We start from the raw sequence: 129,022 nt of genomic DNA, 5'->3' as shown, positions 1-129,022 counted from the left end.
ATTTTTTTTCAAAAATACCCCCAAGCACTTATTAAGCACTTACCATGTACCAAAAGCCAAGGATACAAAGAAAGGTGAGCATGGAGTGGGTTAATCATGAGTCGCCCTGCTCTATGCCTGTGTTGATCATCTGAGGATTATTCAACCAAGCTATCTCTGCTATTTTCACAGATTAATGCGTGTCACGAAGTCACCTGTTGCAGGAGAACCTTTTAAACTGTGTTTTACAATTTGGAAAAAAAAAAACCATTGGATAAGTAGATGTGTCAGATGAAATAATGTAAGTGAAGTGCTTTGTAAACCTTGGGGAGTTATATAAATGTTAGCTCCTATTATGAGCATCTCACTCAGTCCATCCATACAGACAGATATTTTTCAACATCCTTTTATATGTTATCTCTCCCCATTAGAATGAAAGCTTCCTGAAGGCAGAAACTGTCTTTTTTTTTTTTTGGCTTGTATTTGTATCCCCGGCACTTAGCACAATGCCTGACATAAGTCATCACTTAATAGATTTTTGTTGCCTTGGACAGATGGACACTGATGGGCCTAGAACTGAATAATAGGAGAATTAGGCTGATTGCAGTAGGGAAACTGTACGGCCCTATTAAGCCATTGCTGGGTGCTACATTTTAGGGAGGACATTAATGAGCAGGGAGAGGCCCAGTAGAGAGAGAACTGACCTCAATCAATCAACAAGTATTGGCTAATTGTCTGGTAGATGGCTGGGGATGCAAAAAATGAAACAATCCTTACTTGCAATGAACTTACATTCTGATGGGGGCGGGGAGGTGAAGACAATAAGGATATATAAAAGTGTAGGTAGCATAAATATCAATATATAAAAATAAATATAATATAAACGTATGATACAAATAAAATTAATAAATATATATCTATATACATATGCACACACAAAAGAAAGTAATTAGATACAAAGTAGTTCCTTCCTTCTTTTCTTACTTTCTTCCTTCCTTCCTTTTTTCTTTCCTTCCTTCTTTCCTTTCTCCCTCTGACAGTGCCATTGCCAGCTGATTGATCTTCCTGACCAACCCACCTAACAGAGTCAGGAAACAATATGAAATACTTTTAGACAACATCCCTGGCAAAGATAATGGCTCAAATTCATCCTCCATATTGGTCTTCCTAAAGTTCAGGTGTAACTCTGTCACTTCCTCCACATCTCCTCTACCCCCATGTAATCAATTCCAGTAATTCCCTATCACCTCCAAGATCAACTATAAAATCTTCCATTGGGCTCTTAAAGCCCTACATATCTTTCCCATCATCATGTTTCCAGTCTTCTTACACCTTACTCAAACACTTTGTTCTCTGATATATTCTGTAATCTAATAATACTGTCCTCCTTGTTTTTCCTCAAACAAGACACTCCATCTCCTGGCATTTAACTGGCTATCCTCCCATTCCTAGAATTCCCTCCCTCCTCATCTCTGTCTCTTGGCTTCTAGCTTTCTTCAGGTCCCAGCAAAAGTCCCACCTCCTACGAGGAGACTTTCCTGATTCTCCTTGCTCTGCTTAACTCCAATTCATCCTGTATGGATCTGGTTTGTACATAATTGTATGCTTGTTGTCTCTCCCATTAGACTGTAAGCTCCTAGATGGCAGGGACTGTCTTTTGCCTTTCTTTGTATCCTTAGTGTTAACAAAATGACGGTGCATAATAGGTGCCTAAAATTCTTATTGACTGACTTATTGACTGACAAGGTCTATGTCCCTTACTGTCCCTCTAGACCTAATAGCAGGGCCTTGCATTTAGGAGAAGTTTAATAAATATTTATATATTGAAATTGAGGCTTAGCGCAGGTATCTACTCCAGGAAGCCATTCTTGATCCCACCCCATGCCCATCAATCCCTTCTTCCTCACAACCGGCAAAGTCTTCCTAAGTCTAACCATCATGGTCCTATTCAAGAAATTCCAGTGGTTCCATATTTACTCCCAGGATTAAATCTTCTGTTTGGTATTTAAAGTCCTTCACAACCCAGCCCCAAGTTACCTTTCCAGCTTTATTACACATCACTGCCCTCTATACACACCCACATTACTCCCCTCTATGCACGCCTGAGCTGCCCTTCACACCCTAATTCCTTGCACACTGTTCCTCCAATATGATACTCCATCTCCTACCTCCATATCTTTGCACTGGCTATTCCCCATGCCAGGAACACACTACCCTTTCACCTCCATCTCCCAGACACCCTAGTTTCCTTTAAGGCTCATCTCCTGCAACCATCCCTACATAAAGCTTTTCCTTAATTCTTTCAGTTGCTAATACTATCCCTTTCAAAATCAAGACACATACAACAGTGAGTCAACAAGCATTTGTTTGCCCATCCTATGTGCCAGGCACTGTGCTAAGGACAGGAGATGTAGAGAAAGGTAAAAACAGAGTTCTTGCCTTCCTGGAGCTCACGTTCCATGGGAGGAGACTATGACTATGCACATACAAATTATTTACAGTATAAACAGAAGCTAATCTTGGGGCAGATGGGAAGGGAGAGCCAGGGAGGTCTCCTGAAGAAGGTGGGCTTTGAGCTGGGTCTTAAAGGAAGTCCAGGAAGCCAAGGATGCTGAAGTGATGGGGCAGGGCATTCCAGGCATGGGGGATGGCCAGAGCAAAGGCTGGAAGACTAGAGAAGGAAGGTGTGTGGGAGAAACTTCAAGTAGTACGCTGTCATTGTTTCCTGTTAAGAGGACTGATAAGGTAGAAAAGCTTTAAAAGCCAAACAGTTTTTTTTTCTTAATTTGATCCTGGAGGTATCAGGGAACCACTGGTAGTTACTGAGTGGGAGAGGGTCAGATTTATGTTCTAGGAAATTCACTTTGTTGGACATGTGAAGGACGGATTGTACTGGTTGGCTGATTGGTTGTTGTCTTTTGTTCTCAGAGAGGACCAAAATGACATCACTGTGTCAGAGTCAAGTTACGGCGTGTCCGATTGTGGCCGATCAGACCAATACAAGCTCAGAAGGTTCTATCGCAGGTCAGGCACAAATAGTCCATGTGAACATTGTGGGGGGGGGGGGGGAATTCTCTAAATTTGCACATCTCAAGTTTCTTTTGAGCTACCACAGTTCTACTTTGCTCATAGAGCACAGCACCTTCTTTGATCCAGGTATGCCATGCTGAGCAGTCCTCTGCTAGCATCTCCTAGGTAGCACAGTGGATAGAGTACCAGGCCTGGATTTAGGAAGACTCATCTTCCTGAGCTCAAATCTATCCCCAGACATTTACTAGGTATGCGACCTTGGGTAAGTCACTTAACCCTGTTTGCCTCACTTTCCTCATATATAAAATGTGCTGGAGAAGGAAATGGCAAAGCACTCCAGCATCTCTGCCAAGAAAATGCTAAACGGGGTCATGAAGAGTCAGACATGACTGAGCAACAACAAGTATATAGATTGTACTGAAGAGTGACTTGGGGCAGAGGGACCCAACTAGAAAGCTAGTGCAAGTGTCACAAGACTGTGTTTTTGTGCCACGGTGAAGCCTGTTCATGCATAAAATAAAAAAACATAGGATTGCAAAGATGGTCATGTTGAAATAGTTATCAAAATATTTTTTCGAACTCTATGTTCATGTCGCCCAGGTTAAGAGCCCTTGTATCAGACCATTGTAGGTACTAGAAATGAGCTGCCAGTCCTTTGAGGCAGACAAATGCAAGTTGTCATACTTTGTGTCTCCCAGAGTCAGACAGGCTACTAGAACAGGGGACATTGGTGACCTCAGGAGGCCCCTGGTAGATGATGACAGCTCACACCTGTGGTGTTGCAGTTTTGAACCCTGGATTCCCTCCCCTCCACCCCCCTATTGTCTTATCAGCATGTGACATCCCAAAGTGGCCAGGACAGGGAACGGGGTGCAAAGAATGCAGCCTGGACAAAAATAAACCTGCCGCACATTCCCTTGGCAGACCCCAGCCTCCTTCCCTCTCCCTGAGTCTATCCCTGCTGGAGGATTTGAGAGGAGAAAGTCAGCACATTGGAGTGGGAATCTACAAAGGCTTCATACACACACACACACACACACACACACACACACACACACACACACACACAGAGCAGAGGGGAGAGAGGAGGAGAAATGTGGCCTTATATGGATGGGAACGTGCACAGATTGTATGTGGTGATGGCTCTGCTTTGGAGAACAGCAGAGGTCAGATACCAGACAGAAGGAAGAAATTAAACACGGGCCGGAGCATGTTCCCGAGCCCTGAGAGCGGGTCTGATTTCACAGAGATCCCTCCAGAAGGCTGCCTGTTTTTTCTTTTCTGTGAAGCCTAGCAGGAAGCAGGCACTTAACTCTCTCTGTCTGATTTCCAAGCAAGCCCCTTACTGGAAACTGCTTTGCAGAAGGTCTGGATCCCTGGAGGTCTGTTCCTTCCCCATTGAGGTTCTGTTCTGCTAATAAGCATTACAGCTGCTCTTCCCAGCTTGTGTTAGGACACTGAAGCCTGGCCCTGGTGCACTGTGGGAGAGGGATCAATGGTTAGAATGCTTAACATCCAGCACTGGGCACAGTGCCTGCCACACAGTAGGCACTTAATAAATGCTTGTTGATTAAATGCAAAGCACAAGGGCACAATAAGGTGGAAATAGCAACTAATCTAGATGGAGTCAGAAGACTTGGGTTCAAATCCCACCTTTTCCCCTCTTTGCCTGTGACCTTGGCCAAGAAATTTCATTTCTCTGCACCCCAGGCCCCTCATGTAAAATGACAGCGATTCTTCTTTTTCCAAGTATGGGCAGGACTTAATAGCTAGTCTACCAGGGCCCCCACAGACGTGAGTGCGAATCGATTGGCAACACTGGAGAGAACTCTGTAACTAAGGAAATCACAGATCAATCTGAGTGCTAAGTATGCCTTTGACTCTTTCAACAACCCTGTGAGGAAAGACAGGTGTTATTGCCCCATTTGACGGATGAGGAAACTGAGGCTGAGAGGTCACATGATTTGCCCCAAGTTCAACAGTGACAGAGTCAAGGGTCCTCCTGAGCATGCTTCCTACTACGCCTCCATCCTGCCTCACTGTTTTTCTTAGTCTATATAATGATGCCACAATATGAAAATACTGCCCATCAGATAGTGTTCTCCCAGCTCTGTGCCACGCACTATCCTTAGGAGCTGGGTATGAAAACACAAAGAATGAAATCCTCCTTGCTCTCAAGGAGCTTGTGTTCTGATGTTTATGGAAGAAATGATAGCTCATGGCCTCCTAGGAATGGACCCACTGGAGCCAAGATGGTGGAGCAAAGGCAGAGACTCGCCTGAGCTCTCCCCAGAACCCTTCCCAAAACCTTTAAATAATGTCTCAAGACAAATTCTGGAGCAGCAGAACCTACAAAAGAGTGAAACAATTTTCCAGCCCAAGACAACTTACGAATGGACTCGTTGACCCCCCAGTTCTGACCATTGTTAGGAATCTCTTCTGAGTCCACATTTTCAAAAGGAGGCTGCATATCATAATTCCCTTCATACCCCCAGTGTCTACAACAGTACCTTGTGTGAGTGACAGTATAAATTGATAAGAGATCCCTACATTTGGAGTCAGAACTCAGTTCAAATCCCAGCTCTGTTACTTGACTCTGTGACCACAGGTGACCAATCCGTGCCTCATTTTCCTCATCTGTGAAATGAGGAAACTGTACTAGATGGTCTCTAAGGTCTCTTCCAGCTCTAAATCTGTGATTCTTTAGCATAGAACTCTGGATATTAAAGCTGGACTCCTACATGGGTGACTATGGAGAAAGCTCCTCGGTTTTCTCATCTGTAAAATGTAGAAAATAGCCACTATTCGTGTCACAGGATTTTTCTACGCAAAGGGCCTAAGCTGTGTGGTGATGGCTGGCCTTGGAGCCAAGAAGAGGTCTGATGCATCCTGGCTGTGTGGCCCCAACAACCTCTCAGAGCCCTAGACAACTGCTAAGACTATAGAAATTTTGGAGAAGGTGCCAACCTGCATTGGTAAAGGGAGTTGTCTACATCAGTGAAATTATAGGTCCATCACTATCCCTTGGATGCTATAGAAGCACGAATTATTGTCACTGTTATAGTGGGCATTTAGTAAAACCTTGCTCAGTCAAAGACCTGGAGTTAGGGGTCATTAGCCTAGTGAAGGGGAAATCTCCCTGCATGAAGGACATGGCAGACTTAAGTCCGCCCTGGCCTCTTCTTTCCCTCCCTGTCATCCCTTGTCTTACACAATCTCTGGCTTCTCAGCAGCACAGAAAGCAGCCTCAAAGTCAGCACACTTAACTACTCCCCCTGAAAGCTATAAATACACCAAACACTCAGCTGGGGGAAAAAAGGACTTGAAAGCCTTCTGAAGGAAAATTATTTAGTTTCTTTTTTTTCTCTCCCACAAATGGCAAAGTCTTTTTTGTCTTCCTGCTTTGTCTGTCCTATTCCAGGTGCTTTCCTAGGTTGGGGGGAGGGCTGGGGTTAAGCACCTGAGCTGATGACGAACCAGTCAGCCAGCCAGGAGGAAAGAAGGAAGTATGTGCCCCCAGGAGCCAGGGGAAGCAACCACATCCATGATCCATGGAAAGCCTGGCCTTCCTGCAATACACAGGAGAGATTCACCAGAAGCCTGGATCCTGATTATCCATTCAGAGTCCACCTAGATGAAAGGATATCAGGGTTAGAAGGACCCTTAGAACAGAGAGTGTCAGAGCTGGAAGGACATGTCAGAGGATGTCAGAGTTGGGAGGGGGCTTAGAACAGGGGATGTTAGAGCTAGGAGGGGCCTTAGAACAAGGGATGTCAGAGCTGGAAGGACTCTTAGAACAGGGGATGTCAGAGCTGGGAGGACCTTAAAACAGGAGATGTCAGGGCTGGGAGAAGGCTTAGAACAGAGAACATTAGAGCTGGAGGGGCCTTAGAACAGCCAATGTTCAAGCATATAATGAGTTCAATTTGATAGCTTCAGAGGCTCTCTAGCCTAACCCACCCCTCTCCTCTTTGTTTTAATTTAAGTATAACTCTCTCCACCTTGCCCAGGCTAGAAGGACAGGGGCTGCTAACAGACTCTACCCTATTACTGATCAGTTTGGAAACTTTGACCTGCTCCATTTCCAACATGGAGGGTGGGGGGGGGGGGGGCTCTCCCCTCTTTAGGCTACCTGGTCACCCCTCCCCCTACCCTGGGGCTTACAATGTTAATTCTAAGCTTAGCACAAACATGCCATTGGTTTATCCCTCCACAGCTCAGAACTCCAGAGATCTACCAGCCTCAGCCTCCCCAGTAACAGGGACTACGGACATGTATCACCACCCTGGACCAAACCCCTCATTTTACAGATGAGGAAGTGAGGCCTAGAGAGTTTGTGACTTACCCAAGGTCACATGGGTATTAGCATCATGGAATCCTAGAGACTGAGATGAATGGAACCTTGGAGGTCAGACAACCTTAACCTAAGGTCTGGGCACTTGGGGTGTTTTTCCCTAATATTTTGAAATTTTTTATTTAATCTAATAAGTTTTCTTGGTAATCCTGTGTATTTTATTTTATGCTTTTAAAACCATGATTCCAAGTAGAACTCCAAGTCTTCACCAGACTGCTGAAAGAGTCCATGACACAAAAAAAGATCAGAACCCCCAATCTAGTCCTTAAACTTATCAGGCAATCCACAAGCATTTATTAAGTGCTTACTATGTGCCAGGCACTGTGCTAAGAACTGGGGATACAAAAAATACAAAAAAGAAAGACAGTCGCTGCCCTCAAGGCACTCACACTCTAATGGGGGAAGGCAACACAGCAAAGGAAGCAGCAAAGGGGCATGGGGGGAAGGTACTTGGGGCATGGTCCTGAAGGCCCAAAGTAGTACAGTCAGGTAGGAAAAGAGGAGAGATGAAGATGAGGAAACTGAGGCATAGGGAGGAAAGACTCCTACTCAAGGTCACAGAGCAAGCTGCAACCTCCTGCCTTCCGTCTCTGAGTCAAAGGCAAAGGTAGCACTAGGCCTGGATTTAAGAAATCCTGAGTTCAAATCCAGCCGCAGATACTTCCTAACTATGTGACCTTGGGCAAGTCACTTCATCTCTATTTGCCTCAGTTTCCTTAACTGTAAAGTGGGGATCATAATAGCACCTACTTCCCAGGGTTTTTGTGAGGATTGAATGAGATAATATTTGTAAAGCCTTTAGCACATGGCAGATGGCACAGGGGTGGGGAACTGGTGGCCTCGAGGCCACATGTGGCCCTCTAGGTCCTCAAGTGCAGCCCTTTGACTTCACATGAAATTTGGATTCCGTCAAAGGGCCACACTTGAGGACACAAATTTGGATTCAGTCAAAGAGCCACACTTGAGGACCTAAGTCTGGGTTCAGTCAAAGGGCCACACTTCAGGACCTAAGTTTGGATTCTGTCAAAGGACTGCATTTGAGGACCTAGAGGGCCACATGTGGCCTCAAGGCTGCTGATTCCCCACCCCGGCACATAGTAGGCACTCTATATCAATCTATCTATCTAATGCCTGGAACTATCCTTGTTCCCTTTGTCTCTTTCCTACTTCCCCTCCCCCCCTTTTCCAGCTCTGTGCTCTGCCCCTACCCTCTCTTTGCAGCAGAACAGAGTTTATCTCTCTGTAGCATTAGACACACTCTCATTTAAACCCCTGGAACATGAATTTATCTGCTGCCTGTCACATACCTTGGATTACTATTTGCTTTTTAAGAAAGGCTACAGTAAATCAACAAATTTGCAAGTGCCATTCATCATTGCTAATGAACACTCAGTGGATATTGGCTTAAAGCTGGAACTGCCTAAACAACTCCTCTTATTTCAGTTTCAGATTTAAATTTTTTAAATCTTTAAATAATCCCGATGGCAAGGGCATTAAATGGTGATGAAAGCAGAAAGCCTTTGCTTCCCAGATCATTCCTGTGGCTGGTTTTCCTTCTTCCAGGGTCTAAGGAATGTGAAATGGAAGTGGTCAGTATGACCACAGCCCCAACAGGGATAACATCTTTTGTCCCAGCATTCCTTGAATATTTGCACCCAATCCGGAAATATCTCAGAGTAGAGATAAAAGATCTGAATTTAAAACTAAAATACAGGGTGGGCCTTGGCTTCACCAGCATCCATGCAGGTGAGCCTGTACCCCTAGACCTCTGGGAGAGTTGGGCTGGGCTTTCTAACCTTGCCTGGTGGGCAGGAGGGAAGACCAAGTGAAGGTCATCACCAATGGAGTCATAGAATCTCAGTTTTAGGGTTGGAAGGGACCTCAGATATTGTCTAGGCCAATCCCATCATTTTAGACATGAGCACCTGAGACCCAGAGGGGGAAAGTAACTTGTTCACCACCCCACAGGTAGCAAGTAACAGATTTGAACTCAAATCTCTGACTCCAGAGGAGGTGCTCCTCCTTGCATCATCCTGCCTGTCTCCCTGTCCCTCCAAAGGATCTTTTTTCAAATTTTCTGGTCTTGGAAGGGACCTTAGAGATCATTAAAGTATATAGTAAGGTCCCCAAAGTTTACTGTTCCAAAGCGGCGGGAATTGAGCTGAGTCAGAAGGCAGTAGAAAAAATGCTAGGTTTAGATTTAAAAGATCTGAGTTCAGATTCTGGTGCTATTACTTACTACCTAGGTTTGGATTTAGAAGATCTGAGTTCAGATTCTGGCACTATTACTCACTACCTGGATGACCCCAAACAAGTCTCTTTGCCTGTCTTGGCCTCAGTTTCCTCTCCTTTGCAATGAAGGAGTTGGGCTAGATAACGTCTAAGGTGCCTTCCAGCCCTAGATGTATATTCTTATGATCCCCCATTTTTATAGAGGAAACTGAGGCCTGGAGAGGGCATTCCTGGAGCTGGGATTCAAATTCAGGTTTGCGCTTGACATCCCACCAGAACAGCCTCCTCACCCAACTCAGATCTTACCTCCTTGGAAAAGCAAGCCATCCCAGGCCACCATGCTTACTTTCCTTTCTCTGAACACCTATGGCAGGATTCCCAACCAATGTTATTCATTTCTTGTAGTAGAAGGCAGAAATGGAGAAGGCAGCCAACAGCCAATCCCGACGACCCTCTGCCGATCGGCCTGTGAATGTACAAAGCATACCTTCCAATCTGCACCCTTCCTCCCTCTCTCCCTTCTAGTTGGGGGAGGGGCAGGAAGGGCAGACTAGAATCCTGGCACAGAAAGGTCAGGGGAATCTCTGCTCGTGAACTGCAAATGTGAACTTCCATGAAATGGTGGAAAGAGAGTTGTCATATGAGGTTGGGAGACATGGGGTCAAATCTTCCTTCCAACATTTACTAACTGAATAGCAATGTCATTTAATCTCTGTGATTCTCAGGCAATACTGTGCTCCTGGGCTATAAGAATCTTCAATCCACAAACAAGCATTTGTTGCTGCACTTACTCTAAGCTGAGCATTGTTAAGTCTGGAGCTCATAATCTAATGGAGGAGACCACATGTCCTCCAGTCAATAAACATTTATAAAGTGCCTACTATGTGCCAGCCTCTGTACTAAGTGCTGGGATTACAAAGAGAGGCAAAAGCACATCTTCTGCCCTCAAGGAGCTCACAATCTAATGGAGGAGACCACGTGTCCTCCAGTCAATAAACATTTATAAAGTGCCAGCCTCCTTACTAAGTGCTGGGATTACAAAGAGAGGCAAAAGCACATTCTCTGCCCTCAAGGAGCTCACAAGCTAATGGAGGAGATGACACGTAAGTATACAGGGTATATAGAAGATACAAAAAGTATCCAAGGCATGAGGAATAGCCAGGCAAAGACCTAGGTGGAGTTTCATGTGTGAGGAACAGCAACTAGGTCAGCATGGCTGGACCTTAAATGTCCCCTTGGACAAGGCGAGATATGAGAGGATCTAGAAGGATCAGAAGGGGCCTAGTAGTGAAGAGTTGAATTGGTAGGGGGTGTTGCTACTCCAAGGAATCCTAGTATAGTATTTGGCATTCAGGTCAAAGAATTCTAAATGTGAAATTAGAGGAGCTAGCCAGGTTAAAATCCTATGTATGCTGCTGCTGTCCACAGTGTGACCTTGACCTGGTACAGTTCCTTCCCTCTGCTGCCAGTCTTAGTCTCCTATTCTCTAAGGTGAAGAGGGTTGAAAAAGAACTCCAAGGGTTCTTTCAGTTCTTGATCAAAGTTTGCTTTCCATCTTACAGTAGAACGTGAGATCCCTGAAGCCAGGCCCGTGTCAGGAAGGCCCACCTATTTAAGCCAAGGCCTTGTTTGTGCCACGGACCCCTTTAAAGGCAATGTGGTGAAGCCTGCTGACCGATTCTCAGAATCACTGGGATGAAAGTAAATGCTACTACTCCTGGCAACCTCCTCATTTTACCGATGAGGAAAAGTAGACCCAGACAAATTATTAAAATATGGATCTGGCGCTGGCAAATTCCCCTGGCAAGGGGTTGGGGGCCAGGAGTTGCCACAAACGCCTCTGGGATTGGTCTAGGAGGAGAGCAAACTAACATGAGATTGATAAAAATACATAGGATTACAAAGGAAACCCATGATGAAGAAGCAGAGTGGCCAAAGTACCGTCCCGAGCCCTGGGACCCCAGGTTAAGCACATGTCATCCAGTCCATCCCCCTCCTTTTAGAGAAATTCGGGGCTTGGGGCAGGAGAGGGCGAGGTGGAATGCGAAGCTGGGTTTTCTGCCTATGGAGCCAGGGGTCTCTGTCTCCTCCGCAGCACGAGATCCGGCATACAGCGATGCAGTTTGCAAGACCCAGACCGCAGGGATGCTGCATCCGCAGTCAGCTGCCTTGCACATCTTAATGCAGGCGCCTAAATCCACTCTGAGCCTACAGAGCCCTGAAGGGTAATGGATTGGTTTTTTAAATCTTTTCTTTTTTTTTAATAATAGCATGCATATAACGGGTCTGGTGCTGCTCGTTCTAATTCCAGCCCGCAGGAATTAATTCCTCCGCAGGAAATTACAGCGCCGTGGTCCCCAGGTGCAACCCTCTGCGGTGTATAGAGCTGCAGAGTTCTGGGGACCGCCTTGCAGCCCGCGCACGCGCTTTGCAGCCAGAGCTGGGCGCGCGCCTTCCTCCTCCCCCCCCCTCCCCCAGCCACGCGCTCCTCAAGGAGAACTGGCGGATGGATGAGCGCGCACCCTCTCCTCCTCCGCCCCGCCCCACCGGAAGTGACGAAGCACTCGGGCCTAGCAACCGTTGCTAAGCGGCTCTCTCTCCACAGCCCCATACCGAGGCTCTCCCCCACCCCCAGCCCCAACCCTGGGGAAAAAAAAAAGTCACGTCGTGAGGAGAAGTGGAGGTAACGCCGACCCCTTCCGGGCTCCGGGCCCCGGGCTCGGGGGGCCCCCGCCGCCATTCTGAAAGGCCCCCTACTCCTCTCCTCGACGTTTCCAGGCTTTAGGGCCGAGGCGAGGCCTGGGGGGGGGGAGGGGGGGAGGGGGAATAGAGGGCGGCTCAGGGGGGCCCCGAGAGAAAGGACGGTGGGGGCGGGGGAGTCCGAGGGCCTGACCTCGGCGAGTTTCTTCGCCTCCCTGGCCTCAGTTTCCCCATCTGTAAAAGAAAGAGGGGTGGCCTAGATGGCCCCTGAGGTTCCTTCTAGTGCCTGATCTGTGATACTTAAACAATTTCTCTCTGGGTCTCAGTTTCCCCATCTGTAAAAACGAAGGACTAAATGGCCTCAGTTTCTCCATCGGTAAAATGAGGGGAGTTGGACCAGCAGACCTTGAAGGTCCGGCCTACTTCCAAGTCAATAGTCTTGTCATCCTCTCCAATCCCTCACCCCCCTCTCAGTAACGATTAACGTGGTTATCCCCAGGAACCCACCAAGAAAGGATGATTCTGTGTGTACATGTATGTATGTGTATATATGCGTATACATACATACACACACACATATATACATATATATATATATATGCATTTATATATACATGTATCTCAGCTTTTGGGGGAGGGGGTGGGAGAGTCATTGATCCTCAGGGCTGGAAAGGACCGACCCCTTAAACAGCATTTGAAGTTCCTCTTTAAACAAGTCAGTGGCAAAGGTGAGCCCAGCATCTGTGTCTCCCGATTTCCCCAAACCAAGAGGTTTTTAATTTGGGGGGTGGGGTGGGTCTGTAAGCTTGCCCGCTTTTCAACCTTCTCTCACTCCTGCCCTTATTATATCTAAGGTACCAGAGCAGCGTTGCTTTCTCAAGCTTCATAAGATCCACAGGGCACGTCAGAGGTCCATTTAGCCCAATATCCTAATTCTACAGCTGAGGGAATTGAATGAGGCCCAGGTGAAGTAACATCTTGAAGGTCACTTAGGTAATAAGTAAGAAAGGTGAGATTTGAACCCAGGTCTTCTGATTTCCAGACCCGGTGCTCTTTAAGCTATTTGAGAAATGTGTGATGTCCTGGTTTTAATTTCTTTGTCCCCTTGGGTTCTAATTTGGGTAAATGGTTTGTGAGTTCGTGGGATGACCTTCTGATGAAATTTGGAGATTAATTGCTTTACTTATTTTTAGAGCAGTGAACCCAGTGGGCAGAAAGATGGGCCTACCTGTTCAGTACATCAATGTCATGTGCGTGGTGTGCCTTCATTAGGGAGAAATTGAGCATTTGAAAATCAGGATAAGAAAACCTTAGAAAACAGAGGACCAGAAGTAGCATCCTTTTACTGTTTTGCAAAGTCATTTTGTTCATTTGTGCATGGCTTTTTAAAAAAATCATTTCCAGGGTTTATAAGAGGCAGGAGTTTGCTTTTCTAAAGGGTATAAAATGAGAATTTGGTCTTTGATTTGGGGTCTTACTGGTTTAGGTTTACTCCTTCTACAGGTACAGATCACAGCCCATCAGAAATCATTCATATACAATTTGTGAATTGGGTGTGTACATAAATATTTTAAAACATGAAAAGCTTGAGTACTCATCAGAAAGTTCTGTTTACATAAAGGCTTTGATTTTATGAAATGACTCCAAAAACTACGAATCCTTTACCTATTATCGTTTCCTAGTAACATTACTGCCTTTGGAAAGGGGGCAAGAGGGTTTTCTTTTTTTTTTCCCCAACCTCCACTAAAGATTTACTTGGGTGCCTTAGAGGTGAACCTAGGTATTGGTTATGCCAGCAAGGTCATAGAATTAGAGGTCTGGAACTGGAGGCTTTTTGCAAGTTATACCAAGTTAATAGACTTGAGCCTGACTCTGGAGGACCAGCCTCTGGAGAGACTTATCACCTGGAGGTTGACTACCAGTTAATGAATTTTGGGGGCTGCAGCAATTCCAAGAGAGTCCTCTAATTTGTGAAGATGTGATCTGTGTAAGTGGAATCAAGTCAGATAGATCTTTCAAAGTTTAGAGAAAAAATTTTACAAGGGTCCAGCTTTTCAAATATTTGCTTCAAAATATCAAGTATTTGATATCATCACTTTTTAAGAATTTAAATAATTTATATATTAATATTAACTCCCACTGGCATAATTTTATATGCTTACTTCAAGTTGATATCCTACTCAAAAAACTCAGTTAAAATTTAATGCTTTCTATGCTTGTAGGTAGGTAAATTTTCACCATTCCTTCTTTTGCTTAGCTACTAATATATCAGAAGTGGGAAACTTTGGTAGCTTGATAGAGCTATGCCAATATGTAGATCAGATTTTAAGTTTTTATTAAGATCCTTTATGTTCACAATCTGATTTCTTTTAGCCCAGGTCTTATATTTCTAGTCCTTGGCCACAAGCCACTGTTAATTTGTATGATTGGCTTTGCTCTTTATTCCTTCAAAATTCAGATCAAACTCTACCTCCTACAGAACGCCTCTCTGGAACCCTTACTTACCGATCCCCCTCTCCCACACATATATTACCTTGTATTTATTTTGCATATACTTAGATATGGGCCTGCTAGCTTTCCTTTTAGAATGTAGTTCCTGGGGGGTGAGGACTATTGGATTTTTGTCTTTGTGCCCCCTCCTCCCCCATCACAGGACCTGACGTATGGTACTGCTTAATGATTGCTGGTTGGCTGACTGATTGATTGAAGCATCAGATACTCAATTCAGCTTACTGTATACAAGCGCTGTCCTTAGTGCTGAGGAAGGTCAACGGATGCTCGTCCAGATCTGTTCAAGAGCTATCGTTGCTTAGTGGGTAAAAGGCTGAGTTATCAAGCTCGGCCTCTGACAGACACCAGCTGTGTGACCGTGGGATCATTATGGAAGCTCTCTGTGAGATGCTGAATTGCACACAGGCACACATCTGCAAGTGGAAGGAGTTTCCACGGTGATGAAATAAGGCCCAGATGCCCCCTCCCCCCTCCATCTTTAAAAAAGAATAAACAATGTAAGAAATAATTATAATGAAGATCAAATAATAAGTGTCAAAGAGAAATACAAACAGTGTAGTGTTCAGAGGAAGGAGCTCCCATCCAGCTGGGGAGCGTGGAAGGCTTCGTGGAGGAAATGCTGTTTGAGTTGGACTTGGAAGAATTGGGTGGAATGGGAGGAGAAGGCTAAGAGGTGGGGGGAGTGCACTGAGGGAGAAGAGTAGGCTCGGTAGGAATGAAGAGAATAGAGGATTGTTGTCCCAGGGAGAGATGGCTCCAGGTACAGCCACTCCAATTGGTGCTTGAAAGGGGATAGGAATGAAGGTTTTTAGAGGTGAACATCAGTTAATTTTCTAACTCTTTTTTCCGTGATTTACTTGCCCTGATTTCTCTGCATAAAAATACCCTTTTTCAGTGTCATGCTTGCTATGTTGTACTGTATTGCATTTCCATGTATTTTGTGATTCTTAATATTCATCTTTTATAACTTCTATCTCCATCATTGTTCTTTAGTATAATTTAAGGACCTAATTATGAGTGATCAAATCAAATTCATTGTGGAGAAGCTCAATAAGGAGCCTTTTAAGAAGAACTACAATTTAATCACATTTGATTCCCTGGAGCCAATGCAACTATTACAAGTTCTCAATGATGTTCTCGCGGAGATTGACCCGAAGGTAAGAAGGGAAATTGGAAACAGAGAACTCAGGTAGAAATTAATTAAGGCCATGCCTGTATCACCTACATTAGCCTCTCAGACTACAAGTGTAACTGGGCTGCACAGTGTTATAGGAGGGACCCTGAGCTAGGAATCCGAAGATCTGGATGCTGCTGCTGATCTCCCAGTGTCCTTGGGCCAGTAACTTGAATCTCCCAAAGCTCCATTTTGCTCCATTGTGAAATGAGGGAATTGGACTAGACATCTCTTTGCCTCTCTAATCTACTTAGCCCTAGTTAATAAAAACATAGAAATAGGGTTGGAAGAGACTTGGGAAGTTACCTAGACCAACCCCTTCATTTGGCAGATGAGGAAACCAGCCCAAAGAAGGGAAGTCACTTTTGCCAGAGTCAGGTGACAGGTAGATTTGAAATCAAGTCATCTGCCTCCAAATCTAGTGTGTGTTTTCACTGTGCTGCACTACCAAGGGCCCTTCTACTTGAAAAATTCTGTAATCTATTTGTACCTTATATAGGAATTATTCTCCATTTCCAGGGGTGCGCATACTTGGCTTTGGAATGAAAACGCTTTCACAATAACTGCTATTTTGGTGCAGGCTACCACATGCTTATACACTAATCCCTTTCCTTTGTTGGCTGAACATATTTCAGCTTGAAAGCCATAATATGACTCCTGGCCCTACTTGTATGTATAATTTAGGGACCTTGAATAGTTCTGAAATAATGTTTCTGAAATAATACTTGCTTTATAAGAAACTATTGTGTTACTTAACCTGCAATAAAAGAACAAATTTCGTCAACATATTTTTCTTTTTTTAATGTGTCCATTGTTCTGTATTTGTAAAGTATGTGTTCACTTTTCTTTACTTACTAGCAAGTTGTTGACATAAGAGAAGAGATGCCAGATCAGACAGCTAAGCGGATGTTGAGCCTTCTTGGTATCCTTAAATATAAACCTCCAGGAAATGCCACGGACATGTAAGGATCTGCTCATTTTTTGCTTCATTAAAATACACATTTTAATAAATTCAGAACTTTGTACAGTCTGTCAAGGCAAGTTCAGAATTTCACTGTATTTTAAAATAATATTATGCCTCTTATTAGGCTTATTATTACGCTCCTGTTCTGTCATTCAGAAGCCTTATGAGCATTTTTAAGTGGGTCAGTTCTTTCCTTTCATCAAAGAAAGCCTCGCTAATCAGATTTTCTTTCAGCTGAGATATTTTATCACTTTTGTCCTTTCATAGTTTTTAAAAAAAAATAACAATATAAGCACCACTTAAGTGAATTAATTGAAATGTTAGTTAAGGTTGACTGAACCAATTAATACCTTTTTTAACTCTCCTGGTCCTCAAATAAAACTGTCACTGTGGTGCTTATTCTGCGCTTCAGTTTTGGAAAATGGGCAGATTTGCTTCAGAAGAACCGTCTTTTAACTCTTCACAAACTTCATTTTTGACAGTAGTCAGAAATTAGTTGGATTTTTAGCAAATATATTTGTGGCTTCAGTTTTCCCATAACAGTGTTCTATTCTTAAATCAATGAACTTCTTTTGTTTGTTTAGGAGTACCTTTCGCCAGGGTCTGGTTATTGGAAGTAAACCTGTGATTCACCCAGTTCTACACTGGCTTCTTCAGCGGACTAACGAACTAAAGAAAAGAGCGTACTTAGCTCGTTTCTTAATAAAACTTGAGGTCCCACCTGAGTTCCTTCAGGATGAAACTGTGGCTGACACCAATAAACAGGTACATCGTGAGCAAACTCATGAGTTTTAAAGCCAACTGTAGTGGGCTTCTAGCTCTGTTTTAATGGATGTTCATTTCTGTACGTGATACCAAATATCCACAAAAAAATGGAAAGTATTGAAAATACTCAAGTATTGCCGTATCTCTAAGAATTGACATAATATATATCAAACAGCTGAATGATTTTCATCTTATTATTTCAGTCTTATGTCAACAGAGACATCAGCAAAATATTTTCCCTTATAAAATTTCTGAATTGAAAGGTTTATGAGAATTATATTTTGTCATACTAAATAACAGAGATATTCAGAAACCTGAGCTAGAGTACAATGAAATTACACTATCATGTTCCCCTGTAACAGTTTCCTGTATATAATTACAAGCCAGAGTGCCTCATAACCTTTATTAAGAATTAATTTATTGAGCAATAGATAGAACATTGTAACAGACAGTTCTATGGGAGAAATGCAAAAGAATTAAGAGACTCATTGTTTGATGCTTAAAGAATTTAAACTCCTAATAGAGAGACAAATGAAACATTTTTGACTCTACCCTCCCTGACTTCCTGTACCCAATCAGTTAAAAAGCCTTACTAACTACCACTGAAATATTTCTAGCATTCATCTCCTCCTTTCTAGTGCCATTGCCCTAGTTCAAACCCTTATCACTTCTGATCTGGAATATTGTAGTATCCTGCTATCTAGTCCTCCTGACCCTGGTTTCTTCCCCATTCATCCTTCACGTAACTGCCAAAGTAATGTTTCTGAAGCATTGGTCTCATCACATTGCCCTGCTGCTCAAAAATTCTCCGTGGTTCTATATTGCCTACTTAAATCAAGCTCATACTCTTTGGTCTGGCATTCAAGGCCTTCCACAACCTGGGTTTTTCCTACGATCTACCTTATTTCACAGTACTTCCTTTCATATTCTCTAGCTCTAATCAAATTTTTTACAATTTTCTGCTTTTATTGTGCCCTCTCTAACCTTCATGTCTTTGGATTTGTCATCCCCCATACCTGAAATGGTCTGTCTCTTGTCTTTGTCTTTTGACATCCAGGACATCATGGTAGAGTGGAAAAGGTGTTAGGTCTGGTATCAGGAGAGATCCAAGTTTGTACTCCAGCACTGAAGTTATTAGCTGCACGACTGTGGTTAAGTCACCTAATTTCTGAGTCTTGGTTTCTTCACATGTAAAAAGGGGGTAATCATACTCAGAAGGTAGTTATGAGGCTTCAAACAGATGCTTTACTAAAACACTTTGTAAACCTGAAAGCACTATGTAAATAGCAGCATTCTTCCCTTTCTTTGTGATCTTGTTCAGGTGTTTCTTCCTGTTGGAGAACATTTGGTGGAAGGTCAACAATAGAAACTCTGGGCCTCAGTTTCCTCATCTGCCAAATGAAAGAGGTGGACCAGAGTACCTGTAAAATTAGGGGGCTGCATTAGATGATTGGATACTCTGGTTGGTTTTGCTGAATTGATTTTATCCCTCTTATTCTTTGTTGGAGTAGATAGCTCACTGGCTGTCCACTAGGGGAGGGGGGAAGGGTATATATGGAAAAGATATAAAAACAACAGGTACCAGCTGTTTGAGACAAATAGTATTAGAGGGATCAAAGCTCATCATTTGCTAAGGTTGGTAAGAAAAGCAAACAGGAAGAAAAGGGATTTTTTCAGGTTATTGGGAGAAAAAGAAGGATCAGAGATGGGATAGGACTGATAAGATGTTGATAATGGACACACAGAGAGAAGACAGAACTACATAATTTTGCTTCTCTTTTCTTTGCCATAGAGAATGATCTTTGGACTACAACAGACCCAACCAAAATGACAAATAGGGATTCGAAACTCAAATAGGAAGATAGCATGTCCTTAATAAGTTGAGATCATTAAGCCCAGATGACAGTATATCAGGACATTGAAGGAAGTACAGATTGTGATTACTGAACCATTGTTAGTGATCCTTTGAAAGATCATGGAGGAGATCTATAACACCAGAGGAGTTTTTCCTGATTTTTTAAAATTTCTTAATTTATTTTTAATTTTCGACATTCACTTTCATAAGATTTTGATTTCCAAATTTTCTCCCTGTCTCTCCCCTCCCCCACCCCCAGACAGCATGCATTCTGATTACCCCTTCCCCCAAACTGCCCTCCCTTCTATCACATCCTCTCCTTCTCTTATCCCCGTCCCTTCTATTTTCCTGTAGGACAAGATAGATTTCTATTCCCCATTGCCTATATATCTTATTTCCCAGTTGCATGTAAAAACAGTTTTTAGCATTCGTTTTTAAAATTTTGAGTTCCACATTCTCTCTCTTCCTCCCTCCCACCCACCCTCATTGAGAAGGCAAGCAGTTCAGTATAGGTTATACATGTGTAGTCATGCCAAACACTTCTGTAACAGTCATGTTGTGAAAGACTTAACTATATATATATATATCCCTCCCCCCCTCATTTATTCTATTCTCTCCTTTGACTTTGTCCCTCCTCAAAAGTGTTTGCTTCTGATTACCCCCTCCTCCCATTTGCCCTCCCTTCTATCATCCCCCCCCTCTTATCCCCTTTCCCCCTACTTCCCTGTAGGGTAAGATAGATTTTCATAACCAACTGAGTGTGTATATTATTCCCTCCTTAAGCAAAATCCAATGAGAGTAAAGTTCACTCATTTCCTCTCACCTTCACACTCTTCCCTTCCATTATAAAAGCTTTTTTTTGCCTCTTTTACATGAGATAATTTACCCCATTCTATCTCTCCCTTTCTCCTTGTCCTAGTACATCATTCCTCTCTCACCCCTTAATTTTATTTTTTGATATCATCACTTCATATTCAACTCACCCTGTGCCCTCTTTATATATGTATATATATGTATATGTATATATATACACACACATATATATGTATATATATATACACACACACATATATATGTATGTATACACACACACACACACACACACACACACACACATATATATATATATATATATATATAATGTAACCCTCCCTAATACTAATAACCCTAATACTGAGCAAGGTCTCACGAGTTACAAATATCATCTTTCCATGGAGGAATGTAAACAATTCAACTTTAATAAGTCCCTTATAATTTCTCTTTCCTGTTTACCTTTTCATGTTTCTCTTGATTCTTGCATTTGAAAGTCAAATTTTCTATTCAACTCTGGTCTTTTCATCAAAAATGCTTGAAAGTCCTCTATTTCATTGAATACCCATTTTTCCCCTGAAGGATTATACTCAGTTTTGCTGGGTTGGTGATTCTTGATTTTAATCCTATCTCCTTTGACCTCTGGAATATCATATTCTAAGCCCTCCATTCCTTTAATGGAGGCACTGCTAAATCTTGTGTTAGCCTAATTGTGTTTCCACAATACTTGAATTGTCTCTTTCTTTCTGCTTGCAATATTTTCTACTTGACCTGGGAACCCTGGAATTTGGCTACAATATTCCTAGCAGTTTTCTTTTGGGGATCTCTTTCAGGAGGTGACTGATGGATTTTTTCAATTTCTATTTTACCCTCTGGTTTTAGAATATCAGGGCAGTTTTCCATGATAATTTCTTGAAAGATGATGTCTAGGCTCTTTTTTTGATCATGGTTTTCAGGCAGCCCAATAGTTTTTAAATTATGTCTCCTGGATCTATTTTCCAGATCAGTTGTTTTTCCAGTGAGATATTTCACATTGTCTTCTATTTTTTCATTCTTTTGGTTTTGTTTTATAATTTCTTGATTTCTCATAAAGTCATTAGCTTCCTTTTGCTCCATTCTAATTTTTAAGGATTATTTTCTTCAGTGAGCTTTTCTACCTCCTTTTCTATTTGGCCAATTCTGCTTTTTAAGGCATTCTTCTCCTCATTGCCTTTTTAGACCTCTTTTGCCATTTGGATTAGTCTATTTTTTAAAGTGTAATTTTCTTCAGCATTTTTTTGGGTCTCCTTTAGCAAGCTATTGACTCATTTTTCATGATTTTCTTGTATCACTCTCATTTCTCTTTCCACTTTTTCCTCTACTTGTTTCACTTGATTTTCAAAATCCTTTTTGAGCTCTTCCTTGGCCTGCAACTAGTTCATACTTTTCTTGGAGGCTTTGGATGTAGGAACTTTGATTTTGTTGTCTTCTTCTGGCTGTATGTTTTCATCTTCCTTGTCACCAAAGTGAGATTCTATAGTCTGATTTTTTTTCCACTGTTTGTTCATTTTCCCTGCTAATTACTTGACTTTTTAGCTCTATGTTAAGGTAGGTCTCTGCTTCCAATGTGGAGGGTGGACTGTCCCAAGCTTCAGTAGTTTTGTGCAGCTGTTTTCAGAGATATTTCTAGGGACCTGTAAATTTTCAGTTCTTCCAGGGTGGTCTGATCAAAGGAGAGGTATTTACTCCTCTCCTGGTCTATGCTATGGTCTGTGAGTGACCACAAGCACTCTTTTTTGCCTTGGAACTGTGAGGAGGATTCCCTCTCCACCACCGCCACAAGCTCCACCATGCCATCACTCCTCCTTGCCCCAGGACCATGACCCAGATTGAAGCAGGGCAAGAGAATTCTGCCTCAGTGCCAGCAAAGGATCCCTGCAATCCCTCTCTGATCAGCCACTTGATCCCTCTACCATCTGTGGGCCAAGAGGTCTAGAAGCAGCTACTGCTGCCACTGCTGCCACCCTGGGGCTTGGCCCGACTGAGCTCCTCTCTTAGCCAGGTCCAACAGACCTTTCTTACTGACTAAGTTGTCTTTGGCATTTGTGGGTTGAAAAGTCTGGAAACTGCCACAGCTGCCAGTGATTCAGTTCCCTGAGGCCTACTCCAGGTTTGCTGGGGCCCGATTTGTGCTGGCACAGCCCATGCTGGACTGCGTTCGTCTCTCAGACTGCAGCAGACCTTTTCAGTCGACCTTCCAGGTTGTCTTGGGCTGGAAATTTGTTTCACTCTGTCATTTTGTGGGTTCTGCTGCTCTAGAATTTGTTTAGAGTCATTTTTGACAGGTATTTGGAGTGGTTTGGGGGAGAGCGCAAGCAAATCCCTGCTTTTACTCCACCATCTTGACTTCGCCCCCAGTTTGTCTTGATTTTCAAAAAAAAAAAAAAGAAATGGAAAAAAAGAAACTCACTGAGTTTTATTTTAATTCCTGGCAAAATTCTAAAATATATTATTGAAGGAATGGTTAGTGACCATTAGAAAAGGAAGCTGTGATCACAAAGAGCCAACATGACTCTATCAAAGATTAGGTATTCCAGACTAATCTTTTCGCCAAGCTGGAATATTGGGCCAAATCTAGTAAGATAAAATTTAATAGGCATAAATAGAATATTTGGGTTCAAAGAAATCAACTTCAGACATATAAGATAGTGAAGTTTGTTTGAAAGTTTTTAGTGAACTGCAAACCCAATGAGTTAGCAGTGTGATATGGCAGGTAAAAAAAACTAAAGTGATTTTAGGCTGCATTGATAGAGGCATGATGTCCAGGATGGAAGGTGATAGTCCTGCTTTGAACTCTGCAATCAGGCCACATCTGGATATGATAAACGTTAAGTACCTGCTGTATACCAGGCATTGGGAGGCTGTGGGAGGTGTTTACTCTGCCCTCTAGCCCTCCAGTCAGAGGGGCAGAAGCAATCAAGGGTACTGATGAGGTATGAGTACCGGAGCTGAAGCAATCTCCATGAGTTTATCCTAGGGGAATAGGAGGGGAGACGTTGATGATAGTGGTAGATTCAAAGCCAAGCCAAGTAGCTAGAGGCCAGTGACAAGGTGATTGTGTTCAGTCCTGACTTTGTATTTTGGGAAGGACATTGTCTTCCAGAAGAAGGCAGCCTATATGCTGAAGGACACTGAGGTCATGCCATATAAGGATCAGTTGAAGGAATTAGGAACATTTGGATTGGACAAAAGAAGACTTAGGAGAAGCATGTTAGCTGTGTCCAAGGAACTCAAGGGTTTTCACATGAAGAGAGACTGCATTTGTTCTGCCTGATCCTGGAAGTGTGATTTAGGAAGTGAGTGAATATTTCAAAGAAGCAGATTTAGACTTGATGAAAGAAAAAACTTCCTTAAAGCTGTATCAGAGTGTAATGGGATGCTGCAGACCTCAAGGGTTGTTGGTTTCCTGTCACTTGAGGTCTTTACACCAGGGCTGGGTGGCCCTTTGTCAGCAGAGTGGTAAAGGAGATTCTGTGCAGGTATAGATTGGTCTGGAATGCCTCTGAGAACCCTTCTGTGACTCTGCAATTGTGATTCCACTGAGAGTCCACGTTAAGTCAACAAGTGTTGTTGTTGTCATTCAGTTGATTTAATTGTCTCCAACTTCATGATCCTGTGGACCGTGCTGTCCATGGGATTTTCTTGGCAAAGATACTGGAATGGTTTCCTATTTCCTTCTTCAATGGATTAAGGCAAATCAGAGGCTAAGTGACTTGCCCAGGGTCACAAAGCTAGTAAATGTTCAAGGTCAGATTTGAACTTCAGGCCCAGAGCTCTATCCACTGAGCCACCTAGCTGCCCCCCAACAGTCATTTATTAAGCTCTTATTAGGTGCCGGACATGGGAGTAAGTGCTGGCTATACAAATATAAGCAGAAAGACAATCCCTGCTCTCAAGGAGCTTTAATTCTAAAGGAGGAAAATAACACATCAAGGGAACTGAATGTTGGTAGGGAGTGGGAAGAGTGGGAAAGATACCCACAAGGGGACATGGTGGAGAAAGTCCAGAGTCAGTAATGGAGCACAGAGAGGAATGAAGATGTGTCTGTCCTGGGCACTTTCCTTAAAATGGAAATTCTCAGAAGAATCAAGTCAGAGGAAGGAATTGAGGTGGTAGAGTGTACTTACAGGAGAGGAAAATGCATTAGCAAAGTGAACTTCCTGCTGTGAGATGGTGGAGAAAGTCTAGACAGTCAGGAGTAGAACCTGGGGAGGAATGAAGGCTTCTGTCATTGCTGTAGCTCAAAGGGATCCTTCTTCCTTTCAGGCTCTTCATTCAGTCCATAAGGCCTCTCTCTTTTGCAGTTAATTACTTAAATTACTATCATGTCAGTCAACTCCAGGCACTTTTCTTCACACCTTGTGTAACATTGGACATTTTGGGGTTTTATTGATGGGATTTTGGATCCAATCAAGATAATGTTTGTGATTCTGGCCATTATTAATTTGGCCACTTGAAGCAAACTGAATAAAACATAATGAAATAAACTTGTATTATCATTGTTTGTTTAAATATCTCAACTCTCTACCATATTATAAGCCTAGAGTTTTGTTTGTTGGATATATACATGAAAGAATTTCCTCCATAAACAATGTTGTAGGAAATGAATTCCGCTGGAGGAAATTTTTTAGTTTTACTGTATAGATTCAGTTAATTAACCAAACAGTTATAGATTATAAAGATTTGCTTCTTATGAAGCAAATCAGAGATGTTTGAAGTTGAAAGTTGATTATTTATTTTAATTCTTTGAATTGTTATGGTGTACTGAATTGAATATTTATACTCACAAGTTTTTAAACTTTATTTCTTCAAGTACAATATGAGTTATATGTTTACTTTCTTCAGTATATGTTTTATATTATGTATGCTAAGCTCCCAAGTCCCCTTTTGGTTTGTCTTATGCACTCAATAAATCATTTGCTGACAGCCATAATTAAGAAAATATGTTGATTATATTCTTCAGTAAGAATATACGAATTGTTTAGAATGTTATGTGGAAAGGATAATACTTAATTTCCTATCATCTTCTTGAAGAAAAAGCCCCCTACTTTTGTGTGTTCTTCCCTGATTTAAAGTTCTGTTTTAAGGGTCTTGTAGGTTTACAACCATGTTTTCAGAATGCTATACTTAGAAAATTATTTATTAAGAATATAAATGAATTATTAAATAAAATATTATAAATGATTATTAAATAATCTAATTAAGAAAGACCAATTGGATACAGGGATACATTTATGGATTTCTTTTATGTTTTTAGTATGAAGAACTAATGGAAGGTTTCAAAACCTTACATAAAGAATGCGAACAACTCAAAACATCTGGATTTTCTACTGCAGAAATACGAAGGGTAACTACAAGGGAAAATTATAACTAGTTCAGGGATATTTAGATGGCTTGAGATTACTTTTCCCTTCTAATTGAGGGGACTTTTCTGTCTCATTCAGTGTAAACTGTAGACTAAGTTAGCAATAACAGTTGGCAAGTTGGCAATATACTATGGAATTGGTTTTCATTGAAGAAGACATTAATGAAGTTATGGTGAAGATCATATTACTTTTTATAGACTACATGGATTTGTATGCTATGTGGACAGCCACCATGGAATTAATTTTTTTAACATGTTTGCTGTTAGTAAGCTATGGGCACTTTTTTTTTGAGAGGCTTTAGAGAGTTGATCAGAAAGGATGGAGGGCTATTTATTAGGGGCATTATTTTCAAGAAGGGGATAGATTTATTACCAAAACCGGATAAAATTCTCTGTTTTGAGAAGGCCATTGTCTTGAAATAATTTTCATGGAAAATTGGCAAACTATAGGTTATTGTGATTCTATCTTGCTTTAGTATTTAACCAGTGCAAAATAGACGTAACTGCCGCAGTTCTTGAGTGATTAGGACACGTGTACCTCCATTATGAAAGGTTTTTTATAAAAATCTCCTTCCTATATTTGGAACCCACACAGAAAAGGTATTGTTGGCAACCTTACTTTGTTTCATTCTAACCTGTTTTGGTTGCTTTTCTTGATTGAATGTCATGCTGCCAATTAAATTTCCCTCTATAAACAGCCCCAGGGAGAAAACAGAAATGTGCACGTTCTAAAAGAGACTCTATTTTCCTTAATGCCATAGCTATGAATTAGAAATATGGCAGTGGAGTTTTATGCCTATAAGACTTTCACAGCCTGTTGTCATTTTAAAGTGTCTCCTTAATTGTTTTTTAGGATATCAGTGCAATGGAGGAAGAAAAAGACCAACTCATTAAGAGAGTAGAACGTTTGAAGAAAAGGGTAAGGAAAAAACTAACAGTGTAAGGTATAAGTGTCACAGTCCAAGGATTTGAAAAGATTTAGGAATGCAAACAAGGATTAAAATGAGCATAGTGTTCACACAAGGATGGAATCAAGCAACTAATTGATGGAGAGGAAATCTCTGCAGGCAGAAGGCCAGAGCTTTAAAGGTCCCTGAGTCCAGAACCTTGCTGTCATATGGAAACACTAATGTTTACCAAAAGAAAATGCTCAGTGGATTTCTGAGTCACGTGTTCATGCCACTTTTGTTCTCAACCCTGACAGTGATATGGACTACAGATTGCTTTTTCTCTAGGTGGAGACAGTGCAGAATCATCAACGGATGCTTAAAATAGCACGGCAACTTCGAGTTGAAAAAGAAAGAGAAGAATTTTTAGCACAACAGAAACAGGAACAAAAGAACCAGGTATTTACAAGAAAGTCCTATGATAACAATAATCCACATGAAAGGAAAAGTAAAATTTCAGAATTTATTATAAAAGTTGCCTCAGGTCTTTGTCAACATTTTGGCTTCTAGCATTATGATGAAATAAAAATATTATGCTAAAAAGAGCATTTTAGAGTGGAAGGTAGGCATTGCTCTTACTTGTAATGTTGATTCAGGTGGTCCTGATGCCCTGCCCGACACTTCGGGTGTTGCCAAAATCAAACAAATCATTACTGCTGAATTAGGTTAACCAAGGCCAAACCCCAGCAGCTCTGTCACCTGCTAGCCTCTGGGCATCATCCTCTGAGCCACTTTCTTTGGCTCAGTCTGAGATGTTCACTATCAGATAAGGTCTCTGAATCCTTGAGAGTTTTCTTGGATCATATAGATTGAACTCCAGTGATTACTATCAAAATTCACAAAAAGATGCAAAGAGATTTTGGTATAAAAAAAGTAATTTGAATGTTTATGTTCAGCTGTAAAGTAGGGGCTTTAACTTATTGGACCCTATCTTGAAATCTGAGTTATTACAAGCAAAACGTATTTGATTTCAAGCCAATTCTTTCCCTGCTAATTTGGCAGTTCGTTTATGTGTTTTTAGATTTGGCCCAACATTACAAACAATTTACTTCAGTTAAGCAATTTCTTGGTTCCAGCTTCAGAATGATAAATTAATATTTGCTTAGACATTTCTCCTTCTAAGCTAGTAACTTAATGAATACTCAGATTCTTTGCATTTGAAGAAAATGTAAATTGACCAAAAGAAAAGCTTTTTTTGTTAACAAGTATTTATCAACAGCAGGACTATGGTCTCACTCACTCTGCACCTGACACTTCTTTTAACATATGTGCTTAATTGTCATAGCTTTTGTGGCTAACATCAGATTATTGGTTCATTTTGAACTTTCAGTCCAATAAAACTCTTAACAAACTATAAAAAACAAAATGAAATCCCTGAAAACAAGACTCAGAAAATAAAAGATAAAAAGGCTTTAAAAGCTTCTTTACACTGAAAAGGTATGATAAGAGCCCATTATATTTGGCTTTAATCAAATCATTTCTCTGGTTCTTGTTAGTGGTCATGTGAGGTTCGTATTTTTCATTGCTTAAGTTTATAAATGGAACATTTCAGTGGAATATCTAAGTAATGCATCTGATTGTATTTTGAAGCTTTTTCACGCAGTGCAGAGACTGCAAAGAGTGCAGAACCAGCTGAAAAGCATGAGGCATGCAGCAGCAGATGCAAAGCCAGAAAGTAAGTGGAGGTTACCTGGTCAGAGGTGTCACATCTGTTGGGGACGCTCAGGAAAAAAGAAAAGATCTTTCAGTTGTATTTTGTTAGGGAAACCAATTATTTATTAATGGGCAGTGATTAAATGACCTTTTAGTTGAGGAATATTGATTCAGGATGAATGGTGTAGTTGGACAAGTAAATGGAAGAAAGGCATTGAGAGAGTACTGGACCCCTTTAATAGGCTTCAGCAAGTTCACAAGTTGATCAACTAAATACCAGTGTTTTAGGACTAGAGTAAGGCATAACACATGATGTGAGGCCCTTAAAACTGAGTGTTATCTATAACTCAGTGGGTTGGACCCATAGTGTTAATGAGACCAAGGTACTTGTTCCAGTCTGCTTCTGATTTCTGCACTGAGAAAATTTCTGTCCCATCACAGGTGACATCTCCTGGCATCTTTCAAGTATAATATTGATTCAAAGGGGAGACCTAGAGAGTTAGTGTGGAGCAGGACAAACCATTAGAAGGATATCAGAAAACACATAGCTGCTGGGACGGGGGCTGAGTAGTATCGTGCTCTAATAGGAAAGGTAGCACTTAAATGGCTGCTGTATTGTACTCTACTGTACTTCCACCATAAGATAATACTCAGATTTACTACTCGTGAAACTGTATTTGGGAGAGTCAGTAGATACTGATGGTAGATGCATATGGTACCTGTCTTGACTTCAACCACTGTAAATTCATAAGCATTGTCAATGTAGGCAGAATGATGATGATGATGATAACTAATATTTGTATAGCACTTACTTTGTGCCTGGCACTGTGCTAAACACTTTATAATTATCTCATTTGATCCTCACAATAAAACTGGGAGGTAGGTGCTATTATTACCATCCCCATTTTACAGATGAGGAAACTGAGGCAGACAGGGTTAAATGACTTGCCCAGGGTCACAATCTAGTAGGTATCTGAGGTCAGATTTGAGCTCAGGTCTTCCTGACTCTAGGCCTGGTGCTTTATCCAATATGTCATCTGAAGGCAGTATCAGAAAACTACTTTGTATTGAGTTGCTGGTGTCTCCTTATTCTCTCTCATTACTATATGTAATCTTTAGCAAGATCTTTAGCTTTACACACAGAAAAAAAAATTCTTTAAAATGAACTTTTTCCCTAAGTGCTTAAATGATAGCATGTTATTGGTCTGTCTGACATATCCTATTTAGATCTGATAGAGATTATTTTATCTCTAGGCTATGAATATCAGGGAACTGTCTTCAAAACAAATCCATTGTTAGGACTCTTTTTCTTATTGAGTCAATGTATAATTTGCTTTCATATGCCTGACCATTGCTAAGAAAATACAAAAACCAGTAGTTATTAGTGGCTTTTTAGAAATAATAAAGATAGGACAAAGGATCTAAAGGTTTGGAATAGTTCAGAAACAGTTCAGTTCAGTGCAATATGTTTGCACTATCCTATCCTGTGATTCTGCAGTATCTGTGAATCTTCATTTCATTTACTTAAATATTTCTTGGTATATATGTTCTTTGTAGTGGAATAGTGTTAGCTATGATAGGGCTAAAATAAAAATCACCAACTTCTGAATTATGGCAGAATATATTTACAGATAAACTATAGAAGTATGGTATGGGAACTTAACGACATATTCCTTTCAAATCCCCTTTCTGAAGAATTTTCTTTATTTTGCTTTGAATTTTCCTTGCTGCAGAAATATGAAATGTGTAGGCCAGAAGGAAGAAAGAAGTACTTAATCTTTTAGTCTTTAGTATAATACACAAATACAGTTATTATTTTTTCCCATTGACTTCTGATGGTACTAAAATTTTGGTCTAAGTAATATAACTAGCTATGTACAGAGAAGCTCATCACCAATAGAGTTAGGTTGATTCTGAGGTCACTTGATGATGCTTTTTTGGGGGGAGCGTGGCAGCGGCCACATCAACCCAGAAAAGAAAGAAACAGAATGGCCTCTTCCACTTCTGTAGTACCAATGGCAGAGTGGCTTGTCAGGGGCAGAGGGTGTGAAGAGCCACAGTTTTAAACTATACATGGTCTGAAATTTGACTGTTGGTATCCTGAATGTGAGATCCTTGTCTAGAGATCAAGAAGGTGACATATTGCTGGAGGAACTGAATCAAATTAATTTTGATAGTCTTGTTATACACAAAACCAAAATGAAGAAAATTGCAGCTAAATGGAAGGATGTATTGGAAAGACTTCTTGGAGAGGCACAGAGAAGAATTGGCAAGGGGCCTTTATTATACACCCAAAGTCAACAAGAAGCATTTTGTGAATTATGCTAGTCATCAAGGATTGCAGTATTAATGATACATATTGCAAAGAAACCACCATGAAAATAATTGCGCCATTGATTGTTGAGGTTGAACAAGAGGTAGAGAAATTCTACAAAGAACTTGATAAGCTATTCCAAGTTAAATCAGCATATGTTCTCACTCATATTTGGTGACTTTAATGCAAAGGTAGGAAAAGATGAGGATGATGAGAAATAGTTGGAAAAGCATGGTTCAGGAAGAAGAAATGAGAAAGTCCAGAGACTTGGAGATTACACTGAAGGCTCACATGTTAATATCATGAACATTTTCAGAGAAGAGTTGGTAGGTGCAGGCCATCATAAGCCCCAAATAATATTATAAATTATGACATAGAATACATAGATAGGAAAAAGTTTGTTATTGATATGGTAGTTCTCTCTGAATCAGCCACCTGTCAAGTCAGATTGTCAACTTAGAACTAAGTTCAGAATTATTAAAAAAAACAAGAAAAATAATCATGGCAAGATATGGCATAAAATTGAAACAATTCTCAAGTATTTAAATAAGTAATTGAAAACCATACATGAGAAATGGACAACAGAAATTACATTGACACTGGTTATATAATTTTATACAGAAGTTTAACTAGTTAGAAGCTGTATGCCACAACAGGGAGACCAAAGGAGCCTAGAAAATGCCTTCATGAATATCTGATTTACTTGCCAGAAAGAGATGACTTTTGCCCAAGGCAAGGCTGTTATTAGTGAACATTTAGAATGTAAATGCATATTAAAATATAAACTTGTTTGTGATATCAAGCAAAGAAGGATGATGGGCAGTTTATGAGCAGTATTGTCCCAAAGTAGAGAGAAGCAGTAAAGGTAAAGCTTGTCAAGACATCCAATGTAAGCAAAGTCATCTCAATAGTATAGAAGGAGGAAAGCAAGCAGAAGAAAAATGGGGAAAGATTTGTTAAAAAAAAGATTTTGTAAAAATACAAAAAAATTTTTAAAATACTTCTCCATCAAGGATGGTGTTTGGACACTAACATTACCATACTAGGTGTATTTATACAGTGAGATAGAAATGATACTAAAGAGAACAAAGGTAAGAAAAGCAGCCATATTTAACCAACTGTATTTAGAAGAGATCCATGTGAAAGTAACACAATTGCGATGGAATTAAAATATCAATATGCGGCAACTGAAGGAAGGGAAGATATCAAAGTTTGGGGGAGAAATCTGATCTAACACTGAAAAAAAAAAGAGTACTAAGAGATTATCAATAAGCTCTGACCCACATGCTTGCACTCTCATCTAAACTAAAATCTTTATGAGTGTAATACACAGATTGAGGGCATCTTCGATGAGGATATATATATATATAGGGAACAAGCCAGTTTTCGTAAATGATATTCAGTGATGGATCACATTTTTACCATTTTCCGGTTAACTGAGAATATAAGATCCTGCTAAGCTTATTATCCATTGATAATGAAAAACATAATTTGGTAGGTGCCCTGTAAGCTGTTTTTCAACAAAATATCTCTTAATACAACAAAATTATTCAAGATTCCTTGAAAGATATGAAAATAGAAATAACCCTGTTCAATAGCCCTCTGATCATAAACATGCAAAGCCAAAAATAGAGAGTTGTGCTCACTGAAGGTATTCACTGTGATGAAGTAGATTCTAGTTTGGCAGAGGGATTCCATGTAGATGGTGAGTTGCTCCAGATGCTCATGATTAAATCGCAGATGACATCAAGCCCCAGAACATTGCAAAACTTCCTGGAAGAGACCTGTAACCACTCAAAGGAGTTTGGCCTGATGAACTATACAGGAAAGACCAAGAGGATAAAGAGTGAGTGTTGCCCAGATTATTAACATGAATTTGAATGGACAGCTTATGGTGCTTGTCCATCAATATGTGTGCCTGGGTCATAGTACAGATCTGGACAGTGAGTTGAGCCCAGAGTTGCGCAGGAAGAGAGAAAGCTGGGTTATCTAAAGGAAATTGGAAAGCTCTTCTAATAGTCCCAAGTTTCCCATGAAAGTCAAGGCCCATTATTTTGTAGCAGCATTCCGCCAGTATTGCTGCATGGCAGTGAGACTTGGTGTTCAACAGTTTTTGAAGAATTAAAAATGAGTATCCCACAGAAAGTAATGAAGAAGCAGGAGATGAGTAAGAGCAGACTACAGCAAGTAATGAATAAGAAACTCCAGAGAGCAAGAGTATAAGATGGTCAAGGAATTGTATGACAAGCAAAGGTGGGCTGATCACGTGATGAAATCATTGTTCTGTGATGTTTGGATTCAGTCAGAGGGCTGCACGTGAGGACCTAGAGGGCCACATGTGGCCTCAAGGACACAGATTCCCAGTCTCAGCTGGGCTAAGATACAATGGTTGTACTTTGACAGTTTGATGAGTCTGGGATTTGACTGATGTGTGTACTCCCTACTCTGTTACATATTTGAGGCCTTCCATATCATTTCAACTTGTACAGTTCTTACAAATGCCTTTCCATAAATCTTTTTAGATCAGCACACTGCTTTTGTTTTTTAATATCTAGATGCTCCATTCAGCCTGGCAGTCTGACTTTTGCTTGCCTAAAGTGCAGGTCCAACCATATCACCCTAAGCCTCTAGTTCCCACTGGCTCCCTATTACCTGTAGGATCAAATATTAATTCTTCTGATTGGCTTAACACAGTTCTTAGCACACAGTAGGCATTTAATAAACTCTTGTTGGCTTAACTTGTTGTCTTGGCCTTTAAAGCTCACTACAACTTGGCTGCAACCTACCCTTTCAGCTTCTTATGTAGTGCTCTCCTCAGGGCATTCTGTGGTTACTGCCTGTCCCCCATGCCTGGAATGCCCACTTTTCTCCCCTTCTGTTTCTTAGAATTCCTGGATTCCTTAAAGATGCAAGTCAAATGTAGGACATTCCCAGGCTCCCCAAGTACCAGTGCCTAACCCTCTAAGGTTACTTTGTATCTGCTCTGTCTCTCTTATATGTACATGTTTTCTCCTTCATTCTAATGTAAGCTTCTTGAGGGCTTCAATTCTTTTTTGCTAAGTTCTTTGTTATTGTTATTAGGTCTATAGATAGTTGCCATTCCATTACACACCAGTCTCCTGCTTCCAGAGGTAAGGGGAGAAAATGCCATTCCTTCATTCCTGCTTCCCTTGGGAAGAAGAATGCCATTCCATTACACCAACTCTTCTGCCTTGGAAGAGGAGAAAACCATTTCGTTATGTATCAGTGTCTTGCCTTTGAGGTAAGAGAAGAAAATGACATTGCCTCATGCCAAGTCTTCTGCTTGGTCTTTGTCCCTCTGGAAGGGGAGAAATGCCATTCTATCTGGCACCAGATCTTGCTGGACGTAAGATCTTAGCCTGAGTGGCTCTTGCTACTAGTTTCCTTGGTAAACTACTGTGGCAGACTATTTGTGTGGAGGGTCTTTAATTCAATTTTCACTCTTCTCATCTTGTAGCACCTAGTTAACTACACCTCACTTTCTATCCTCTTATTAACCTCTTGTCTTTTTTCACTAATTTTTCTTTTACTCTTTATCTACTTAAGAGCTGCCTTTTCCTGAGTCCTTATATTCCTTTTCTTCCTCAAGTCTTTCTGATGAAGACCTTTCTTAGTTGTCCTCCTTCTCCTTCAACTTCTCAAGTCTTCTCAAATTTTCTCCTTCCCAGATTCAATCTTCTTCATAATTCCAAAGCCTTCTAATCATCTTCATAATTCTTTCTCCTTCCACACGACCTTCTTCCATGTGTAGTATATGTCTGTTAACTTTTAAAAGAAGGAAAAGCTAGTAATGTAATAGCCAAATCAAAAAGATTTGATAGGAATGCTGCTTGGTTATTTTGTGACTTTCTATCTTCAGTTCTCCCTCAGTTCTTCCCCCAACCAAAAAAAAAATCTGAAAACCTTAATGGAAAACATGAGGTTTGCTGTTAATATCTTTACATGGTTCGGAAAACATAACTAAAAATAATTTCAAGGCATTGAGCCAATTTTATTGTGTAATTTACGTATGTAGATTACCTAAAACTGGAAAGTTAGTATTTTTTTAAAAACCAAATTAGAATTTGTAAGTGTGTAATGGAAAGATTTGAAATAAGCTTCCAACAAATATGCCCAAAGGGCTGTAAAACTGTGCATACCCTTTGCCCCAGTGATACCACTACTAGATCTGTATCCCAAAGAGATCAAAGTAAAAGGAAAAGGGCCTATATATACAAAAATATTTAGAGCAGCTCTTTTTGTGGTAGCAAAGGATCAGAAACTGAGGGGATGCCCATGAATTGAGGAATGGCTGAACAAGTTGTGATGTATGATTGTGATGGAATACTATTACTCAGTAATAAATGATGAGCAGGATGGTTTCAGAAAAAACCTAGGAAGATTTATTAAGTGAACTGATGGAAAATGAAGTGAGCTGAACCAGGAGAACATTTGTATTGGTAAGCAAAGTGGGACTTTTCACTGTTTTTCTTTTGGAGTGCTTCTCAGCGCTAAGGCAACCAAGTGCCTTTGATTGAATTGAGTCTTTGATGACCTGCTTAAGTTACAAGAAAGCCGAAGTCACATGAGTTTGAGTCACATGGTTGCAATGCCCTCTGACCCTGAAGAAGTATATATGTACTCTGAGGTTAGCATTTTGCTTTGGGACTCACTCATTGGAAGAGTGTTTGTGTGATTTGGCCAGATGAGACTCTGGGTAGTTGTTAAGGAGCCCCCCGCCTTTGAAAACCCAGATGTTGGTGCTTCTCTCTCTGGTAACTGTATTTATTGCTATGGACAGAGTGTTAGAAGCCCTGTCTGCTGATTTGTGTCATTTGCTCTGTTAATATAGTTTCTGCTTGTAATTTCTGTTTGTGTTTTCTCTGAAGTTCAAGGTGCTGACTTTTCCCCCTGAACTAAGTGAATGATATATGTATGTTTAATTAAAGTGAGATTGTAAACCCCTTAAAGTTGCTTTCCTTAGAAAAGCAGATCAAAGAATCTGTGCTAGCAACCCTCGTGTGCTGATATTATTGGCCTTACACCTCCACAGCAGCTGCAAACGGCTTTGTTGTTACAACATTGTATACAGTAGCAACAATATTGTAACAATGACAAGCTGTGAAAGACTTAGCTGTTCTGATCAAGGCAATTCCAAAGGACTCATGATGAAAAATGCCGTCCAACTCCAAAGAGAGAACTGATGAACTCTGAGTGCAGATTGAAGCACATTTTTTTCACTTTTCTTTGTTTTTTGCTTTTTATTTATTTTTGCAGCATGGCTAATATGGAAATATATTTTATATTAAAAAAACTTCTTTCTTTGCTCTTTAGCCTAAGAGTTTAAAATGCAACATATACATTGTACCAAACTAAAAAATTTAAACTATAATAATAAATCAATACCTCTGACATTTACATAGAATTTTAAGATTCACAAAGCACTTTACCTATATTATCTCATTCAGTCTCATTTTATAGAATTTAAGTAGCAGCCCAGTTGTGACTAAGACTTCAGAAGATAAAATATACTCAAACAAAAGCTTAGAATGACTTGCGAATGTATCTAGCTTCAGGTTTTAACTTGTTTTATGTTTTGCAATGTCGTATTACTGGTTTGAAATTGAGAAATTCCATCAGAGACTGTTACTACCATTTTTGAAATGGTAATGATTTAGTAGTTAGGCACAAGCTTCACCCTTTCACTCCCTGTTTGAGAAAAAGCTCCATTGACTTCTAGTTCCCCCTAGAAAAAACACAAACTCAACTCTTTAATATTTAAAGCCCTTTGCAGTCTGGCTCCAATCTACCTTTCCAGACTTATAAGACAGTTGTATCTTCTTGCACTTTCTTGTTGTTCCCTATTTATGCCCTCTCTCCAAATCTGTGCCTTGGCCAGGCTATCCCCCAGACCTAGAATGCCCTCTGTTCCCCTCTGTCTTCCTTCCAGTCCCAGCTCACACATCATCTCTTTCATAGCGCCTGTCCTGGATCCCCCTTCCCTTACCCCATCCTTGGCTGTAAAAATTACGCTGTATTTTCTTCTACATGTCCATGTTGTTTCCCACCACTAGAATGGAAGTTCCAGAGGGCAGGAACTTTTTAGATTTCTTTTTGATCCTTAGTACCTAGCATACTTTGTAGCACATAGTAACAGGTCTTTAATAAATGCTTGGTGAATGTATGAATGAATAAAAATGTAGCTTCTTTTTGCATCATTTAGAATGTAAACTAAGACTCTATGACTTGTCTTTGTGGGGCTGACTTTGTAACTCTAAAAGAAAAAAGTGCCTAAAACTTGAATAAACATGTAAAGCAGGAATAGAAGTATTCTTTGACCAGAGGTCAGACTGTTATCCAAGAATTCCATTTGTTTATTTGTATCTACCCTAGAACCAGCAGAGAGACAGTTTTCTCCTTTTCTGACATAGAAAAAAAAAATTTTACACAGCAGAGCCAAAAAGAATGAACCAGATGGAGAGTGTATGTTATTTTAAGTTTGTAGTTCCTTTGAGAAAACCTTCTTGTTCAGTTGTAATTATCATCATCATAATCATCATCAAAAGTCCTTCCATAGCTAACTTTGTATTGTACTTGGTTATATACTGTACTGAATGATTTAGACATAATCAGGGTTCTCTAGAGATGGAAGACCTGGAGTACCTCCCTGTGCCCTCTGCATTTTCAGCTGAATTACCCATTAACTTACTTTAATGTTTTTAAGGTTTAATGAAGAGACTTGAAGAGGAGATAAAGTTTAATTCGTATATGGTATCTGAGAAATTTCCCAAAGAATTGGATAATAAGAAAAAAGAAATGCATTTCTTACAGAAAGTAGTTTCAGAGCCAGCTATGGGACATTCTGATCTCCTTGAACTTGAAGCCAAGGTATTGCAGAACAAATCATTCACTTTTATTCCCTGTCTCATCACATCCCCTCCCAAATCACATCCTATCCCCATTTATTTTAGAAGTTTGCTTTATAAAGTGTCCCAGTCTCGACCCTTGAAATTAGGATCTATAAATTTTAGCAAGAATGACAACTTCCTTTATGAGTAGTTGTGAAATGTGGAGTAGTTACTTAATTTGTGCTTTTGTGCTATGAAAATGATTGTGAAAATAAGGAAGTAATTTATTTTTATATGAGAAGAGATCTTAATTTATACATATGTATTGTCTCAGATTTTGTATTTTAATAGTCATATATAGTGTAAAAATCTGTATGTTCAGTCATCTTTCATTTACATTTTTATTTCAAATAGCAGAATCATAACTAACTTCCCCTTCAAAGCTAATGTATCAGATTAATCTTTTATGCCAGATATTGCATTATTAAAATTTAAAACTGTAATTCTCAATGAAATCGTTGATCATATTAAAATTCGGGGTTCTTAAGTAATAAACATTAATCATAAATGTTTCTTAAATGATTGGTTGTATTGAAAGGCAATTTTAACGTACAATTTGCTATTCCAATACTTCATGACTAAATACCTTATAAAAAGAAACAATCATAAAAAGGCATATTTATGAGCCACTGAAGATAATGTGTATTTCTGTCCCATTCATCCTTTTAACTGACCTCAGTTGATGAAACATCTAAGACAGATTTGAAGAACCTTGATTTATTTAGGCATAAGTTAGAGTGACTGAAAGCCATGCCATTATCATATGTTATTTATTACTTGTAAAAGCTTTTAATATCTGGACTCTGTACTTAATCAGCTTTAGTTTTCAAACTCTGGGCAATTTTAGGTTTTTAAAAAAAATTTGTGTTTGTATAAAATATATATATATATACATGTATATCCCAGTTTTTTCACTGAAGATCAAATCTTTTTATGAAACATAATAGTTATAGAAATTTCATGGAAATGCACTGAATTGCAAATTCATTGGGATACCATATAGAACAATAAGTAATTGAAATTATGTTGGAATTAAACTACTCTTTTACCAAATATCCCGGCGTACATGAAAAGGCGTTTTCTACATATAGCACACCACTCTTTCCATTTAGGGAGGGATTCCTCCTGTTAAATCATTAACAGTATTGTGTCTTGTGAGTGCAGATACTGCTAAGAACTATAGAGTCAAAGGACAGTTTGGTCTGATATATTTGGTTTGTGTAGTCAAATGGATTCCCAGCCCAGGGAAACGTGGGAAATCCTTAATCCTTAATCTCTCTCTCTCTCTCTCTCTCTCTCTCTCTCTCTCTCTTTTCTCTCTCTTTTTTTTAACCTTGGACTTGTTTCAGATAAATGAAGTGAATACTCAGATCAATCAGCTCATTGAAAAGAAAATGATGAGAAATGAGCCAATTGAAGGCAAACTTTCATTGTACAGGCAACAGGTAGGGGTTCCAGCTGTTCTGCCTAGTGCATTTAGAGTTGTAATCCTATCACAGAGCTGCCTTTAAAAAACTCTGGAATGTGCTATCTACAGGTTTCAAGTGAGAAGGAAGTAAAGAACAAATGTTCTTTTTCAGTACTAATCTACAGATAAGAATTTGTAGAAAAACTACCAAAGGTGTGTGTTCAAGTATGAAACTGAATATGTTTCCTGATAATGACTAGTTTCCTTAGAGTCAGCCTTCTGTAAAATTGTTTTTCTGCTTCTCTCTTTGGGCCTTAAATTTTTCCAAAATGCAATGAATTAAAAACTATCATAACTTTTCTAGTTAAAGCTTCTTTAGGTTCATATGCATAAATAAATGAGGGTACAGTGTTCAAAACTCTTTATTTTAGCAACAGCTATTAGATTGTCTTGAAGGCCATGCCAGTGGAGCACAAAGCCTGGCAAGTCTTGGATTGTCTTCTTGGAGGACCCCTTGCCTGATTGGGAAATGCTTATCACAGGTTTGGTTGAAGAATGATGAATCTTTCAGCCGTAGTAACTCACAAGCCTGGATACTAAATTGTATGTGGATTCTGGTCTGGGTCAGTGGAAAAAAGACTCACAGACAAAATCATGGATCCTTGATGTATTAGATTATGTGGTAGTTTGGGTTTTGATCAATTGCCTTTGGCAAGTGTGCTGCATCATAGCTAACTAGAAAGAGTATAGGTGCCTTCTCTGGGTGGAGAACACTTTACACTTGGATTTTTTGTTTTGTTTGCCATGTCTAAGCTACCCAATAAAGCCCTCTGGGGACCTTACGGCATTTTCTGAAAAGCTTGTGCAAGAATCCTGACTGCTATTGAATATTTTCAAAGAACTTCGTGCACCATTCCATATATAGACAGTTTGCCAGATAATTTGACCTAGAATCCATGGCTCATTTGGAGAAGTCTCACAATAGTTTCTAGCCAGTACAAAAGTTGGCAGTTATGGGTACAAGCAGACATCAGCCTAGTAGAAGCATTGTCTAAATACAGTCAATCAGTGAAATAGGTTTTGAAACCTATATTTGGACTATTAGAATTTAACCAAACAAAATAGGTACTTGGCAACATATTTCAATATACTTACCTTCTTAATTAAGTGTGTGCTTTTAAGTCATTATTTAATTTCTTTGTGTACTCTGTTTAAGGAACTAACAACATATGAGGCAATTGTGAATAACCCCAATATTATTAATTTATCAGAGTATCCATAAAGTGACTTATTTTCACATGGATAATTGAATTGATTTCATTATCTGACTAATTTTATTGTGAGTAATAAGACCCCGTTTTGCTGGACTGATGACATTAACATTCAATGAACACACAGGCATCAATAATTTCTCGTAAAAAAGAAGCCAAAGCTGAGGAACTCCAGGAAGCCAAGGAGAAGCTGTCCAACCTGGAGCGGGAGGTGTCGATGAAGGCAACTCAGACCCGTGAATTTGATGGGACTGAAGTTCTGAAAGGAGATGAGGTAAATACAGGGACCTAATTAGAGCTGGTTACTGGTTAGAGGTATTAATGCACTTGCCTTTCTAGGTTTGAATTAACCTAAAAAGCCAATTTATTAAAATAATGAAACTGAATAATTTATATACCTTTATTTATTTATATACCTTTAAAACTAAAATGAAAATATTTTCATGCTATTACTGAGGTTTGCTTGCTATAAAGTGACATTCAGAAATTTTCAAATTAATTATTTTTAAATGCTATATTCTAGTCTTTTTTTAATTTTAAAGCCAAATTATCTTTATTATTGGGTTTGCTGGTAACTTGACAAGTCTGAAGTGTGCAAAACAAAGGAAGGTAAATGGGTATCAGTCAATAAGTGTATAATTGTAGTTAAGTCTATAGGATTGGCCAAGACAATATGGTACATATAGTGGTTAAAAACACCAAACTGTTGTCGGGAATCAGAAGACCTGAATTTTAGTCGTGTCTGTGCAATCACTTATTATCTGTATGACCTTGGGGAAGTCACTTAATCTCACTGTAATTCAGTTCCTTCATCTATAAAATGAAGATACTGAACTAAAATGATTACTAAGTTCCATAACCTTAAATTGGTCAGAAAAAAGAAATTTTACCAAGATGTTCATGTCCCAACAATTCTTGGCCTTTAGAACCTAAACTATTACAACCATCATCGAACTAATAAAAATAAAATAATGTCTTAAATTTGGTAGTACTTTTAAATTTTTCAATTGTTTTCGCATTTTTTCCTCATAATTGTCCAGTTATGTTGAACATATTATATTTTCCACATTTACAGAAACTAAAGAATTTAGCTAATTTGCCCAAATTGACAAAATGATTTAGTAGCGATGATGCAAAGAAAACTGTCTCCTATCACTCAGCTTACTGGTTTTTCCCATGATACTAGAATTCTAGTCATAGAAATTCTACAAATGTAGGTGGTGTCCATACTTAAGTATCAAAAAATTCTCAGTGTTTAGATGCTACCTGAATTAGCCCTATTTGGTTTTCATCAACCAATCAAGTTTTCGTGCTTACTATGAGTTAGGTGCTATACTGTACTGAACAGTTAGCACAAATCAAAAAAAAAGTCTCCACTCACAAGGAGCTTGTATTTTACAGGTGGGGGAAAGTATGTAGACATAAATGAATACAGAGTTCACATAGAGTAAATGCAGAATAATTTCTAAGGACAGGGCATTAGCAGCTGGGGATTATAGAAAGCTCATATAAGATGGGATGCTTGAGCTGAGCTTTGAAGAAAGCTCAGGATTCAGAGGCGAGGTGAGAACAGAGAGCAGTCCTGGGATGAGAAAGAGAACATTGAGCAGGAAGAATAGCAAGAAAGCCAGTTTGGTTATCAGGAAATCAAGCACTTACTAAGTACTTACCACATATGAGGTACTCTGCTAAGTCCTGGGGCTACAAAGACCAAAGTGAGACAGTTCCTGCCCTCAAGGAGCTTACAGTAGGACAAGGAAGACCACAGGTGCATATACAAGGCATCCTCAAAATCCAAGTGCACTACAACTGCACCAAGACTTTTGGGATGGCCAGTAAAAGTGAATGTAGAATATACGTGTACAGAATGGATACCAGGTAGTTGGAGCCTTCAGGAAAGGCTTCAGGCAGAAGACAGCACTTGAGCTGAGTTTTGAAGGAAACCCAGGGTTTCCAGGAGGGGGAGGGAAGGAAGAGAGCATTCCCACATGGAGGGCAGCCAAAGCAAAGGCCAGAGAGGGAAACAAAACCTCGTATGTGGGGAAGGTGAAGAGGCCAGTATTGCTGGACTGTCAAGTGTGTGATATGTAAGAATACTGGAAAGGAAGGAAGAGGCTCTGTTGTGAAGACAGAAAACTACTCAAGCTTTTCTTCTTTTTTTTCACTTTTTAATTATGAACTGGACAATCATCAATCATGAACATTCATATTTTAAAGAATAGAAAAAGAGGGTTACATATGAAACCATACAGTTTGGACTTGGTTCTTTTTTTAGTATAAATGATAATGTTGTAATCCTCACACTGCCCTTCTTGTCTGTGTCCCCTTCTAAACTTCTTTCTGCTCCCTTCCATATGTCTATATGTTTTATGTTTGGCATCAGTGTCACTCCTCCCACTACTTTCAACAGATCACCCCTTCTCCCAATAAAAGTCACTCCTTGTAACAACTTAATCAGACAAAACAAATTTGCATTGTATTGGCCTGGTCTGAAATTGCCGGTCTCAGTCTATGTCTGTGGTCTGTCCCCTCTTCTTCAAAAAGGGACTCGTGCTTCTTCATCAGTCAGTTGACTGAAGGTCAGCTGCCTTTTTGTGTTGTTTTCATTTACTGTATTATATTCACTGGGTGTATTAGTATTCTCCTTGTTTCATTCTGTATTAATTTATAAAAAGTCTTCTCATGTGCCTCCAGATTCCTTATATTTGTTGTTTCTTATGCTCTAGTAACATTACATTAAATTTAGATAACACAGTTTGTTCAGTCATTTACCAGTTGATGGGCACTTACCTTTTCTCCACTTCTTTGTGACAAAAAAGTACTGCTACGATACTTTGATATATATGGAACTTTTCTTATAACTTTGACCTCCTTGGTGTGTATGCCCATTATAGGGATTGATGGGTCAAAGAGTAACTTTTCTCAAGTAATTCTTTAGACTGTTGGACCAATTCATAGCTCCATCAGTAGTTTATCAAGTGTCCCCTTTTAATAATAGCTAACATTTGTATAGCACTGACTGTGTGCTAGGCACAATGCTAAGCACTTTACAATTATTGATCCTCATAACAACTCTGGGAGATAGGTACTGTTATTATCCTCATTTTACAAATGAGGAAACTGAACTGACAGAGCTTATGTGACTTGCCCAGCTAATAAGTGTGTGAGGCTGGATTTAAACTCAGCTCTTCCTGACTCCAAGTCCAGTGTTCTATCCATCATGCCACTTAGCTGTCTCATTAACAAAAGCTAATTCAAAAAGGCACCTAATTAAATTCAACAAATGTATATTGAGCATGCATTTTGAATAAAGTACTATTTTGGATAGCCTTAGATTTTGAGATTGAAAGGACAGATAAGAGAGTGTTTTATGAATGCCCTTTCTCTTCTTGGTAAATTAGGATGTGAATCCATTTACTGAGATTGAGTTAGGAAACTGACAATGGAATCCGTTTGTATAGTCACTATAGGGAATCATCAAGAAATAAATTGCCAGACCCATAGTGGGGACCTCACTGAAGTTAGATAGCATCAATTTATAATGGACTAAATCAACCTGGTTTTGTTATCTTATTTTACTTCATTTCATTTTATTTCATCTTACTTTTTGGCCATGAGTAGCAGTCTTTAAGAGGGAGTTGAAAATTCAGGCAGTAGGGATTACCCAGGTCTGGGAATTGTCAAAGCAACAAGGGAAGCTATTTTGGCAAGGTATTTTAGAGCAGTAGGAAACACATTAAAGTAACTGGTTATGGGGTGCAGCAGGCCAGTAAGGCAATGGGGGGGATGGAGAAAAGGGAGAAGTTGGCCAGCTGCAGGTCACGAAGGACACGTTGAGTGGAAGTGAAGAATCAAAGATCAAAGCATAGCAGATTATAGTCAGGAGGACTTGGAGATTTTGAAGGTATTGGAGTGAGTGATCAGGCTCAAGTGTGTCAGTGGATGTTTGAAATGGAATGGAGAGAGGTCATTGGAATTAAAGAGATAAAGAATCTGAGGCATGAATGTTAAAAGAATTATAGTGATGAATATCAGAATTGATAAGGATGAAGAGATGAAGAGGAAGATTTTGAACCAAGAATCGAATCATCAAAGTCATCAAAACCTTGATTTTTTGCTTTGAAGATACTGGAATTGGCAGCCTACCATCACTATTTCAAGACCAAATCAATTCTCAGTACAATGCCATTTTTTTCTATAGTGTGGTCCTTCAGCTTGCCTTTTGATGTATTAAAGGAGTAGCATCCAGTGGGCCTAAGAAGACAATACTTGCTTGGAATATTTCCCTTTGGCCTTTAGCATCAATGCCCATGTTTCCTGATGCTAAGAGAACACTTTTAATGATGTTTGGAAGCTGACAGTCTGTGTTCTATGATAGTGCTACTGTTCAGGGGGGAAAATGATTAATTACCCAGCAGAGATCCTGCCATCTACTAAGAGTTTGCTCTTTTCCCACACACAAAAAAGTGCTGCACAGCAATGGAGTATAACTATGCATGTATGAGGACATGTTTGACATAGTGCTTATAACTCAGTAAAATTAGACCATCTGCTGGTGCTATAAGGCTTTTCTTTGTACTAGAAAAGGAGCTTTAAGCCAAGATAGGCTATGTTATTTTTGAAAATGCATGGTAAACAGAAGTCCCTTAAGACTGGAAAAGGGCAAATGTAATGCTCATTTATTTCAAAAGGTTAAAAAAAGATGCCTCTGATTATTATGAAAGGTAGAGTTGATTTTGATAGAATACCTAGACACTTATTAGAACAAACCGTCCAATAATCATTTGACAGTTAACTAAGAGAACAGAAAGTGCTAGGGAGCAGTCAGTGTGATTTTTGTGAAGAGCAAATTATGATATGCCAATTTTACTTCCTACTTTGATAAGGTGATAGGTCATGAGGAAAATATGTGGGAAGCAAAATATGTATTATGTAATATATGATTTTCAGGAAAGTTTCTGATCTTCTTATAGTTTCAACTACAACTGGGAAGTGTGTTCTATTCCACTCTTCTTAGAGTTCTTATAGTTGGCTAATAAGTGGCTTAGTGAGTGTCAGTATGTGACAGATGTCCCACAGGGGTCTGTTCTGACATCTAAATTTTTACCACAGAATATTCTGCCTTTTCTTAAGAAAGTATAACTATCAGGCTACCGTGAAAGAACTCACAGGCACTGTGTGTGGATGATGTGAATAGTATCACAAATTGGATAGAAAATAAGGTACAGGGAATGAAAGAGGGAGGTCTAGTGTTAAAAGACTAAGAACAGGGCATTTTGAATTTGGCAAAAAGAGAATCATCAGTAACTTTAAGCAGACTTAGGGGAGACATGATAGCTGGCTTCAAGTATTTGAAGGATCGTCATGTGGGAGGAAGAATTAACCCTATTCTGTTTGACCCCAGAAGACTAACTAGGAGTAACTCCTCCCCTTCCTCCTCTTCCCCTCCTCCTCTTCCTCCTCCTCTTACCCCCTCCCCCTTGAAGTCTTGAAGCAGAGGAAGGATTTGTTAGGTAGGTAGCAGGGACTCTCATTGAAAGGAAAGGTTGAACTCAGTAGCCTCTGAGGTCCTTCTATTCCTGATATTCTGAGTTTCTATGGTTCTAGGAGTATGCGTGAGTAAGAAGTACAGGGAATGGATACTTGAACCACACATTTGTGGAGATTAGAAACCAGAGGAATGAAAGAAACCATATAGTAGATAGAAAACATAGCAGTAGCTAGGAGATATATTACCTTGGCCCCTTACATTGCTATGACATTTACTATCTCTTTCTGTTTGGGAGTTTCAAAACCAAAACTGGATCAGCTGTATAATTCCTCCTAAGTACTTTACCTACAATTAATATGCACTGCCACCAACTCAGTGGGAGTACTTTGCTTTTGTACTAGCTTAACAGCTAGACTTCCCATGGACCCAATTAATTTAGAGAAAGAGATCTTTTTCTTTTAAGTTATGTTATTTTGAAATAAAAATTATAATTCTTACTCAAATACTCAGGTGGATCTCGGATATCATCGATATGGGAATTCCCTCCAGTAAATCACAACCCGTAAAGTCATGACAGAGGGTCCCACTGTGCTTGAGGCTTCCCTCACTTCTTCATTACATTGTGAATTATTGCAATTCACCAAACCATTTTCCCTTCCTAGTATATAAATCCTTGATTATATACTTTATTCCTGTTCTTCAGAGTTCCTTTCTGATTATATATTTCAGCTTGCTTGCATCTACCATGCACCTCTCCATTACCCTCTGTGTGTTACTCACGTTTCATAGGAAGTTTGGAGTCATTAAAGGAGCTTTGTAATTTCCCAATCCAATCTGCTCTCCTATTCAATTCTGTACCCAGCTCCTTGTTCATCTGTACTGCCTGGCCCCAATATACATACTTCTGGATAAGCTCTTTCCTATATGGATGGATGCACCAAATCCATTTGAGTGGTTACAGTTCTCTTCCAGGAGCCCCTGCAGTGTTCTTAGGCTTGATGCAGTTAACACAATATCATCTGCAAACAGGAACATCTGGAGGACTTTAATATCCACAGGGACTCTATTCTGCTGGATCTCCTCCATCCCAGCTTGTAGCACAGTTCCTGACACATAGTAGGCAGTTTTTTAAGTGTTTATTGACTGATCATTAAAACAAGGAATAACTTTGACAAACATCTGTCTCCATATTTTATGCTTCAGCTAGTGTTTATTATTAAAAGGTCATTAAATGGGTTTATTTCTGTTATTTCTTCCAAGGAATCTTGCATGATTTTGATGTATAGATATGAAACAGGTTGTTATACCCTCATCAAGAGTGTCCCATATTCACACATCTAGGTGATTCTCATACGATTTTGTATAGATGAAAAAGTCAGCACATGGGTCGCTAGTTGTTGCTGTTCTAGCTGTTGTGTTTTTTCAGTATTAATAAGGTCTGAGTTTTTTTCCCCACACCTTTTTTATATCTTTTCCCTCCTTTGGGTACCTGGTATATCCATACTTCTGTGCCTTCAAAACCATCTCACTTCCAGCATAGATCTCTGTATTAGTGCATTCTGACTGCTTTTCCTATTTTGGTTCTCTTCAGTGACATTTCTTCCTCTTCTATAAGCACATCTGAGACTGTCATCTTAGGGTCTCCAAGTATTATTCTATTGTCCTTAATGGAAAAAATTTTTGTTAAATTGATTTTCCTAAATCTCTTCTGTTTTTCTTGTTTGTAGTTCTTCCACTTTTAATCCCTTAATGCATTTGCAATGACTTTGCTTAGTTGCATATCTTGCCAAGCTTTCTCTAAACCTGTTTTGCCCTCCATTACTTCTCTCTGCTTAATGAGACCGCTTATAATCATCCATCATCCTTCTTCTTAAGATTTTACAAATGAGTTTATATTCTATCCCAGTGTTGCCTTTGGCATCATCTCTCTCTGTTTAACAAGTGAGTCTGATGTTTGCTGACTAAGCCACTTTGTGGGCTCTTTTGGTCTCATTGTGGAGGTTAATTTACATTGGTCAAACTGCTGGTGAAATTTCTTGATGTTGAGGTCGTTTCTGTTGTTCATAATTCATTTCTGATTTTCGGCTATGAGTTTAAATAGTTCAGAGATAAGTTGTTTTTCAGTTGTATGCCGTATCTTTTTCTCATTCTTTTTTTTAAAAACCAGTTCTGATCTTAGCTTTGATGAGTTGATAGTCTAACTGTATATTAACAGCTGACTCAAAGATAATTCCCATATCATTAACAGGTCTTTCTCTGTCCTTTAACATATAATCTGTTTTATTCTCTATTGTATTATTTGGTATTTGTCATATACCATACCACCAATTCTTTTCTTCATGGAAGTATTCATGATATAGAGGTGCAAGCCTTTTGTATAATCTGCAGGTCTTTCATCTCTCTCCTTCCTTCTTCCAGAACTGTGCATTTCCATCTATTTCCTCCCCGTCCTCATCTTTCTCCACCTTTCTACCATGTATCAGACTAAATGTTGATTTAATTGGAGGATCTTGTCAGTTTCTTCCTAGAATTTCTTGACTACTTTGTCTTCAGCAACCAATGTTGGTGCATCAACTACAGTTATTTTCATGGCGATCTTTTTGCAGTTAGTACCAAAAGTTAGTTTTTAAGTACCAAAACATATGATGACCAAGTATTCCATAAGGTAATATTTCTTGCTGCCTTTGGGCATACAATAAAACCCACTCTACCAGCTCCCTTTTTTGCCCTATGAGCCATCCCTCTATTCAGTGGCAGCTGTCTTCTTTCTTTTCATTTCATGTATAGAATGTATATGGGCAGCTAGGGGGCGCTGCAGTGGATAGAGCGCTGGGCCTGAAGCCAGGAAGACTCATCTTCCTGAGTTCAAATCTGGCCTCAGACACTTACTAGCTGTGTGATCCTGGGCAAGTCACTTCACCCTGCTTGCCTCAGTTTCCTCATCTGTAAAATGAGCTGGAGAAGGGAATGGCAAAACCACTCCAGTGACTTTGCCAAGAAAACCCCAGATGGGGTCATGAAGAGTCAGACACGATTGAAAAATTACTGAACATAGCATGTATATCAAGATTAATATTATTCATCTCCTCTAGCAACATGTCCACTTATTGTTCATTAAGCAATCAGTCAGTGAGTCAGTAAGCCCTTATTAATGTGCCCTAGGGTGGGGGTGGGGGACCACTGGTTTCTGACAGGGAATCACTGGGATATAATGTGAAAATAATAACGGGGAAAAGGATTGTAGCCAGGTGGGAAATGAAGAGAGGTTGGCCTGGTGTCCTCTTTCAGTGGAGGTTTGGGGAGAAGCTCTTCACTCCCACCCTCCAGTGAGGAGGTTCCAGGGGCAGAGGGTACTGATGAGGTGTGAGGACCAAGGCTGATGCAGTCTTATAGGATGATGACGTTCCTGGTGATCAGCTGTCAGGGCATTAGAGAAAAGTCCAGAGGAGTGGACAAGGAGCTTACATTTGGAGTGCCAATGATCAAATTGAAGTTTATTGATGGTCTAAAAACTGTTTTTCTCAGCACACTCTGCACTGTTGTTGCCCCTCTGCCACCATCACCACAGAAGCAGAAGAACCATTTTCTAAGTTTGCTTTGTTTTGTTGGGTTGCCATGGCTAAAAAAAATTCATCATTAGATGAGCCTACTGATGCCTGTCTATAGTTGACTCAGAAAACAAATAAAGATGATAACTTTGATTAGTTTCATTAGCATTTGATTTAAAATATTATATAATATCAGAAGTAAATTTTTAAAAATTTAGTCACTTTCTCACTGATATTAATTGCCATCCATTATTGCCTGATCTAGCCCTGATTTACTGTATATACTTGTTGGAGAGATATCTTTTCAAGTTGCCCTCAATTTCTTAGAGTCCATTCCTTCCAAGGATGAGTTTGTATCTGTGGTTTTACAGCATTTTCAAAAATGCTTGAAAACAGCTTTTCTTATCTGCCAGCAGTTTCCTTTCACCCTTTGGTCTTCTCTCTCTGACTCAAAGTGAATAAGAAGAATCCCATTTATTTGGTGTTTTAAGGTTTCTAATGTGCTTTCCTCATCAAAACCCCAAGAGGTGTGGAGTAAAGGTAATATTACCCCCTTTGTATGGATGAGGAAACAGAATTATAAAGTGGCCTATTGAAGGCCATGCAACCATGTAGCTTCTCTGACTCCTAGCCCAGCACTTTCTCCATTATAACCTGGTCACTTCTCAACAGGCATCTGGAATGCCTCCTCTTTATTCCACAGGAGAAATAGGAGGAAAAAAATAAAATATCTGACAACATTAGTATTAACATAAATACCTTTGATGTGAAAGAATTTCTCCTTCTTAAACTCACATTTTCAAGCTTTTACATTAAAATTTTTTCACTACTGGCAGTTATGGCTAATTTTGCCTGAATTTGAATTGAATGATTTCTTGAGAAGCATAATATATGCGTTTGCTTTTTTATAGTGGATTTAGAATTGTTTTTAAAATCTCAGCTATAGTAAGATATAGCTCTTAAAAACACATTTAAGCAGAGCAGAACAAGATTTTTAAATAAACGAATAAAATACCTTCTCTGTAGTTAATTTCAATTTTCATAATCAGTACAGATAGAGTTATTTGTAGCTGATTGTATAACTCAAGGAAAGTTGATTAATGGATTGGAGGCATCTGAGAAAGGTTTCTAGAAAAGTGTTACCAGATGTTCTTCCTCTGGCCCTGGCCCTAGTTAGTATTTTTATTAATGATATGGGTGAAGACATAGGTTTTATAATTGGGGGATGAATTCTAAATGAATGAAGTTATGCTTACCAAGTTTTCAGATAAAATAAATCTGGGAGTGATTATTACAATAGAAGAAATTCAATTTAGGCTAAAAAATAGCTAACATTGATATCACTTTTAATGGTTCTGGAGCACTTTGCACATATCTCCTTTGATTCTCATAATAGCCCTACACCTTTGGTCCTGTAGATGGTATTATCCCCATGATCACCCAGCAAGTAAGTGTCAGAGGTGGCATTCAAACCCAGGTCTCTTCTGATTCCAAGTCTAGTGCTGTTTCCAGTATACCACACTGCCTCTGTTTGAAAAATCAATTGTGCAAGTATAGGACACTCACACAGGGTGGGGAGCCTGTGGCCTCCAAACTTCACAGAACAAATCCCCTTAATAAAAGGATTTGTTCTGTAAAACTTAGACTCAGTCAAAAAGCCACACCGAAGGACCTAGAAGGCCACATATGGCCTCAAGGCTGCAGATTCCCCACCCCTGGGACAGAGGATGCCTGGCATGGCAATTCATGTGAGTTTTAGTTACACAAATTTATTATAAGTCAACAGTATGATGTAGCTTCTATAAAAGCTAACATATTCCTAGGCTGTGTTCATTAGAAATTCAGTGTCCATATTATAGTCAGACTATATCTGTAGTAATATATTCAGTACATGTACCATGTTTTTAGAAGATTGCTGACAGATAAGACTTGTTCCAAGGTAGTGTCAGAATGATGAGGGTTCTAGAAACTCCTTTGAGATAAAGTGAATTTGGTGAAAAAAAAAATGGGTAAAAGAATTGAGGTTTATCATGGGAAGAGAGGATAACTTTTTTTTTTCCCTAGGGCTCTCATGTGAAAGAGGAAGTAGCTTTGAGTAGATTTGTTCTTTGTTGCCCACAGGGTAGAATTAGGACCAATTTAATATTAAGTTCCCATTATATACAAAAATGAACTGTCCCTACCCATCGTTCTAGCTATCATCATATATCTCTTCTCCTTTTGTGGCTACTCTCCTTGAGAAGGTTATCTGCAATGGGTACCTCCATTTCCTTTCCTCTCATTCTCTCAATTCTCTAAAATGTGCCTTCTGACCTCATCATTCAAGTGAAACTACTCTCTCCAGGGTTACCATTGATCTGCCAAATCCAGTTGTCTTTTCTCAGTCCTCATTCTTCTTGACCTCTCTGCAATCCTTGGCACTATCACCCTCTTCTCCTTGATTCTTTCTCCTCTCAAGTTTTTGTGACTCTCTCAGTTCTCCTTCTGCCTATCTAACCACTCCTCCTCAGTCTCCTTTGCTGGCTCTTCATTCCCACTAACCATGAATGTTCCCCAAGGCTCTTTCCACCACACCCCCATTCACCTTCTATATGCTTTTACTTGGTGATCTCATCAGTTCCCATGGAATCAACTATTATCTCTATGCAGATGATTCTCAGATTTATTTGTCCATCCCTCACCTCTTTCCTGACCTCTGTCTCACATCTCCAGCTGCCTATTAGACATCTCAAACTGGATGTCCCACAGGCAGCTTATTAAACTTAACATGTCCAAAACTGAATCCCTGATCTTTTCCCCCAAAATATTCTCCTCATCCTAACTTCCCTGTTACTGTCAAGGGCACCATCATCCTCTTAGTCACCCAAGCTCACAACCTAGATGTCATTCTTCACTTCTTACCATCTCTTACCCCCATATGTAATCTGTTGTCGAATTCTGTCATTTCTACCTTTATAACATCTCTTCTATGTGATCCTTCATCTCCACTGACACTGCCACCACCCTGGTGTAGGCCCTCATGACCTCACACCTAAACCATTGTAATGGCCTGCTGGTGGCTCTGCCTGCCTCAGGTCTCTTCCCTCTCCAGACCATCCTCCGTGCAGCTGTCAGATCGTTCTTTCTGAAGTGCAGGTCTGACCACGTCACTTACCCTCCATCCAGTAAATTCAAGGGATAATCTGTTGCCTCTAGGATCAAATTTAGAATCCCCTGTTTAGCTTTTAAAGCCCTATAACCGAGCTCCTTCCTACCTTTTCAGTCTTCTTACACCTTACGTCCCACCACGTGCTCTGAGATCCAATGGTCCTGGCCTCTTTGCTCTTTCTCACACTCCATCTCTTGATTCCAAGTGTTTTCTCTGCTGTCCCCCCATGCCTAGAATGCTCTCCCTCCTCAACTCCACCTCCTGGCTTCCCTAACTTGCTTTAGTCTCAGCTAAAGCCCCACCTTCTCCAGGAAGCCTTTCCCACTCCCTAATCTTCATGCCTTTCCTCTGAGATTAGCTCAGACTTAACCCAGATATATCCTCTTTGTCCATAGTTGTTTGCATGTTGTCTCCCCACTTTAGACTGTGATCTGGAGAGCAGGAGCTGTCTTTTTCCTTTTTTTTTTTTTTTTTTGTATCTCCAGCCCTTAGCAGAAAGCCTAGTATGTAGTAGGCACTTAATAAATGATTAAATGACTGACTCAGGGAGTTTACACTCTACGGGGGACTGTAGCATGAGCTTGGGTATAATACAAGGAAGAGATCCCATGAAGTGCTGAAGGAATATTTGAGAAGGGAAAGGACACACAAAGCTGGAGAGATCAGGGGAGGCCACAAGAACCACGGAGCCTTTAAGGAAGATGGGGAGTCTGAAAGGCTGAGATCCAGGATCCCAGAGCTAGAAGGAACCGCCAAGCCTGGCGCCTTCCTCTTACAGATGAGCGGACTGAGGCCTCCCACAGAGAATGCATGCCAGAGCTAGAATTTGAACTCAGTTCCTCTGCCTCGAAATCCAGGGCTCTTTTCACTACACATCATAGATGAGAGATGGCCTGTATGTATGAGTCTGCATGGAATAACTGGAAACCTAGTTTGAATGAAATGTAGAATGTGGGAAGAGAAGGATGGAAAAGTAGATTGGAACCAGACTATGACTGTTGAGTAGTTTGATTTTTTTCCTGGAGCTATCTTAGAGCTACTGAAGGCTTTTGAGCTGGGGGAGTGACATGATTAAACCTGTGCCTGAGGAAGAATTTCTGGCAGCATCGTGGAGGATGGATTAGAGAGGGGATGTATCAGAGTGAGGGAGAGCAGTGACTAAAAGTTACAACTAGGCAAGAGTTTAGCCTTGAATTACTCATTCGTGGAATGCCCCATCCAGTAATGAACTCCTTTTCACTGGAAGTATTCAAGTAGGGACTGAAGCAGGTTATAGAAAGCATCCCTCCATTAGGTTAGAGTTTGGATTCTAAGGCCTCTTGCTAGGATTTAGAAATCAAATCCCTAAGTTTTAGTCTTTTGATCCAGTGCTATGACTGCTTGATGGGAACCATTCTCTCCCCTGGATTTCTCCACATCTCTGCATTTAATGATTTCTTATCCAAACTGATCACTCCTAATAATGCTGCCCTTGGAACCTGCCCTGCCCCAATTTGTAGCCCAATGACTGTCTTGAGGATTCTTTGTTTTAGTAGCAGGAGAACTGGGCTGTGAATTAGGACACTCTGGCTCTGTTCTGGCCCCGAACACCAAATTGGACAAATTACTTCACCTCTCTGTGCTCTTATGTCCTCATGTGTAAAATGAGGAGGTGAGATGCAGTATTTTCCCTGCTCCTTTCCATCTCCATTGTTCTGTGGTCAGTTCCTCTCTTGGCAGTTTCTCCGGTGAAAGGTCAGTCCTAGCTTGTGTTTCCAGTGGACTGATATATGAGATAACACGTGTACAGCATTTTGCAGACATTAAAATGCTCTGTGAATGCCAGCTGTTATCATTAACATTATGATTATTGGCATTATTACGCTGCTTTCTCCATGAGCATAACAAGGAATTTCTACCATCAGTAACAGCCAAGTTAGTAAGAAAAATTGTGGATATTTACATGAACAGCAGGTGGTTGACCAGTTTTGTTATATAGCAAACGACACAAATTCTAGTGCAAAACTGTCTGCCAGGTTGTGAAATCCTTACAAAGGGCTTCCGAGGGACAGTGAGCCCAGGGGAAAGCTGGCAAGCATAGTAGCAGCTGTCATATCCCGAAAAATTAGAAATCAAATTTTGACACTTCAAAGGGGAGATGGTTCAGTTACAAGTGATCCCTGGGTAAACCTTTGATATTTTTAGATCCTTTCAAATCATATTGTACTCTTTAGCATTCACAGCAGGGCCTAGCGGCCCTAAATGTTCCTGAGACTTGGAACAGAATAGAATCAAAGTAAATTTGGCTTCACTTGATGAATTATAAAGTAACACATTAAACAATATAGTCCAGGTCATACTGTAATTTTAAAATTCAGGTTTGGGGAGAATTTTGCATTTTCTTTTCTTTCTGGAGAGCTATTTGATTTGTTTGCCAGAATTGTTTTAAGCTATACAAGAAATATAACAACAGCTGGGGATATTGATTTATACAGCAATACAGAGGCCCTGGGTGGTAGTGTGAATATGTTTCAGAGGAATGTCCCAAGCCAGAGTTCAGAAGAGGACAGATTTCTGTCACTGCACCAGGTCCTTTTTCATGGATCATCCACCAGTAGCTGTGCTTGGTGACCCCTCTACTGTATATACTGTTTATATTTGATTTTCTAGTGCTGATCAAACTTAAAATACAATACAGATAGAAAAAGGTCAGAATGGTAGTTATATGGTACCAGTTGGGGTAGGTGACTTGAAAAGAATACTATTTTGGCATGAAATAATCGAAATATGTTGGCTGATCCAGAGCAGGCCTTCAGGAGTCCACATGATTTATTGGAGGGTTTTTGATGCTGACAAAAAAAATTGCTTTTTCATTTTCTCTTGAAGTCTAGGATCAAAAAGAGAAGATATACTATGACAAGAGGAGGAAAATGTTTTGTGCATTACCCATACAATTCTAAAATAGACTTTGATACTTGTCCTTGGCCTATTCTTACAGGTTTCCTGGGCTTTTAGAAAAGTAACATTACAGTATAACTGACATAAGAATAGAGTCTAATTAAAAAATGGAAGCCCTGCACTGACTGGCTCAAACAAGGGGTTGAAGGCAGGAGTGCTAGCTTCTCATTTTTCTTTCTGACTTGTATAACCTTGGGTGAGTTGTCCTATTTTCTCTTCACCTGTTTCCTTCTATATAACATGGGAATATAGCTATTTTTAGCACTTTGTGATTCTGAGATAAACAGTACAGAGTATATTATTATACCATTGTCTCTTATATGCCAGTCTTCAACCATACAATTTGTTGCTATGGAAATAGCAACTTGTCACATTAGAGATAAAGGTAGGAAGTTTACAGAAGGAGCAAAGATCCTTTTTTCCATATAAATATCCACAGTGATAGCTGCCTAGAGGAGACAGCATGATGGGCTAGATAGATTTGAAAAGTAGGCCTTACATTTGCTTTTGGAGTAGATATTTAGATGGTACTGAAGAAAACAAGGTGGTTATATATGGAGACAGCCTGCTCATGTGCGTTAAAAAGCAGGCACAGAGTTTAGTCATTTCTGCCAAAGGCTCTATAAACACATTAAATGGAAAGAGAAGGAACGCTACTGTCAAGCTCCTCTATAAATAATAATAAATACAAAGAAACTGATTCTATAGAATTGTTACTGAAGTGAGAAATCTGCACTAAAAAGCATTAATTCATTATTGAAACCAAACTTCTGCTGTATTTCAGATATAAAATGCAGCTTCCCATGATTGAATGCTCCCTCAGCACCCTTTGGTATGAATTAAAGCATTAACCTTCTTGACCTCAGCATCTGGCATGGTAACTTTGTAATAAAACACTGGCCAGATTATTAGCAATACATATTATAATGGTCCCTCCTAGCCAATGGCAAGCTTCCTAGAAAAGATTTTGCAGTTCATATTTAATGAATAATTTACTTGATTTGACCAACTTGACAGTATGCCATAAGATTTTTTTTAATGTAGCAAGAGGTTATTCTTTGGGTTCTGTGCTAGACTTTGCTGATCTATGTGATTTCTTACCATCTTACCATCTTCCAATAATAATTCCAATGGTTTGGTCCAAAGGAGACCTCTCAGAGCTTCACTTCATTCCATGTCTGAATTGCTTGCAAATCTTTTATTACTTTACTATTTGGACTAACTAAACAATAACCAACTACTTAACTCCTTGCACATATCTGGATTCACCTTAAGACATTCAGAAGCTGTTAACATTGTTAATTATTACTGTCCATATTCTGTTTATTCAGAACTCAGATACACTTATGTCTTGTTTAAAAGCTATAGCATATACTTTTATTTCAGATAAATAATATTCTTCCTAAAATTTGAGTGTCACAGCAGTGGGGAACCTGTGGCCTCAAGGCTGCATGTGGCTCTCTAGGTCCTTAAGTGCAGCACTTTGATTGGAAGACCTCATGCGGCCTTGAGGCCTCCGGTTCCCCACATCTGGATACCTTTTTATACTAAAAGTATATTAAAGTACTTTAACAAAATACTTTGTGGTTATATGCAAGAATCGTTTCCTGAATTGATCACTGTATTATGTTACATCCCATCCTTGTAACAGATAAGGATATTAATAAATGTTTTCTGCAATTAAAGTTCAGGAGATCATTATGGAGATGGAATTAATTATCCTCTTAGAGTGTTATGACTTTAAAATGTTGGCTTTAAAGGATTATAATCTGATATCCATTAATTAGTAAATGAAATCACATGAGGATCTGTGCCAGTTAAAATACCATCATCTTCACTGCACAGAATTATCAGTAATTCCAAGTTCTTACTATTTGACAATTCAAAACTTTAATACCTTATAATATGTATCATGTGTATTTTTGAAGACTGATTTTTAGAAGCAGATGATGAACTGACAATTTGTTTTAGCATTGAAATGTGCATATGAAATGCTACTTATTTCGTGATGTGCAAAAACTTGTTGATTTTATGTAATCAAAATTATCCATTTTACATCCTGTAATGTTATCTATCTCTTGTTTGGTCATAAATTCTTCCCTTGTCCTTAAACCTGACAAGTAAAATATTCCATCCTTACCTACTTTGTTTATATCACCCTTTCTATCTAAATCATGTACCCATTTTGACCTTATGTTGGTATATAGTGTGAGATGCTGATCCATTCCTAGTTTCTGCCAAACTGCTTTCCAGTTTTCCCAGCAGTTTCTGTCAGATAGTGAGTTATTGTGCCAAAAGCTTTAATATTTGAGTTTATCAAACACTAGCTTATTATGGTCATTTACTACTGTGTATTGTGTACCTAATCTATTCCACTGATCCACCATTCTATTTCTTAGCCAGGACCACATTAGAATAGTTTGAAATCTGGTACTGCTTAGCCTTCTTTCTTCACATTATTTTTTCATTGATTCCCTTGATATTCTTGACCTTATGTTCTTTCAGATGAATTTTGTTATTTTTTCTAGCTCTATGAAATAATTTTTTGGTAATTTGATTGATATAGCCCTGAATTATTAATTTATATTATTAATAAATATTAATTTATGTAGAATTGTAATTTTTATTATATTGGCTCAGCCTACCTATGATCAATTAATACTTAACCCAGTTGTTTAGATCTGACTTCATTTGTGTGAAAAGTGTTTTATAATTGTGTTCCTATAGTTTGTGGATTTGTACTGGCAAGTATACTCCCAAGTATTTTATATTGTCTGCAGTTATTTTAAATGGAATTTCTCTTTCTTTCTCTTCCTGCTGGACTTTGTTGGCAATATATAGAGAAATGCTGATAATTTATTTGGGTTTATTTTATATCCTGCAACTTGGGGCAGCTAGGTGGTGCAGTGGACAGAGTACAAGGCCTAGAGTCAGGAAGATCTGAGTTCAAATCTGGCCTCAGACACTTACTAGCTGTGTAACACTGGGCAAGTCATTTAACCCTGTTTGCCTGGGTTTCCTCATTAGTAAACTGAGCTGAAAGAAATGGTAAACTACTTCAGTATCTTTACCAAAAAAAAACCCTAGATGGGGTCACAGAGAGTTTGGACCCCACTGAAGCAAGTCAACAGGAAAAACAAAAAAATCTTTGCTGAAGGTGTTAATTATTTCAACTACTTTTTCATTGGTTCTCTAATATTCTCTAAGTATGTTATCATATCATCTGCAAAGAGTGATAGTTTTATTTCCTCGTTGCCTATTCTAATTCTTTTGCTTGTCTTAATACTATAGCCAGCATTTCTAGAACAATATTGAATAATAGTGGTGATGAGGGGCATCCTTGCTTCACCCCCTGATCTTATTGGAAAGGCTTTTAGCTTATCCCCATTACAGATAATGCTTGCTGGTGGTTTTAGATAGATAACTACTTATCATTTTTAAGAAAGCTCCATTTATTCCTATGCATTTTAGTGTTTTTAATAAGAATGAGTGTTGTGTTTTGTCAGAACCTTTTTCTGCATCTATTGAAATAATCATATTTTTGTTGGTTTTGTTATTGATATAATCAATTATGCTGATAGTTTTCCTAATATTGAATCAGCCTTGCATTCCTGGTATAAATCCCACCTGGTCACAGTGTATGATCTTTTTTAATAGTATTTTATTTTTCCAATTACATGTGAAGACAATTTTTAACATTAATTTTTTAAAAATTTTGAGTTCTAAATTTTCTCCTATCCCTTCCTCCTCTCCCCATACCTAAAATGGTAAGACTTTTAAATGGGTTTATGTATGTGCAATTATGTAAATGTATTTTCATATTAGTTATGTTCTGAAAGAAGAAACAGACCAAAAGGAAAAAACACACAAAAAAAGATAAAGAAAGTGAAAATAGTATGCTTTGATCTGTATTTAGACGCCATCAGTTCTTTCTCTGGATATGGATAGCATTTTCTATCATGAGCCCTTTGGAATTGTCTTGGGTCATTGTATTGCTGAGAAGACCTAAGTTATCCATAACTGATTATCACACAATGTTGCTGTTACTGCATATGTACAATGTTCTGGTTCTGCTCACTTCACTTTGCATCAGTTAGTGTAAGGTTCAGATGTTTCCCACCACCCCTACCCATCTTCCTCTCCACCATAAAGGCTCTTTCTTTTACACCTCTTTTATGTGAGATAATTTTCCCCATTCTTCCTCTCCCTTCCCTCTTCTCCCAATGCATCCCTCTTTCCCACCCCTTGATTTTATTTCTTATAATTGCCCTAATAACGATAAAGTTCTTAGGAGTTACAATTATTATCTCCCCACATAGAACTATAAACATCTTACCTTCATTGGTTCCCTTATAAGTTTTCTTTCATATTTACCTTTTTATGCTTCTCTTAAATCTTGTATTTGAAAGTCAAATTTTCTATTCATCATTTTCTTTTCATCAGAAATGCTTGAAAGTCCTTTATTTCATTTAATATCCATTCCCTCTCCCCCCAAAGGATTATAGTCAGTTTTGCTGGATAGGTTACTCTTGGTTGTAATCCTACCTCCTTTGTCTTCTGGAATATCATATTTTAAGCCCTCTAATCCTTTAATGTGGACGCTGCTAAATCTTATGTTTTCCTGACTGTGGCTCCATGATACTTGAGCTGTCCCTTTCTGGTTTGCATTATTTTCTCTTTGATCTGGGAGCTCTAGAATTTGGCTGTCATATTCCTGGGAGTTTTTTGGGGGGATCCCTTTCAGGAAGTAATCAGTGGATTTTTTCCATTTCTATTTTACCCACTGGTTCTAGGATATCAGGCTAGTTTTCCTTGATAACTTCTAGAAATATATTGTCTGGGCTTTTTTTTTTTGATCGTGGCTTTCAGCTAGTCTAGCAATTCCTTCTAGTTGTTTTTTTCCAATGAGATATTTCACATTTTCTTCTATTCTTTCTTTTGATTTTATCGTTTTTGTCTCATGGAGTCATTAGCTTCCACTTGACCAATTTTACTTTTTAAGGAATTATTTTCTTCTAATATTTTTTGTGCCTCTTTTACCAAGCTGTTGACTCTGTTTTTATAATTTTCTTGTGTCATTCTCATTTCTTTTCCCATTTTTTCTCTACTTTTCATATTTGAGTTTTAAAATCGTTTTTGAGCTCTTCCAGGAGTTCATGTTGGGCTTCCAACCCACATTTTTCTTTGAGGCTTTGCTTGTAGCTGCTTTGACATGTCTTTTTCCGGGTTTCTGTCTTGTTCTTCCCTGTTACCATAGCACTGTTGTAGTCAGGTTCTTTTTTTTGTTATTGTTGCTTGCTCATTTTTCCAGTGTATAGTGGAGCTGCTAGGCAGCATAGTGGATAAAGTACCAGACCTGAAGTCAGGAAGAATCATCTTCCTGAGTTTAAATCTGGCCTCAGACACTTAGTAGCTGTGTGACCCTGGGCAAGTCACTTTTGCCTAGCTGCCTTTTGGGGCAGCTAGGTGGTACAGTGGATAGAGTGCCAGGCATGGAATTAGGAAGACCTGAGTTCCAGTCCAGCCTCAGACACTCCCTAACTGCATGACCCTGGGCAAGTCACTTTACCTTGTTTGCCTCAGTTTCCTTATCTTCAAAGTGAGCTGGAGAAGGAAATGGTAAACCAGTCCAGCGTCTTCACCAAGAAAGCTCTAAATGGAGTCATGAAGAGTCATACATGACTGAACAACAATAAACATTTTTCTAGCCTGTTTCTTGACTTTGAACTTTGTATTAAAGTTAGGCTCTGCTTCCAGGGTGGAGGGGACACTGTCCTAAGCTTCAGGCCTTTCTTGCTGCTAGATCTGGAGATGTGTAGGTTTTCAGTGCTTCCAAGGTGGGATGATCTGGGGGAAAGTGTGGTCACTATTCTTTTGGCCCATACTCTTGTCTCCACCCAGGAAGGGATATTGTTCCCCTATAGCCACCAGTGCTAGCATCCCTCTTGGCCCAGAGACTGTGACCAGATTCCCCACTCACCTGCAGCCGCAATTGCTAATACTCATCTCAGGCTTAGAATTGAGACCAGGGTCCCCACTTCCCCATGAGCTCCTTCTTTCCACCCTGGAACCATGACCAAGGCCCCTCCAGCCTCAAGTGCTATCAGTTTTTTTGGCCCTGGGACTGTGACCCAGAATTGCATCTGGGCAGTGCAACAGGGTCTTGAACCCAGTGCCAGGAAAGGGTCCCCTGCAATCTCCTTCCAACCAGGTGTTCCACAGCCCCCTCCCCCAGTCACCATGATCCAGGGACTGGGAACTCCCGGAGGTTCTGCTGCCAAGCCTGTGCTGCCTGAGCTGTGCTAAATTTCCAGAGTCCACCACCACCCAGGTGAGACAGACCTTTCCTGCCAACCTCCTGAGTTATCTTGGGCTGGAAAATTGTTTCACCAGACCTGTTGTTGGTTCTACTAACTCCAGAATTCTGGGAATTTGGGAAAGCTCAGCTGAGTACTTCTCTATGCTGCCATCTTGGCTCTACCTCTGTCATATACTTCTTAAGTAGTGTCTCTCCCCCATTTCTCCCACCTCCCACCCCACTACATACATCAGGGCTAGTACATAGTTAGTAAATGCTTGTTTCATTGAATAAAATGTTAATAGTAACAGCCTGGGAAGATAGAGAATACAGGTCACAAACCTACTTGGATTTTTCCTTTATATGCAATCTCCCTGCCAAAAGGTAGTTTTCAAATAGTCATTAACCCCTTCACTGCAGGAGTTATATATTATGAAGGATTATCAATGGAGAAAATGTTCGGTGTAGTAATTGTGTTGTTACTAGATCCTAAAACAACCACTGAAATATCCTTCTGTTCCTCTTGAAGGAGTACTTCATATTGTATTCTAGCAAAAAAAAAATCCTTTTTTAAATTATAAAAAATTTGAACTGAATTTGCTTGGTCATTTAATTAATGAACCTCAACATATTCACGTTGATTTCATATATTGCATACTTACAAAGTTATGTAACAGATAATCCATGTATGAGCACAGTAATTATAGCAAAATCACTTATAGTAAGAAGTTCACTAAGCCTAGCATGCTTTTGAAATTATTCGTCTCTTTTCTAAGTCTTTCATAGTTGGTCAAAGTATATGAACAGACAGTTTTCAGAAGAAGAAATCAAAGCTGTCAATAGTCACATAAAAAAGTGCTCTAAATCACTAATAATTAGAGAAATTCAAATTAAAACTACTCTGAGGTATTCACCTCACACCCACCAGATTGGATAACCTGACAGAAAAAGAAAATGAAAAATGCTAGAGAGGATGTGAGAAAATTGGGACACTAATGCACTGTTGATGGAGTTGTGAATTGGTTCAACCATTCAGGAGAACAATTTGGAACCATGCGCGAAGGGCTACAAAATTGTGCATACCCTTTGATCCAGCAATACCACTGCTAGGTCTGTATCCCAAGGAGATCAAAGAAAAATGAAAAGGACCCATATGTACAAAAATGTTTATAGCAGTTCTTTTGTGGTGGCAAAGAATTGGAAATTGAAGTCATGCCCATCAGTTGGGAAATGGCTGAACAAGTATATGATTGTGGTTGAGTACTATGGTACTGTAAGAAATGAGGATCAGGATGGTTTCAGAAAAACCTTGAAAGACTTATATGAAGTGATGCAAAGCAAAGTGAGCAGAACCAGGAGTGCGTGGCACACACAAACTAGCAACAGTATTGTTACAGTAATCATTTGTGAAAGATTTAGCAACTACGATCAATATGGTGATCTAAGACGATTCCAAAGGACTCATAATGAAAAATATCATCTACCTCTAGAAAGAGAACTGATAGAATCTGAGTGTAGATTGAAGCATATTTTTTCCACTTTCTTCATTTTTATTGCTTTTTTCTTTTTGTAATGTGGCTAATGTGTAAACATGTTTCATATAACTTCATATGTACGATCAGTATTGTATTTCTTGCCTTCTCAGTGGCTGAGAGAAGGGGTAGGAGGGAGGGAGAGAATTTGGAACTGAAAAAAAAATTTTTTAATTTAAATAAATATATAAATGAACCTTGCATAGTCAAGTCTACACAACCAAGGTAAAGTAGTAGATTTAGCTATTATACACTAAGTTTGTACAGTTTTGGATAATCACAAAAATAAATACATAAATGACTGAATAAATAAAATAAAGCTTAATTGGTCTTCAATTTTTGGGGTGAATTTGATCACCATAGAGGTATAGAGGAAAGAATGCTGCACTCAGAGTCAGAGGACCTGACTTATCTTAACTCTCCTACTTATTTCCTTTGTGACCTTGGGCAAGTCAGTAATCTTTCTGGGTGCATTGGACTGGATGATCTCCAGATCCCGCCCAGCCTTCAGTCTGGGGCTGCCCATTTCTGTGGGGAAGTTTTTGCCGATTTCTCCTCCGTTCAATAATGACGATAATTTCTTTAGAGCTATATGGTTCACAGAACACTTTCCCCACAGCCACCCTGTGACATTGGTGTAGTACAAGTTTTGTGATTCCGTTTTACAGATAAGGAAACAGATACGGAGGTGAAATGACTTCCCGAGGTCCACACACAGGTAACATGTATTTGAACCCAAATTTCCTAGCCTCAAGTCCTTTATCTATAGCAAAGCTACCTCCCTAAATGTAAAGTGTTATTATTAATAGGATATTTGTGTTGTCATTTTCTTTCTTAATGTGCTGATTTTTCTTCCTTTCATTGTCAGCTACTAGATATCTTAGTGATTATTAAAGGACCTCCCTTGAGGGCCAACCTTGAGGCAGTCCTAGGTGTCCTAGGAAGCCTGCCTTAATATGGGGTGGAGAAGCTGAAGAAGATCAGGGTGGGGGTGGGAGGGTCAGTCTGGTTCAAAACCTGGCCTCTGGAGCTCCCCGGGAAGAAGACAGAGGCTGGAAGGCAAGTGACTGGGATTGGGGCTTGGGTAGAGCACTGGGAAGTCTTCTAATTTAAGTTACATTTCTCTGTGTATCTTTTACTTTATCTTTTAAGTCCCTTGAGTGCAATCATCACATATCCTGTTTATCTTTGTATTACCTACAGCAGCTAGAGAAGTGCATTGCATTGTATATGGTAGGTGCTTAATCAGCTACTGGGCAATGTGTTCAGCATTCCATTCTTTACAACTAGCTCCACAATATCAGTTTGTAAAGAAACTATGCCATCAGGTGATAAGGATAAACCCATTTTCTAATGACTTCACAGTTGTCATAATGATTTAAGTATACCTATCCTTATGAAAATATTTTTTCTAAAATAGTTCTGTGATTTTTTTTTTTTACTGAACTAATTAGTACTTTAAGGCACCATTGAGTCAGAAAGATTTCTGTCATTCATTAAAACTGCCCTAGAATAAGGGTGTGAGCTGCAAGGTGGCACAGTGGATAGACCACTGGGCCTGGAGTCAGAAAGACCTGAGTTCAAATGCCATCTCAGACACTTAGTAGCTGTGTGACCCTGGACAAGTCACTTAACCTCTCTTTGCCTCAGTTTCCTCATCTGTAAAATGAGCTGGAGAAAAAAAATTTTTTTAAAGGGGAAGCTGGGTGGTGCAGTGAGTAGAGCATCAGCCCTGGAGTCAGGAGGACCTGAGTTCAAATCCAGCCTCAGACACTTGACACACTTACTGTGTGACCTTGGGCAAGTCGCTTAACCCCAGTTGCCTTGCCTTCCCCCCTCCAAAAAAATTTTTTTAAAAACCAGTCCCAAGTATCTCTGCCACGAAAACCCCAAGTGGGGTCACAAAGAGTTGGACATGACTGAAATGACCAAACAACAACAAAAAGAATAACACAAGAAACACCTCTAAAAAACCAAAGACACCCCCCCAAAAGGAGAGACTAGTGTAACAGCTACAAGAGCAAACTGCCCTGAGATACTCTTTCCTATCACATACCTTGGCATGGAGTACTGACATTCTTTTTTTGACTGGATCATATGAATATTAATTCTTTTGTTAAGGGAGTACTACCCTAGAATGCCTGAGTACTTTCTTTTCTCCAAGAACAAAAGTCCTGAAAATGTATATTGCTTTTCCTTGTCAGTTGCATATTTAAGTGTGTGGTTTTAAAAAAAAAAGTGGTGGTCTCAACACACTGATACCCGTTACTTTGTTGTATGGTAGGATAATTTATTCGACCTCGACTCTCCTTGACATCAGTAGTATGTACAATGTTAAATGGCATGTATTTAGAAGCTTCATGTAGCCCAATCTGCATTGAGCACATTGAGTAATTTGTAGGTTTGTTCTTTCACCAAAACTTTTATAGCTTTTCACTTTAAAAATAGTTTTGGAGTACTGCAAGATAGAAAAAGCTCTGGCCTAGATCTTCCCAAGGATGGCAGATGAACAAAGCTGATTTCATTTTGGGCACATTGCCCAGGACACTTTTAATAGAACGTATAGTTACTCTAGGGATTCTGAATCTATGGTTATGTCAGACTTGAGCATTGATTCTTCAAAAGGAAACTTCACAAGTTATTAGACACTAGTTAACTTTAGTGCAATTTAAGTTTTTGAAACTGGTTCTCATTTACTGTGAATGGCTTGGCCTTCTTCATTAACAAAACATTTGGAATCATCTTTCTCCCCCAATTCATAAGATGGCTTCCAAATTCTCTTAAAATTTCGAAGTAGAAAATTTTTCTTCAGAGGGACAAAAACTGGCACTGGGAGGTTATTTAATATTAGAACTTTAGGTTAAGTCCCTTATGAATTGTCTGGCAGTTTTCTTGCACATTCAAGAATCAGGTAGTACTTTGAGGAAAACCATGCTTTATAAATATTTGAATTTTATAAAGTAGAATATGTTTTTTAAAATCTTAAAATTTTAATTATTATGTCTAGAAGAAGTATTCTTTACAACACTGAACATTTAAAAGAATAAGATAATTTCAAGAAAGGTTTGATTCCATAAACATTTCCTAAGTGCCTAATATAGACACACATTATGCAAATAATTATTTTGAATTGGTATGAAGTTTTTTTATATTTTATGAAGCAGCAAGCTAAATTCTTTCTGTTGAAAATCTTCATTAATAAACTAAACTTAGTAGAAGTATTATAGTATATATAAAATTTATGCTTCATAGCAAAAAATACCTGAAGCGAGCAGCATTTGGGGTATATATGAGCTTCCAAAAGAGGCATGCTGTGTTATACTGTGCAGTTTCAGAAGTATCAGAAACTTTTCCCATTGGTTGGAAAGCTTTCAGGTGCCTTCCCTAAAAGCCACCAACTGGGAGTGGTGTTATACTGTTAGCCATGAAATTAGTTCCTTTAAATACTCCATGGCCTTCTGTCCACGGCATTTGTTTTTCAGGCTATTTAGCACAGACTTCATAAATTCATATTCTTTCCTTAGTGATGGCATATTTGGATATGATATCACTTTTTGCTAGTGACGATAGTTAACCACGTGACACGATTTATCTCTATAAGTCTTCCTAGCAGCCTTGAGTCTCCTATAGCTTTCCAACACTTGTAGGTGCATTTTATCCTGATGACTGAGACACAAAGATCACAGCTTCTTAGTATGTATGAATTTCCTGAATGAGAAATGGTAGCTACAGTTGTTCAACTTTGGTTTTAATCCTACTCTGTCTCATGCTCTGCTACTAAAAAAAATAACCATTGACCACCCTTTAAAATTGGAATCTTTCTCCTCTGTCTCCTTCCTTCTTTGTCTCCTCCCCATTCATTTATTTCTTTTTAACATGTGAATAAATGAATTCTAACATACAGAGTGGATACAGCTCACAACTTATTCCAGCCACTTGTTTTCTGTTGCAGAACAACATTCTTTTTGCTTTGGAGCATCGTAAAGCCTTAGTAAATAAAAAAGACCAAGATTTCACACATTTGCATTAAATATTGGGGTCTATTTAGGTGATAAATAAAAACTGTCAAGAATAATTTGATTTAGCCTGTGGTTTTTAAGTATTTTTAAAATGTGGCGGTTCCAAATTTCCTAATTAAGCCAAATGATTGCTGTCACCTAACTTTGTGACACATGAAATAAAGTTTTGTGGCTTGTTGGGAAGTATAACAGCAATAATAAGTATTTATACACACCCTGAGGTTTGCAGAGAGATTTGCAGATATGATCTCATTTTGTCCTCACAACAATCCAGGGTGCTATTATGATCCCTATTCTCAAAGGTGAGGAAACTAAGGCAGACAAAGGCGAAGTGACTTGCCGAAGGTTGCACAGCTGGCTAAGTGTCTGAAGCTGGATTTGAACCCAGTTCTTTATGATTCCTGGTCCCGGGCTCTATTCACTGTGCCATCTGGATGCCTTAAGTACAAGAGAAAATAATGGGATTCAACAATTTCTCCACTCTGCAAATTGAATTACATGTCACTATATTTTCCTTTCTTCCAGTTTAAACGTTACGTCAGTAAACTTCGGAGTAAGAGTACAGTTTTCAAAAAGAAGCATCAAATAATAGCTGAATTTAAAGCAGAATTTGGCCTTCTGCAGAGGACAGAGGAGCTGTTAAAGCAGAGGCACGAGAACGTCCAACATCAGCTGGTAACAGAACATCATCTGACCCTCCCCTGGGTCGTTGTCAACATCAGAACAAGAAAATGCATGAATTTGTACCTCTTTGTTAAGTCAGCATTCTTCCTGGTAAAACCAGGAAAGTCTGGTTATTTGTTTAAGTGCAAAGGAAAAAGCACTGCAGATCTGGGGTTTACTTTTGCCTTAGGTTGTAGAAATTCTTGAATAAGATTGATGCCTTCTTTAGATTATTTAGGCCCCTGCTTGAGCACATCTACTGATTTTGGTTGGCCCTCATGGAAGATGGTAGAACCCAAAATAAATACAAAGGTGTATGTCACTAAATAGGGCACCCCCATCTTTTAAGATCTTGTCTCTTGACCAGACTAGTTACCATCCAGGCTCAGTCTTTGGCTTCCCTGGGTCCTTTACATGTATGGTTCTCATCTGCTATATCCACTTCCCTCCTTAATCCCCTATAGTGTCATTTTGCCCTCTCCCCCAGCCAGTCTTCAGATACAGTTCCCTCTAAAGTTCTCAGTGACTTTCTTCTTTCCAAAGGCCTTTGCGTCTTTTCAATCCTCTTCTTTTTTATACTTTTTAATCCCTTCCAGGCTTTTGTGACCCTTCACACTTTCTAAAAGAAAGCATAGTTTTGCCTTTTTATAAAGCATTCATTTAATTTTTTTTATTTTTTTATTTTTACAAATTTCTGCTTTTGGCATCTGTCTTTATATATGATAATCAGAAATCATATATATATATATAATCTATATATATCTACAACCTTTAATTTCTGCCTTTAGTATAGATATAAACATCAAAATATAAATTTTTTAGCAAACAAAGACCCCCAAAATTGACGAAATGAAAATTTCAGGGGCAAAAATGCAAATCTACACCCAACCAAAAATTGGCTTCTATGATAGAAAAACAAAATGGGGGGCAGCTAGGTGGCGCAGTGAAGCACTGCGTGCTAGCACTGAAGTCAGAAGGACCTGAGTTCAAATCTGTCCTCAGACACTTGACAGACTTACTAGCTGTGTGACCTTGGGCAAGTCACTTAACCCCAATTGCCCTGCCTTCCCCTCTCCAAAAAGAAAAGAGAAAAACAAAATGAGTGGTTTCTCATATCTGTCATTTATGGAGCTACAAATAAGGACACATAGAAGCCAAACAGAAAATGGCCAGTGTTCACCACCTACGGATTCCTTTAGACAAAGATGCTGCAGCACTTGTGGTGTCCCTATTTATAGATGCCATTGATCATTAACATGGATTTAAAAGCTAACCCCCAAAACACATCTTTTATATGCCAGTAAGTAGTGTAGTTAAACTAAGTGTGCAGGCATGTAAATCTCTTGAATTTCAAAATGTGCAATGTACTTGTAGGATTCTCGTTAAGTTTGTTCAGTTACCTATGTTGATGCTATGCCATAATTAAATCTGTGAGTGTGTTTTGTGAATTTCCGGGGTTTTCATATGCATTCTGCGGGGTTTTCTTTCTCTTTTCTTTGCTCACCAGCAAACCATTGAGGACAAAAAGGGCATCTCTGGCTACAGTTACACCCAGGAGGAGCTAGAGAGGGTCTCTGCCCTAAAAAGTGAGGTAGATGAAGTGAAAGGACGAACACTGGACGGCATGTCAGAAATGGTGATTCTATGATTTGTTACTCTCCCTTTATTGGGTGTCTAGGAAGCAGGTGACAAACTAAAAAATGAAGCCAAAAAAACTCCAATTCTGGGACAAAAGAAAGAGGAACGGTTTCCAAGTAAAGGGTGACCTGCATGTTCAGACTGCCTTTATAAAATGTTTTGATACCAATAAACAAGTTCTGTGTGGGGTGCCTAGTAAAAATAATTGCAGGTCCAATGTTTGCTTTTGGGGAAAGGTTCTAACTTTTAGTGTCTCTCCAACATACTACATTTTTCAGAGTTCTTTATCTCCTCAGCCTTTTTTCCCCTTAATAGTATTTTATTTTTTTCCAATTAGATGTAAAGATAGTTTTCAGCATTCATTTTTGCAAAATTTTGAGTTCCCAATTTTTCACCCTTCCCCCTCCCCAGGACAGCATACATTTATAGTCATGTTAAACATATTTCCACATTAGTCCTCATCAACCTTTTTAAAAAAATTTCCTTCATTCTAATGAGATTACTAATCTAGTAGGAGCACATGTGTTTACACTTTTTGTTCTGACAGGTAAAAAAACTGAATTCACTGGTGGCTGAAAAGAAGTCAGCGTTAGCCCCAATTATCAAAGAGTTAAGACAGCTGCGACAGAATTGTCAGGTAGGTAGCACTGGTGGGGAGACACTGTCCGGAAACACTTTGATATTCCGTATTGCCACTTTTGCTGAAGTACTTGGAATTGTAAATGTGTTCTCTCCTGGTTACTGAGGCGAGTCATGGAAATTATGATTCATCAGAAATGTGTCATTAAAAGGGTTTTGTGTAATTTATTTTACTTAATTGTTGTAGACTTTAGATTATCTGAAGAAATTATCTTAAACACAAATCAGTTAGGTGACATTCCCAGTTTAACTTTTATGCTATAAATATGTGGTCACACTCTTCTGTGGCCAGGTGAAGCCTGAGAGCCTGCTGATGTGGAATGGTGCCAGGCTAACTCCAGAATAATGAGGTTACTGTGTGGTGTGCCATCATATCTTGTGATATGTAATGAGATGCCATTACTTGGAAGTTAGTTCTTACCACCACTTTAAAGATTAGCTGACTGAAGGTAAGTGCACTCCACAAATCCAGGTCATTTGGCCTCAGCCATTTGACATTAGCAGCATTCATGTTATAAAATGAGTTTTGAATCCCATCTGTTTTAATAGTGTGATATATGCCTTGAGGATATAACTCTAAAACTTATCATTAGAGTCATCAGTCTTTCAGTGACTAGATAGTGTCAGCTGCCAATATTAGGACTATTGAAGGTCCATGAAGCACAGCAAATTTAGGATAACTTTTATACCCTGCCATGCCCCGGACAAGTTTTAGTATGGGATAGATGGGTTATGCTTTAATAGTTAAACTCTACTAACTGTAGAAAATGGTCTCACTTGTTGGGGGTCCCCAGAATATGGCTGTTACAGTTGACCTATAGAGGATGACCCTATAGGCCTGCATCCTAAAGCCATAGCTCACAAGTCCCCATGTGAGGTGCTTTCTATTAGCAGTCAGCCAGTAGATACAGTTGGCCCTTAACAAAGGCATTTGCTAAGATAGCATTTTTTTTAAAAGTAGCACATGGCCAAGTCAACAACTGTGTCACCACAAAGCCTTGATGTCTTTTCTGTACACATGAAGTTGTCACAAAGCACAACCCTGGGTTCCCAAAACCTGCTCCTCCCCATAGTATAAAAGGGGATGTACTGCTAGGAAAAAGGGTTTTAAGGTATAGAAGGTCCTTTCTCCCACAGCTATGCTGCAGTCAGTGTAAATAGGAATCCCATGAAGCGGTCACATGCATTCGAATTTACACTATTAAAAGTTACAGTTATAGGAAATAGGCTGCATGAATAATAAAATAGAGTTGCTTATGTATCTGATGAAATGGCATTTGAAATTTCCTTTGCTGTTCTTTCCTATCTTTCTTGATCTCTGTTTATCTTGCTCTGGACCAGAGGGGCCAAACTTAGACAGAAGCAGATCCCTGCAGGCACAGTTCTGACAGCTGGTGGGCTGTGAGCAGAGGTATCAGACCAACAGTGCACCAGCCATGGGGTTTGGGCTGAGATGGCTGCCTTTGCCTCTTCATTTTGACCTTTTCTGACTCCTCTAACCTGACTTTAGGACAGCCTAAATTGGAACCTTAGAATTAGAGGGACTTTAGAGCTCACTTAATCTAACTTCTCCCCCTTTGTAAAAACCTTTTTCAACACCCTTAACAGTTAAGTATCCGGGCTTGTGTTCTCTCATCCCTCAGTTTACCTTGTGATTTATTTAACTGTTTGATGCTTTTAATCACCCTCTCCTCCTGGATACATTCTCTTCTCCTGGCCTCCATAACACTGCTCTCTCCTGGTTTTCCTCCTCCCTATCTGACCATTCTTTCTCAGTTTGCTTTGCTGGTTCATCATCCAGATCACACCCCTTAAACATGAGTACTCTCCAATGCTCCATCCTAAGCCCCCTACTCTTCTCTCTCCTTATCTTCTTGATAACCTCATCAGCTCTTGTGGGTTTAATTATCAGCTTTATGCCAGTGACTCCCAGATCTATTTATCCAGACCTCTTCTCACCCCTGAGCTTCAGTCCTGCATCACCAGCATCATTGTGTCTGTTGGATACATTGGTGTCCCATAGAAATCTCAAATTCAGCAGATTCAAAACAACTCATTATCCCCCCAAATTCCAGCTGTCTTCCATACTTCTTTCCTTCTGTCAAAGGTATCACTACTTTTCCAGTTTCCAAGTTCATAACCTTGTGACTCCTCACTCTCCCTCCACGTATCCTGGCAGTCGCCAAATCTGACCATTTCCTCCACAACATCTCTTGCTTCTCAGCCCTTCCCTTTGCTCACCCAGCCACCACCTTCGCTGAAGCAATCACCACCTCCTGCCCTCTGAGTGTCTCCCCAACTCGACTCTCCACAGACTGTTTCACTCTCATAGTCACTAAACTGTAGTGGCTTCATAATGCCTCAAATCAGATATCAAGTATTCTCTTTAGGTTTTAAAACCCTTGTCAATCTTGTCTCAGCCTATCATTCTAGACTCATTGTACAGTGCTCTCCCTCCCACTGCAGTCCAGCCAAAGTTGACTTCTCTCTTATACTAGATTCTGTCTCCTGCCTCCATGCCTTTGCTCTAGCTGTTCCCCCATGCCTGTGATGCCCTCCCTCCTCATCCCTGCCTCATATCATCCCCCTCTTCAAGATTGAGTTCCAGTACTACTTTTTCTGCCTTTTCCGATCTCTTCAGTTGCTAATTACCTCCTCAAGCTACCTTGTATTGAACTATTTAGCATTTATTTGTATTTATTCACATTCTGTTGACGACTGGATATATTTATTTATGTATGTCCATCTTGTCTCTCCCATTAGGTTCAGGTTGTTTCGTTCTTTTTTTGTTTGTTTGTTTCCCTAATGCCTAGCACAGCGCCTGACTCACATAGTTCTTGTTTAATAAATACTTGTTGGTTGGTTGGTTGATTAAATGTGGACTGCTATCTCTCCCCAATAGAGTGCAAACTTCTTAAGGGCAGGGACAGTTTTGGTTTTTTGTCTTTGTTTTTTCCAGAACCTAGTACAATGATTTGTACATGTTATACATTTAATAAATGTGCATTCAAGTGCATTGAACCACTATAGTTAAATACAAAATTTAAATTGAAGAAACATTTGAAATAACATATACAGGGTCATAGTATTATCCTTCTCGTTAACCTAGGAAAAAACATCTGAACAGGTCTCTGGTGTGCAAGTTATATATCCTATTTGTCTACTGTAATTTTATACATTCGTTATATGTGTGGTGCGTCACGTACTGAATCATATGCCTTAACAAATTTAAATGGTTAGAAATGTTATAGGAATGTCATTTTTTTTCTTTCTTTGAGTATTTCCATGGCCTTCTCTGTACATTGCCCCAGTCCCAAACTCCAGCAATATGGTGTTGCCTGCTTCTCCCTTATACAGAGATATAACTATGTCTCTAGTCAACTCAATTAATTTTTCTCTGGTGCCATTGAATCCCCTCTCAAGTCAGAGGAACAACTTCGCAATCTAAGTGTTTTCTTTTAAAGCTCCTCCCGTTTAAAGTAGCGTACAGTGCTACTTGTTTTACTAATGAGCTATTTGCACTCCTGATTTCTGTCTGCTACTGCTCAGTTTTTCCATCTGACTCCCAAGATCACAACTGTAGAGCTGGACAAGACCTTGAAGAGGGCATCTGATCCAGCCTCTTATTTTATGGGTGAGGAGTCTAAGCCAGAGATCACATAGAAAATAAAGGATCCGAGGCAGGATTTGAATTCAGGGCCACTTCATCACATTGTTGAATGGTATATGACTATTTTTTTTAATTCATGAGTTCTTCCTTCACTTAAAATGTATTCTATGAAGTAAAGTATGTTTTTACTAGTACTTAAAATCTATCCTAATGCATTCAAGTTGATATTTCTGTGGACCCCTCCCCTAAGACCCTAAATAACCTAGTATTTAATGATGCTTTTTTTCCTAGCATTGGTCTTTGTTGTACACATGATGAACTTACCAATTTTAAAGTATAAAATCTTTATGACTCTGTTGAGTAGAACAAGCCAATCAAATGTGATGGTTCTGAATAAACATAGAAACATTAGAAGAAAGTTTGTATGTTGTTTATTCACCTGATCTCTTAATATGCAACTTGAGTAGCTGCCTCATCTGTAATGATTCTCATATGTCCCTTTGGTTTACAAAAACAATTCTGAGTCTAAGGCTCAGTTACAGGATTAACGAGAGCAAGTACTGCTTTAAATGAATTCCGGTTTTCATTTTCACAGTTCTCTGCCCTTTTTCTACCAGGAACTGACACAGGAGTGTGAGGAAAAGAAATCACAGTATGACAGCTGTGCAGCAGGTCTAGAAAGTAATCGGTCCAAACTTGAGCAGGTGAGAAGAATGGTTTAACCACATAAATGTAATTAATGGCAGTAGCTCCTCCTGTTACAAAACACACCCTCCAGCAGCCTGTACTGTTGGCGGGCACATGTTCCTTTCATGGTCGGTCAGTCAGTGTGCTTGTTTGCCCAGGTCTTCCTGTGTTCACTGTTCTTTGCCACGTTGGGCCGGAATCCATTACCTGTGGAAGAGTCTTAGTCCAGCCAGCAGCCTTCTGAACCTTGACCTTTCTTCTCACTTTGATGTCAGTCTTTGCTTCATTGTTGTGTTCTGGAGTAAACCAACAGCTTTCTCCATAGTCATAGACCATGTGCACCTGGAAGTCCTTACACACAAAGATAGCATCTGTTGGTATTTTAGTTAAGTTAAAATCACTAAAGGAAAAATTGTTAGAGAATTATATTTTTTTAAGCTTCACTTAGTGAAACAAAAGGTTGTTTCTTTTTAACATGTTGAAGAATGCTGCTCATTCTTATCCCATTGTAGGAAGTTAGAGGGCTTCGGGAAGAATGTCTTCAAGAAGAAAGCCGATACCATTATACAAACTGCATGATTAAGGTAAGACAAGGGAAAATGAATTAGAAACTTTGGAGAGAGTTTTGGTCAGCGGTGTCTCCAAAGCTCTCTCTTTCCACTTAGAATCTAGAAGTACAGCTGCGGCGAGCAACTGATGAGATGAAAGCCTATGTCTCCTCTGATCAGCAGGAGAAGCGGAAGGCCATCAGGCAAGTACATCTCTTAGTCCCCAACAATTTCATTCTGATTGGCAGGATTTCTTCAACATAATTCAGGTAGAAAAATCTGTAGTTCGGAAATGGGTGTGTTCAGGTTTAAATTTCAAGGAATACTTTTTTGTTCCAGCATACTGTTCAATTCTCCTCAGTTCTCCATTCTGTTCAGTTAAAAAAATTAAATTCTACTGAATTGACCAATTGTTTTGTTGTGTAGTCCTAACCTAAAAATCACTGGAAAATTCTCATGTCCCAAATCATTCCACTTACAATACATACTTTAAAAAACTTCTCAGAGGAAAATTTAGATTGCAGATTTCATATTAGAAGCAAAAGCAATTATGCTCTAGGATTTGAAAACCTGCAAGTTTGGGATAAGGAGAAAAACACTGCCTTTGGAGTCAGAGGTCCACAGCCTTCCCCTGGCCCAGAGTGAATGCTTCATAAATGCTTCCTCTCTTCACTCACCTAGCCTGCTCTTGAAGATCTCCTGGTGCTGTATTCTCATCTGAGAAGACGGGACAAAAGACTCCTTAAGGTCCCCTCCAGATCTTATTCCTTAAAAGCGTGATAAGTCTCAAAGATAATTCAAGGGAATTTGTTTTAAAGTAGCATATTTCCAGCCCACCAAATGGTAGGTTTAAGTTGGAGTTGGACCAATTCAGGCAGCACCAAGGGAAATCACAGCCCCATGCAGCTTGTTGGGGATATCTTCTTAATACCATCACGATTCAAGCTTTGTTCTCCTTGCTGTGGATCCATCTTATCCCATGATCTAAAACCTTTTGGAAGCATAGAGCTTCGCTTCTTTGGACACAGCCCTTGTGAGCTAAGCCCCAATTGTCTGCTTGGCTATTGCTTTGTACCCCAGAAGTGGTTACACTTTCAACATTCAAAATTTATTGAGCATCTGCTGTGTGCAGTGCCCAATAAACCATGGTGAAGAATGAATGTAAGTGTCCAAATTCTAGTAGCCTTTGCAATGGCTTTGTTTAGCTTTTGATCGTGCTGGGAATACAGTATGATAAGCAAACCACAATATGAACACAAGCTGTTTTGTTTGTATTGTCAACAGAATAAGGTGGAGTTTTCACATCCTGAAAATAATTATTTTGCTTTGACCTTCCAGATTTGGAGTAAGGCTCTTTTACCTTCATCTATATAGCCACAATTTTGAAGTGATAGTTTTCTTAGAAAAATAATGGAATTAAGAAACAGGGCTTCTTTCCAAAATTTAAATATCTTTTCAATTTGTACAGGAATTTAAGAGGGACTCAAAGTATACTATTTATAAAACAGGCACTTTCCTAAGGCCACAACATATTGGACCGAAAATGTACTTATTCAGATGTCTTTATTGAATGTCAACTCAGCTCAAGTAAATCTACATGGTCAATGCTAAGGAATGCGAAAAGTTAATTTTGGCCTCTAAAAATAGAAAGTTTTTAAAAATTAAGTTACATTCCTTCCAATGTTGTCATTATAAATAGTAAAGAAGAAAACGTTACTGCTGAACTTTCTGATCAGTTTTCCAGTTAACATGCTTTGCTTCATTCCTTTATCATAATCACCTACCACTTCATTGGTTCCCCCCCCCAAAAAAAATAGTATTATGTCAAGAGCAGAATTATGTAGTAATGAGAACATTAAAACAAAGTGCAGTTAATCCTGCTATGGCTTCACCCATGTTTGTTTGAGTATTACTGAGAGACACTTCAAAAAAAATTCAACAATTTGTAGCTTTTTTTGGCACAACCACAGATAAAAGTGATTGGTTTGGTTTGAAATTTGTGTCTGGTGTCCCAGCTTTTATATTGAAAAAGGACATTCTTTGTTGTTGTTGTTGTTTGGAGAATTTTTGCCCTTTGAGAAACTGAAAAAATCTCCAATAATCAATGATAACAAGTCACTGTTGTTTCTTAGTATTTACAAAGTGCTTTCCCACAATAATTCCACAAGATAGGTCGTGCAGATGTTATAATTCTCATTTTTAGATGAAGAAACAGAAAAAGGTAAAGTGACTTGCCCAAAGTCACTGTAGTGAGGCTGCAAGTCAAACTCCGGTCTTGACTTTTCACTGTCCAAATTCAGACTTTTCATAGTTCTAACACAATCAGTGCATAGTTTTCATATAATCTTTACTCTCCAAGAATAGCTTTAACTGAGCTGTGGTCTAAAAATTGTCAAATTTAGCAATATTATTATAGTTGTCACTTAGTTTTAATCCAATAGATGGAAAATGAACCTACTAGACTTGTTGTTGCTTACTTCTGCACCTCCACCCCTAGTTATTACAGACCTTCTCAACGTGAAACAATTCTGAATTGGTTTTCCCAGTCTTTCCTTGAACTTTAGCACCCAACATGCCCTTGTTTACAATTTACAGAAGCAAAAATAAGGGTTGAGTTACTAACATTAACAGAGCACATACCATTGGAGCATGGACTGCGCCAACCTACACAGCTTTTTATAGCACATTATACTGTAGAAGCAGTAGAACTGGAAGTGTCCTACTGGGGATGAGGTAGAATATATAATTGTAATGGTTAGATGATACGGCATTCTGGCTCTGTTTGCCCTTGACTAATTCCTCCCTGATATTCATTCTGTCTACACGGTTTATCTTCATTCTTTGCTCTTCTGTCCTCAGCCCCTACTACAAGACCTTGTACATAGTAGGTACTTAATGAGTGCCTTTGATTGGTCCAGTATTTTGTATCCTGTTAGTTCTCACTGTTTCAACCAGGTCCACCTCTCCTTTTGTTAAATGGCCATCTCGCTTCTCCTAGGGCTGCTGTAGTCTTTCTTTTTTTTTATTCCCTAGATTGTTTTCTAAGTTTTGTTTTATTCAAAATACAATAACATACTCTTGAACAAAGATAGCAAAAACTCAACTATCGTAGTCTTCTGTTTATTCCAGACATGGGGCCCCAGTACCTGCCTTGTCTTCCAGGACATTTATCCCAACCCCACATCCTTTGTCTTTACCTCCTTTGCCCTTCCTACACCAGCCATTTTAAACCTCCCTGGCTGCCTCATCTTGTGATGAGCACATATTCAGTTATAATGGAACTTTTGTCTAGAAGCAGTTCAGTATATGCTTTGGACAGTGTCGATTCTTTGTTTAAATATAAATTGTTTTCAAATCTCTTTAAAATTATGAAGTGAGCAGAACCAGGAGATCATTATACATAATTACAGATACACGGTATCTGTAAGGACAAACTTTGATAGACTTGACTCCTGTCATCAACGCAAGGTTCAAAGACAGCTCCAAAAGACTCATGATGGAAAAAGCTTTGCACACCTAGAAAAAGAATCATGGCATCTAAATGCAGATTGAGGCAAACTTTTTGCTCTCTTTTTTTTCCTTCTTTTTTAGTTTTGTTTCTCCTTTCTCATGGTTCATTCCATTGGTTATAATTCTTCTTTACAACTGGACTATTATGTAAATAAGTTCATTGTGAAGGTATATGTAGAACCTACATTGGATTACATGCCATCTTGGTGGGAAGCGGGGAGGAGAGGGAGAGAAAATTTGGAGCCCAAAAACTTGTAAAACTGAGTGTTGTAAACTAAAAATAAAAAAATAAATTTATTAATAAAAAATTATGAAGTGACATTTACAGAAATGTGTTAATGTTGTCTTAAAAGAAGATTAAACAGAAACAGTATTTAACATATTCATTCTCTTAATTTTTCTGTGAGATGCATCGTGTTTTAGTGAATAGTAAAGGGCTTTTTGTTGAGTAGGTCACTTAGCCATTGGGAGCTCTGTAAGACTGCAGGATGGTCGAGCCAAGGATATATGGATTACTCCATAGAGGAAGTCTCTTCACTAGGAGTTCCCCACATCCATGAAATCACAAATTATTTGTAACTTTATTTTCCTTCTTAAATTACCATTTACTGGAACGAAACAAAGTTGAGAAAGGTAAAAGTAATTATGATTCTTAAAATACTATAAGGGGATACTACATTCCTCGCATAAGCACTGTAAACTACGTAGAACTTTGAGATAGAGAAGTTAATGTTATTGAGTTATATGAGTAAATTCTTTCAAATAAATTGAAGCTTACTTGTTATCTTGGCTCCTTAGGGAACAGTATACCAAGAATATTGCTGAACAAGAAAACCTTGGGAAGGTAAGAACACATCGTTCATTCAAAACCACCTGTCTACCAGTGTACAGACTATTAGTACTCGAATGGTGTTGTGATCCCTTGTGTAGAGAGTGCCATGTAGGATGCAGGCAAATGTTCTGTCCTTAGTTGATTTCCTTAAGGATTTCTTTAGCCTTCTGAATTTGTTTTTCATAATAGGGATTGTTTTGAAAAGATACTTAAATAGCTCTAATATCACATTCCTGGTAATAATCCAGTAAGACCCCCCCAAATAATGACAGAATGAACTTCCAGCTCAAATGACAATTCTTAATTATTTTACTAATCAGTCAACACAAATTATAAATAATCTAAAAACTGCATTGTTTACATTAGTTTCATCTTTCTTCCCCATCAAAACTTTATCAGAACTGCTGAAAATAATATTTACTCTGCTGGTAGAGGAATCATTAACCAAGAGATCAGTAGAAAAGATCTTGAAAATCAGGCCTTGAATGTAAGGATAACACTGTCAGCAGATTTCAGACCCTGTCATCATTAGAAATAATCTAAATGTATTAAAAAAAACCTCATAGATAACATTAAGAGTTAGCATGGGGAAATGGAGACGCTACTCAAATGAGAGTTTGGAGACAGGTTCTAGCCCAGCTCTGCCACCAATGGGCAGCATGGCCTTAGGCAAATCACTAACTGAAGCCTGGAGCTTCCCCTGTTTCCCTTCTCCTGCTGTTTCTTTTCTTCTAACTTCATGTTACGTAGTAAAGAATAATCCACGCTGACTGTCTAGGTTTCCTCACTGTGTAATTTACAATCAAATGTTGGCATTTGTGACTCATTAGCATGGTATTGACATGCTTGGGCACTGACAAGCTAAGAGTGCTGAGTTACAGTTTTCTTTGTCAAGTACTATTAGAGGATTCTAAATCCATGATTGAAATGTGTTGTAGTCTTCAACTTGTGTGGCATTTGAGTCTAGAAATGGTCATGTATTTAAAAACAAGATTTATTCATCCTTAGCTTACTTAAAACTTAAAATGAAATTGTTAGGCATCTAATATTTATACAGTTTAGTAGTCACTGCAAAAATATCCATGCTTGTGTTGGTTTCTTTCTGGCTTAAACAATCATTTACTTCAACTGAATCAACTTCTAAGAAATTAATGGCTCCAAAGATCAACATCAGAAATGGAAAATGGTTTCCACAACATCGATGTAGATGATAGAGCAGATATGATGGACCAATCTCCCTGTATAATTTGGGAATAAATTTCCTCAATAGTAATGTGGAAATGAAGGGGATCCCTTGAAAGCAGATTTTCTCCCTTGCCTTAGTTTGAGTTCCAGGTTATTTTTTCCCTCTTCATACTGACACTGTCATCCCTTCAGAGAAACAGAACAGCCTTTGTTATATTGAATAACAGGTGTTTTTAGCAAACTGTCAGTATCTGCTTGTAGTATCACTAGTACAGACTTACCCCTGCAAATTACCGTCCAGTATCTCTGGGATCCAGGGAATGGGTGCACATTTCACTGTTTGTGTGACCGGGAGCAAATCACTGAACTTCTCATGGCCTCTTCCATGAAATGAATATTGTAATACTTAGCCTGCCTTTGTCAGAGAAAAATGCTATTATAGAAATATGAGGAGTTATTATTACAACCAACATGCCTGAGACATGTTGCACACATCTTTTTCTAAATGTATTTTATCATTTTCTATTTTTGAAATTTCCCTTTTTTTCTTTGAAAAAATGTTATGTAAACAAAAATCGTTTTTAGTCTTCCAGTTCTTCTAGGCCTAAACTTAATTGGTTAGATACGATCTCAGAATTCTTCCTTGTTTTTCATTCTGGTGTTCATTCTGGTAACAAAGGATCTTTAACAAGAATTATTGTAGTAGAATTCAGCAAAGCAAAAATTGCTCCTCATTCACCAGTTAAGATACTTAGCCCAATACCTTATACACCTCTTAAAAGCATACGTCCCCTTCTAGGACACACCCACAGCAAAGCTGGTCTTTCCAAACAAGAAAGACACAGGGGTGCTCCAGAATCCTCTGGAGAGCTACATGGGCTTCAGCTAGCTGGTACTAAGACCACCCTAAGGATTTGGGAGGCACCATTTAAATCACTAAGTACTATTTCAAATAGGTCAAAAGTTAATTTTTTCCCATTCTAGAAGCCTTAGCTCACCTTCAGAACTTTGTTAGTCCCATCCTTCTTCAGTGTTCTCAAATTCTGACATCCTATGAAGAATTTTTAAAATAACTTTACAAGGACAAACAAAACAATTCTCATCCTCAAAAGACTTAGTGATAAAAAGATCTAACAAGTAAACTATTGCATAAAAAAGTTATATTCATCGTAAGTTCTTAGAAACAGCAGGGGTATGCAAATAAAAGCTTAACAGCCGTCTCTCAAAAAAAGGTACTCACGACACACTGCTAAGTTTAAACCTCACTAACATTTCTTAAGTCTAGTCAATGAACAAAACCGTAGATCAAGGCTTGGTTTGTAGTACTGGTGTTCACAACCACTTTGGTAGTCACCTTTCGTCATCCAGTTCAAGCTGGCTCCAGCACATCCAGGCACTGAGAAATGTTGTCACTGAAGCACCTTAAACTTATTTTTTTGTTTAAAACTATTTTTGCTAAGTACCATAAAATATAAATTTTAAGCAGTTTTACTAATAACCCTTCCTTAAACTGAGTTTATGTGCCAGTTGTTGTACAATAGTTTATGAAGTACATTAAAATTATATCTTCTTAATTCTTTCGTTTTGCTGTTTATAGTAACTATAGCTATGGGCCAAACCTAGTCTTTAATTTATTTGGTCCATGGGGCAAGAACTAAGAGGATATTCTAATTTGTACATCTAATGTCAAAACTGCAATATAGCTTTAAAATTTGTTAACAGGGTGCAGGAATCCAAAGGGTTTTGCATAAAGTAGATTTTTCACTATCATATTTTTTGTGTCCATCTCATTATCTGAGTTCCTATGTGCTCTTGGGGTTTATAATAGGTAATAGCATTAACCACTTTCCCATGGTGGGTGTTGGGTTTTTTTTTTCTGAAAGTATTGTTACTTTCTTGGAATATATTTATTTCTTAAACACTTTCTCTGTCTTTACAAATGTGTGTCCCTGTTTCTCCCGCTTTGTTCCTCAGATTTTTCTTCTATTTCTCTGTATATTTATTTCTGTATCTGGGTTTCTGTATCTACATCTCTGACCATTTCTCAGCTCTTTTTGTACCATCCCATCCCTCTCTTAACTGGACACAATCATGAAACAAGATGTATTTTGGTTGTTTTTATCATATACATGTTTTGATCCTTTGCTCTTAATGCAACTTTAGAATCATTTATTGAGTAACCGGTAACTTTAAAAACTGCCACTGGAACATTTTTAAGTTATTCCAGTCCTTGATAACAAAAGCAGTACGTATCAGGATTCTTTGCTTATCTACATATTTCCCTTTGTTACCTGTTATTAGACCTTTCCCTTTTTTCTAACAAAAGCTGTTTGGAGAATTTTCATTTTCTAGGCTCACATTGAATATTTCAAACTAAACCATAGAAATTCACCTATAAGCTATACTTTCTATCAACACTTTCATTTTTAAATTCATGATATCTCATTACAATTAAATTTGTTACTTATTTCAGTGATCTCAGTTTTGATGACTCCTAGGAGAGCCTGGGTAGAGTTTAGCCTGGTAGTCAAATGTGTGAAATTCAATATATTCTTGTGACTAAAAGTTGTTCTACTACTTAGATTCACTAGTCCTTGATATTTTATAACAGAAACTTCGGGAAAAACAAAAAACTGTACGAGAAAGCCATGGTCCCAACATGAAGCAAGCTAAAATGTGGCGTGACTTTGAGCAATTGATGGAGTGTAAGAAACAGTGCTTTCTGAAACAACAAAACCAAACCTCCATTGGTCAGGTAATTCAGGAGGGAGGCGAGGACCGACTGATTCTCTGAATTCATGTATAATCTCTTTGGGTTGATAATAGGTACTAGTGATAATCTTGTCCCCACGGTGTTTGTTGGGTTTTTTTTTACCTTAAAAAAATCTGTCACTTTTATCGAATATGTTGGTCACAAATTAGCTTTTCCCTAATGATTTTTCATGGAAAGTCATCTTAGGGCTTAGATTTGGAGCTTTGTTCAGTTTTTTTTTATTTAAAGGAATAGGCATTGTTTTTTCCTGTTTAACCATTAGTGATGTTTTCTGGTTTTATTACAACCTGGATATTTAAACGTGTGCCCATTAAGAAACATGTAGTTTTATAAAAAAGCACAATAACCCCAAACTCTTAATGTTTTTCTCAATCTTTTTTTTAACTTTAGAGGAGTCTTTTAGGAACTTTTCTCTCTTGTTTTGAAGAAATATTAATCTGAGGTTCATCAGTTTTCTTCAGTTTCTCTTCTGTTAAATATAAGTAAAATTAAATTTATTTTAATGTGTTAACAGTTTTGTTCTATTCATGTAACTTAAAGACCAATAAAACTTGTTCCAAGTACCATGACTGCTTCTTTTTTAAATGACAATAGGTACCAGTGTCAAGATGTCTCGTTTTAATAGTAGCTTTCCAAACTGTAGCATGAATGGAAATTAAGGAGTATTGTATGAAATCATAATTTAGAGCTAGCAAGGATCATTTAGTCCAACCTGCTAATCATATAAATGAGGAAGCCAGGGCAAGGAGAGGTAGTGTGATTGCCCCAAAAGTCACACAAGTCACAAGGACCAAGATTTAAAACAAGCTCTTCTGACTTCCAGTCTTGTGTTTGTCCACCACATCAAAGTCCTTGTCAAAAGTATTCCACAGTAAAGTGACCTCAGGAACGATTACTTTAAGGGACACAGCTGTTTATAAAAGTCAGCATCACCTGGTATACAAACAGTAGTAAATGGGATTCAGGAGTACAGGACTTTACTTCAGACCCAACTTCTGCCTCATTTGGGCGAGATAACTTGAAACTGTCTGTACTTCGGGTTTTCTCTGTAGATTTTGAGGCCTTCAAGGGAAAGGACTAATCATCGTCTGGTCTTTGATTTCATTTTTCATGTTTGCATCAACTCCTGTAAAACCTTTTGTCAATACTTTTGGGCATGTGCAGATTGAGCCGATTTTAGCAATCCTAAAGAATCATAAGTAATTAAAGCAAAAAGTGGGAAAAATTACTAATTTAAGAAAAACTGAGTTCAAATGCTGCCTCTGATGCTTACTGCTTATATGACTGTGGGCAAGTCATTTAACCTCCATTTTGTCATCTGTAAAATGAGCTGGGTTGGACTAACTGACCCTGTCTCCAGCCCTATGATCTCATAATACTTTTGGATTAGGTCAGTGTAAAGTCAGCACCTGAATTAAGCCCATGACTGAAGTGGTCTCCGTTAAAATGTTGGCATACACAGAAATGTACATTCTTGTGAATGCTGGTGAAAAACAATAGTTGACATTTATGTCGCACTTAAAAGTTTGCAAAATGTTTGCATGCACTTTCTCCTTCGACCCTCCCAACAGGCTTGTAGGAGAGTGACTATTATTACCCCACTTTGCAGGGGAGGACGCTCTTGCTCAGATTAAGTGACTTGCCTACATTCATAGAGCTAAGTGCCTGAGGCCAGGTTTGAACCCAAACCTCCGCAGATTATCCGGAGTCTTTGGTGTCACCATCACGTCAGTGCCTTGTCGAAAGTACTGTTTCCAGTGTGGTTTGGAGGTCTGTATTCTCTAATACAGAAAGTAGTGGGCTACATTTAAATCTGGACTTGAGGAAGTTTGGAAGCATCTTGATTATGTGTGATTCTAATAGCGACAATGGGAAGAGGAGATGAGATTCATAAGAACAAGGAGCCATGGTTTGGAGCTGTAGATACTACACCAGGGATACATCTTACTGGAATCTTTCTTAATAAGAAAGGAAATGTCCTACAAGTAAAATAATGCATGGGAAAAACCATTTGTAGTTTTATGAGAACTTCTACCTGATTACTTATTTTTGTACAGTTTTGATTACTGTTCTATGGCTATAACCCAACGGGTAAATTAAAAATCACACTAGGGCAGAAATAAACATGTCTTATTTTGTGAAGTGGAAACCTCTCAGGGTAGAAGCCGACATACATATGTAGATGGTGTGTGATCTGTGTTGGGATTTTTCACAGGGAGAAAATTATACGCCTTCAACTTAGTGACTGCTATGTTTTGTGTGTATATTTACACATATGACATGTGTATATATTCAGGACACACACACACACACACACTGTTGCCTTGTTGTGATATGACAGACAAGCTAGGTTTCCAAGGACCATGCCAATATAGGACAACCTCTAGCATGAAAGGCTGGAAAGGCTTTCATTACAGGCTCCATGACAGACCTTAAATCTTTCTCCATGGACCATTCTGGCTGAGTTAGGAGTCGTCATCACCAGGTTGGATCCAGGTGATGAATGTTTCAACCACAGCAACTCCAGAAGGCCAAGCATTAGTGGAGCTGCAGTCTATATTGATGGGGGATGGGGCAAGTGACCCACATCAGCAAAGTCATGAAGCCTTGAGGCACTGAATAGGAATCTGTATTGCCTGTGTGTATATATATCCATACGTACATACACATACATGCATGTATGTCTGTATTTAGTACTTTAAGGATCCATGTTGGATGGATGGGTGGATAGATAGGCAGGCAGGCAAATAGAGTATATTAAATAGAGATAGATTGATAAGCATTTATTAAGAACCTACTATGTACCAAATATTGTAGACAGATATTTTATACCTCCTAGTTAGGTAGGATATATAGACAGATCAACAAGCATTTATTAAGAACCTAATGTGCTCAGGGTATTGCCCTGGGAATACAAAGAAAGACAAAAATATAGTTCCTCCCCTCAAGGAGCTCAAAATCTAGCGGAGACAAAATGCAAACAACTATGCACATACAAGATATAGACATTATTAAAGGGAATTTCCTTGCTGGGAACTTCTTCCAGTGAAATCATAGACCCAAACCCTCCTTCCCCAAAAAAGAAAAAAATTAGTATTTGTGTGTGTGTGTTAAGGTTTGAGAAAAAATATTAAACCTTTGTTTAGGACTTGGATTGTGTCTCCTGATGCAGGATCTGGATGTGCTCGTTTGGCCCATTCTTTACTCAGTGTGGATCTTTTAGGGAAAAGTTGGTTTCGGTAATTGGATAGTTGTGGGAAGGTGAAAGGATCACAGATTCAGAGGCAGAAGGAGCTCTGGAAGCCCTCATTTTACAGATGAGGGACCTGAGGCACAGGGAGACATATGTAGCAGAATTGGGATAGGACTCCAGGTCTTCCTGACTCTGGGTCCAATGCCCTTCCCACTAAGCCCACCCGCTTTGTGCTGGCCCATGAAAGGGAGTCTCCATAGACTGTAGTACCCTGTTCCTTTTTGTGGGGGGTGGGGTTGGATATCTGAACCATATGAATAAATCAGTACTAGCAAAGAGGTAAAGTCCAGGACTTTTGTTCCCTCATATCCTAACTTTCATCCTTTGTGGCTACCCTGCCTTTAAGAGCCATATGGGTGATTCTCTCATCCCCAAGAGTTTGGCACTGCTGAGGAGCACTCCTTGCCTCTCCTCCCCAGAAGTGTAGTTTCCAGTCAGTCAGCAAGCACTTTTTAAATACCTACTGTGGGACCAGTTACTGCTCTAGGTGCCACAGATAGAATTTTTAAAACAAGACCCTGTCTTCAAGGAGCTTCCATTCCACAGGGGAGAAGTAAATATATATGCAAAATGATTTGAGGATCACTTTCCATGATTCTCTTATCTCTCCTAGAAGTTGGCGCTGCCTAGGAGCTCCCCTTCTCTTTTAGAAGGCGAGGGTGGAAGAAATCCCCCTAATTATCCACATTGTTCTTCTCTCCTGGCTCCATGCTTTGGGAGGCTCTGCGTTTCTGCTACCCTCTCCCCAGCACTGGTCCAAGCACTCAGCCTCTGGGAACCTCCTTAGGAAGAGTACATTGAGAATGCCTGTATTTTCCATGTGCCTCTGTCTCAAGGCAGCCATCCATCCCCTGGGGAATCAGGTCTGCTGTCATTTCTACTCTTCTCCAAGAAGGGAAAAGGGCAAAGGCCAAGTCTTCTATGAAGACTCCTTTTGAGGAGCTGGCCCAGAGGGGTGGCTTCTTCCACAACACTCCATCCAAGTGAGCCTTTTAATCTCCAGTGGATCCATACTGAGTAGAGAATGAGCCAATGAGCATGTCTACTCCCCGCGTGAGAAGATATATTGAAGACCCGAACAATACCTCACTATCCTATAAGCTCATCAGGTTGATTAGGGAACTCCCTGAACAGTGCCCCCCCACATACACATGTGTGTGTATACTATTTAAAGAGCTCGCTTATTAAATAGCACCCTGTCTGTATGTCAATGTATGTGTATATATGATGTATATATCCTTATATAACATACGATAATATACCAATATGTCATGATACATTATTTTTCTGTTGTAATACTATTATAGCATATGATAATATTTCAGGGTACTATTTAATAAGACATCTCTATTCCCCTTCCCACAAATGAAATTTTTTCCCAGAAAAGAATACAGTGAAAACCCAACCCATTGAATGTTTTATGTTTTCATTTAGCCTTCTACTGTCTCTGAAAAACATTCTCTTCATTTAAAAAAGTGTCAATGACAGATACTCCAAGGAGTGTAGTAGATAAGTCTACGAATCTGATTAGTGCTAGCCATGTTCATTTTGCTTAGAAAGAGGCTGTGGATTCACCTCGTTGGCAGCTCCAACCATACTTTACTAACTGAAGTAGGAAGTCATCATCCCTCCAAGAAAATTGAAAAATGAAAGCGGCTACATGGCCAACTATCATTTTCATGTCACTTCGATGGAGCTTAAGAGCTTGGGTTTGGTGACTTTACAGACAGTGATTTGATTGGAGCATTCAAAACCTCTGACTAACTCTGACAGGTCCTTTATAGATCATCCTTTTAGAAGAAGATCTCATTCTGTTTTTTTTTCCTTTGGGATGGATAGCCTTACTAGGCATTTGGTAACAATATTTACTCATTCTGGAAAATTGTTTGTCTTCCTTGGGGGAAAAACAAGAAGAAATGGGGAATAGCCTGTCAAAACTGCTTTTGCATTCACAGATTTCCTACTTCTAAGACTTAGTGCTGCCAACAGTTGTATGGGACGCATCGTAGGAACTGTACATTTCAAAAGGCCACTGCTCCTCTTGCTTTCTCTGCTGGATCAGGAAGAAATCCAACTTTAAAGGTTGTCTTTTTATTTTAAAGAGTTAAAATAATATTATGTGATATTTGTTGTAAATCTTCATGCTCGCTCCAAAATAATATACTTCTGTTTTCAGACAGTGTAGCAGCAGCTGGGTCTCTAGTACAAGGCCTAAAGATGTAAGGAAACCCAAGTGAGCCCAAGGAAATAGCAAGTAATCCTTTCCTCTCCTACTTATTGCCTTCTGTCCTTGGGGCTTCTCAGAGAGGGAAAGTCAAAATGAAATGCCATTTCACTGAAATCCCAGAGAAGCCCCAAATATACCCCTCAGCTCAGTTAGTTTATCTAATATACATACAGTTCTTAGAAAAATGTAGACTGTGTAATTAGCAAACCTCTTGACTATCTTTTAGCCTGGCATGATAGAGGAGCCCTTTCTGGTAACCTGGGGAAAACAAGCTGTAGAAACATGTTGCTCACACTTCAAAAATGTTTTCAGAATTGTTCTGAATTGAATTTGAAATGGGTGACAGGCCAAAACCATCTTTAGGAAAACAAAATAAAAGTGCAAATTGAAGAATGGTTTTTGTTTTGGAGGCATTTATCTTAAACCTCCTTGCCCTGTCACCGCCAGGCATTCAGCCATGTTAGTGACCAAAGAGATGAGTGTAAATAAAAGACTTGTTTCTACAAAGGGTTCCAGGTGCTCACGTCATTCTCTTCTTTGGAATAAAGGAGTGTTTAGCCTGAGGGAGCCAGTCAGACAGCATCCTAATGATTAACTCTCCTAAGGTTTGGTCTATTATACTTTTTAAATCTTTCATTGTGTTGAAAACTCAACTATCAACTCAAGACGTCCTTCTTTGCCAACTTCATATTTTTTGGTGACAGATAGTTCATAGCAGCCCAGGAAGGAAATAACAGGGCCTTTGGGGCATGTGTACCCCCTCTGCCCCAGCCTAAGCCCCTTCCCTTTCCCTTTCCCTCATAAGAGCTGTTTCATATGTTGCATGCAGTCCAGGAGGTAGGTGGATTGTCATGTCTGGAGATATTGATGGAAAGAGGTCATTTAAAATTATCTGTGTTTTTTTAATCCTTGACCCCACACCCATCTCAAGGCTTAAAAATACACAAAGTTGACTTCATCGAGGGTTTAGTTCCAACGCATTCTGGCAAAGAGATTAAAAATTAAAATATAGTGCCAGAATGACATTTAAGAGACCCACAAGTTTTTTGTTGCTGGGTTTTTTTTTCCTTCTCATGTGTGCCCTCTGTTGGCGATCCTAAAGTAGTTCCATAGCAGAGTCCCTCTGAGAACATGCCATTTTCCTTTCTGTGTTGGTAGAATCATTTGGCATGCCACAGGCATGTGGAACTGTGAAAGGAAACCGGTATTCACCATTAGGAGCTCAGCAGTTAAATTATCCATATTTTCCCATAAAAATATTAGTTCTTGCTTCCATTGAGAGGTGACAGCCAGTTGACCTGATCCAGGCAAAAGAGAGTCACAGAGCTAGAAGAGACCTTCTACACCATCTGGTCTAACCCTCCCCTCCCCATGCCTACCTGACTTGGTGTCTTCTGCTCCTGCTGGAAGACATTGCATTACACATAGGAACAGCTTCATAAAGGTGTTTTGGAGAGGTCATAGTGGGTACAGAACCAGACTTGGAGTCAGAAGGACCCAGGTTCAAATTCCACCTCCAGACTCATGGTAGCTCTGGAACCCTGCAAAGGGCGAAATCCTGCCAAGGAAACTCTCTAAGACGAAAATGGAAGAGTAGTTGCTGCTGTACATTGGAAGAGAGTGCCTTCTCATTGAAAGTTCCTTACATCAATTAAGTCATGGGTCTAGGCCAAAAAATAAATACATTTATTTTATATTTATGTGTAATTACATATAGTATGTGTTTAAATCCATTTGTTACGTTTATATAATTCTATATACTATATGTTCAAATATTTAAATAAATATTTTTATTATATATTTAAATAACTGTCTTTATATATACTACATATTTAAAGATATATATTATCTATTTAAATACATTTACGTACACTTACTATGGATTTAAATAAATATATTTATATATTATCTATTTAAATACATATATTCACACATACTATGTATTTAAAGACATTTATTTCTATATTTTTTATTTAAATAAATGTATTTATTTCTATATTATCTATTTTAATAAATGTTACTGAAGCTCACTGCCTTATGAGGCAGTCTGTCACTTTATTGTATAGCCCAGCCGTGTCACTTTCAGTTCTTCTGAAAAGGAGTGGAGGATTAAGAAGAGAAGGTGGAGGAATGGGGCTGAGAAGAGAAGGGATCTGTAACACAGTTTTCCAATTTTAAAGAATTTAAAAGAATGTAATTATGTAACAAGGCTGCTTGCTGCTACCGTGGCTATGTAACACCAGCACGCAGGAGGGCTACTAGCACAGGTTCTTTGATCTGCTTTTCTAAGAAAGCAATTTTAAGGGGTTAACAGTCTTACTTTAATTAAACATACATATATCATTCACTTAGTTCAGGGAAAAAGTCAGCACCCTGAACTTCAGAAAAAACACAAACAAATTACAATCAGAAATTACATAAACAGAGCAAAATAACACAAATCACTAGACAGGCTTCTAGCTGTCTGACCCAGACATTACATACATAATTACCAGAAAGAAAAGCACCAACATGTTTTTCAAAGCTGGGGGGAGAGCCAGAGTCTCATCTGGTCAAATCACACAACACTTCCAGTGAGTGAGCCCCAAGCAAAGTGCTAACCTCAGAGTATATACACACTTCTTCGGGTGCAGAGGGTATCACAACCATGTGACTCAAACCCCTGCAAACTAGGCCTTCCCATGACTTAAGCAGGTCTTCAAAGACTCTTGATTAAAACAAAGGCAAGACTCAAAGGCACTTGATTGCTTTAGTGCTGAGAAGCACTCCAAAACAAAAGACAACAAAAAGTCCCACTTGCCATTACGAATTAATAGTTGCAGCATTTTTATTTTCCAGAGTGCTGGAATAAATATTACACAGTGGAAAGGAAAAGGTTCTCTATTAAGGCTTTCCTCCAAGTTCATCATCGTGCATGGAAGTGGCCCTGTGTTTTCAAAGGCTATGGCACTGGGAACAAAGTTCTAGCAAGTCCTTCCAAACTAGAATGGCCTTAGGTACTGGCCCAGTATGTTTGTCCAAGGACCAGCCTGGCTAAATTTGAAGAGGCCCATTAGAAGAGACTGGATTGGGGGCCCAAAGCAACTGTTAACAGCTATCTTCTGAACCACAGAGCAGGGAGAACCATGTTAGTTAGCCATGTGAAGAAAGCACAAACCCAATGAAAGAAACCTACTAAACTCAACCCAGTATGACCCTGTTCACAAAGCATTTACCCATCACCCACTATATATAGCGGCACCATGCTAGGCTCTGAGGCCACACATGCGTTGGCTAAAATGTGAACCTGTCAAATGACATGTGGAAATGATCATTACAGGTTTAGAGCTGACTGAAACTTCATATTACTTAAATCTTCCTATGTGTATAGATTTGAACTATATGAGTATTGAAATAGACAAAACAATCCATTGAAATATCAAAAATATATTTTACTTAAATCTTGTAGACTCTTCAGAAAAACACTGACACTTTTCTTGTCTCCCCTAAGTAGAAGTACGGAGTCTAGACAAAAGAGATCTACAAGGTGAGTTGTATCTAAAAGGAGAGTTGAGTGCGTGTGAGAGAGAGAAAGCAGAACCCCCTTATAATATAGATGATTATTATTATACAGATTCAGTTATATTTCTAATCAAATCATTTCCCCTGAAATATAATCTATAATCAAAGCCTTTTATGATATGGCTAACTAATAGGCTAGATTTTAGCTTTCCAGTTCCATTCAATAATAAAGTTGTTTCATGCCTACCATGTGTTAGTCACTGTTACATACAAAGGTAAAAAAGAACAAGGCGTCTGTCCTCAGTATCTTACGTTGAAATGGGGGAGGGGGACCCCATGAACACAATCTTGATACAAGGCGAGAAGATTGTGTTAATAAGGCCGTCCCTATTTTACAAATGAGGAAAGTGAGGCAGACAGGTCAGATGACTTGCCCAGGATCAGACAGCTGATGTCTAAGGCTGGATTTGAACGCAAGTCTTCCTGACTCCCGGTCCAACACCCGGTCCCACACCACCCAGCTGCCTCCTGGCTAATTCCAAGGGTTGAACAGGTGGCAGTGCTATGCATAGACATCAGAAAGTTGGAAGAAGGGACAGTTTAAGGGGGAGATGATTTTAGTGTTAGACTCGAGTTTGAATGCTAGTGGGATATCTATAAAATGCACAGCAAGTAGTTCAGAGATGTCAGGAGGGCTCAGAGGAAACATTGGGCCTAGAGATGCAGATAGAGGAGTTATCTGCTGAGAAACATCCTGGTATCATCTTTGCTTTTTATGTTTTTAAGGGAAGAGAATAGAGGCCTCAAACCAAAGACCATTTGAATGTGATTTGGATTTCTGGCAAAATTCCAGGACATATTAAAAGGACTGTTAGCAGACATTTAGAAAAGATAATAGTGATCCCAAAGGACCAGCCCAGCTTCATTCTGAACAGGCCATTCCTGACCAACTGTATTTCCTTTTTTTTAATACAGCTTTTGGCTAGATTAGTAGATCATGAAAATCTGTATACATAGTTCACCTATATTTTAGAAAAGCATTTGACTAAATCTATTATTTCTGTTCTCATGCCAAAGACGATTGAGGCCTAGAATGGCATTTTGTGAAAAAGATCATTGAAGTCAATCTGGTGAAGGGTGTTGAGTGTACCCTGTGTGAGGATTGGTCAGTCAAAATATGTAGGCTGGAGAAGGGAAGACTTGGGGTGACACGAAGGCCACCTTTCACATGAAAGGGGAGATGAGCACAAGTCGGCCAGCATGATTCCTGAGACAATCCCCCCGTACACACACACACACACACACACACACTCCGCTCTCCCATTTTGTGATTCTGAGTAGACAGGGTCGCTAGTGGAGAAAGTACGGTAGGAGAAGAGAAGAGAATCAGTCAAGAAGACAGCCTTGCACAGTCCCTGTACTCAGGGTTCAAGAGGACAATGGAGCATCAGTGAAGGCAAAGAAGGATCCTGGTGACCCAGGTAGGCAGTGAAGCAGGGGGTGACTCTAAAGCCCAGGGTCGTCCCTCCAAACAGGCTTCAGCCTCTGCATTCCCATTTCCTGATATAATGATATTTATATTTTGAATTTACTACAAGATTTTTAATAACTTTTTTCACTGCCATGACAATGGGGGCAAAAACCTGTTTGGGCAGCTAGGTGGCACAGTGGTAGAATGCTAGACTTGGGGTCAGGAAGACCTGAGTTCAAATCCTGTCTCAGATACTAGCTGTGTGACCCTGGGCAAGATATTTCACATCCCTTAGCCTCAGTTTCCTCTTCTGTAAAATAGGATCATAATAGCACTTACCACACAGAATAGTTGTAAGGATCAAATGGAATAACATGTAAGTAGTTGTTCCATCATTTTTCAGCTGTGTACGATTCTTCGTGAGCCCATTTGGGGTTTTCTTGGCAAAGATCCTGGAGTGGTTTGCCACTTCCTTCTCCAGTTCATTTTACAAATGAGGAAACTGAAGCAAACAAGGTTAAGTGACTTGCCCAGAGTCACACAGCTTGAGGCTGAATTTGAACTCCGGAAAATGAATCTTCCTGACTCCAGGCCCAGCGCTCTGTGCACTATGGTGCCACCTACCTGCCTCAGTAACATGTAAAATGCTATGTAAATTCTAGCTGTTATTATTAAAACACTTTCAGAACCATACTCATATATTTGCACACTTGGTTGTTGTAGATAAGGGGACCAGTAATAAATTAAGTTTTGAACTTAGAATCAGCTACATAGCCCACACTTGACTTGGGTCTGTGGAGGAGACCCTATCTCTGCCTTCAGAGAGAATCTTGTTGCTATTTGTCTTATGACAGGATTAACCTACATAAGATAGTAACAAGTAATGGAAAGCAATGTGATTGAGGGTCAAATTTCACAATTCAGAGGAGAGGGAAGCCAGGGAAGCATATCGACTGCTCTTTGGAAAATAGGGAGCATTTTTCTCCGCAGAGAGGAGAGAATGATGTTTATGAAGGGCTCACTGTGTGCAAGGCACTGGGCTAAGCAGTAGGATGCATAAATGAAACACGACAAGTCTCTGCCTTCAGGGAATTTCCAGTCTAACGGAAGAATTTACAGTAGTCAACAAGCAAATCTTTAAACATTTAAACACGTTTAATGTTTGCACAACATAGCACTGTGGGAGATGCAAAGGAGTATGACATTTAAAGCCTGGCTAGAACTATAAGACGTGTGTGTGTGTGTGTATGTGTGTGTGTGTGTGTGTGTGTGTGTGTGTGTAAGTGACAGGGATTGGACCTGTGATTTTATGAGTGTTGGGAAATCCTGGATGAGAACATTCCTCCTACCAATGCAAGCTGTCCACTTCTCCCCAACTTAGAGCCTTATGGAATTGCCTAAAGCACTAGAAGTCAAAGTGATTTGTCCGGAGTCACATAGGAAGTGAGTGTCAGAGGCAGGACACTGAGAAAAAATAATAGAGTACAATGTAATTGCTAAATGAGTGATACACATAATAGGTGCCTTAGGAGTTGAAAACAGAGTTCACGTTAGTTGCAATAGTCAAGGAAGCCTGGAGGAGGCAAAATTTGAACTAAAATCTTTAAGGACAAATATGACTAGGGCAGAGGCTGAGGAGGGATAGTGTGAAGGACATCCTTGGGGAACAAGGAGAAGACCAATTCCATTGGAGAGGAAGGTTTCCATTGGAAAGTCATAGAAGATAAGGTTGAAAAACATCGTTTGAGGTCAGAATACAGCAAATTTTTTATATTGTGAACTATCGGCCATTTGGTCTGAAATCCCTAAAATTATCCTTAAATATTCTCCACTTCTTTTTAAATGGAATAAAGCAATCACACCTTGAAGAGAAGGACCTCAATTAGAATGTCAGCTCTCAAAGGCAAACCCAATGTCTTAATCAGGACTTATCACCATCCCTTGCACATAGTAACGCCTGACATTTTATTGAATAAATGAAGATAAAAGTCATCTATGTAGGAGATTTATGTGATAGATTAAGATTTTGAGGATGAGGAAATGGGATGAGATCATTAGCCTATCATCATCTTATGTCCAATCAGTAGTTGCCAGAGCTCGTTGGCTCCAAATATGTATGATCACGACTCTATTTTTTTTCTTTTGTTGGTAACTTTTTTTCCCAGATTTCTGAAAAGTACCCTAATCACTTTTTGCAATGACAAGGGATTTATTGATGCAACTATAAAGATGAAAAGCTGGATTTTTATTGGGAGGATTTTTTATTCCCTCCCCAAATTCGGTAAGATTTCCTCCATTTCTGAGGGACCAGGGGGAGAATTGGAAAGTAGAAAAAATCTCAAAGCTTTTGTTGTTTCAGAGGGCTTAGCAATTTTTACTGAGAGAGTGGGAATAAACCATCTTAATGTCCTTCTCACAGCTGCCAAAGATATTCTCAGCCTTTAAAGAGATGCACTTGCAAGTGACTTGGGAGTGTCAAACTAATGTCCAACTTTTATTCTGACACTTCTTAAAGAATTTGATTGAAACTATATATGTCCAGATAACATTCAGCCAAGTGCCCCTCTTGCGTTTGTTTCAAGATATTTTTGGAAACAACAGAGGCGACCTTGGACTCAGCTGCTTTTCCAATTTAGGACTTCTCTGGAGCTGCTGAATAATATTTCTCAAACACTCAGAATCCAACAAATGGCTAAACATTCATGTATAGTGTTATCTAGTTTTCTCGCCCCTCCCCACCCAATATGTTCTGTTGCTACATACACCTATTAGCGTTCTAATCGTTGCCCTCAAAATGTACTTATAAGCACATGCTCTTTCCCTCAGAGTACCTCTCGGTAACCTTAATTGAACTAGACTAAAATATATATGTGTGTATCGTGTATATGTATTTGTGTTTCTCTCTGTGTGTGTAGTTTGTGTACTTCTGACAAACAAAAAGTAACTGGGAGTTAATTCCTTGTCTTTTGTTACTAACATCAGATGTCTGGTTGGAAGCCAGGGTTCACAGGGACTTGATGTCAGGTCTAAATGAGGACTTTGGTCATTGTGACAGATCCTTTTCAAGGGGCACTGCCACCTGTCCAGATCATAGGAGAGAAAAAAATCTTGCTGACCCTAACCTCAAGTTTCCACCTCAAGGTTAAACTTTGTGCTGTCCACATCTCATCTGAGGAGACTGAAGTCTTCTTCTGTCTTTGGGGGTGACATTTTTTGCATTTGGAGTTTAAAAAGTTTTTTGCAATCTACCACTTAGCAACTGACTCTTCTTGTTTGCCTCAACAGCCATGGGGCTGGGTTATATAGGCCCTCAGATAAGGCCACACTACAACAAAGGAAGGAGCATTATAGTGGTGCTTTCTGTTTTCCCTGAATTGCCCAAGACGCTGCAGTTAAGGTGTGTGCAGTTATAGAACAGATTCTGGGTCATGCGGGTTCATGGGTTATTCCCCATGACAAGGTAGCATGAACTCCAGAAGTCTTCAGGTAAAGACTGCAAGGTCCCTTGTCCCAGGTGTCTGCAGAAGAGCCTCCTGGTGAGGTGCGCATTTGCCCATTTGGCCTCCCCTGGTACCTCTGACCCTGGGATCCCAGGATTCCATAGGAACATACACACCCATGGAAATATACAAGCACATGGACCCTACTCCCCACACTAAAGAATTCATTGTTCTTGCAGATGCCTCATGGCTTGGTTTGGAATCAGGTAAGATGTCAGCAATAAGTGATCACGTACAAATTTGATGACCAAAACTTAGTCCTCACTTAAGGTATTTTAAAACATGCTCTTCCTAGTGACAGTAGTGGTGCTCCTTTTTTAGTTGTCAGAAAACTTTATATCACCATCATGCTACATTTCATTTATTCAAAAGCCTGTGATTTTTTTTAAAAAAATCTGACATTTCCTCTTTTATACAAACAGGTTTTTCCTGGGTGTGGCTTCACTGTGTAAATTTTCGTTCTTTTATGGATGTTGAACTAGAGTCTGAGCTAAGTCACTCCATTGCCCTGATTAAATAAATAGGAGCTAATCATGCCCTGGTAATGGACTTTACAGGCTTAGAAGTAGTTTCCTCTTCCCCTACCACACACTCTTCCATCCACTCATCTGCCATAAGGTTCTCAACATGTACTTTTAAAGTCAGAGAGAAAACAAGATGATTTTTCTCTATTCTACAAAAATGTTTCTAAGATCCAGGGACTCTTTACTAGGTACAAGCTGAGTAATTTTTAAAATCACAATTTCAGAGTCAGAAAGGACGTTGGAGGCCACCTAATCTAGCCACTATTTGAGTAAGACTATCCCTGATGAGTTCTCACCCAGCTGTTGTTTAAAGGCCTCTGGTGAAGGGGAGCCCTCTCCTTTCCTGAAGTCTTTCCTGCTCTTTTCCCATCCTCCATGTCTGAAGGCTCTCTCCTGCCTCAGTTTCCCTTGTACTGTGTTTACTTGTGCCTATGCTGTGTCCTCACATGGCAATGGGGAATTCCCCCTCACAGAGGTCTCAAAGCAAAGGCAGGATGACCACTCGCTGCATACATTGGAGAGAGGATCCTGGTCCTGAGTAAGCTTGAGTCTCGATGGCCTCTGGGACCCCTTCCAAGGCCAGGAGTCTACAACTTCTTTAGAAATCCCAGCAGTAGAACATCAGCTACTTGGAAGCAGAATTGTTTCATTTTTGTCTTTGTATTCCCAGCACTTGGCACTGTGCCTAACATGTGTCAATGAGCACGTGACAGAGGAATCACAAATCTCAGAGGCCACCTAGTCCAATCCCTACCTGGCCAAGGGTCCCCTCCACAACATCCTCAACAAGGGTCCTCCAGTTTTCCCTTGAAGACCCTCCAGTGAGGAAGAAGCAATCACTTCCCGAGGTAATCCATCCCACTTTGGGACGGCTCTCATTTTGGTAAGAGAGTTTTTCCTTATATCGCACCTCAGTTTGCTTCACTCTAACTTCCATCACATCCTGTTCTGTCCTCCGGGGCCAAGTAGAGCAAGTCTGAGCCCTCTAACCCTCCCCCAACGCAGATCTCCTCCCCAGACTGAGCATCTTCGGCCAATCTCATACAGTATACTGGGGTCCTTCACCATGTTTCTGGAACTCCTCTGGACACTGTCTAACTCTTCCAAAAATGTGCCCATTGACTCATACTCACACCAAGCTTGCTGTCCACTAAAACCTCCTGGGCTTTTTTGCATATGTTGGATCACAGGGTCATGGGACCACAAGTTTAAAGAGAGCAGGGACCTCATAGCTCTTCTTACAGAGAAGGAAACAGGTCCAGAGAGGCTGAGCACCTTGCCCAGGTTCACATAAGTAGCCGGAGAGCCAGAATCAAAACCCACGTGCTCAGACTCCAAATCCTGCCTTCTTTCCACTCCCACCCCTTTGCTTGCCTCGCCAGGTCTGCCCTATCTTGGGCTTTTGAAATTGATTTTTTGAACCCCAAACGTAGGACTTTACATTTATTCCCATTAAATTTCATCTTTGATTTAGCACAAATGTAAGTCCATGTGAAGGGATTGTTCAATTTCAAAACTGAGCTGTGTCTTTCATTCCCTAGGAACAAACACAAAGCTGGGAGCAAAGGAACCCAAGTGTTTCCTGGGGCAGTTAGGCTAATTGTATGTACCAGTACACTTTGGCACTAAGATTTCTATCCAAACTCTCTCTGTCCCCAGAAACTCTGAGTCAGATGAATGCCTCCTTTGATGTTCAGTGGAACTGATTGCTTAAGAATAAGCACCTCTCTGTCAACCTGCCTAAGACAGGAAAGATTTCTAGCAACTGCCACACAGACCTGTTTCTCTTAAACCCTTATTATCTGAGCCTGCCTCCTAAGAAATCCATACTCGGATACCTCCAAGGTTGTACAGAATCAGCTTTATGCAAATGTTTGGGGTGTCATTGAATCAAGGGCATTCTTTGTGTGCCTATAAATCCTACCTTGGTCTTTCTCCAGGGTTAGATCAAGATGTATTTGTTTATTGGGAACAAATATAATGTGTTTCCAGCAAAAACTTGTAAAAATTCCTTCTCCCTCTGTCTCCTTCCCTTCTCCATTTTCTTTTCCTCTTCTCCTTCCATTTTATCTCCCTGTTTGTATGCCTTTTTCCATTTACTCTTCTAATTCCCTTTTTCTTATACCATCACCCTTTCCTTAATACTCTTACTCTTCTTACTAGGGACAAATTACATTTCTACCTTCTTAACTTGTGATTATTTCTAAGGGATCACCAGAGTTGGGCAAAGAGTTTCTTTTTCATGGGAAAAAAATGCAATTGTGACTCATCTCTCCCTTTCAGAGGAAGATTTAGATTAATTCAGTTTCTCAGGGGCTTTGGAAAGTGCTTTGAGCTCTTAACATGAGGCTGCTCTGTAAATACTCAGTGAACTGATCTCTCTTCTCTACAGAACTCTAAGGATCAGCTTAGTGGAAAAATCTGTCCATTGTTTCTCTGGCTCAACACTCACAACCATGGCTACAACTGGATAAGTTTCATCCTCCCTAGGGTGTGATTTCATTGGAGAGATGGGGCTAACACTGATTGCCTTAGCCCCATGCCAATCTGTGGCAACAGGTAGCTTTTTTGAAATTTTAGAGCCTTTATCACCATGGTGGAGAGATACCAGTCGGTCAGAACATCATATGTTGTCTTGATCACAGGCTAGTTTCTAGGATATTGGGGGTTCCTAATTGTTGCTGGAATGAGATGAGGTGGTGTAATAATCATGAAAGGCATGTTGGACTTCTAACCAGGGCTGGTGCAATAGACACTCACCTGAGGAGACAAATAGAGGGGTTCATCCCATGAATGGACAGAATTGTCTTTCACCAAAAAATACGGAACTGCCCACTTCCCAATGGTGTCACTCAGCCAAACCTGGGCATAGAATGGAGGCCCCAGGGTTCTGTCAAATGAACACTTTTGGTTGAGGCTTCTTAATCCAGGAGGTCCATGAACTTGTTTTGTTTGTCTGTTTTAATAACTGTTATTTCAATATAATTGGTTTCGTTGGTAATCCTATGTCTTTTTAATGCATTTAAAAACATTGTTCTGAGGAGCCCATAGACTTTGTCAGACTTCCAAAAGAATCCAGGACACAAAAAACGTGGAGAACCCCTGCTCTAGAGAAAGGAAAGGGAGCCTCATTCAGCTTCACAACGGGGATGAGCCATTTGCCCTAACAGCTCATCTTTATGTCCTGTGTTCAGGCTTCCACATCTTAAAACAGAGTCACTGTCTCCCAGCTAAGATTTACGCTTCTGGCTAAAAATCTAATCTCAGAAGTAATTCCCACCAGACTTAGTACAGAAAGTGTAGAGGTGATGGCCTCTTACCATTAAGATAGGGACAAGAGCATCTGCCTTATGGCTTTTTAAGGCCCTGACGATGCAGAAGAAAGATATGAAGTGATTGTGCTCACAGCTGGTCTCTCTCGTGAGTGCAAGGAGCAACATGAGTCTTTTCATATGGCACATCGGATTGTCAGAGAAACTTAGGCGTAAATGTTTCTATTTTGGAAGTTTGCTGGCGATCGGGATCAAAAAAGCCCTTCTTGGCTCTTGGCATCGGTGTCTGACTCACAAGATGGATTCCATGACCTTTCCAGTTTGCTAAAAGAGGAAGCTGGTGGACGGTGACACTGGTGAACAGATGAATTTACTTGAAATAACATCAGTCATAAGCTCAGAAGGAAGACAAATGGCCCAGTGGCTCATGTGCCAGATTTCAGGTTTGTTTCAAAAGAAAAAGTCTGATGAAAAACTCTCCTTTCGCATAATGGAGACATTTTAGGCTAGAGACTTGAACTCTCCCCACATTTGTTGCAGAATTGGGCGGGGACCAGGAAGTGAAAATTATTACAAAATTAGGCCAACTGGACTGTTTTCATTTCTCCATCAGTAGGGAAAAGAAACAAAGATAAATGTAGTCCACAAGGTTTGGTTTTTCTTTAATCACACTTGAAAAATTTCTCCAGGTCCATGTATATATTTTCCTAGAAGAAGAAAAGGAATTGTTGGATTATGCTAATTAAACTGTTATTTTAGTCCTCACCCTCTTGAGCTCTAGGCCTCTGGACCAGCCTGTGACCTGTGTGCAAGTGGTAGGAATGTTGGCTGTTGCAGGGCACAAGCAAACACACTTTCTGACAATGAGAAGTAAGATGAAATGTTCCCATTCAAGCTTCCAGGCTGCCTTGACAGTAAATCACTGAGATAGGTGTATAAAATAGGGCCGTCTCAGTGATAGGAAGACTATTTGACCCTAGATTAGCAGCTCAGCCCTTATCACATCTTGCTGTAGCTGTGGTTTGTCCTTCATTCTAGAAGAGGACCGTAGTATCAGGAAGATGATGCCATGATGTGCAAGTGAATTGGATTTAAGTGAGGGAGGGCTGTGCAAAGTCACCAGCCTTACTTCATCCTCCCGAGCCATCTGAGTCCAGTGGTCAGATATAGATCACGACGACTGGAGATGGCCCAGGATGCAGTGGGGGACCTTGGCCTTTTTAAGCTAAGGTCTTTCCACGTTCTTGCTTTGACTAAGGCAACACCCCATGAAACTCCAATAGAAACAGAGTCCTGCTGGCTGATGACTTAGAAAATCACAAAATTATCTGTGTTGTATTTTTTATTTTGTTCAATATTTCCCAGTTACATTTGACTGTGGTTCTGGCCGCACTTGCAGAGCCCGCCTTGTAAGCCTGACACCTCTGAGCTCCAGTACATTCTTGTAGACAGTTTGACGTAGAGCAAATTGTACTATAAAGTTCAGGCTCGTCAGCTTCTAGGATCCCAGACCTAGGGCTGGAAGGGAACCTCAGAGACCATGTAGCCCAACGCCCTCATTTCACACAGGGAAACTGAGGCCGAGGATAAAAGGGGTCTTGTGCATTCAGTGATTAGGGCTGTTTAAGAAGTGCGCCAAGCGATGGCCCCTTTAATACCCCCCCCAAAAAAAATCAAACTGGGAGGGGAGGACCCTCAGGGTTTCTCACCAAAAGCAAAACAATTACTATTTACATTCACTTGGAGCCAGAAGGGCCCAAAAAATAAGCATTAAGTGGTGCTTGGGTAGGGACCTATTGCTAGACCTTGAAGGGAAACCTCCTGTGAGCCTTTTACACCAGAAGCACCTTGTGATCGCTGATTTTAGTTTCCAGAATCTTAGACAAGCATTTTTCATGTTGTTGCTGTTGTTCAGTCATGTCCGACTCTTTGTGACTCCTTTTGGGGTCTTCTTCACAAAGCCACTGGAGTGCTTTGCCATTTCCTTCTGCAGTTCATTTTACAGATAAGGAAACTGAGGCAAACAGGGTTAGGTGACTTGTCTGAGGCTGGATTTGAACTCAGGTCTTCCTGACTCCAGACCTGGTGCTCTATCCACAGCACCATCTAACTGCCTTTATTGAAACTTTTAGAAATCCATTATAATCCATCCTCAAAGCTAGGTTAGAAACAAACATGAAAAACAACCTGTGGTGTCTGCAGACATTGTCTCCAATCTGCTAGGCTTGCGTCATCCACACCCCTAGTTTACCGTCCCTCATCCTGCTGTGTAAAGGCGGGCTCCCACCCTGGGGTGCGTGAACGTCCATTCAGTAGGAGAAGCTTGTCAAAGAAGCATGGGGAATGTTTGAAATTAATGAAGCTATTTTTATTTCCCACATGCCTGTGCATGGTAAACCCTAGCATATGTTCTGTGCACGTGCTTTTTAATAATTTGACGATGCTGTTCCAAAGGAACTGGTTTCCTTTGTCATCCTAAGCATTTTATGCAGTTTAAACCATTGTTCTGAGGAGAAGTCACTAAGGCTTCACCCAACAGGATGCAGTACAGCTTTAAAACAGTCACTGCTCTAGAATTCATTTCCTTTTATTTTGAATAAGAGGCAGAAAAAGGTTTATTGACAACCAAGGGATCCAGAGACCAAAAAAGGTTGGGAATCCTTGTGTGAAGAGCATGCAGGTGCCAGCACTAGACTTGTTCCCAGATTTCCATAGAGACGTAAGCAATAGCAGTAAAATGGAGAAGTGGGGTTGGCTCCCGTTTTTGGCCCCGTCTCCCCATTGCCTCCAGCCCTTACGTGATTTCTTTCAAACACCGGTTCTGTCGGCACACGTCCCTTGGTGTATATCTCAGCGCCCTCTTTCCATTTTTTGTTCCCAGTTTTTCTACAGCCAGATTCTCACCTGACCTGAAGGTTCTCCCGCTTCATGTTATCTTCTACGAGCCAGAACTGGCACATCTCAACTCAGCATGTAAACATGTACAGGGGAGAGAGTAATGATCTAGGGAGAGTGTCCAAGAGAGACAGCTCTGGGAGGGGCACCTGGAGCAACATAGTCCACTGGCCACTGGCCCATCCGGTAAAGGACTTTGTCAGTGGAACCCTCCCATGAAACAGAAGGGTTCCATTGTGTTCTAGTGGGTAGATGCCCCCAGCTGGTGCCACCACACACAGACCAAAGGGGAATCTCTCTCCTATCAAAGCTGGGCCCTGGATATGGCCTTACCCCTTCCTCCCCAGTGGTACGACTTGTCCACCCTGCACACTACAGGCCATCACAGCCCCATGAAACTCCAATAGAAACAGAGTCCTGCTGGCTGTGTGATGACTTAGAAAATCACAAAATTATCTGTGTTGTATTTTTTATTTTGTTCAATATTTCCCAGTTACATTTGACTGTGGTTCTGGCCGCACTTGCAGAGCCCGCCTTGTAAGCCTGACACCTCTGAGCTCCAGTACATTCTTGTAGACAGTCTGACGTAGAGCAAATTGTACTATAAAGTTCAGGCTCGTCGGCTTCTAGGATCCCAGACCTAGGGCTGGAAGGGAACCTCAGAGACCATGTAGCCCAACGCCCTCATTTCACACAGGGAAACTGAGGCCGAGGATAAAAGGGGTCTTGTGCAAGATTGCACAGGAAACATCAGAAGCAGAATTTGAACCCAGGTCCTCTGAATCCAGAACCAAGGGAATAAAAAGTAACTTGGTGCTTCAAAAGAGATGAGTGTGACTCCTGATCAGCTAAGAAGAAGCCTCAGTTTCCTCATCTGGAAAATGGGGGTCTTAATGTGCCCATTCTCTACCTCCCAGGCATGTCCTGAGGAAAACGTTTAGTCGGCTGTGACCTACTGCTGTTGTGATGGAGGACGCCCTCCGCCTGGGGCAGGAGATGCCAGCCAAACCTCAGCTCTTAGTTTTCAGTCCCCTCGCCTCCTAGGGCCTGAACTACATCCCCTGTGCGATGAAGAGGTTCCATGAGGATTCCTAAAGGGCCTTCCAGGTCTAACGTTCCTGCTTCTATTATTATTTGAGCCATAAACTGTTTATTGTGAAGGACTTGGATCAGTCCAGGTCGGGTTACTCAAGTTTGGATGCACTCAATCAGCCCTTTGGCTGAGGCTGCTGGAGGTTCACCCGGGTGCTCGCTGCTGGCTGCTCCCTCCGTTAATCCCCGGGGTGTCTGCCAGGCCTCTGAAAAGGCCCTTGTCACTCCCTTTCACTCTCCAGCCTCGCAGCGCTGGGGCCACACTCCCTGCACCTCCATGCTGCACCCCGTACCACACCCCACATGCCACCCCCGGCCCAGCCTCCCCTCTTTTCTGTGGCCTTGGCCTACGGCCCACTTTCCAGTTCTGGCCATCCTTGGCATTTCTGCGGACAATTTCTTTGCTACATGGTGGCCTTTGAACTGTCACATTTACGCACAACACACAGAGCCTCTGGCATCTATCACCCTTAAAGCATACTCAGGACCCTAGTTCTTGAACCCCATTCACTTCAGCCCTGTCTCTAGGGCATCATCCTGCCACGAAAGAACATAATCCATGTGGAACCCTCCATCTGCCTACCACCCTGCATGGCCACTTCCTCCTATTTTCCTTCCACCTGTGATCCTGAACTCAACATACATAAATATATTTAAATTAAAATATATTAGTATATAAATGCATATTATATACATAAGTTTATATATATTGAAATTAAAATATAAATTGATATTATTAACAATAGCTAGCATATAGTGCCTACTATGCGCCAAGCACTGTGCTAATAAGGGCTCTACAATTATCTCATCTGATCCTCAAAACAGCCTGGGAGGTAGTCGCTATTATCCTGAGTTTACCAATGAGGACACGGAGGCATACAGTGAAGTGACTTGCCCAGGGTCATAAGCATGAGGTCATATTTGAACTCAGGCCTTACTGACTCCAGGCCCTGGGGTCTGTGCACCACATTGACTAGCTGCCATGAGTAGATTTATATATACTTTAAAATATATAATGTATTCATTATATATGTTGTATATAAAAACAATTTGTATATATATTATATAAACAAAACTAATTTGTGTGTGTATGTATATGCATATACATACAAAAAAATAGTTAAATACAAAATAGTTTGGGAGGGAGGGACCTAGCTTCAGCTTATGAATAAGAGGGATTCTCTGCAGCAGAAGTTAGGAGAGAGTGCAGTCCAGGCACGTGCTGTGGCCAGCTCAAAGACATGGAGACCAGAAGACGGAATGTCGTGAGTGAGGAAACAGAGAGAAAGTCAACTTGGCAGGATAGTGGAGCACAGGAAGGTGAGTAATGTCTAATGGGATGGGGACATGGAGGTTAGGGCCAGGTTGGGTAGGGTTTTAAACAGACGAGTTTATATTTGATCCTGGAGGCAATCAGAAGCCACTGGAATTAGTTGAGTATAGGACTGATGTGGTCAGATTTGTCCTTAAAGGAAAATTCCATTGACAACAGTGTATATATAAGATGAATATTTGGTGGTTCCTACTGCCTGTCAAATTAAGCCCAACGCCTTAGTCTATCCCTGAAGGCTCTTTACAACATGATTCCAACATACCTTTCCAGTAACCTACACTCCATGCAAATTGGACTGACTAGTCATCCCACACTTTCCTATCTCCATGCCATTGATTGTGTTGTTCCTTCTTCCTGTAATGCCCTTCCCCCTAAAGCTGCCTGTTGAAATCCTATTCATCCTTCAGATTCTGCCTTGGTTAGGCCGCATCTGGGGTGTCTCATTCAGTTCTGGACTGTACAGTTTAGGAGGGACATTGATAAGGCTGAAGAGTGTTAGGAAGACAGAAACTAGGATGGCCTTGAGTCCACTAGATTGGAGAGGCTGTGGGTAGTTAGCTAGGAGGAGAAAAATCTTAGGACAGCCTATGGGGAGAGAAGATAAGATCTGTCCAGTGTTCTCCTTGACCCTGAGGGTGGAACCAGAACCAAGTGGAAGATGCAAAAAAGCCAGGTTGGGTTTGATGTCAGGAAACAACATCCTGACAAAAATTGCTGTCTAGCAACGGCCTGAGCTGCCTTGGACCCCATGTATCCTCCTTCATTGGAGGTCTGTGAGTGCACACCAGGTGACTACTTGTTGGCTTTGTGATGGTGGGGAGTCCTTTGGGAGTCTGGGTTGGACTGGATGGCCACTGAGCTCTCTTACAACTCTAAAGTTCTGTTATTCTGTCCACCTCAATACCTTCTTCTTGAAAGCCAGCCTCTGTTTTTCTCCTTCCCATTCCCACAGGCTGAAAGTGATCTCTCCTCTCACGGAACTTCTATTCCTCTAATAGTGATTGCCAATATTTATGTGGTGCTTTTAAGGATTGTACAGAGTGTTCCTAAAGTCTGGACACATAGGAAATGGGGAGTTATTGCATCAAGTTCACGTGAATCTTGCAAAGCGCATCAACCTTTGCATCACAAATGATGGAAGTCATGTTGAAGATGTTGTTAATATTCCAATTAAATAAAATGTTGCTAAAAATTTCATTTCATTTCTTGAAAATATGCATTCTTGCCTATGTGTGCAGACTTTAGGAACACCCTGTAAAGCACTGTACATAGATTATTTCATCTGACTGTTACAAGAGGGTCCCAGCCCCAGTCAGCTCTATCTCTGTGAAATCTGAGAAGAACAGCATGTCAATCAAGCATTTATTAAGTACCTACCATGTACCAGACGTTATGCTAGGTGCTGGGTAGAGGTAGAGACTACAAGTACAATATGTCCATTTTAGAGATGAACAGGCAGAGTCTCGGAGACCCATTGGCTTACACAGCTACTAATTATGTGTGAGAGGCAGAATTTGAACTCAGCTCTTCCCAACCCCAAGCTCAGTATTCCTTCTACATTCCCTCTTATTCTTACAGAATTGTCCTCATTTCCTATTTTAACCTGAATATGAAATGAGGGGCTCACAGAGCTGGAACCAGAGTCGCTCATCATTATGCCCCCGTCCATGTCTGGTTGGCGCCTTACACATGGTAGGCACCTCCATCGGTGTTTTCTTTATCGTTGAAGTGAAATTGGGATAGACACACATGGTATTTGCAAAGCTCTTATGTGGAAAGCTGTTCCCCAGAGGCTCTGGCAGCCTGTTTTTGATGGGAGGCTTAATGGCTACATGTCTCATCGTTCCTCACCAACACGGAAGCTGCTGAGGTTTTTTGGTTTTGTTTTGTTTTGTGTTTTTCTGTGAGCAGTATCCACTTGACCTGGTGAAGGACAGCCTGGGAGTTTGCTTTGGAACCTGGGGAGAAACACTGGCCCGATTCTGAAAGGAGAGCCGCTGCCTACCGGGTCCAATTGCAGGGACTCGCAGAGCAGACTGCTTGCGACTGTTTTTCAGTAGTCAAGGTTTCCCAGGCTCCCTTCTGAAAGGCTTGGGAACATTGGCCATGAGCTTTAATCAAAGGAAAAACAACAGCCCTGTCCACTCAAAAAAAGCAAAAGGGCTCCGAGGTCTCTTCTTCTTCCAGACCTCTCCCCAGCCTAGAAACCCTCTAGCAGGTTCTGGTACGGAGCCAGCAGCCCTGAGGGTCATTTTGTTTTTCTTTCTCTCGATTTTCCTTTCCACTCTGAACTCTCTGTGAGTGACTGCTTGGGGTGGGTCACAGGTTATGGGAGAAAAGAAGGACCTAGCTGCCCCAGTCTGCCTTCAGAATAATGAATGAACCAGACTGGTGCAGCCTGAGGCGGTTACACAGCACATTTATCGAAGATTTGGAGGGCTGAAGGGTGGGCTGGTGGTTGAGTCTTTGAATCAACAAGCTATTTAAAAATCGGAGAGAATCCGCCCCCCATTTTATTCATCCAGTAGGAGATCCATTTTTCTGATGGGTAGAAAGTCTTTAAGCAATCAATCAAGGGCCACATCCTACAGGGACTCCCAGCTACCAGTGCCTTCCCATCTAGGGTTACCTTCCCTCTACTTTGTGGGTTTTTTTTTTATTTTTTGATGTATTATCAATATAAAATTCTCTCTCCCATTAGAATGTATGCTCCTTGAGGACTTGGACTGGATGACCTTTATGGTCCCTTCTAGCTCATTGACTCACCCAGAGAACTGGGGTCAACTCAATGCAATAAACATTTATTGAGCACCTGCTAAGTTCCAGGCACAGTGCTTAGCACCGGGGATGAAGAAAAGGCGAAAATATGTCCTTACCCTCAAGGAGCTTACACTCTAAATGAGTGAGACAACACACAACTGTGCACAAACAATTCACTGGACTGGGAGCTCCAGAAGACCAGGGATTCTCTTTTCTATATGTGTCCTCAATACTTAATGTTAGTACACAGTAAGTGATTAATTAATGCTTAACTCATTCAAACAAGATGCACACAGTAGTAATTGGAAATAATGTCAGGAGAAAGGCATTAGCATTAAGGGGGACTGGAAAAGTCTCTTTGCCAAAGCAGTTAGCTGATAATTGAAGAAAGCCAGGAGGTGGAGATGATAAGGGAGAGCATTCCAGACTTGGGGTCACTCAGTGAACAGTCACAAGGTTGGGAGGAAGAGCAAGACCACCAGCATCATTAGGTTGGAGACTACAGGGAGGGGACAGTGAAATGTCAGAAGATTGGGAAGACAGGAGAAAGTCAAGTTGTGAAGGAGTTTAAGCAGGGGTGGGGGGGAAGGGGGTTATATCTGATTCTGGCCATAACAGAGAGCCATGGCATGTGGAAGAACTGGAATTCCTAATCACCTGTGCCAACCTCCCCATCCCCTATCCATTTACTAATTATAATTTGGTCCATTGGTTCATTGAAATAATACACATCCCTTTTAAAAGTCCATCAAGTGAAAAATATGTCAGCCAGCCTCTTAGTTCGTATAATGGAATGAGTCCTGGATTTAGAATCCCGCTTCTGCTACTTTCTAGCTGTGGGACCTTGGGTAAGTCATTGAACTTTCTCAGGCCTCAATGTCTTCATCTTTAAAATGAACAGTTAGGTCTCTCCCAGTTCTAAGCCCTTTGACTCTCCACATAGTGAGCTATCTAGATCAATGACCACCAGAGATGGTGGTATCTGGTCCAACATGCCAGCCTTTACATTCAAGATCCTCCCCAATCTGACCTTGCTGAGAAAAAGTAAAGGAGAGCAAGCTGACTTTGACAACGCCACCAAAGGAGGGGTGGTGTAGTCTATGTGTTTACCTGGGAATGTGTCGGTTGCTTCAGGCCTGGAAGGGAGAAAACGTAGAGCTCCAAATGTGGGCCAGGAGGGTGCCATGCCCATCCATCCCCATTTCCACTACCCTAGTCTCTAACCCCGTCTCGCTGCAAGCCCCTCCCATTTACAGTGCCCGTTCAAGCTAGTGCCAGGTGCAAGTCAGAGTCTAGGAGTCTAGGGAGAATATAATGGGTGCAGTCCTTGGAACATCTGGCCAGGCAGAGGAGCAACAGAGCATCTTTTAAATCTTTAAGAGTTTCCCCACTTCCTTTTTCTGCCCACACCAGGACAGAGGGCTGACCACAGGCAGAAGCCAAAAGGCAGAGGGAAAGGAGGAGAGGAGGGTAAAACAAATTATTCTGATTCATCCTTGATTAATTTAGAATCATCTTCCCAAGTTAAATCAACAAGCGTTTATTATTGAGCCCTTCCTGTGAGCCACAGAGAAAGAGAGAATCCTTGCCCTCAAGAAGCTTACATTCTGTTGGGGGAAGATAAACTCTTTAAGAAGTTGAAGGGGGGAAGGAGGAAGTGGAGAAGGGTGGAAAAAGTGGAGAAAGTCTCAAGTCAGGAGTAGAGTCAGGAGAAGAAGTAAGATGTGGCCGGCCTGGATACTTTCCTTAAAAATGAAGGTTCTGAGAGGAGGGAACCGATCAGTGGAAGGGCTTTCGGTTTCTAAAGGGGGAACCAGACAAAGGAATGAGCTGCTGAGCAAGAAAAATGCAAAATGGTCAAGATATTCCCGCCTTTCCCAATTTTGGAATCAGTGCACCAAGAAGGAAAATACCAAAAAAAAAAAAAAAAAAAGGAAAGAAAAGAAACCCGTATTTCCCAGCCTTCAAAACCTTTCTTTTTTAGTTTGGGGTATTTTCTATTGTTTGAAGGTTGCCTTGCAACCCTTTTGCCTGGAAGATTTAAACGATATCGAGTTTCTCTGCTTAGCAGCAACGGTAGCCAAGGATAACTGAACATAAACTTTTCATTCTCTTTTCTCGGAGTCTATGCATTAGGAACAGCTTTAAACAGAATGGTCTCGGCCCCCTGGCTTGCTGTCCCAGGGTGGCGAGGGGGGAGGGGAGGCAGAAGGAGAACATTATGTGTTCTCTTATCTTTCCTCCAAGCACCAGAATGGGAAAACAAAGTCTCTGGCTATTAATACATCTTAACTTTTCTAGCACATGCATTGGCTTTGTTTGTTTGTAAAAGAAGGGAAGGATATTTTTCTCTGACCTTTGTGGATCTTCAGCCAGCTGGGAGTGAACCAGCCCCCAGAGTGCCCCTGGAAAGGTGAAGGGGCCTAGGGAACCAGGGCATAGCATCCAGTTGACACTTAAAGGGGAAAACCAGATGTCACAGCACAGAAAATTAGGATCCTGAGAGATCAGGGCAAATCCTTCATCGTGAAGGGTCTGGGGAGACCCTACTCTGCCACTTAGCAGCCGGGTGACCTTGGGTGAGCATCCAGTTCGGACTACCCCATGATTGTGCCAAAGATATGGGTCACCCTCTATATGTGTCCTCCCTGGGCCTCAATCTCTTCTTCATCTGTAAAAAGAGGTAGTTGGGACTAGATGGCCTCTGAGAGCTCTAGTCCTCCAATGCTATGATCCCTCTAGAAAGCTGAAAGCTCTCTATGAGAGTGATTTCCCCTCTCTGAAAACTTTCTTTGTACCTCTCAAATAGGGATCACAAATATTTATATAGCGCTTTTAAGGTTTGCTAAGCACCATGCATATGTGATTTCATTCGACCCTGACGGGAATCCCAATCTAGTTGGCATTGTCCCTGTGGTGTTTGAGGAAGCTGCATACCGGGCAGTCAACAGGTATTCATTAATTAAGCACATTTCGCACAGCCCTCCCTTGCTTAAATCCAATTCACTTACGTGTCATGGCATCGCTTCTCTGATGTCATGGTCCTCTTCAAGAATGAAGGACAAACCACAACAATTGTGTACCAGATACTGGGCTAGGTGCTGGGTCAAGGCGGAATTTACAAGGGCAGTTTCAGTATGCCCATTTCACAGATGAGAAAGCAGAGCCTCAGAGACTTGTTCATGCTTACACAGCTACTAAGTCAGTGTCAGAGGTGGAATTTAATGGGACAGAGAATGGATAGGGAGAGGGATCAAACCCAGGACTTCATTAGCATAGAGAACCCCCAGCTGAAAAACCTCCCTCTAGCATTGAAAGTTCCATCTTGTCTGCAGTTCCTAGTCTTAGATGCAGGACCCCTTGTACAGTGTTGGGTGAAGCCTACAAATCCCTTTAAATGCATAAAATAAAATATATAAGATTACACAGAAAACCAATTATATCAAAATATGGTTATGAAAATATATTTTTTAAAAGTTCACAGCCCCCAGATTAAGAACTTAGGTCTGAGAGAGTTTGCCCAGAGCACAGAGGTCAGTCAGATGGCTTGCAGCCAGCGTAGAGTGGGTCTTCCTGGTCTTCCTGGTCTTCCTGGTTCAGAAGCCAGCTCTTTTTCCATTATGCCACATGGCCTTTTATAGAAATGTCAGTCAGACAATAAACATTTATTAAGCACCTGCTATATGCCAGGCACTGTGCTGGGGATACCCAGAGAGACAAAAAACAATCTCGGTCCTGAAGGAGATCACAGAATCTAAATCACTTTAACATATATTATCTCATGTTATCCTCACAACAACCCTGGGAGGTAAGTGGTGCTATTACCAACCCCATTTTAGAGATGAGAAAGTCAAGGCACACAGAGGTTAAGTGACTTTCCCAAGGAGGCTGGATTTGAACTCAGGTCTTCCTGACTCCCGATGCAACTTCACTTGACAATCTGAGTTGTGAGTTGTGGGAATTACCGATCCAGGGAAAGTGACTTGCCTAAAGTCACCCAATGACTCAGGGGGCAGAACTTGATCATTATAATCCAGGAGCAGTGTGGCCAATCCCTGCTGCCTCTCGGTGATGGTTTGGAATGTTGGTCCAACCCTTCATTAGATTTAGAATCACACAACTAACACCAGAAAAAAAAAAGATTTAGAATCACACAGTTTAAAGGGAGTGAGGTCAGCTCAGCAGTTCTTCTGCCTCCAGGTGGGACTATCCCATGACTATCCTGGAGACACAGAATGCCCTCTCTCTGTGTGTCAAAGGGGCTTCCATGAGGGTTTGGAAATTTACCCAAGCCTTCCAGAAATCCAAAGCTTCTTTCACCATTCAGAATTTCTCAGTACGCTTTCCACATTACTGGTTTCATAGAAAAGACTTTAGTAGTCAGTAAGTAAAGATTGGCAAGTTAAGTAAAGATTCTCTGGGCAGGGGCCGGAGGGAGGAGAAGAGTAAAAATACTTTTTGCAGTGCCTGATTCTAGTCTCTCCTACCTCTAGTTTCAATTCCTGTCTCACACCTTTGCCTAGGGGCAGCTAGGTGGTGCAACAGATAGAGCCTGGAATCCAGAAGACCTGAGTTCAAATCCAGCCTAAGACACTTAGCAGCTGTGTGATCCTGGGCAAGTTACTAACTCAGTTTCCCCATCTTTAAAAGAAGGATAATAATATCACCTACTTCCCAGGATCAAATAAGATAATTGTAATGTGCATATAATATCGCTATTATTATTAATTTCATAATTCGCAAGGATGACCATATTACCCCCAAGAACAAAAGTCGTACATTGCTCCTGTTTTCCTCCAATAAGGCTTCAATCTAGTTTTCCAGGTTTATTTCACGTTCTCCAGTAGAATGTAAGTTCCTTGACAGCTAATGTTCATTTTATCTTTGTGCCCCCATCACTTAGCCGGGTTCCGGGCACTTTCTAGATAGGAAATAAATGCTTGTTGGATGGGACTGGATTGGATATGGCCTGCACTGGACTGGAAGAAGAAAGGAGCTTCTGCTGTGACAGCCATTTACAATGAGGAGGGAACCATGAAGAGGTGTGTCCATACATTGACAACTTCAGCAGCTCACGGAGTCAGAAGATTGCTTAATCTGGCATAAAAGAAAGCATTTTCTTCTTTCTTCTTCCCCCACCCCTCCATTTTAAATTCCTCAAGCTGACATTTCATTGGCAGCAAAGGTAAAACCTACAAGGAGATTTGCTGGCTCACAGCTGAGGACAGAGCCAGCAGGAGGGGCTCAAAGCCCTTGTCCCCACCCGTACCTGGGGCATTGCCCTTTAAGGTCTCAGGCACCCAACCTAAATCCTTGTATGCCCTGTTGCCCTGGGTAGGGGCCAGGCTTTTGGAGAAAGGAGGCAAGCTGGTTAATGATAAGCCTGCCTTCTGAAAAGAGGCCAGGAGTTAGAAGCTTTCATTAATGGGTGTGCTCAAAGACATCTAAGCCCACCCCCCAAAAAACACTCTTCGTCACTCTAGAGGGGATCATCTGGCCACTGGGCTCCCAGCAGTCTCCATGTACCCTCAGCTGACTGGAGTGCCCACTCACAAGCCGCTGGCCATCTCCGATGAATCAGGATCGTGGGGCAGAGACACAGCAAAAAGAGGGGAGTGTCTGCTTCCCAGCAGGCCTGCCCTCAGCGAGAGCAAATAAGGGCAAAGGTTGGTGTGCTAACATGCTGCTGAACCCATCTTTCCTGCCAGGTCAGACGCCTGGGTTCCCCTGATCTTGCTGCATCATGCTGGAGACAGTCACCACTGAATAAATGGGCCTGACAGAGAATGAATCATTCTGCCCTTCTCCTCCACCCTAACCCTACTACCCCAGATTAAAGTCCCAAGTCAGGAAACTGAAAGTTTTCTTAGAGGCTTATAACCACTCTGGAGCCCAACTGGAAGACTCTCCCTTCTTCCTTTTTCATTAATCGGCTTTATTTATTATAACACTGTTGAATTCAAAATGGAGGAAAGGTTAAGGCAATGAGCATTTCGTCCTGATGGTGGCCTTGGGAAAGCCTGCTTTAGGGGTAACATTCAAGTATACATGGGCAAGGGCTAGATCAACAAGATTATACCATAGGGAATTAGGTATTTCAAAGGTAAGGCTTGAGAAATATCTGACCAAAAGTGTTTAGGCTAGGGAATCTTAACCTAGAATCCATGAACTTAAAAAATAGACATTTTGATAACTGCATTTCAATGTAATTGGTTTCCATCGTAATCCCATGTATTTTACTTTATACATTTAGAAACAGTGTTCTGAAAAAGGCTTCACCAGACTGCCAGAGGGGTCCCTGACACAAGAAAAGTGAAGAACCCTTGATCTAGGGGGAGCTTCCCAGTAAAGGTCATCCCTTCATCCACCTCTTTCCTATCCCAGACTGGGATAATTTCCCCCCCAATTCCAGGGATAGAAGGATCAGGGCAGGTCTTCTTGGCTCTGAGTAGCCCCAAAGTTTGACTTGGGCCTCTCAGAGTGTTATAACTTCTATGTTGATATTTTTTTTCTAAAATAATCATTTTTGGTAAGAATCAGTCTAAGCACAGTTTTCTATAGCACCTCATGGAGCTGATATCTCTCCTTCAACTTCAATTGTCCCTCTCTTTAGAGAGCTGATCACTTTAATTGTCAATATGATTATATCCTAGATGGTTATGTGTTCATTACCGAGAGTGGCATTTTCATAGCTTTCTGCCTGCGTAGCCAATGTGAACTACTTGCATTTGTATACACTTTGTGGCAGCCGTGATATAGTTTCCCTATCTGTCCAATTAGGAGCAATTTTTAAAAAATTATTATTATTATTTGCTATTGTAATGTTTGTTGAAGTCATCAAGGAAGAGGATATTCAAAACTAATGTATTGCTGGTGGAACTGAGAATTGGTCCAGTTATTCTGGCAAGCCATTTGGAATTAAGAAAAGAGAATGACTAAAATGTCCACAGATTTGACCCAGAGATTCCACCGGTAGGCATATGCCCCAAGGGGGTCAAAGACAGAAAGAAAGGCCCTGGAGATACCAAAATATTTATAGCAGCACTTTTATGGCAAGAAACTAGAAACAGAAGATACCATCAATTGGGAATAGCTAAATAAATTGTGGTACATGAATGTAATGGAATATTTCTGTACTACAAGAAACAATGGGTATGATCTACTCTGTCTCCTGACAGAGTCTTTTCGCTCGCCATCTCATTTGCCAGAAATACATTCCTTGCTTACCACTGCTTCATAGAGACCTTCTCTTCCTTTAAGATACAGATCAGGGCCTAGCCATACCAGATCTCAAACTCGATTTTAAAGAGGTAATTCTCAAAACAATCTGGTACCGGCTAAGAAATAGAGTGGTGGATTAGTGGAATAGATTGGGTACACAATATACAGTAGGTAATGACCACAGTAGTATAGTGTTTGATAAATAGCAAAGATCCAAGCTTTGGGAACAAACGCCTCACCATTTGACAAAAACTGGAAAGTAGTTTGGTAGAAAGTAAGTATAGACCAACATTTCACATTTATACCAAGATAAGGTCAAAATGGGTACATGATTTAGACATAAGCAAATTAGTTTACCTGTCAGATCTATGGATAAAGGAAGAATTTATGACCAAACAAGAGATAGAGAGCATTATAGGATATAAAATAGATAATTTTGATTACATTAAATTAAAAAGGTTCTGCACCATCAAAACCAATGTTGCCAAGATTAGAAGGAAAACTTTGGGGATTTTTTTACGGCAAGTTTCTCTAAGAAAGGCCCCATCAAATATATAGAGAACTGAGTCAAATTTATAAGAATACAAGTCATTCCCCAATTAATAAATGGTCAAAGGATATTAACAAATGCTCTAAAATCACTGTTGATTAGAGAAATGCAAATTACAACTCTAATGTACCAATTCACACCTATCAGATTGGCTAACATGACAGAAAAGGAAAATAACAAATGTTGGATGAGATGTTGGAAAATTGAGACACTAATGCACTGTTGGTGGCATGTGAACTGATCTAACCAGTCTGGAGAGTAATTTGCCCAAAGGGCTGTCAAACTGTGCATTCTCTTTGACCTAGGAATACCACTACTAAGTTTGTATACCAAAGAGATTTTTTTTAAAAAAGGAAAAGGACCTATATGTACACACACACACAAATATAGATAGATATAGATATATAAATAGATATAGCAGCTCTTCTTGTGATGGCAAAGAATTGGAAATTGATGGGTTGCCCATCAATTGGGGAATGGCTGAACAAGTTGTGGTATATCAATTGTTATGGAATACTATTGTGCTATAAGAAATGACGAGCAGGATGCTTTCAGAAAAACCTGAGAAGACTTATGTGAACTGATACAAAGTGAAGTGAGCAGAACCAGGAGAACATTGTACACAGAAACAGCAACATTGTATTATATGATGATCAACTATGAATGACTTAGCTATTTGCAGCAATACAACAATCCAAGACAACTCTGAAGGACTTAACATGAAAAATGCTATCCACCTCCAGAGAAAGAACTAAGAGAGTTGGGATATAGATCAAAGCATACTATTTTTTTACTTTATGCGTGTATGTGTTTTGTCTATGTTTTCTTTCACAACATGACTAATATGGAAATACGTTTTTCATGACTGCACATGTATATCCTTTGTGAATTTGCTTCCTGCTTTGGGGGGTGGAGGGGAAGGAGAGAAAGAATTTGAAAGTAAAAATTTTTTAACAAATGTTAAAAATGGTTTTTACGTGCAATAGAAAAAATAAGATATTTTAAAATAATGTAATAAAGATTATAAAAATAAAAAATAAGAAAAATACAGATCAGGTACCATTTTCTACATGAAGCCTTTCTTGATCGCCCCCAACAGTTAGTGCCCTCTCTCCCAAACTTGCCTATCTTTAATTACTTTGCATGTATTTGTATTTCTTCACTTCATATTTATTCCATATCTATTTTAACACACACTTGTCTCCATTAGACCATAAACTCATAGATAGTAGGGATTATTCTTTGTATTTGTATCCTGAGCCCTAGCCTGGTGCTTGGCACATAGTAGGTACCTAATAAAAAATATTTGTTAATTGAACAAATGCAAAGTGAAGTCAGAAGAAACAGGAAAACAATGTATACTACGACATGGTAAATTACACTACAACAAGGTGAATGGAAAGCACAATGACAACGCCATCAAAACGGAATACTGTGACGTTAAAATGACCGAACCCAGCCCTAGAGAAGATGGGGGGAAGGTGCCTCCTGCTGCAGCTTTGAAACTCTGAGGGACATGGCCATGGAACCTTTAGATGAGTAGGAGTTTTTTTCAATACGCTGATTACTTTTGCTTCCCTTTTTTCCTCTTTATTGTAAGGAATGGCCGCTCTCTGGGGAGGGGGTCAGGGGATAGCTACAATAGGAAACATGGCATTGTAAAAACAAAGGCTATCAATAATTTTATTTTTTAGACAAGCTACATAAGAACGAAGGATGATCAAAGTCTCTCCCTCCTGTCTGCTCATTCCCAAATGTGACCTCTCTGACCACCTGGATATTTCTGTTTAGAGTTTATGGGTGCTTTTCCCTGAGACCCTGCAGGCTTTGAATTTCTTTCCACATTAGACACCCAACATATGTATCCTCAGGGAATCTGAAGATTCAGAGACCCTGTGACTGTCAAGTCTAACCTAGGCCCAGGCTTGATGCAGTCTAGGTATAAACAGCAAGCATTCCAAGGGAGGAGCTCAGGGAATATTGGCCTTGGCATTCTAGCCCATAAATGAAAAAAAAATCCCTTTCTGGATCATGATTCTGTCATCCAGTTATGTATCAACTGCAGATCAGAAAAGTGTGTCCTATGTCCCTCTACTGATAAAAAAAAAATCTAAGTGGCACAAAGCCAAGCATATATCCCTGGGGCACCCCACTGCAGACCTCCATAAAAAAATGATGCAGAGTCATTAATGATGACTTTCTGTGTCCAGAGATTAGATCCTACTGCGCCATCGTCCAACCCACATCCCTCCATCTTGTCATTAGAATGACTACAAGGGCCACTTTGCCTTCATCTTTGTACTCCAGCACCTACCACAATGCAAGGTATATAGTAGGTGCTTAATAAATGCTTTCTTATTTGCTTCCCTCTCAAATCCTTTACTAAAATCTAGGTAAACTACATCTATAACATAATGGCAGGGCAGATAGAATAGAGGCAGCCAGGGAGCCCCATAGTGCGTAGAACACTGGGCCTGGAATCAGGAAGACCTGAGTGCAAATCCAGCCTCAGACACTTAATAATTGTGTGACCCTGGGCAAGTCATCTAATCTCTCTGAGCCTCAATTTCCTAATCTGTAAAATGGGGATAATAATAGCACCTACCTCCCAGGGTGCTTGTTAGGATCAAGTAAAACACTGTTTTAAATGTTAAAGTGCCAAATAAATGCTAATTGTTGTCATTATTACCAGTCTGTGGTGAATCTGGAATGACCAGCCTTACTGGTTCTTCATGAGAGGCAGCCAGGTGGTGCAGTGGATAGAGCATTAGGCTTGAAGTCAGCAAGATCTGAATTCCAATATGGTCTCAGACGCTTCCTGGCTGTGTGACCCTGGCCCAGTCATTGTCCCTCTGCTGCCTCAGTTTCCTAAACCAAAATAGGAACAATAATAGCGCTTACCTTTCAGGGCTGTCATGAGGATCAAAGAGGACACTGTTTATAAAGCACTCTGCACTTGCTTGGTGCTTCGTACTCATTCCTTTCTTTGTGATCACTTTTCTGTACGTTCACTATGTGATACCTTTTCTTACTTTTTTTGTGGAGGGGGAAGGCAGGGCAATTGGGGTTAAGTGACTTGCCCAAGGTCACACAGCTAGTAAGTGTGTCAGGTGTCTGAGGTCACATTCAAACTCAGGTCCTCCTGACTCCAGGGCTGGTGCTCTGCTCACTGTGCCACCTAGCTGCCCCTCTGATACCTTTTCTATATGTTCACTAGCCATCCCTTTAATGTGGTCTAGGATCTTGCCAGGAATAGAAGTCAAGTCACTGGCCTGTAGTTTGTATTCTGTTGGCTTGCCTTTTGATGAAAAGCAGGACAGCATTTACCTTTCTCCCCTGGTGCAGGACCTCTCCCACCATCTTTTAAAGACAGAGGGTTTAGCGATCGTGCCAGCTGGGTCCCTCCCACGCAGCCAGTAATCTCAAGCTGTGGAAATGGGTTTCTCTCCTCTCCTGATCACAGCTCTCAGTCACAACCAAAGAACGCTTACAGGGGAAATGGCGGCCATCTTCATCTTTCTGAAGGAATGGTGTAGGACAGAGGGGGTAGCCTCATTCTGCTCGGACCCAGGGGGCAAAATCAGGTGGAAGTCAGGTCAGCAAATATTTACTTGTTAAGCAGTTTCTATGTGCCAGGCACTGTGCTAAGAGCTGGCAACACAAAGAAAGGCAAAAAACAAAAACTGGTCCCTGCCCTCAGAGAGTTCACAGTCTAAGAAGGGAGAAAAGATACAACTATGAGAGAAAATAAGTTAGGGGTTGTGTCAGAGGGAAGGCATCAGGTATAAGGGGGGTTAGAGAATATGGAAGTCTTGCAAAAAAAATGGGATTTTAATTGGATTTTGCTTCTACAAAAAAAAAAGTTGTCTTGATGTCAAGGAACAATTTGCTAATAGTTGGAGCCATCCCCAATCAGAATGGGGGCCTTGGGAGGCCCTTGGAGACTGGAGGTCTCCAAGCAAAGGCCAGAGAACCACTTGCCAGTGGACAGAATGATAGACTTGGAGTCAGGCAGACCTAGATTCAAATCCTGCCCCTCGTGCTTCCTAGCTGTGTGACCCTGGACAATCACCAGGTGTCTAAATCCTTTTAATCTGCAAAATAAGGATAATAATGCCTGTGGTTTGTAACTTCCCAAGTGTTCTTCTGAGATTCTAGGGAAGTAAGCAAAGTATCTTGTAAATCCTCCGGTGCTAGAGAACTGACAGAGCTTCCTGTCACTGTTATTAGCACATGGCAGAGTCTTTCCAGTACCAGCCAGCTTCTTGATCCAGAGACAATATATTGCAGTGGGAAGAGGACTGCATGTGGAGTCAGAGGTCCTGGGTTCAATTTCCAACTCTGTCCTTACTGCCTGGGTGATGTTAGACAAATGTGATTGTCTCTCTGGGCCTCAATTTTCCCACCAGTAAAATGGAGAGGTCAGAATAGGTGATCTCTAGGGTCTCTTCCAGCTCTGACATGCTGTGACCCAAAAATTCCATAGAGCATAAGCTCTTGGAGGGTGGGACCTTTTTTATTTTTGTATCCCCAGCACCTTGCACAGGACTTGGCATGCAGTAGGTGCTTAATAAATGCTTGTTGGGAGATGATTCTGGGAAGATGGCAGAGTAGGTCAGAAAATTCCAAGCTCTGAATATTTTCCCCCACAAAAGAGTTAAAATAGCGCCTTAGGATGAACAAAGTGGGGTGGAGACAAGAATAGGGGTACAATCAGGATCTTCCAGGGACAGTCTGAGATGATCTGAAGAAGAACCCCAGGACTGGGTTTGGTCCCGGCGAGGAGTAAAGACCTCCAGGCTAGGTTCCATTTTAACAGCAAGCAGCAAGCCCTGGGGTTAGTTGGTTTGAGAGGCTGCCTCAGCCCCAGCCACTGGAATTTTTTATCCCAGGATAGTGAGGGGAGTCATGCGTTTGAGCCCAGGAAGATTGCGGGAACCTCTCCTGATGAAGAACGCCAGACCCAGCTGTCCTGTGAAGAGCAGTGGGGGTGAGAAGGAATCAACACACGCCCAGTGGGTGCAGAAGTAATGGGGCAGAAAGCCCCTGGCTGTGGGCACTTACAGGAGGTTGGAGGTTTGGCTTTAGTTCCAGGCTAGAGAGAACTGAAGATCTGGGGCAAGAGGCACCATTTCCCATACCCCAGGGCTAGAGGTGATTATAAAAATCAAGTTGTCACCACAAAAAAATGCATAGACAAAGGAGAAAGAATCCAACCATAGAAACCTATTACAGGAATAGAGATGACCGGGGTTCATCTTCAGAGGAGAATACTGAAGTAAAGAAATCCCCAAAGAGCAACGTTAAATGGTCACTCACCCAAAAAGAATTTATAGAAGATCTTTAAAAAGACTTTAAAAATCAAATGACAGAGATGGAGGAAAAAAACTAAAAAAAATCCAAGGAAAACAAGAAGGTTATGAAAGGAAAGTCAACCAAGTAGAAAAGGAGATCCAGAATCTCAAGGAGGAAAATGACACCTTGAAAATTAGAATTGGGCAAACTGAAACACTGAAATTATAAGAGATCAAGAAATAATTAAACAAAACACGAATAATGAAAAAATCGAAAAGAAAGTGAAACATCTTATAAGAAAAACAACAGATTTGGAGAAGAGATCAAAGAGAGAAAATATAAGAAAATCAGAGTAACTGAAAGTTATGATCAAAAAAAGAATCTAGATACAATAATACAAGAAATAATTAAAGAAAATTGTCCTGAAGCATTAGAACAAGGTGGGGAAGTAGAAATAGAAAAAATCCATGAAACACCACTTAAAAGAGATTCTATGAGAAAAACTCGTAGGAATATCATAGTCAAATTCTAAAATCCCCAGATCAAGGATAAAATATTAAAAGCATCAAGATTAAAACAATTTAAATATTATGGTGCCACAATTAGAATTACACAAGACCTAGCAGCAGAGACATTAAAGGACCACAGATCTGGGAACACAATATATCGAAGAGCAAAAGACTTGGGGCTCTGGCTGAAAATATCATACCCTTCACATTTCAGTATTATCTTGAATGGAAAAAATAGATATTTGACAAACCCCCAGACTTTCAAGACTTTGTTAAAAAAATCCTCAACTTAATAGAAGATTCGACATACAAGAACTAAGAGACACATAAGGTACATACCAAACACTGACTATAAGGGATTTACAAGAACAGACTGCTTACATGTTATATGACATAAAATATAAAATGTATATCTAACATTCTTATTAATAATTGTCGAGCTTATAAAAAGAGGGGGATAGATCTGACTATGATATGAATTTAAAAAGTAAAACCATTTAGAAATAGCCAAAAAGAGTAAGTATTTTATACAAGAGAGGTGCAAGAAGAAGAAAGGATACAGAGGATTTAGATGGGGGAGGAGGGTTGGTAGTTCTGATAACCTACCTTCATTGGGAATGGGTTTAAGAGGGAAACATATATATATACACATACATACATATATGAATATATATGTATACATATATATATTTAGAAGAGTATAAAAGTGTTCTAAATTTAGAAGAAATGAAACAGTAGGGGTTTAGTGAGGGGGGAGAGAACAAGGGAGGGATTTGGACAAGGGAGGGATTTTTAGAGGGGAGAATGAGGGAATAGGTAAAGGGAGTTTCGATTAATGGGAATGGGGGGATAGAGGAGGGATCCTTAGAGGAGGGAAGGCAAGTAATAGGAAGGTGATGTAGCAAGTAGAAATAAAGTAGAGGAGGCAGGAAGGATAGGAAACAAAAGATATGTACAAACATAAAAAACAAAGAGCAGGAGTAGATTATGTTTGGGAAAGTATATGTTTATATGTGCATGTATATATATATAAGCGTATGTATATATCTGTATGTGTATGTATATATCAAGAAATATCTAAATTATATTGTAGCCTTCTGGGGGTTTGGGAGGGGGGAGAAAAAAAGAACAAAGTTAAAAAGTGCACAGCAGAGAACAAAAGAAAACACAAGAAAGAAAAGAATAAATGGACAATTCTCAACATAAGGTGTATTATTTATCATACAGGCTTTCTTGAAAGGAAAATTTATCGTTACATATTTTGAATCCTCTCCTATGTTCTGCTATGCATGACATGTTTTTTTTCTTTCTTGCTTTATATTTAAGTTGCAATATTGAAGTTTATGATATGTTTTTGTTTCTTTTCTCTAGTGTTCTGGTAAAATAAAATTAAATTTTAAAAAAAGCAATAAATAAATAAATGCTTGTTGATTATGTTATGTATATATATGTATGTATATATACTAATTTATGTACATAGAATGTAGGCTCTTTGATTTTTGTCTTTGTACCCCGAGCACCTTGCATAGATCTTGGCATGCAGTAGGTGCTTAATAAATGTCTGTTGATTATATGATGTATGTATATATACTAATTTATGTACATAGAATGTAGGCTCTTTGATTTTTGTCTTTGTACCCCGAGCACCTTGCATAGATCTTGGCATGCAGTAGGTGCTTGACAAATGCTTATTGATCCATAGCACTGTGCCTGGCACAGAGTTGTCATTGTTATTTAGTCATTTTTCGGTCCTGTCCAAGTCTCTATAACTCCATTTGATGTTTTCTTGGCAGAAATACTGGGGTGGTTTGCCATTTGCTTCTCTAGCTCATTATACAGAATAGGAAACCAAGGCAAACAAGGTGAATTGACTTGCCCAGGGTCACACAGCTAGTAAGTATCTGAGGCTGGATTTGAACTCAGGTCTTCCTGACACCAGGCCCAGCACAGAGTAGATGCCTAATACACTCTCACTGAGTTGAACTGAAGTGAATCCTGTGACCTCTAACTTTTTATGTTCTAGTCAGACTTCTACGGTTTCGTTTGCCAGCATCCCTTTTAAGGCAGAAGGGAAAAGAAGGAAAGAATCCCAGAACTCTGAGAGGCACTGGTTGTGTATCAGACACTTCTCCGAGTCTGGAGTCCCCACGGTTTATGATCTGTGAGACCATCAGAGGAAGTTGTTAACCTTTGGAACCCAAGCCCCAGGATTTCCAGAACTTGGGTGGGAACAGTAAAGTCAGAAGAACGTTCTTTCTTCCTTCTGTTCCCATCCACAAGACCTGGCCTGTCTGGCCATGTCTGTGGTATTCTGGGAAAGCAGTAGCACCACAGCCCTGAGCTGCCCATTCCCACAGTGTGGAAAGAGGCCAAAGGAAAGAGCTTTCCCACCCGCTTCCCCTCACCACAGCTGGAGCAGCCTGGAAACCCAAGACATGAAACCCTGCCTGCTGGAGACTCCCAGCAAAGCCAGCTAAGCCGTGCAGAATGTCAGCGTTTCCTCAGCTCAGCGGGAAGCCATTCTCCAGCCCAGAGGCCAGCTCTGGATGTAGGTGCCTCATCTCAGACAGCCAGAATGTCACAGCCAGCAGGGTCTTATGGCCTCGCCCCTGACTTTAAAGAGGAAGAAACAGAAACTAGGAAAGTAGCTTTCTTGTGATCCCACAGCTCACCAATGGCAAAGCTAGTAAAACCTAGCTGCCTTGGCTCTTGGTCCTACATCTATACTACCCTCAACACCCTGTATCCCTGTTGGTCTAGGCTAGGGGCGAGGAACCTATGTCCTCGAGGCCACATGTGGCTCTCTAGGTCCTCAAGTGTGGCCTGAAAAGTTTGGATTCGATCAAAGGGCCACATTTGAGGACCTGGAGGACCACATGTGGCTTTGAGGTCACAGGTTCCCCACCCCTACTCTAGGCATCGAGAAGGGCAATATTCCTTGGAAGCAAACTAATGGACAAGATGGCTTCCCTAGATGTTCCCAACCTAATGGAACCATGGCCAAAGTCAGTCAAAGGTACCAGTCGGTCGATGAGCATTTGTGAAGCGCTTACTATGTGGTACTCACTCTGGGGATGCAAAGAAAAGTAAACATAGCCCCTGCTCTCAAGAAGCTTAAATTCTAATGGTGGAAACACCATGTAAAAAACTATGCATACAAGTTATGTATCATATTCTCAGGGGCAGCTGGGTAGCACAGTGGGGAAAGCCCTGAGCCTGGAGTCAGGAAGACTCATCTTCATGAGTTCAAATCTGGCCTCAGACACTTCCTACCTGTGTGACCCTGGGCAGGTCACTTAACCCTGTTTGCCTCAGTTTCCTCATGTGTCAAATGAGCTGGAGAAGGAAATGACAAACCATTCCAGTATCTGTGAAAAGAAAACCCCAAATGGGATCAGGAAGAGTTGGAGGTGACTGAAGTGACTCAACAACAAATCATATCCTCACGTGGCGTGGTCTCGAGGCCCTTCATTATCCTGGCTACCTTCGTCTGGATCTTCTCCTGATGATCAATGTTCCTCCAACAACATGGCCCCCAGAACTGAGCACAATCCTCTGGCTATGATCTGATGGGAGGGCAAAGAGAGGGAACATGACCTCCAACCCTGGAAGGCACGTCTCTCTTAATGTCGCAGAAGACATACGGGAATATAGGAAGCCCTTATCACATGTTTTTTCATGCATTCATTCATTCATATTGGCTCCTTGGCAGCCACCTCACACTGATAATGATATTGATAATGAGAACTATGTCAGCTCTTCTTGGCAGTAGCTGGGTTCTAGGGTTATCAATCCCTGATAGCACTTGTGTGGGCATAGACTGGCATAGTGTACAAATCCCTAACCTGGGAATCAAGAGAATGGGATTCGAGTCCCAGTTATATCACTAACTTAGGGCAGCTGGGTGGTGCCATAGTGCACAGAGCACCAGGCCTGGAATCAAGAAGACCTCTCCTCTTCCTGAGTTCAAATCTAGCCTCAGACACTTATTAGCTGTGTGACCCTGGGCAAGTCACTTCACCCTGTTTGCCTCAGTTTCCTTACCTGTAAAATAAGAGAGTTGGACAAGATGATATCTTGAGTCCCTTTCAGCTCTAGATATAGGATTCTATGACTTTGAAATTCTCTGGCTTTGATGGTGATTTGGGACCTTCTTCCTTCCTCCTATAGGTGCTCCTTACCACCATGTGCTTATACAGGTTCTCCCACCCACTGCTTCTACAATCCATCCGATGAGCCTGTCAATAACTTTGCCCTCCCATCCCTTTGCTGCTTCCCTGTCCTGATGTCCCCTGGTTAATAAGCAACTCACAGAGGTGCCTGAGTGTGTAAGAAGCTATGGCAGTCACTGGCCCAAGGGTCAAGAAGTAATTGAGTGCCAATGAGAAGCCCTGGCCTGGATTCAATCGTCCTGTTGATCTCTGTTCTCTGATCCTTAGTGGCAAGACCTCATCACCAGTTGGAGAAGGAGGCTGGGAGGTAGAACTCCCCATATTACATGTAATGGTGGGAAGAAGGCCTCCCATACAATAAACAGATCCACTGGGATACTTATACAAGGGGGACAAGAATCCACACAAGATGAAGAGGGTGGGGGAAGGAATGCCCCCAGCAAGGAGATCATGGGTCCATTAAAATACGGAAGCATGGACTAAGCATTGCTGAAGCCTAGACACCTTCAATGTAGTAGAAACCAGATTGAACATCCAAAAGCCTCTGTTCAGATTTTAACTGACAATACTAGTGTCAAAAAGCATTTATAAAGCTCCTACTGTATACCAGACATTGTGCTAAGTTCTGGGAATACAAAAAAAAAAAAGGCAAAAAACAGTCCCTGCCCTCCAGAAGCTCACAGTCTAACAGGGGAGATAATGTGCAAGCAACTATCTGCCAACGAGATATTTTCAGGATAAAATGGAAATAATATCAGAGGGAGGGAAGGCACCAACAGGATCAGGAAAGGTCTCCTGGATGAGGTAAGATTTTAGCTGAGCCTTCAAGGAAGCCCAGAGGCAGAGACAAGGAAGGAAAGAAACGTCTAGGCACAGGGCACAGCTTGGGGAAAGGCAGGGTGTTGGGAACTGGACAAAAACCAAACAGAGGCCTTTGTATTTGATTTGGAGGTAACAGGGAGCCTCTGGAGGTGACTGAATAGGAGGTGACCAGTGATTTCAGAAGATCACTTTGACAATTGAGTGGAAGATAGACTGGAGTGGGAAAAGACCTGAAGCAAACAGAACAATCAGGAGGTGATGGCAGTAATCCAGGGACGAGGGGAGGAAGGGGTGACAGGGTCAGAGAAGAAAAAGAGGGGAATGAAGAGAGATAGGAGAGATGTTGTGAAGGCAGGAACAGCAGGATTTAACAACAGATGGGACATGGGAGGTAAGAGAGAGTGAATAATGGAGGATGACCCCAAGGGCGCAAGCTTGGATGACTGGGAGGATGGTGGTCCCCTTGACAATGAGGGATAGGAAAGTGAGGAAGAAGGGACGATCCAGGCAGGGGAAGTGGGGGAGGTGGAGATGATGAGTTCAGTTTGGGATCTTCTAGGAGAAATCCAATTCAAGATATCCAGGAGACAGTTGGAGATTCGATTCTAGAGCTCAGGGAGGAAGTTAGAGTTGAATAAATAGATTTCAGAATCATCAGAATAGACATGATCCCATGGGAATTCGATGACTCTGGGTGAGTCAAACAGTCAGTGCAAAGAGTGCTAGACTTGGAGTCAGAAAGACCTGAGTTCAAATCCAGCCTCAGACGCTTCTTAGCTCAGTGACCCTGGGCAAGTCACTGAACAGCTGCCTGCCTTGGTTTCCTCAATTCTAAAATGAGGTTGATAATTTGCACCTACCTACCTTCTAAGGTTGTTGTGAGGAGCAAGTGAAATAGTATTTGGAAAGTACTTTGCAAACCTTGAGGAGCTATATAAATGCTAGCTCATTTGAGTCCCACAACAACCCTGTGAGGTAGGTAATACAGGTTATATGCTCATTTTACAGATGAGAAACCTGATGCTCGGATGGGCAAAATGACTTGCATGGCCACCCAGATAGCAAGTGCATGAGGCAGGATTTGAACCAGGTATTCCTAGCTCCTAGTCCAGCTCTCTCAATATATCCATCACACTGCTTTTCTTTTCAGAGGCAATCAGGGTTAAGTGACTTGCCCAGGGAGACACAGCTAGGAAGTGTCTGAGGCTGGATTTGAACTCAGGCCCTCTTGACTCCACGGCTGGTGCTCTATCCACTTCACTGCCCTGTGCCACAGTGCTTTTGGATG

At 40.3% G+C, this 129,022-nt stretch overlaps 1 protein-coding gene across 3 annotated transcripts; it reads left to right on the top strand.

Moving 5' to 3' along the window:
- Positions 1 to 12,157: 12,157 nt before the first annotated feature.
- IFT81 (intraflagellar transport 81) lies at positions 12,158 to 83,901 on the top strand. 3 transcript variants are annotated; one of them, XM_036764375.1, is made up of 19 exons: positions 12,158 to 12,278; positions 15,800 to 15,963; positions 16,839 to 16,942; positions 17,529 to 17,709; positions 25,671 to 25,760; positions 26,632 to 26,697; positions 27,014 to 27,124; positions 28,316 to 28,400; positions 37,417 to 37,580; positions 38,950 to 39,045; positions 40,407 to 40,553; positions 67,778 to 67,927; positions 69,423 to 69,551; positions 70,101 to 70,190; positions 74,420 to 74,506; positions 75,002 to 75,073; positions 75,155 to 75,240; positions 79,346 to 79,391; positions 83,176 to 83,901. In XM_036764375.1, the coding sequence occupies exons 2-19, from the start codon at positions 15,820 to 15,822 to the stop codon at positions 83,356 to 83,358; spliced, it is 2,031 nt and encodes a 676-aa protein (XP_036620270.1). In that variant the 5' UTR covers positions 12,158 to 12,278; positions 15,800 to 15,819; the 3' UTR covers positions 83,359 to 83,901. The 3 variants fall into 3 exon arrangements, with proteins under 3 accessions (XP_036620270.1, XP_036620262.1, XP_036620278.1); XM_036764367.1 differs by lacking the exon at positions 12,158 to 12,278 and adding an exon at positions 13,150 to 13,304; XM_036764383.1 differs by lacking the exons at positions 12,158 to 12,278; positions 15,800 to 15,963; positions 17,529 to 17,709 and having other exon boundaries at positions 16,865 to 16,942; positions 83,176 to 83,713.
- The last annotated feature ends 45,121 nt before the right edge of the window (positions 83,902 to 129,022 follow it).

This window comes from Trichosurus vulpecula, chromosome 1, assembly GCF_011100635.1.
Source record: "Trichosurus vulpecula isolate mTriVul1 chromosome 1, mTriVul1.pri, whole genome shotgun sequence".
In the NCBI taxonomy this organism is placed as follows: Eukaryota; Metazoa; Chordata; class Mammalia; order Diprotodontia; family Phalangeridae; genus Trichosurus; species Trichosurus vulpecula.
This window is presented reverse-complemented; position numbering and strand designations above follow the sequence as displayed.

What these genes read in the sequence shown, in the direction of transcription:
- IFT81 (XM_036764375.1), top strand. Translation starts at nt 15,820, where the DNA reads ATGAGTGATCAAATCAAATTCATTGTGGAGAAGCTCAATAAGGAGCCT. An exon ending in AAGTTCTGAAAGGAGATGAG is followed by an intron (nt 40,554 to 67,777) that starts GTAAATACAGGG and finishes CCTTTCTTCCAG; the next exon opens with TTTAAACGTTACGTCAGTAA. An exon ending in TGGACGGCATGTCAGAAATG is followed by an intron (nt 69,552 to 70,100) that starts GTGATTCTATGA and finishes TTGTTCTGACAG; the next exon opens with GTAAAAAAACTGAATTCACT.